At 35.5% G+C, this 110,383-nt stretch overlaps 1 protein-coding gene across 10 annotated transcripts; it reads right to left on the bottom strand.

Moving 5' to 3' along the window:
• Positions 1–38,972: 38,972 nt before the first annotated feature.
• On the bottom strand, positions 38,973–97,187 carry LOC145277940 (polyadenylate-binding protein 2-like). Of its 10 annotated transcripts, none has more exons than XR_013868249.1 (8): positions 65,293–65,598; positions 47,198–47,306; positions 47,017–47,081; positions 45,476–45,582; positions 44,537–44,624; positions 42,125–42,261; positions 40,777–40,884; positions 38,973–40,298 (listed from the first exon to the last, which is right to left on the bottom strand). XR_013868249.1 is itself a non-coding variant. In XM_080130021.1 (8 exons), exons 3-8 carry the CDS (start codon positions 47,271–47,273, stop codon positions 40,262–40,264), a joined length of 531 nt encoding a protein of 176 aa, XP_079986147.1. In that variant the 5' UTR covers positions 47,274–47,306; positions 65,293–65,384; positions 97,154–97,187; the 3' UTR covers positions 38,973–40,261. The 10 variants fall into 10 exon arrangements, 8 of the variants coding, with proteins under 8 accessions (XP_079986147.1, XP_079986148.1, XP_079986141.1 ...); XR_013868248.1 differs by having other exon boundaries at positions 47,017–47,102; positions 65,293–65,586; XM_080130021.1 differs by lacking the exon at positions 40,777–40,884 and adding an exon at positions 97,154–97,187 and having other exon boundaries at positions 47,017–47,102; positions 65,293–65,384.
• Between the last annotated feature and the right edge of the window lie 13,196 nt (positions 97,188–110,383).

The following is a 110,383-nucleotide window of genomic DNA, read 5'->3' as shown; positions in this document are numbered from 1 at the left end:
CATTAGATTCCCGAGGACAGCAGCATTTTGTTTGAGGGATAAACCTTATTGCAGACTATAACGTTTTGTTAAACCTCTCTTTTTTACCATTCTAAGTGTAACATATTAATAATGTGAAGTTCTGGTGTAGGATGATTTCGGAATACAATGTAAAAAGAATAGAATTATGCTTACAATAATGTAATGACTTAGCAACTGTCGCTTGGCACTTCTACTGGTGCAGAGTAGATGCACATAAACTTTATAAAATGTATTGTTTTTGAGCAAATTCAAATTTTATTGAATTTCGTTTAAAAATAATGGGCAAGAAAACTTCTGTTGATATTTGAATGATTGCCTTCATTGGTTGATTTCAGTCTGGTGGCAGTTTTTGAATTGTAAGTGTCGCCTTTTAATGGTTTTCAGGTATACTGACAATGAATATCATAGTTAAATTTGGGGCTGATGTCGTTTACTAAAGATAAAAACATATGATGTCGAACATAAAAGCTAATGTAATCCCTGTTAGTCATTTTGTTTTCACAACTGAGTAGTTGCGAATTCGTGTAACTGAAGCAGACGACACTGCAAGTATTTTTCACCCCCTCCCTCAACGGAAAAAGCTGTTCTTAACATAAAGAGGTTGGGGGTGTTTATTCTGAAAGCTGTTCTTAACATGGGGAGGTTGGGGGTGTTTATTCTGAAAGCCATTCTTAACATGGGGAGGTTGGGAATGTTTCATCAGGAAGCCGTTATGTATGTGCATTACTTATTTCTCGGTTGTGAAATAAATGGCTGCCAGAGATTACATTAGCTTTTACATTGGATAACAAATGTTTTCATATGCGGTATACTACTTATCAGCCCCAAATTTAACTGGTTTTTAACTGATCAGGGTTCTGCTGTCAGTTAAATTCCACAAGAAGTTTTCCTATACTTCCGAGATCATAATATCTGAGATTCACAAACGGACACTGTTTCTTTCCTTTTTTTTTTGATTGAGTTAAAAATATTCCTACTGTGTCATCATCTCGAGTGTTTGTTTGTCTTTTTCGTATAAAGTGAAACTATTCAAACGCAAACGACAGAAAGCGGGAAGCTTACCTGGCCCCCGGCCAGATTTAAAAGCAGAATTTAATAAAGCGAGAAGCTTACCTGGCCCTCGGCATGATATAAAAGTAACGTTCATTTCTGCGCATGATTTTAAAGTTAATCACCAACTCATTGAATTCACTATCCTCTTTGGCCTAATGGTTAGCGAGGAAGACTAATTACCCTAAATTTTCGAGTTCGATCCCACCTCTCTCTCTATCTTTTTTTCATTTTTTTATTTCGTTCTTGTGCCAATATCCTCCACCTGGGCAAAAGTTAATTACCAACTCATGTAATTCACTATCCTCTTGGGCCTAATGGTTAGTGTGGAAAACTAATTACCCACCTCTCTTTATATCTTTTTTTTTTTTTTAACCACATGGAAGCCATTTTTAACACTGATTCGTCCTTGTGCAAATATCCTTGATCTGGGCAATGCAGGGTGCTCCTCACTAATATATTATATAAATCTCACCTGTCTGTTTAAATGTATGTATGTTTGTATATCTGCCTAAAACTTTTCTCAGCGGCATCAGACGGGATCGAAACTTGTACTGTCTGAAAGGGCGATGTCTCGGTTGAATAATATGTGAAAATTAGAAAAACCGGCTAATTATTTTTTATAGAAATACACGTTCACGATGAGGGAGGGTAGCAAAAAGTCATTCCTTCATGACAATTTAGCCAAACATGTATGCACGAAAAATTTTCTTTCTTGAATTAGTTTAAATAGAAAAAACAAAACAACGTTACTTTGCTCACGCGATCGTAGAGTAGTGGTTATAGTGACAGTATCGTTGACTTAAGGTTGCAGATTCATGCCGAGATATCGGACTTTTTTTTTTCCCCTCCGATTTTTCAAGTTTTAATATTTAAACAGGATTATATTGCCCTTTTTTTTCCATCACGTTCGCTGTTTTTTTTTGTTTTTGTTTTATTTTTCCGATTTTTTAAAGAAGTTTTAACATTTAAACAGGATTATTTATGCCACTTTTTTTATCGTTTGCTTATTCTTTATTTTCCATCATATTTGCTGGGTTTTTTTATTTTTTTATTTTTTCCAAATTTTAAAAAACGTTTTAACATTTTTAAACAGGGTTATTTCATTCGCTTATTCTTTATTTTTCATTTTATTATTATTTTGATGTACCCCCCCCCCACACACACATACCTCACCACACTCGGGCAATGCCGGGTAACCTGCTAGTCTATGTATACAAAGGAGAAAATGTGTGTGTCTGTGTTTGTATGTCTCACAAAAACTTTCGACAAAGGCAACGGAACCTGACGAAACCGGTATCGTTTTAAACCTTGACCCTTAGGATGACAAATATCGAAAAATTGGCCAAAAACGTTAATTCCTTCACCCTCAACTGGGCAGTTTTCTACAAGAAGGGGTCGTTTTTTTTTTCCTCTTTCGCATTACAGGTTCAAGCCTACTTGCCTACTACCACTTTTTTTTCTCTCTCTCTCCACCCAAACTGCTTATTGTTGTTTCGCCTTTACTCCCCCCACCCTCCTCCGCGGGCTTCCTTACTCAACCCAAGCAATGCTGGGGAACCCTATGACACTACCACTTTTTTTTAACACTTCTCTTTAAACACCCCCCTGGAGGTCCCTAATGCACCTCCATACACCCGGGCAATGCCGGGTACCCCCGCTAGTATCTAATAAGGCAAATCAATCTGACCAAAATGATATCTGCAAGATGGGTACATGGGTACTCTACTTAAGAACATATTATAATCTTCATTCAATTATTTTCCTTCGTTTCTACATTCATTTTTCTTTCATTCATTTTCAGGCACTCATTTTCTTTCATTTGTTTCCGTTCATTTTTTTTCTTCTTTCTAGTTATTTTGAGAATGTGTATGGTAAAAATGGATAATAGGAATACAGAAGGAGAAAGAATTTTAGAATTTGGTTGTGATTCTGTGGCTCCGTGTTTTGCATGAGAAAACAAAAGAAAACTGCATGATATGTTTAAAGAAGAGTTGACTTCCAGGCTTACCTATCTCTGGCCAGGTAATTATTTATCCCTCTCTCTCTCTCTCTCTTTCATCACTTCTTACCATGTTTTTCTTGGCCTTCCCCTATAAACAGGACCTGTTATCTTGACTTTTCTACATTTAATCCATCAGCACACCTGACTATCCCTAGAAAACAACTTTCTAAAGGTAGGTTTTGTGTTCGTCTATCAAGCCACAATTATAACCTTGAAAGTGGATCACATGTTGGATTTATGGAACCATAAAATTTTCATCTACAAAAATTAAACGGGAAAATAGCTTAAAGGGGAAGTAACTCTCACAACTTGAATAAATAAATTTGCTTCCGTTCTTAAAGGCAACTGGTATAGTCTGACAATAATTAAATATAAATTACGTATAAATAAAAATAAACTAGATACAAATAAAAATAAATTAGATATAAATAAAAAATAAATTACGTATTTATTTTTATTTAATAAATTAGATATAAATAAAAATAAATTAAGTATAAATAAAAATAAATTAAGTATAAATAAAAATAAATTAAGTATAAATAAAAATAAATTAGATATAAATAAAAATAAATTAGATATGAATAAAAATAAATTAGATATAAATAAAAATAAACTAGATACAAATAAAAATAAATTAGATATAAATAAAAAATAAATTACGTATAAATAAAAATAAATTAAGTATAAATAAAAATAAATTAAGTATAAATAAAAATAAATTACGTATAAATAAAAATAAATTAGATATGAATAAAAATAAATTAAGTATAAATAAAAATAAATTAAGAATAAATAAAAATAAATTAGATATAAATAAAAATAAATTACATATAAATAAAAATAAATTAGATATAAGTAAAAATAAATTTAAATAAAAATAAATTAGATATAAATAAAAATAAATTAAACACATCTCTCTATACTGTCTGGATTTAATCTCTGTTTTAGGTCATCAGAACTAAGTCTGTCTTTAAGACTCGCATTACACATCCATTGTATCATTCTCATATCATTTCTCTCCATGTAACATTTTGAGCTGGAAGCCATGTTTGGTTTCAGAAGACTTTCCAGTAGTTAGTTATTCAATACAAGTCCTGGAGATGACAAATTCTCAGTGGACAGCTGTTCTGTACAGGTTCCGGACTTTAGCCAAAAGAGTAATAAAACATGTAAGAGAGCTATATGCTCAGTCTGTTAAATCCAAAGTAGCTGAGCAGCAGCTTGGTTCCCACCAGTTCTGGCAAATAGCAAACAGGATCTTAAACAGAAGCGTGCATTCTATCCCAACTATCATCAATGGATCTGAGGTCATCTCGTTAGCATCAGACAAGGCCAGACTATTTGCCAAGAATTTTGCAGCTAATTCTACCCTATGCGACAATGACCATCAACTCCCTGTATTTCCTCCTATAACAGACAACACGCTATGCAACATACAAATATCTGTGCATGAGGTCGCCAAGCTAATCAAGAACCTTGATTCCAGTAAAGCAACTGGCCCTGACAGCATTCCAGTTATAGTGCTGAAAAAGCTCCAACCAGAACTTGCCCCCATACTTACAAAACTGTTTAAGCATTGCCTTAAGGAGAAGTGCTTTCCAACATCCTGGAAAACATCATCAGTATGCCCTGTATTTAAGAATTCAGGTGAAAAGTCATCTCCCTCTCAGTACAGACCAATAAGTCTCCTGTGTGTCATGAGTAAGTTGTTGGAATCCATATTAAATAAAGAAGTAGTCAACCACCTCAGCAGAAACAACCTTCTTAGTGACATGCAATATGGTTTCCGCTCTGCAAGATCTACAGCAGATGTGCTAATGGTTATATCACATAGGATTAGTGAATCTCTTGACAAAGGTTTGCTTTCAAGGGCATTGCTCTTGACATATCGAAGGCCTTCGATAAGGTATGGTATAAGGGCCTACTTCACAAGATTTCCAGCTACGGTATTACTGGAAATGTTTTCTCAATCATTAAATCATTTCTCTCTGATAGGTTCATAAGAGTAGTGGTTGATGGACAGAAATCAGAGGCCCACAGTATTAATGCTGGAGTCCCCTAGGGGTCCATCCTGGGCCCAACTCTCTTCCTAATCTACATCAATGATCTCCCAAAACACATACTTAAATCATTTGTTGACATCTATGCTGATGACACGACCATCTATGGCAACACATCAAAGGCTGTAAATGACAAAGTTCTCTCTGATTCTCTCTCCTCTGATCTTGAGAGCGTGGTACAATGGGGGAAGAGATGGCTGGTCACTTTTAATGCATCCAAAACCAAGCTTCTATCTTTACATCATCAACGCTCTTATCCCCATCTGGAATCAATTGAAATGGATGGCTCTCGTCTTGGGGAGGCTCCATGTTTTGACAAGCTTCTGGGTTTAACCTTTACTCCTGATCTGAAATGGAACACGTACATCAAATCTGTTGCCAGGGACGCTGGGAAAATGGTGGGATCCTTCTAGCGCTCCAGAAGATATCTCACTACTAATGCAATTCTCTATCTTTATAAAAGCCAAATACGTCCAAGGATGGAGTACTGCTGCCACATTTGGGCAGGAGCTACTAAAACAGCCTATCCTGCCTTGACAGAGTACAAAATAGACTTTGTGGCTTAGTGGGGGATGCCCTTTTCTCTTCCCTGCAACCTCTCTCCCACAGAAGAGACGTTGCGAGCCTGTCTTTGTTTTATCATAATTTCCATGGCAGGTGCGCATCTGAGCTCCAATCCCTCGTCCCCCCTCACCAATCTTTCACGAAAAACACCCGTCTGGTTGAATCCACTGTCAATAATTTTCACCACTCTTTATCTGTGCCTAAATCAAACGTAGATTCCATGAGCAAAGCTTCTTTCTTAGAAGTGCACGCCAGTGGAACTCTCTGTCGCTTGCCTGTTTCCCACCTGACTACAACTTGGGCGTCTTCAAGTCCAACATAAACAAACTCCTGACAAACTGCCCCCTTAAGTAAGACACTCTATCAAAACCCCCAATACTAATGATTACTACAATACTATCTCATTGATTACTGTACACGCAATAACCCTTATCCCTGAGTGGCCTCCGGGCCTTGATAAGTGGTGACCCCCATATAAAAAAAAAAAACATATGCAAGATTGCTAAAAAAAGGAGCAATTCTGATTTCTGATTGGTTGATAGCAGAACGTGAATTAATTTGATTTGTCAGTTTCTAGCAGCAGCGTTTATAAATAGAATCTCTCAACTGTGAGTGACCATATCCCCAGTATCAGTCAAAAATATTGCAATACAACACATATCATCAACTCTTACTGGGCAGATTTCAGTTTTATGCATCATCACAACGTGTTCACATGCCTGATAGACTATTTACTCGTTTGACAGTGGTAATACTCTTCCTGTTATTAATAGCAGAGAAATAGTTGAATTCACATGAACATTTATGATCACAGGGTGCTGATCCAAAGACAAACTTAAGAAGGATATACTTAAAACTATACAGAAAAATAATTTTAAAAAATATTTGTAAGGCAGACGACTTTTGCTATATTAGTCATGTGATTCCCTAAATCTTTGTTTTTCATGAGAGAACAAACAAACAGCGTAAATCGTGTTTAAAGTAAACTTTATTTCCAATACGCATACAAAGTTGTGAAAATGCAATCAAGAAAAATAGATTAAATTAAAAAAAATACTTATATAAGTTTGACTTCTGCTTTATGTTTAGTGAGAGTTATACTGGCATATACTGAGGAAAAGTACCGGTTATAGTTAGCTAATGTCTTCCCTAATTTTCAGCGTGGCTGCTACTGGAACTGTTAAAAAGAAAAAAAGAATTGCTCCTTTGCTATTTTCTCTCACGTTTATATCTCCACTGTGCATGCACTTTTTTTCTCATTACATTTTAGTGAAAGCAGATTTTTGCAATATTTTATTAAGAATTATTGAAAACAGTTTTTTTGCAATTCTTTGTTATTAAGAATTATTGAAAATATAATTATAAAATTTCGAAAATAAAAGTTTTATTTTTATAATTTTGTTATTAAAAATGCAAATAAAAACGAATTGTGCAATTTTTATTTGTAAAATTTTGTCATGTTTATACTTTTCAATAATGTCCTTTTCTTATATTTTATTTCATTAAATGGCTTCAAAATACAAATACTGAATAACAAAAAAGTGAAGAGACTGTTTTTCCTCTTCACCGGTTCTGGTAGCCACACGGACAATTAGGGAAGACGTTAGCTCACTATAACCAAAGTATCTTCTGATTAATGTTTACATCATGGTTTAAAATTTAATTCAAAATTTAACAAAATTAATTGATCTTTTCCTTCGGATTTTTTGATAAAATAAAATACTTTCGATGTGAAATATTTTAGGTGTTTAGATTGTTTTTTTTCTGCACTTGCACATAATATTATATTACAAATATTCTATTGAAGTGGGATTCAGAATTCTATTTTTTTATGTGAGCTTAATTGGTCTTTTTTATGATTTCGAAAAAAAACAAATTAAAAAAAACATATTTCAAAGTAGAGACTATTTTTTATGTAAACTTTTAAAGTATATTTTTTATTATATAAAATCATTCTGAGAAAAGAAAACACATTTCAAAGTAAAAACTAAAAAATATATTTTTATTACAATATATATAAAAAAAATATTTCAAAGTAAAGACTATTTTTATGTAAACTTTTAAAATATATTTTTTATTATATAAAATAATTCAGCAAAAAAACAAAAAAACATTTCGAAGTGAAAACTAAAAAAATATGTTTTATGACAATATATTTAAAAATATGGTAAATTTTTAGTTTACCGACCCCTCGGCATTCACCTTTAATTTGTCGACTTTTATAGATTTTCGATTTTGGGATGAGTGGGGGTAGGGATCATTTCAGCCTTGAAGCCGAAAAATGTTTTGGGGCCATGTTTTGGCTCGTTTGGCTCTGTTTGGCATTTTTTCCTAAATGGGAAACAAGATGGCCACCAGTAAAACAATAATGATTACGTTGGATACTGAATGTCTTCAAATATGGATAACTACTTAATGCGGTATTCATTCTCAACGTACCCGAAAACCTATAAAAGTCGACAAATTAAAGGTGAATGCCAAAGGGTCGGTAAATTGAAAAAAATACCAAAAAGATATTTCAAAGTAAGGAGTGTTTTTCATATGGACTTTTAAGATATATTTTTTATCGTATTAAACCATTCTGCAAAAAATAAACATTTTGAAGTGAAAACTAAAAATATTTTTTTACTACAATATATTAAAAAAACATTTCAAGGTAAAGCCTTTTTATTTATATAAACTTTTAAAATATATATTTACGTTCCCATCTCATTAAAAACTGAAGCCTGTTTTTTAAGGTAGTATGAAAAATTGTGAGTCAGATGAAGGATGGTAAGGCTGAAGGACTCTCAAGCATTATTATGTTGAAGGCTGCAAGTGAAAAAAGCAATGATCAGAAGCCCACAGTATTAATGCTGAAGTCCCTCAGGGGTCCATCGTGGGTCCAACTTTCTTCCTGATCTACATCAATGATCTCCCAAAACACATATTTAAATCATTTGTTGACATCTATGCTGAGGATCTATGTCAATACATCAAAGGCCGTAAATGACAAAGTTCTCTCTGATTCTCTCTCCTCTGATCTTGAGCGCGTGGTACAGTGGGGGGAAGAGGTGGCTGGTTACTTTTAATGCATCTAAAACCAACCTTCTATCTTTACATCATCAACGCATCTGGCATCAATTGAAATGGATGGCTCTCGTCTTGATAAGGCTCCATGTTTTGACAAGCTTCGTGGATTGACCTTTGCTCCTGATCTGAAATGGAACACGTACATAAAGTCTGTTGTCAAGGTCGCTGGAAAAATGGTAGGATCCTTCTACCACTCCAGAAGTTATCTCACTGTTGATGCAATTCTCTATCTATATAAAAGCCAAGTACGTCCAAGGATGGAGTACTGCTGCCATATCTGGGCAGGAGCTGCTAAAAACAGCCTATCCTGCCTTGTACAATAGACTTTGTGGCTTAGTGGGGGATGCCCTTTTCTCTTCCCTGCAACCTCCCCACAGAAGAGACGTTGCGAGCCTGTCTTTGTTTTATCAGTATTTCCATGGCAAGTGCTCGTCTGAGCTCCAATCTCTGGTCCTCCCTCGCCAATATTTCACGAAAAACACCCATCTAGCTGAAACCACTGTCAATAATTTTCACCACTCTTTAATCTGTGCCTAAATCAAAACGTAGATTCCATGAACAAAGCTTCTTTCTTAGAAGTGCACGCCTGTGGAACTCTCTTCCGCTTGCCTGTTTCCCACCTGACTACAACTTGGATGTCTTCAAGTCCAACATAAACAAACTCCTGATAAACTGCCCCCTTAAGTAGGACACGTTATCAAATCTCCATTACTAACGATTACTACGATATTATCCCATTGATTACTGTACACACAATGACCCTTATCCTCGAGTGGCTTCCGGGCCTTGATAAGTGGTGACTACCATAAAAAAAAAAAAATCACAGACTTGACAAATCAGATCATAAAAAAACGACTAATATTATGACCATAACAAGGTCAAAGGGAAATAACTCTCTTAGACGCGGCAGTTTTTGCCTAGAGTTTTTTGCGGTAAATTTCCATGTTTTTGCCGAAGAAAAAAAAATAGATTTTTAACATCACAAATATGACTTCCATTACTTTTCATAACATCAAACAGATAAAGCGTCTTAAATGTGTTTGTTTTTCCAGTCACAATAACAAATTTTATGAAGATGTCTTGGAAATTGGTGAACTAACAAAAGTTAGGTATGGGCAAAACTAAACAAATAAAAATAGGGGGACCTAGTTTTGAAAGCCGATTTATCATAATTTTTTTGTAGGTTTCATTGTATTTGAAAGATTAAGGACTAAACTTAATTCCCAAAAGGAAAAAAATTTTTGTACACGTGAAAAAAAAAAAAAGTTTTGAAAAATGGTTTCACGGTGAGCTAACCAATTCAGTTACATTTTGAAGTTAAATAAATTAATTGTAAAAATCCTTTAAAAGATAAATATTAAATAAAATAAAATATGCATCAAGTGCGCTTGAAAGCCAAATACAAGGTAATATTAAGAAAATAAACAAATATTTTACTTGTTTGAAATTTATCATAAATATATTTCATAGGTATCCCCCATCTTCAGTGTGTTGTTTTGTTTCTTTTTTATCCTTTTCTTCTTCCTTGACATGTTGTAAATTTGGAGAAAGAAGTTTTTGGTTCTTTTGGTTCTTTTTGACATGGGGGTCACCACTTATCAAGGCCCGAAGGCCACTCAGGGATAAGGGTTATTGCGTGTACAGTAATCAATGAGATAGTATTGTAGTAATGATTAGTATTGGGGGTTTTGATAGAGTGTCTTACTTAAGGGGGCAGTTTGTCAGAAGTTTGTTTATGTTGGACTTGAAGACGTCCAAGTTGTAGTCAGGTGGGAAACAAGCAAGCGGCAGAGAGTTCCACTGGCGTGCAGTTCTAAGAAAGAAGCTTTGCTCATGGAATCTACGTTTTGATTTAGGCACAGATAAAGAGTGGGGAAAATTATTGACAGTAGTTTCAACCAGACGGGTGTTTCTCATGAAAGATTGGCGAGGGGGGACGAGGGATTGGAGCTCAGACGAGCACCTGCCATGGAAATTATGATAAAACAAAGACAGGCTCGCAACGTCTCTTCTGTGGGAGAGAGGTTGCAGGGAAGAGAAAAGGGCATCCACCACTAAACCACGAAGTCTATTTTGTACTCTGTCAAGGCAGGATAGGCTGTTTTTAGTAGCTCCTGTTTTTAGCAGTCTGTTTGTAAAGAGCCACGCATTGTTTCTAGCGGTTGTATTTTGAAATGTTTGAACTGTGTGTAGGCAACGCGAGAATAACGTCAAAGATGAGAGTTCATATAGAACATTTTAATTTGAATGAAATAAAAATATGCATCAAACTGTGCGTCAAACAAGTAAAATATTTGTTTATTTTCCTAATATTACGTTGTATTTGGCTTTCAAGCGCACTTGATGCATATTTTACTTTATTCAAATTTGTACTTCAAATAGCCATCCTGCTTTTATCACATTACTGTCTGGACCTTATTTTCTTCATCTTAACAAACTTGTTTTTTGTTTTAATGTTTGGATCACCACAAATCTTGTGTAATGTGCGCATATATATATATATATATATATATATATATATATATATATATATATATATATTCAAAAATAAATCGTACTATAATGTTGAAAGATGCATTAAAAATATACGAAGAAGATTGCAATTTTGACAAGGTTTTTTGCATGTCTAAATGAAAACGTTATTAAATTCTACGCAAAGTTTTGATTTGGAATTTTAAAAGAAAAGAAGAATTATTACAAAAGAATCGAACCTGTTGATACCTATGTTCTTTAAAATACATTCACAAAAAATGTGAGTCAAATTAGAGTAAAAAGACATTACATAACTGAGTTTGAAAAAGGCCAAATTGTTGAAGCTCTTATAGCAGGAGCCTCGATCATTAAGAACGTTAAATGGCTTGATTTTTTCAGAGCTACTATATAAGGATCCTGACAGAATTTGAGATGCAAGAAAAAAAGAAACCTGCAACTGGAATGATTCTCTCTTGACTTTTAAACTTACTGACACATACGAAAGGTTATTAAGAGGTTGGAAGAAATCATCGAGCTGCTGCTGCTGCCAAAAATAGCTAGAGTTAAATCAACATCAGAATATTCTAGTTTTTAACAAAACTGGTCACCAGAATGCAAAGTTGCTTTTGCCAAAATTAAATCTTCAATTTCTTCAGATCTTCTCACACATTTTAATCCATCTTTGGATATTGTTGTAGTTTCCGATGCTTCTGACTATGGCGTTGGAACTGTAATCTCTCACATCTTTCCTGCCATCAGTCAGATAACCATTGCTCATGTATCTAGGTTATTAACACCAGCAGAAATAAACTATGGCCAAATCGAGAAACAGGCTTTGACAATAATATATATATTATTATCATCATAAACTATTTATAAGATATTATTATTATATAATAATATCTTATAAATAATATAAAAATTCCATAAAATGGTTTATGGTTGTCATTTCACATTGGTCACAGATCACAAACCTCTGGTAAGCAATTTTTGGATCCAAGAAAGGCATTCCTGTGTATACTACCTTATCGGATTATGATTTCTCAATAAAATATCTTTCAGCCAATTTGATTGAACAGGCTGTGTTGAAATTCATTAACAAACACCAAAAACGACCTGAAGATTCAGTTATAGCAGTATCTGTGGAACCAGAAATCTCTTCAACACTTACAGCAACAGTAAAGAACTGGCAGTTATTTACCACAGCTTCTAACACTCTACTGCAGCATCAAGTAGCCAACAGTATCCCCGAATAAACAGTTACTACCATTCTTGCAACGGAAATCTTCACTATCTGAGGTTCATGGGGTAATTCTTTTGCCAAACAAGTCATCATTCCTTTGTCCTTGCAAAATAGGATCCTCAAACAATTCCATTTTTGACACCGAAGCATCAACCGTATGATGGCCGTAGCACATGGTTGCAGGGTCGCCAAGTATGGATAAGCAGTTAGGAGACTTCACACACACTTGCACCAAATGCCAGCATAATCACCTTGGAAATCTATATGTTTTGCATGGCCTGTTCCAGATTCCCCCTAGTTATGCCTCCACATAAATTGTTTCAAAATCCACAAATGGACAATCCTTTCTCATTGTAAATGGACTGTGATACGGTAAATGGCCTGAGATTTTTCCAATGTCCCGCATCACTTCTGAAGAAACAATTTCCAAACTTCATAAAATATTTAGCAGATTTGACATCACTGAGTCTTTGGTCTCTGACAATGGCATTGCATTAGGTTCAGCCAAATTTTCCACTTTCCACCAACAGAATGGCATTAACCACATTCGTACACCATCATTCCATGCATAGTTAAACAGGCAGGCCAAGCCCTTTTAAAATTCACTGGAGAAGGGACAATGTCAGAAATACTGGAAACCTTTTTGAAAAGCTGTAGGGCAACACCAAACACTTACACACCAAATTGTAGCTCACCTGTCGAATCCTTGATGAATTGGAATGTTCAATTGCACAGTGATGTCTTGCATCCAAAACAACATCCCATTATTTGATCCCAAAATCCCAATTTTGATTAACCCATTAGGAAAAACGCAAAAATAGATTAGCAGTACAATCGTCACCATGATTTTGTTCAAAGGAAATTCTTATCTGGTCAACAAGTTTTGCAAAAGACTCTCAAAACAACACAGAAACATGAACTCAAAGATATAGTGTATAACAAACTGGAAATATCACTTATAAAGTAAATGTCGAAAATTCCATTTGGGTTCGACATTCTAACCAACTGAGACCATTACATCTTCTCGTAGGAATGCAATAAGACACTACCATTCCGTTCTACCATCTTGTTGGACACCTTTGACTTGACACAGCAAACTCCAGAAACTTCAACACAAAACCAAAATACATGAACCGAACATCTGGAAATCAGTTTGCCCCCTCTGTTCAGCACAATACTGAAGTTGTACAAGTAACAAAATTTAAAGGGGCAGACGTTAGGGTGATAACATGGTCAAAGGAAAATAACTGTTCTGTAAAGGCAGAGTTGCCTCTCCTGATTAACTCGGTTATCATGTCTTCATGCGAGAACAAAATATCACATGTGAGCGGCCATCTTGAGACAGAGCAAGAAGCCACATGTGGATTTTCGTACTGAAATCAATTTATAAGAAATAGACTTCAGAACCTTTTCCGGCTTACAAATAAGGGACTTAATTCATGCAACTAATTGGGAATTAATACAATTGTGAATTTTTGCATAGGTTAAAGAGGACGCTCTATATACTTAAAGTTGATGGATCAAGACCCGAAAGTAATTTAGAAAATAATTGAATAGCTAAATGGAAGTCAGATAAGTTAGCTGAAATTTTTGAATATGACATTTTTGTTCCGTGATGAAAGATGTTTCTGTAATTTTGTTGCTTAATTGCACCAAAAAATGATTTTTGTTTTGTTTTTTAAGACAATTTTTATCCATTTTATCCCCAATTTCAAATAAACCTTGAACAGAAGAGGTATGCAAGTATCAGGAAGGGGAAGTATACTCGCATGTATTGGCTTATGCTTTCAAAAGGGTATATGCAAAACTAAATAATTGAAAAATAAATTAATATGAATAACACTTTAAACGATCTTAATGAAGGGAAGACTACTCGCAACGCAGTTGCTTCCCTTTCCTAACTGAACGTAGGCATGGACAAATAAATAACTCACTTGCTATCTAGGTTTATCGTTTCTAATCCGTTCAAGAGGTTTTACGCTGTCTAGCCTTCCTTATACAATAGATATGACACTAATTATTGATACTCATAACAAAAAATACAAGTAAAAAATAGTAAAATGAACTTAATTCATCATAATTTTTCTTCTACATTGAACAGGAAGGATCAGGGTTTAAATCGCATACTCAGTCCGTTAAATCCAAAGTAGCTGAGCAGCGGCTTGGTTCCCACCAGTTTTGGCAAATAGCAAACAGGATCCTGAACAGAAGACAGTGTTCTATCCCAACCATCATCAATGGATCTGAGGTCATCTCATCAGCATCAAACAAGGCCAGACTATTTGCCAAGAACTTTGCAGCTAATTCTACCCTATGCGACAAAGGCCATCAACTACCTGCATTTCATCCTATAACAGACAGCATGCTATGCAACATACAAATATCTGTGCATGAGGTCACCAAACTAATCAAGAACCTTGATTCCAATAAAGCAACTGGCCCTGACAGCATTCCAATTATAGTGCTGAAAAAGCTCCAACCAGAACTTGCCCCTATACTTACAAAACTGTTTAAGCATTGCCTTAAGGAGAAGTGCTTTCCAACACCCTGGAAAACATCATCAGTATGCCCTGTATTTAAGAATTCAGGTGAAAAGTCATCTCCCTCTCAGTGCAGACCAATAAGTCTCCTGTGTGTCATGAGTAAGTTGTTGGAATCCATATTAAATAAAGAAGTAGTCAACCACCTCAGCAGAAACAACCTTCTTAGTGACATGCAATATGGTTTCCGCTCTGCAAGATCTACAGCAGATGTGCTAACGGTTATATCACATAGGATTAGTGAATCTCTTGACAAAGGCTTCCTTTCCAGGGCAATTGCTCGACATATCGAAGGCCTTCGATAAGGTATGGCATAAGGGCCTACTTCACAAGATTTCCAGCTACAGTATCACTGGAAATGTTTTCTCAATCATTAAATCATTTCTCTCCGATAGGTTCATAAGAGTAGTGGTTGACGGGCGGAAATCAGAGGCCCACAGTATTAATGCTGGAGTCCCTCAGGGGTTCATCCTGGGCTCAACTCTCTTCCTGATCTACATCAATGATCTCCTAAAACACATACTTAAATCATTCGTTGACATATATCTATGCTGATGACACAACTATCTATGGTAATACATCAAAGGCTGTAAATGACAAAGTTCTCTCTAATTCCCTCTCCTCTGATCTTGAGTGCGTGGTACAATGGGGGAAGAGGTGGCTGGTCACTTTTAATGCATCCAAAACCAAGCTTCTATCTTTACATCATCAACGCTCTGATCCTCATCTGGCATCAATTGAAATTGATGGCTCTCGTCTTGAGGAGGCTCCATGTTTTGAGAAGCTTCTGGATTTGACCTTTACTCCTGATCTGAAATGGCACACAGACATCAGGTCTATTGCCAAGGATGCTGGGAAAACGGTTGGATCCTTCTACCGCTCCAGAAGATATCTCACTGCTGATGCAATTCTCTATCTGTATAAAAGCCAAGTACGTCCAAGGATGGAGTACTGCTGCCAGGAGCTGTTAAAAACAGCCTATCCTGCCTTGACAGAGTACAAAATAGACTTCGTGGTTTAGTGGTGGATGCCCTTTTCTCTTCCCTGCAGCCTCTCTCCCACAGAAGAGACGTTGCGAGCCTGTCTTTGTTTTATCGTTATTTCCATGGCAAGTGCTCGTCTGAGCTGCAATCTCTTGTTCCCCCCTCGCCAATCTTTCACAAGAAACACCCGTCTGGCTAAAACTACTTTCAATAATTTTCCCCACTCTTTATCTGTGCCTAAATAAATCCAAATGTAGATTCCATGAGCAGAGCTTCTTTCTCAGAAGTGCACGACTGTGGAACTCTCTTCCGTTTACCTCTTTTTCACCTGACTACAACTTGGATGTCTTCAAGTCCAACATAAACAAATTCCTGACAAACTGCCCCCTTAAGTAAGACACTCTATCAAATCTCCAATACTAATGATTACTACAATACTATCTCATTGATTACTGTACACACAATAATCCTTATCCCTGAGTGGCCTCCGGGCCTTGATAAGTGGTGACCTCCATGTAAAAAAAATAGGTACGGGCAAAAATGGGCGGATAAAAATGGGGCACCTAGTTTGGAAAGCCAATTTATCATAATTTTTTTGTAGATTTCTGACTATTTTTTTTATTGTATTTGAAAGATTAAAGACTAAACTTAATTTCCAAAAATAAAAAAATATTTGTACACGTGAAAAAAAAAGTTATGAAAATGTTTTCACGGCAAGCTACCCAATTCAGATAAATTTTGAAGTTAAATAAATTCATTGTAAAAATCCTTTAAAAGATAAATATTAGTTTTCTGCGAGGGGCGTGCAATAAGTAATGCCTCTGACCCACTTCCCATAGCAGTAGAGCAACGAAACTTGGCACAGTTGTTAGTCTTTCTCTGCATAGGAACCACCCAGAGTTATGCATTTCTCCCATCGTTTGATGCGGCTCTGGAGACCGTTTTTGTAGAACACCCTATGTTGGTCTTTCAATCACGATGTGACTTCAGAAATCAAGGCTGCATCATCTGGGAAACGCTTTTCTTTCAAAAACAACTTCATGGCTGGGAAGAGGTGAAAGCCAGAGGGTGCAAGGTCAGGAGAGTTGGGAGGATGGGGAAGGATTTCATAACCCCACGCCCGTGCTTCTGATCTGGTGACATGCGAGTTGTGGACCGGAGCGTTGTCCTGCAGGAGGAGGGTACCTTTGCTGATCTTGCCCCGCCTCTTGATTTTGATAGCTTCCCTTAATTTCCTCAAAAGTGAAACATAATAGGCTCCTGTAATTGTGGTACCCTTTGCGAGGAAATCTGTCATCACTACTCCGTTCTGGTCCCAGAAGACTGTGAGCATGACCTTGCCAGCAGAGGGCTGCACCCTTGCCTTCTTTGGAGGTGGTGAGTCCAAGTGCTTCCACTGCATTGACTGGGCTTTGGTCTCTGGATCATAGTGATGGACCCAGGTTTCATCCTGTATAATCAGTCTTTTGAAAAACTTTGACTCGTCTTCTTGGCACATCTCCAAATTCATCCTCAAGCACTCGACGCGTTCTCACTTCTGGAATAGTGTGAGCAACCTGGGAATCCATCTGGCAGACACCTTATGCATATGGTCATGAATGATAGTTTCCACAGACCCTGTACTAATCTTAACATCTTGGGCTATTTGGCGAATAATAATGTGCTGATCTTCCAAAATAGCAGCCTCAACTTGACGGACAGATGCCTCATCAATGGCAGAAGGGGGGCGACCAGGTCTGGGAGCTGTTGTCACAGACTTCCGGCCATGTTTGAATTCACACTGTCAGCATTTTACAAGGTCATTGTTATGTAATGGTGGTATTAAGATGACGTATGTATTATTCTTTGGTGTTGACTGTTCGTATTAGTCTAAGTGTGTTCATATGTGTGATCATGTTGTGAGATGCTAGATATTATATCTATTCATTGTGAGTGTTCATATTGTTGAGAGATGGAGGCATTGGTGAGATAGCATATTGGAGACATAAACAGGGTACATATAAAGAGAGAGACAGTTCTTATATATAACGACAGACAGGGTACAGATTTCTACAGGAGCACCAAGCCTGTAATTCAACTAGAAGAGATTTTTGAATATCTTGATAGATAGACTGAGAGATAGTGCGTTTGACATTTACGTTGACAGTTGTACATTTTTATAAACACAAAGTTCATATTAATACAATTTCACTTTACCTTTGTTTTGGTGATGATGATTTCCACAAAGTTCTTATAACATAAATGGACAATACCTTTTCTGTTGAACAACAACATGAAGACGCAGATACAAAACCACATGATGATACGTTTATTTCTTTTTCGACCGGTCGGACATGATTTTGTATTTCAGGGATTCAAAGTTGTTACATGGTTATCTCTAAACCCTCTCGCTTCCAGAGAGTGCCTTGACTCTAACGGAGAATCGGTCTGATATCCTCTGCTTCTCTGATCTGACTCCCTTCTCTGGCTTCTCCTAACTGATTCTGATTCATCTAACTAAATTCATAACTCATGACATCACTGCATGACCAAGCACGTGCATATGAAAACACATGGCACGACATGCCTCCATGTTTAAGCATGCATTGTTATTCACATGTTTCTTACAAAGCTGACCCTCTGACCTAATTTTCGTAACCCACTTTACAAATAACATTTTCCATTGTCCGTTTTTAGATTCCTTATTTTAATTTTCATTTTTATAACAGAAACAAATTTCATCATTACATTCCTTTTTCAATAAACAGATATCTAACTATTTTGTGTGAGCTAAACAATGGCAATTCCTTATTTTCAATAACATTCTGTATTTATTTTAACTAATGATTGGAATTCTCAATTCCAAATCTAGCTTCGCAAGTTCGAATCCTTGACTATCCTATTTCATATTTACTCACTTACAAGAACAGGCTGCTGTTCTTGTAACATCATGATGGGGAATTATGACCATAAGTTTCTTTCATTTCATCAAAAGTCTCCTGTGGTGTGCATTCTTTCAAATACAAAAACCGGATCACTGCTCAACATTCAACTGGCTCCATTTCACACCTGACTCAGTTCAAACATCTGTAAAACAGAAACCACAATTAGTTCAGAATTCAGAATTAGTTCAGAATTTGCCACATAACCCATAGAGATATAAATCATTGCATATGCAAAATTTCAACTAGATCAGACAACTGGAAGTGGGTCAGGGGCATTACTTATTGCATGCCCCTCATATTTCAAACATAATTAGTAAAATAAAGTCCTAAAATTAAATTAAAAAAAACCACCTTGTTTGTGCAAAACATAAATTAATTAGCCAAAAAACCGAGCGATTCTGGCATTCGCAAAACGCAACAAACTAAAATTTTGTAAACACGAAAATTACGCAGGCCCAAAATTTCAGGCAGTTGAAAGACTGAAAATGATGTCATGTAATTAAAAGGGAGGAAGTTCTTCCCCCCCCCCCCCAGTCACGCATCCATACATTTCTTTTCTGAACATTTGTATTAATTTTTGCATTTTTTAATTTAATTATTTTTCTATGTTCCTGTTTTTAAATTAATTTTTTTTTTAATTATTGTTCAATATTATATAAAAAAAATGTTATGCCAAAAGTTTCACATTCTTGCAAGCAAGGAAATTATTAAAATCTTGCTTATAAAAATTATGCAGAACCTGTAATTTAAAAAAAAAAGTAGAAATATTTTTTACAATTATAATTTTTTTGTGTGAAAATATTAAATAAGCAATGCTTAATTCAATGGTAATATCGGTAGTTTGAGAAATTCATTTTTCTTCGAGTTATATAGAATTCATTAATACGAATTTTAAGGGCTTTTTTGTAATGCTCCTATAAAAATTATTTTATTTTTATTGTTACAACTTACGATGCTTTATTTACATAAAAAAAGCAAAAATAAAGTCTTGCGTTTTTTATTTCCTACTGAAAACCATAACTTTAGTAAAGGTATTTTTTGTTTAAACAAAATAATACATTTCCACTAAGATTTAAATAAAAATAATTAGTTTGTTATACTCCGCGATCATTATTTGATAAATACTGAAAATTTCATTAACATTGGTTAATTTCGTGATTTTTGCTGATTTTTTATGTAAAGGGAGGGGTCAAAATGTTTATACATTTTGAGCAGCGGCATTCGTACCTAGCATATAAACATTCTTTATTTTACACTGAATAAAATGGACGAAATTTGATTTGAACGCCACAAAATAACCAAAACATGAAAATAAGAAAACAATGGCGTCTTAAATATATAAAAAAAAACACATAAAATATAGGAAAAAAAAACAAACTTAGTACATTATATTTTTTAAACGTTTTTGTTCACTCATTATTCAAGTGAAATATAACAGTAAAAGTCTTAACTTTGGCTTGAAATATCATGAAAAAGACATATATATTAGGTTGAGAACAAAGTTCTTGCGGAATTTTAAATTTTGATTTCAAATAGGCTTTGATTATAATAGCTTTACTTTATATACCCTTTAAAAGAGCACGTTTCGCTCTACCTAATCATTTAAATTACAATCGTTTTGAAACAATTATGTCTTCTTTTCAGAACGTTGGATACAAGATGGAAAAAAACAAATTCGCATAATTTTCTTACTTCAATTCAAGCTAGGCCAAAAAGCTACTGAAACAGTTCATGATATCAAAAAAACGTTTGGCCCAGAAACCACTACTGAATGCACAGCACAATGGTGGTTTAAGAAATTTTGTGGCGGCGACAAGAGTCTTGAAGATGATGAGTGTAGTGGTCGGCCATCGGATGTTGACAACGATCAATTAAGAGCCTTCGTCGAGGCCAATCCATGCACAACTGTTTGAGAAGTTGCTTCTGAATTAAACATAACGTATACAACGATTTCCAACCACTTCAGAGAGATTGGAAAGAAAATTTGATAAATGGGGGCTTCACGAATTGAACGACAAGCAAAAGAAACACTGTTATGAAGTGCCATCTTCCCTGCTTTTACACAACAAGAACGACCCATTTCTCAACTGAGTTGTGACTTGTAATAAAAAGAGGGTTCTTTATGACAACTGACGATGCTCAGTTCAGTGGTTAGATGCCAACGAAGTTCTACAACTCTTCCTGAAACCAGAGTTGCACCAAAAGAAGGTCATGCTGATTGTCTGGTAGTCTGCAACCGGTTTCATTCATTAGTTTTCTGAATGCAGGCGAAACCATTACAGCAGGGAAATACTGTCAACAAATGCATAAGAAACTTTGACAACAACACCCAGCATTAGTCAACAGAAAAGTCCTAATTCTCCTCCATGACAATGCCCAACCATAGGCTGCTAAACAGACCCGGCAGAAGATGAACGAATTGGACTACAAAATTCAGCCTCATCCGCCATACTCTCTCGACCTTTCACCTACCGACTACCACTTTTTCAACTATCTTGATCTCAACTTTCTGTGTGAGAAATGCTTTGAAAACTAAGCGATATCATAAACGCCTTCAGTGACTTCATTGCCACCAGAATGCAAGATTTTTATATCACTGGCATTAATGCACTTGTTTTACGTTGGCAAAAATGTGTTGATTCTGATGGTGCTTATTTTGATCAATAAAGTTTTGTTTGAGCCGAGTTATGTTCATGTGAAATTAGTCCTCCGTAATAAAAATTATTCACGTTCGATTTCTAAATATATTTTTTAATTAACCACGGTTCAAAAACGGCATCGATTTAAAAATTACTTTTTAATTATTAACAGTAAGATTGCCTGTTTATTCAAAACAAGTTTCAAGAGCATTCTAATAGGAAAAAAAACCCGGACTGGATTCTTGGCAACATTCTCCACTCTAACACGTTCAGTTCGGTTCTCGAGATCTCAACTCCTGCCGGCCTTATATTGTCTCATTTAAAAACGACTTTACATACATGCAGATCGAATCGCATTCCAACATGTTCCTTTGACAACGCCTTTTTGTGTCCCGTCGGTCGGATTTCGAGTTCGCACATGCCACCCTTAGCAGTCCGCTTCCATGAAATTTTCCCTACAAGCAATTCTTCCATATTTTTTTTTCACAAACTTTGAAAAATACAAGCATTAAAAAAAAAAATAAATAAATAATTTTGGAAATCTTTTGAAATTAAAAGATAAAAACTGTCAAATGTAAATAAATACTTTTTTAAAATTTCGTAAAACTGAAATAGTTTGTAGCGGTCTAGGGTATAGAAGGAAATGTGTGTTCATTTCACGTTTGGGTGTCACCAATTTGTAGTGGACTGGTGGATATATTATATATGTCCACCAGTCATATAAAATAGGAGAAATGAATTGAGAAAGTAAAAATGAATTGCTTTGAGCAAGAAACGAACAACGCGTTTATTTGAAGTAAACGAACTAGAATTTATTTTGTGAAAAATCACATGAAAGAAAAGGGTACCGCACGCGTTTAGTTGGGCGTGCATCTCTCGCTGTTTACTGGTGAGAAGGAAAGTCTATTGTCGTAGAGAGAGAAAGTCAATCCGCTTTGGTGTGCGTCTCTCGCTGTTAGCTGGTGAGAAGGAAAGTCTATTGTAGTATAGAGAGAGAGAGAGAGAGAGAGAGAGAGAGAGAGAATGAGAAAAAGTCAACCCAGGCCATGGAGATAGAAAACGTGTAAGGTGTACGTACTGTCTGTTAACTCTTACCCCCACACATACAGTAGCAGGGATGTGACGTGCGCGAGTGCCCCAAAAGGGGCGAATGGTTCGTCGAACCTCTCAGCTCGGAAGCCGAATTGAAAAGGGTCGGAAACAGCTTGTCTCTTGCTTTTATAGTTGTTTCCGGTGGTCTTTTGCGCATGTGTGGATTTCCTTTGAAAGGGGAAGTGACGTTGTCCATGTGTTCGTACGTGTGCGCGTATGTGAGTACATGTGTGTACATTAGCGTGTGTGTGTGTGTATACACGTGAATGTGAGTATGTACGCGAATGTGAATATATCTACTTGTGTGTACATGTGCGCGTATGTATATGACAAGAAATATGGTTTGAGATGTGAACGCATGTTTTTGTGTGAGACTAGGAAAGACTCACAAGTTTTATGAAAAGGGTTGTGTTTGAAGGCTGTGTTTCATAGGAAACATCTTGAACACAAGTTAGCATACAAAAGAATAACGATATTAGAAGGAATTTTCAATAATTTTCAATTACATTACGTTAATTTACCAACATACTGTGCTGTACAAAATGGTAGGTGTTGATGTCCCTAATTTGCGATAGTATCTTTTCAGGAGGGAAAATAAAAAGAAGCATATACAACTATTCGACGAGGCTTTCTGTTTTATCTTTATTTTATTTCTGGAAGTCAGTGTTGCAAACTGGCTGTCAAATCAATTTCTAGGATACAAGTTATGATGAATATTAAGTATTGTTAGGAATTATTGTAGCTTTTTTTCTTTTTAACTATATTACGCTCAGTGGGTACTGGTTTGGGTTAAAGCAAATGGTCTAAGGGAGATCACTCTACATGTGCTTGGATTAGTTCCCCTGTCAAAGCACATACGTCAATATGCATACATGCCTACGTAGATGTGCGTACACACACATACGCATATATTTTATTTTAGTAATCGAATTAATTTATTTGATTACATTTTATTTGCTTTCTATGTATTAATTTCTCTATTCTAGTTGTTTATTTTGGAAGTGTTACATTTTTAGTAAAAAAAAAAAAAAAAAAAAAAAAAAAAAGAAATGTAATTATTTTTTTTATATGTTGTTCAAAATCCGGAGAGAATAGGAGTTTTTTTTTTTTTTTTCATCAATTTTGTTGTCTGCGCTCAGTCAAAAATAATCACAACGAGAGAGGATGTGAAGAGATATATAGAGAGTGGACAAAAGAAGAAAAGAAAGAGAATAGCTAACGAGCGCTGACAGTAGAGGAGAAAGAAAGAAAAAAGAAAGAAACCAGCTAGCGAACGCTGGCAGGCTGTATAGAGAGGGGGAGGGGAAAATATATATATGGAGAGAGGGGGGCGTTTTAATCTGCGCGCTTACGAAAGACAAAAAAACTGAGTCTGCCCCTCGCCACCAAGTGAAGCAGTCGTCAACGGCGACACTGCAAACAGGTAATATTAGCAGTAATATAGTACTGCGGTTGATAAAGCCGAGGACGGCGCGCTTAATAAACATTGGAAAGGAGTCCACCTGATGTATTTGGAATAAGTTTTTGCAAAAGAAAGCCGGATGAGACGGAAAAGAATTCAATGAATATTGAAAAGGTGTCTACTTAAGATATTTTGGAACCAGTGTTTCGGAAGGAAATCGGATAAGAAGAAAGAAGTAAAGACACTAAGACAGCGAGTGAAACTAAATCTATCTCTCTCTCTCTCTCTCTCTATCTATCTTTTTGTTTTGAACTGAGCAGACGACAATGACCAGTACGAAAATGTTGTATTTGGGTCTGGCATATATTTAACTTGAACATTCTCTCTCGATAAAGACAATTTATTTTCTTACACGCATTACATTTTAAACTATCAAAACAATTGCATTTTTTTTTGTGTGTGTTGTTATAAATAAACTTTCATCCATAATTCCCATCAGCCTTTTGTTTGTTATTTCAGTTGTGTTTTTCTGTCCTGTGTTTTACCGTTGTCTCTGAAGAATTTGGATAATCCCTTCCCGTATTTATTTTTTTTTTTTTTTTAATCCTGGGAAAAAAATTTTTTTTTTTTTTTTTTGTGATCGTATCTCTACAGTCCCCAGTGGAGATAGCCAAGTCGTAACAGCAGCAAGTCATTATGCAAGCACATTTGAAACACAACTGAGTTCTTTTTTCCGATCTTTCTGGATATCTATTCCATTTGCCAAGTGATATTTTAATTACAGCTGGCATGTTATATAAAATGGCACCCAAAAGTTGTTCGCTTAACATGGCTAAAGAACTTTTGGGCGCCGTTTTATACAATATGCCAGCTGAAATTAAAAAGACGGCTCGGCAAATGGAAAAGATATCGACCCCCCTTGCAGTTTAGGGAAATAGAAATATAAGGAAGAAAATGGGATATAAGTTGTTACACCGGTAGTAAGAATCCCACTTAACTGGATAGTGAAATTGACATCATTACCATAAAATATTGATAGAATTTGAAAATTGAAATTATTGTAAAAGAACTTAATTACTAAGTATTTAATAATTATTAGTATAAAAAAATTATTGTAAAAGAATTTTTAAAAACTTAGTCATATTTAAGTAACACGATTCGATTGGCTATTAAGAGTGAAACATTTTACTTTATTTTAAAATTAAAAAAAAAAAATTGATTAGATCTCTAAAAAGTCGAAAATGCAAGGAATTGCTAATCAGGATGGCAGAGAAGGAAATCGACTCAGATATTTCCGCATATCTTATGTATCAGAAAACACTATCAGTTCTAATTATCTTTGTTAAAGAAAAAAAAAAATTTTTTTCTATTGTCAATTTAACTATCGTTTCTTTTTGTCATTTGTCATTTTATTTATAAAATTACGTGGAAGTGATTCAATAAAAAAAATCATTTTTTAAAAGAATCCTGTATTTAATTAAAAAAATATTGTTTTCTAATATTGTTTATTTCAATATTTCATTTTATTTATAAAATGACGCCAATTTCACTATCCAATCAAGTGGGATTCTTACTACCGGTGTAACATGAGTTATGTCCCATTTTCTTCCTCATATTTCTGTTTCCCTAAACTGCAAAAGAAAAAAAAAAAAATAAATAAATAAAAAAATAAAATAAGCCAGTCGTGTTCAATCGGACATATACATATAGATTTTTTTCTTTGTTCTATCTAACCTTGTTTATTTATATATATTGTTATTGATTAGTGATCAAAGGCGTATTACAGGGTGAGTCACTGGAAACGAATGTTTTTAAGGAAAACAAAACTGAATATTTCAACAAAAATTAATGTTCTAAAACATCCGTTTCCCGTGACTCACCCAGTATAATTATTTGTTTTTTTTATTACTAGTAGCGAATGCATGTCCACTGTTGTTGATGTTCCTGTGTTTATATAAGGAGGGTTCAGCTTAGTCCTGTACTGTTATTTATTGGTAATGATTCCTTCAACATAATATTACCTTGGTTTCTTTCTATAGCTAATATTTTTGTTTTGGATGTCTTTGTTGGGGTTGTAGTTGTTAGATGTTTATAAAATGAAGATGCCTTGATTGTGATGTGTTCCTTTATGCATATGTTCCATTGCCTAACTGTGCTACCGATGTAAGACTCCCCATATACCATACATTGTATTTGATATACTGAATACGTGCATTTACATAATTCTATATTATTGATGTGGCAATATGGTAGAGTGCAGGGATCGTTGTTGGTTATTTTTCTTGGCCCAGAGTGTGTTAGTTTAATGTCTAATTTTTTCCCTGTAAATGGCTGATATTTTCTCACTGAAATGCGGTAGTTTTAAGAAACATGTGTTGGAGTTGTTGGTATTTGGTGTGTGTAGAGTATCTATTTTATGCATTTGCTGAAAACACCTAATGGAGATGGACTTATCAATGTCACTAATACATTTGCTAAGAATGCAGTCAGTCTTGTTTATAATATATCCTATCTTAGCTTTGGTGGGGAGGGCAGATTTGTAATTTATGAAGATGTCCATGCAAACACCCTTCCTATAGAATTTTGTGTGCAAGTGTCCGGTAATGTTAAGTGTGAAACCTAGAAATGAAAGGGATCAAGATGTGTTAGGGTGTTCAATGGTGAACTTTATACATGAGTCAGTGTTTCTGAAGATCTTATTGGCTTCTTGAGACGATAAGAGGATGAGGATATCATCCATGTATCTTGTGAAGAATATGCTCGAGTGAGTTTCGTAAGGCACATTGCTCCAGCCTGTTCATATATGTAATGACCAGTATCCTGGAGAGGCTAGATCCCATGGGTAAACCTGATATTTGTACGTTTCCTGTTTAAACTTGAAAAGTGCATTGCCAATTATTATGCGTAGTAGTTGGTGTATTTCGGTAGCAGTGAGGTCAAAATAGAGATCATTGTTAGAGATGCAGTCATGGCTGGTTGTGTATAGGGAGACATTGAAGCTAAATGCGTATTTGTGGTGTAGTAGTTGGGGTTGGAGTGTTATCTTTTGATGACCTCGTCTCAACTACTCACCTGCTTTGAGTAAGTGGAGAGTAGGGGCTGGAGGATTTGTGAGAGGAACCAGATTTTATAAAGAGGTCCCTCTACACTTGAGACGATTGGTCTTATTTGTATTTGACTGTTGTGTTTTTGAGGTGAAAGAATGTAGGGATTCTGCTGTTCCTGGTGGTGAGGCTTCGTTTGTACTTGTTGGGGAGGTTCCTTCTTACATATTAAGCTCCAGACTGTGTTTATCTGGTTTTCTATTTCTCAAGCTTTTTTTTCTGAAAAATCGTACAAATGGGTAATATTTGTGACCCAAATTTAAATGTTTCACCATTCCAGTATATCTTAATATGTAAAAAAAAAGAAAAAAAAAAAAAAAAAGAAAAAAGAAAAAAAAAAAAAAAAAAGAAAAAAAAAGAAAAAAAGAGGAAAAAAAAGAAAAAAAAAAAGAAAAAAAAAAGAAAGAAAAAGTTACTCCCGCTCCCAAGAAAAATTTGGATAAGATCATGATGGGTTTGAGGTGCAAAATATGAGAACTTTTTTTTTTAAATATTTTATTTCAATTTATACATAATTCAGCTTAAATAAGTCTAAAAAAGTTAACGAAATTGATCGATTTGTGAGAGGAATAAAAAAAAAAAAAAAAAAAAAAAAAAAAAAAAAAAAAAAAAATCGCACTTCAAATTACACTCAATTCCAATTTTGTTTTTATGGGGGAGTTTTCCGTAAATTCACCAGTTTTAGAGAGAAAAAAAAAATTTTTTTTATGAATTTTTCTGTGAGAATACTGCAAAAACTTTTTATTTTACAAGCTTTTAGTCGCGTGCAAGTGACTCTACAAGTCACGCCATCGGTCGGTCTGTAACACTTTTGCGCTTGCCCTTTTTGGTTAAGATCAAAGGTCTGTTAATAGATGCGGTTTAGCTTTTTGGCCAAGATCAAAGTGTAGGGATTGCCCTGCTTGTTTTCGATTCCCCGGAAAACAGTGGGGTGGGGGGTCTAGTCACCTAGATTAGTACAGGGGGGCCTCACTAACAACCCAGTAGGATTTATTTTTTGTTTTTGATATGAACACTTGATTAGTTTTCCCCACTCCACGAACAATCTTTCTCTTAATTCAAAAACTTTTTATTTTCTAATGAAATTGAATTTTATTTTTTCACACATGCACACACACACAAAATTAAAAAAAAAAAAAAATGCATACACAAACGCACAGACAACTGTTTATAAATTGTAAATATGTTTTTGATTCTTAAACGCTGGGGATTTATTAGTTAGATTAAGATCCATAGAGTGAATGAGGTATTTTGGTAAATGTTGCCAGTCAAGAGTAAGACTCCAAAGTCTACATTTATTACTTTTAATCACTTTAGTCACAATGACCCTGAACCCTTCCCCTCCCCAATTTCTTGTAGGGCCTTGTGCCTAATTTTGTTTAAAAATCTTTTGTTTTTACTTAATTGTATTTTCAAAATTTTTAAAAGCAATAAAATATATAAACAAGATCAAAGTGTAGTATCTGTTCTCCCAGTTACTCATTTTTTACTTTTTTCAAGAGGTCCGCCACCCGTCAAGTTTAAGGCTTTTACTTTGGTCACTTTTGTGACTTTACTAACCTTGGTTAGTGGGACCGACCCCCTCTTTGGGGAATCTGGACCCTTTTCGCTCCCCCAGGACCGACGCCATTGTGTGGTAGTCTGGACCCGAAAACCGATCCCTTCTTTGGGAGTTTACTGTTCTCGGGACCGACAACACTTTCTTTGGTAGACGCGACCTGGTCGGGTTAGCTTAGCATTTTTTCTTTTGGGTACTTCGTTTCCTCCTCCCCTCTGAGGTTGAAATGGTCTACTTTCTCCCCTCTTAATTGCCTGTGCAGCTTCGCTGCTCTCCCAGTAGATTGAGCAGACCGGGCTCTCTTTCTCGCTTCCTTGGGGTTGTTTGCAGGCAGGGTGACGTAGGTAGGGCAGGTGTTTCGTTTCTGTTCCCCTCTCTGGGCAGAGATGTCTATCCCCTCTCTCTCTTAATTGCAACGCGGCACTCTGACCCGCTAGCACCCACTGCGTCTTCCTTCGCTGCTCTACCCCCTTGCGGGGGATCTGAGCTGACTAATCCGACATCCCCGTGAGGGGAGGTCAATCCACTTTCTCTCTTCTGACCTCACCCACTCCCCCATATCCCTGCATTTTCTTTTCTCCCCTACTACACTTTGGTCCGCGGCAGCGGCCAGTGCAGTTTTTCTGCACGATGCCGGGAAAAAAGCGCATACCACCGCAGATGCGACACGTCGGCCCACTCGAGTACTCCCCATCAGAGGGAGCACCTCCCACGAAGGATGAAGAGGAGAAGGCCAGGGTAGGGCCACAGCCCGTGGCGACCCAGGCAGCGCCAACACCAGAAGGGCAACCCAACCAGCCCCTGCTCCCCACGAGGGCCACTCTCCAGACCGGGGAGTCAAAGTAGCGGCTGACGAGTGAACGAGGTGCGATCGGGGTGGTACACATCCTGCGACACCCCTTCCACCTCAATCCTCGTCGGTCGGAGAAAGCACTCCCGCCCAGGCTCCCCAAGAGGAAAGGGACCAGGAAGGCAGCTGACGAGGGAAAGAGACACCTTTCCGGGGGGACCACTCCAAACGAACCCCCCTCCACCTCAATCCTTGTCGGCCGGAGAAGACCCCACCACACCTTCTCCCCACGAGGACAGCCTCCCGGCAGATGAACAGAGAGAAATTGGAGGCGAGGAGGCTGAAGGCAACAATGGTGGCTCACAGCCCGTGGCACCCCCAGTCTCCCAGCCCCCCTCTGGCCACCAAGCACCTACTCCCCATGAGGGCAGCTCCCCAACGCCCGAAGGGAAAGATGATGAAGACGGAGTTGCCCGTAGAACCCAAGCGCTTTTCAGGGACACTTTGGAATCGCTAAAGGCTTTCGGGGGGGGGGGGGGGGAGAAATATAAGGCACCACCACCCAAAGCTCCCCAAAACACTCCGACACCATCGAAAGCCCCGAAAACCAACCCACTGACAATAAAGCCCTATGGGAGAAATCCCATGACTCAATCTCTGGGCAAAAGGAAGGAAACGGACCAGAAGGCGGGCCAAAACCAGTCTACGACACCACAGGAGGATTGGCCAGAGTTAGGCCCAAACAAAAGGGCCAAGCAGCAGTAACAGCAACAACAGAGCCAGCAGCAGCAGCCGATCCCCTCCCCGGTCCGTCCAACACCCAACAGGACGAGAATACAGCATGGGGCCCTCCGGAGCTGGAGCAGATGACACCCGATGATTATAAGGAACTCTTCAACTCCACTTACAAAGATGTCACGAAGGGAACAACCATCATACCCCTTCCAGGACAGATTGAAAAATTGGAGAAGAGAGTTCTCTCCCTGATCACCTCTGACCTCAAGACCAGGAGTTTAACGGGTGTCAACAAAGACACCATGGTGGAAATCCTCATTGACTTGAACATTCCGACAGGTTATATATGCAGGTCGGAGCCATACTGAGTCAGAACGGTGAGGTGGAGGCAGTCGCCCCAGCCCGTGGTCGACGCGACGTTTTGACCGGGGACTACAAAGTTTGGATGGTCCTGGGCAAGGACAGTTTTGACAACGTTTTAGCCATGCTCAAGTTTGGAGAGCAGACCATGACACTGATCGTGGAGGGGAGAAAACCTCACTGCTGGCACTGCCAGTTGAGGGGACACATGGCCAAGGACTGCCTAAAAGACAACCAGCTAACCCCCAGGGCAAAGTCCCCACCAAAACCCCAGCAGAGGTATAAGCCACAGCCCCAGGTAATTCCAACCCAGCAGCAGAAGCAGGTTGGGCAACGGTCACAAGGAAGGGCAGACCCAACAAAAAACTGCCCAAACCAATAACGACCAAAACCCAACCCGAAATCACCCAGGCGCCCTCTTCCTCAAACAAGAGGAAGCTCCCAGACTCTGAGGAAGAGATCGCATTGGAGGGTCTAGAGACAGCCACAGACACAGAAGAGACAACATCAGAGGCAGCAGTCAGCAAGAGAACGACGAAGAGGAGGAAAAGCAGGAGATCCAAGGGAGACACCCCCAAAGACAATATCCAACCAGCCAAGGCTGAATCCCCCCTCCCCCAAACAGCCAGAGCAATGTCCCCCCCTCCCTCCCCGAACACTACCTCGCAATCCATCCTCAGAAAGTTTGAGTAACGACCCCAAAAAACCATCTCCCCTGCCACCATACACCCCAACACCCGATATCCCCTCCCCTACTCCCCATGCACCCACTCCCTCTCCAGTCAAGGAAAAACCCACCCCACCAATCCGCATGAAGCGGATAAAGAAACTCCTCTTCCTTCCAGGAGGAAGGATATGTGAGACGGGCCCTCTGCAGCCAACAACAGAACTGAAAGGCCAACAGAAGGTCCGTTATACACAGCTAAAGAACTTTCTGTACGTCGGTGGCGATAATGTCACCGACCCAACCAAGTTCAAGGACGCTCCCTTGTTGACCACATTTATTAAGGTCAACAAGGATTCCAGGACTGAGGCCGTCTGGGCGTGGATGGACGCAGCGAAGGATGCAATCCCAGGCCAGCAGCTGGTGGACATGGAGCATCCTTCGCTAAACAATTTAGTTTTTAAATGTGAGGGCAGAGTCCCTGTATATATTCACCCCTCCTTCTACAGGGCGTTAAAATTAATTTTCCCCCTGGACGTGGGAGGCGTGGCCAAGAATGGAGTACCCTCTGCAGACTTACTGACCGGAATCCTTGGACAGGCCTGCCACGTCCTTACCCCCGAGGACTTCAGGCCCGTGTGTAACACTGAATAAGGTAGGTGACCCTGGCTTTAAACTTGGCTACTTATAATGTGAGGGGCCTCAGATGTCGAAGCAAGGCCGCGCGCGTGCTGAGAGATCTGGTGTCCCTCAAGGTAGATAATGCCGCTATACAGGAGACCCACTTTATTTGTGATGGGGATTGTCAGGTGCTAGTGAACGATTACGATGTTTACTCAGCATATGGCAATACCTACAGTCGTGGAATCTCCTTGCTAGTAAATCGCACCCTATCAGTGTCGGTGAATGTTGTTCACACGGATGAGGACAGGCGGGCGATTGTCGTCGATGTTGCCGTTAATAGCAGTGTGTTCCAGATAGTCGCAGTTTATGCACCTAATTCCGCAGTGGAGAGGGCTTCCTTCTTTCGATGGGTGGAGGGTTTTATAGATGATCCGGAGAGGGTAGTCTTAATGGGTGATTGGAATGCCATCCTTGATCCCAAGATAGATAAGGTCGGGGAGGACTAGCGGGTCAGTGTGGTGTGACAGCAGTCTGTCTGACCTGATGGCTTCATGCAACCTGGTTGACAGATTTCGCCTGGATCACCCGGGGCGGGAGATGTGGACGTAGCATCCTAATGCGCGTTCCTATCCAAGTAAGTACTTGGATCGGATGTTAGTTAGAAGAGGCGATGTAGATTTTCTAGCTTGCCCCACGTTCCACTTTTTAGGACACTCGGACCATAAACTAGTTATGGCCTGCCTGAACTTGAGCTCTAGGCCTAAACTGGCCAGATACTGGAAGTTCAACAGCACCTTGTTGGAGCTGGAGGACTACCGGTTGAAGGTTATAGAGATAATCCAACGGGCATTAGTGGGGGCGGTTACCGGGAGTAAGTGGTGGGTTAGTCTCGAGGCTAAGATTAGACACTTCTCGGTCCAGTACAGCCAACGCCTCGCGCTAGATAAGGCTAAGGCCAAGAAGCGTATAGAGAATAGGCTGACCCGGGCGGACCCCTAGAGATAGCACTAGCTAAACAAGACCTCAACCGCTTGGCTAGCGAGTGGTACGAGGGCCAGATAGTTAGGGCTAGGCTAATGAAAGTCTCGAACGAGGCTGTTAATGTAGACGCCTTTGAGCGTAAGGCTGCTCTAAGGCGTGGCTCAGACGGGTACATTCGAAAGGTAAACAACCTGGAAGGGCACGCCCTCATGTTGACGCGGGAGATTTGTGAGGGGTTTCGAAGGCATCTATCGGAGCGCTTCACCCAACTACCCAGACTCAGGGTCGAAGAGTTTGGCAGCTATTTAGCTGACTAGCCCCACCTCACGGCGGCGCGAGCGACTAGCTGTGATGGTCTTGTCGCGGAACATGAGATCATTACTGCGTTGAAGCAGGTCGGCTGCAACAAGTCCCCGGGGCTTGATGGTCTACCCTACGAATTTTACTTGAGGCTTTTGCCCACGTTGGTCCCTATTCTGAAGGATATGTTCAACCATTGGTTTGTTCAGGGCTCCATCCCTGGGCAGGTGACCAAGGGAGTGATCACATTGCTGAGGAAAGGTCAACGGCATGGTGGGGAGGAAGATTTAGACGATTTCAGGCCCTTGACTCTGTTAAACACAGAGTTAAAGATTTTGGTCAAGGTTCTTGCGAATCGGTTGCAGGTTGTCATCACTGACTTTATCGAACCAGACCAGAGCTATGCTGTGAAGGGGAGATCGATTCAGGACAATCTTCACCTGATACGCACGATCATAGAGGGGACAGAAGATGACGCCGAGGCCGCGCTGATCAGTTTGGATCAGTCCAAGGCTTTCGATAGGGTGGACCATAGGTTCCTGGGATCTGTGCTGGAGGCCACCAGATTTTTATTTATTTATTTATTTTTTTTTTATTAAATTTTCACCCCAAACAAGGCACAGTGCCACTTTGAAGCAGGGGGCTACTATTAGGGACCTAATTAGCGGGGTATTATGAAGGGAGATGAGTAGAAAGATGTTTGTTTACATTACACTTGAACTTTTGCATATCATTGCAGTTGGGAAAGCAGAATCCCCGAAGGGAGTTCCAAAGACCCACAGTTCTGGGGAAGAAACTATTGGAGTAAAAGGCTTTCTTGCACCTAGGGATCTCTACTGTAAAGGGACGAGACTTAGTAGCTTGTCGGGTTTGTCGGGGGTAGTTACGTCAGGGAGGTATAAGTGTTTGCAGTTCGTCAGAGCATTCACCATTAAAGTATTTGTAGAACAGGCAGAGGGATGCAACATCTCGTCGATGGGACAGAGGCTGAAGCCTAGATGACAGTTCAGGACCTATCAGGTTGGCGACTCTCTTTTGAACCCTGTCCAGGAGCGAGAGACAAGCAGCAGATGCACCAGCCCAGATGTGACAACAGTACTCCATACATGGGCGAATGGTTGCCTTATAGAGGTATAGGATACTGTCAGGCATAAGTAGTTTTCTAGCACGGTAGAGGGAGCCAACCTTCCTTGCAGCAGCCTTTAATCCGGACTTCCGCAAGTGGATATCTGTACTGTATGAAAGGCCGATGGTAGCGGTGCAGATCAATGGTAAGCTGTCGGAGTCTTTCGCCGTCTTCCGGTCGGTGCGACAGGGTTGTCCGCTGTCACCTCTCTTGTACGTCCTGGCGTTGGAACCCCTCCTTCGCAAGTTAAGGGATGAGACGACTACACCAGTCCTGCGTGGGATAGCTCTCCTTGGAGGAACACGAGCCAGGGTTTCCGCGTTCGCCGATGACGTCACCGTGTTCGTGTCTTGCCCCACGGACATTCAAGTGGTCACCGAGGCGCACGCTCGCTCGATACGAAGAAGTTACGGGGGCCGTCTTCAATCGCAGTAAGTCGGTGGGTCTGCGGTTGGGTGCCTGGACTGGAGTAAATTCGCTTCCAGGGATCTTCAGTTGGACCGACGGCCCAGTCCAGATCCTCGGTGTGTGGTTCGGACCTGGTCTCCAGCTGAAGAAAAACTGATCGGAAGTAGAGGCCAAGGTCGAATCCTCTGTTAAGACTTGGGTTCGAAGGAAATTGTCCTTGAAGGGTCGGGCGGAGGCGTGTGCTACATACGTCTTTCCGCTCATCCTTTACCGTCTATCTGTACTTCCCCTCTCTGCAAAACGCCGAATCAGCTTACAGGAGCACCTCGAGACACTCTTGTGGAACGAGGGTAAGCATTATGTTTGCAGAGAGGTCTGTGTTCGAAATCTGAGCGAGGGAGGCTTAGGACTGCCCAATCTCCGGTGTCACAAGCACGCAGAGAGGTTGGCTTTCCTGAGCCGTTCGTTGTACATAGACGTTCCATGTTCTGCGGTTGGAAGCTTGTTTTCCAATCTCACACCTGACCCCTCGGTCGAAGCTCGGCGTAGACCATGGGGGAACAAACATTCTACGCTGAATGCCGGTCCGCACTTAGAGCGTTGCCGGGGACCAGTGTCCTCGAACAGTCTAGGAACAGGCTTTATCGGGAGCTAGTGGGGCGTAGCACAAAGGAACCGCTAGTGAAACGGACGAGGATGTCGTTAGAGGAGGTCCGCTCCCAGTGGAGTTGGGCGCCGGGACGGGACTTTCTTACAAATTCGGAATTTTCCCTTACCTGGCGACTTGTCCGGAACGCACTGCCCCTCCTTGAGGAACTCAACCTTTACAATGAAGAAACCCGGGTCTACTGTCTGCGTTGCGACGAAGACATGAGAGAAACTGTGGGTCATGCCTTTTTCCGCTTTAGCAGGTTCAAAACCCTCCTAGGGTACGTCAACGAGGTAACGGCTCGCATCGATGCCAAGCGCTGGCTTGAACTTGACGAGTCATATTTTGTGGAGAACATTGATCTGCCGCTGTCTAGGGAGAAAAGAATGGTTTTTCTAGCGATACTAGCAGTAGTGAGGATGGTCATATGGATCATACGCCTCAAGCGAGTCCGCGAAGGATATCTGTTCCGGATTGGGATCTGATCGTCTACTTTAAACATCTGCTTAAAGTAAAGATCAAATGCGATTGGAAGAGGTTGCCTCGAGTGGCCTTTGACAAGAGGTGGCTGCATGACGCTAGCTTGTGCATCCAACGAGGTGCCAAGTTTGAATTCGTGTTACCACCATAGGCATGGAACATGCAGTACTGGCCCTACGAAGCCCATCCCGCTAGGTTAGACAAATAAAAAGTAAAGAGACTTTTGACTGGTGGTACAAATGAGATCCTGTCCCCTGATTGATTGTTTTTTTTGGCACTAGAGAACCTTCCGAGGCTACCTACCACTACCCCCCCATCTTTTTGTTTTTATCACCCCCTACTCGAAGGTCGCCACCTAATATATTCCCCTTTTTTGTTTTTAACAATCTATTTATTTTACTCCCTACACATGATATGATATGAATTCTTCCCAATCCCCGCTGGTTTTCGGTGCCCAACAGTAGGTGATCTAACTTTCTAGATCAGCTCAGGGAGGGACCTTACTAACAATGCACTAGAAAATTTTATTTTTTGTATATTTCTTCTAGATTTCCCACTCCCCAACACGAACTGTTTTTCTTCCAAATTGAACTTTTTTTCACACACACATTTTATTTAAAAAAAAATAAATAAATAAAAAAAACAATGCACACACACACAGAAATTGTATATATATATGCTTTTTGCAAAAATGCTGGGATTTTCATTAGTTAGTTTAGAGTCCACAGAGTGAATGAGGTATTGTGGTAAATGTTGCCAGTTAACAGTAAAGTCCCCAATTTTTACTTTAGTTACAAAGACCCTGCAACACCCTCCCCAGATCTTATAGGGCCTTGTGCCTAAATTTGTTTTGTCTTTTGGAGATTTTACTTTTTTAAATGGAATTTTTTTCTTTAAACGAAATAAATTAAATATAAAGATCTGTTCTTACATGCTGTACTTATTGTTCTGTATTAATTTAATGTAAAATGATCACTCAGTTTACAACCAGTTAGTCTCAAAGCCATTCTCCAGATCATTCAAGTTCTTTTTTTAAGCAATTAATTTATCGTTAAGTTCATTTACTTTTTATTTATTGAAGTCATTTCAGCTTATCTTTAAGAATTTCATGTCAATCCTAAATTCATTACACAAGAGCATGCAACTAATAGCTATTGGCCTTGTTACTGTTGGGGTTGAAAATTCTGCCTTTATTAGTGTAATACCTATTATACTAAATTTCCAGTAATTCGGATTGTGTCTGTTTACAATCTGCCTGGTAGTTTCTTTCTGCCTTAAGACATTCAGTTTGTTTTTTGCTATTCAGTCCCGATATAATCATTCGCCTCTTTTTGACGTATCTGAACCCATGAACGCGATTTACCCTTAAGTTTTGGGGTGGTTAATTTCTCAAAAATTACTGACCTAATATTATGGACCTAGTCTGGCTTCACATTGAATATCCACCTTATCACTGAAGTCAGGCAAATGAGGGCCCAACATTCACTGCCATATAACATCACGTTTCTTTTGAAACTATTATAGACATTAACCATGGTAATAATTGGTGTGGCTTGAGATGTCAGAATTAGAAAAAAATAAAAAAATTCTGAACTTTCTTGAATTTGATGATCGAACTTGGCTTGCAGTTACCTAATATTCAGCACAGCTCTTAGATAGCAAAAGTCTACCTCCCCTTTTTCAACGCAAGAGTATGCTAGTCCTAAACATCTTTTTCATTTGAGGTTTAGTTTTAGTGTGACTATCATGCATTCCACTGTACTCTGTGTACCCAAAGTGCATCAGATCATATTGCTCATACCGTGTATGGGTATCGACTTTAGTTAAAAAAAAAAATTAAGAAAAGGACTTTTTTTAAAAAAATAAAATAGAAAAATTATATATTAAAGAAGCTTTGAGTATTTTATAAAGAAAAGATTTAAGATATCGTAGACTGACTTTCCACTAGATAATCCATAATTCCAAAAGGATTCAACTATATAATGGTGGAAAAACAAAAAAACGTTAAATTGCTAAATAGAAAATAGGGATCATCAGCGTTTTCAAGATCAAATATATAGTCTTACTATGTAAATTTTATAAAAATTTCATTGTTTACTCAGTAAATCTCCATTTGCAAGCCATTTTAGGGCTATAAAAAAAGAAAAAAGTGGTAAATCTCCATTTCTAAACCCTACTAATACCAGTGACAAAAAAAAAAAAAAAAAATCCTACCACTAACTCGAAGCTTAGTTAACTGCCCTAAAAATACTAGAACAGCTTTGAAATAGGAAACAGACTTTTTATTGAATTCCTGTGCGAAAATGATTCAACGCTAAAATTTAAAACATTTCAGTGTGTCCTCATGTAATCTATTATATAAATCTCACCTGTCTGTTTAAATGTATGTATGTCTAAAACTTTTGACAGAGGCAACTGATTTTCATGAGATCAGTAAGTATCCTTTTGAAGCTCGACCCTTCGGACGAAAAATTGGTCAAAAACATTAATTCGTTCACCGTCAACTGGGCAGTTTTCTACAAGGAGGGTCGTTTTTTTTTTTGCAAATCATTCAAACCTCACGTAAAAGCACCTACCCCTGACAGCACATCGATAAGAGCATCCCCCCCCTCTTTTTCTTCTGGTGCGTCATGGGTTCTTCAAGCCTGCTTACTATTTTTTTTTGCGCTTGCAACTCGGTCCATAAACATTAGATTTGTAATTATCTTTAGAAACTGACCACCTTAGAACTTGATATCCTAAGGATATACTGTCTTTATTTATGTCAAAAGACACAAATGATTATATCAGTACTGGACAGCACGCAAAATTGTAAAGTGGGTAAACAGACACAATCAGGATTACTAGAGATTTAGTAATAGGTATGGCACCAATAGCAGTAAAAACTTGTTAAATAAATGTTTTGCAGTATTCCAAATTTTTTTTACTCTGTAAAACTGAATTTTTCATAAATTCTCCCAAATGTATGTATGTATGAGAGAGAGAGAAATGTTATGTCTACATATCTTGCTGTTAATAAAAATGCGATTTTTAAAATTCTTTCAAAAATCCAATAAATTTAATTTTTTTTTTTTTTTTTTTTTATTCAATAATATTTTTAAAACTGATCAAAATCAAAGTCAGTGGCATTTTTAAAAAGACAAAATAATTTTTTTTTTTTTTTTTTTAATTATTTTATTCAAATTTATACATAAATAGAAACCTTTTACCTACACTTTCTCCGCACCTGGCCCATGGAGACTGAAACTGATGGCATACAATAATACACCCAAATATACACTGATTACCCTCACATCAAGTGGCAGGGACAATCCATTAAACTCTCATACAGCAAACAATCCATTGACAAAAAGAATAAACAAGCCGATGTTAAAAAAATTATTTACAGTTACAACCTAAGTTAAAAAGTACAAATTAAAAGTTAGAATATTTTTCTTGTAAAACAAAATCTATAATGGATTTAATAGCTGACAACAAGAAAGTGTGTGGTTGAACTGCAGCTAACGAAACTGCAATTGAATCACACAGGAATTTGGCAGGATAAGATTCAAGTGTCAGCATTCCACATACAAAAAACAAAAAGGTTCATTTTTTTTTTTTCTTTTTTAAAAATATAGATAAGATTTTGAAAACATGATAAAATGCAGGTGAAGAATTATCAGACTTAAAACAAGTAGAAAAAAATGACATGCTCTGTTTGAAACAAGATGAACGTCAACAGCTAAATTGCAGAACATACAACTTTACACACTTACAACCAGTCCTTATATAGTATTTGGGGTATAGGCAAGGTGAGGGAAGTTATAAAAACTATTCTAAGCATAAATATAAAAACCAACACTTGGCAAATGTTCTGTTTATGGGAGTAAATAAAAAGAAAACTTGAGATTAAAAGGAGGGGGGAAGAAAAAAAAAACAAACAAAACAAAACTGCTAACAATCTAGATCTTCCAGATTGGAAAGGTTTCTAAATAATCTTAAGCTAATTTGAGTTCATTACTGCTGTTAATGGAAAATCTGACATTTTTAAAAATTGAGGGTCTCCTCACAACAAACAGCTGAGAATACAAATTGCAGGGGCTACTAGTTGAGATTTTTAAATTTTTAAAATATTTAATTCAAACCGGCCACTTTGCTTGCTCACTAAACAGAAGACAGAAACTGCAGAAAATTCCATGACAAGCACTCACACTGACCACCAAAAAAGGTAAGAGGGAGAGAAGAAGCCATCCAGTTTGGAGATTGTTAAAAGAAAAAATGCTTAAAAATAGAAAATAGGCCAGCAGTCTTGCCATAGCTTCAACCAGTTGTCCGGTGGGAGGAGGAGAAAGAAAGAATGGCATGGCAGATAATAAGGTCAAGTTCTCTTAGAGACTTTCTTTTAATACAACAGAAATCCTCCAAGTAAAGAGTTCTCAGTAAGGCTGGTACCAAAGCGACCTCCGTAGACGACTGGAAAAAATAAAAATAAATAAATGAAGTTGATCAAAATAGAAAGATAAAACAAAATAGATCACTGCACACAAGTTATAAAAACAATAGCACAAGCAAGTGATAATTTTTAGAGGAGTGGTGCATTTAATTCAAAGGGATAGTTGCAACACAAGACAATTTTAACTTGATCAGGAGAGGGGAAAAACACAAATAACGAAATGCATCCAATCATCTTATTAGTCAGATGTTAACTAAGAAAAAAAAAAAAAAAAGCTTTAGAACTCAAATAATCCGGTAGAAAAAATTTAATGCACAACAACAAGAGCCAACAAGGTTTTTTTTTTTTTTGTAAGATTGAAAGCAAAAGAAAAACAAAACAGGGGTAAAAGTGAAGAGCAGTAAAAACTGTCTGCTTTACATGAAAACAAAACGGGGCAGGGGACAAAAAGACAAAAACAATCAAGTTAGTAGAAAATCATATGCTAAAGCCATTCACCTGGATGCTGTGGGTGCCTTGGATACAAAATGAAACTGTGGAGACTCACATGGTACACTCCTGCCTGATGCTTCACTTTGAAAGATGATGTACGCGCATAATCTTTATCTGAAGAAGACCCAAACAACAAAGTGTCAATGACAATTTCAAAAATATCACAATTCTTAAACCGATTGAAATGACACCAGGCTAGGAGAGAAATTTACTCAAGATTTGAAGTCACACAAGATTTGATAAAAATGAACAAACTACAAAAGATAAGAAATCAAAACAAAAAACAAAAATGAATATTTTTGAAATATTTTTTTGACAATGTTGTTTGGGTCTCACTAATTCATTTGATAGTTCAACACCTTTCAGCTAAAAAAATAAAGTTGCAATAAAAATCTTATTCAGGTTAAAAAAAAAATCTTTAAGAGTAATTGTATTTTTGATATTTCAGGTTGCCTAATTGTTATTCTTATTTTCATCACAAATTAGATGAATTAAGATTGGAGGAGATAAAGTAAAAAAATGTGCAAAAAAAAAAAAATTGTTACCTAACGTGAAATGGGGAGGAGGGATAGAAAACAAGATGAAAATTATTCAACTGACCAAATAAGAAAAATAAAGTTGGCAAAGCCAGTTAAATGAGCATTTCAGGATATGTAAAAAAAAAAAAAAAAAAAAAAAAAAAAAAAAAAAAGCCTTAAGTATAAAATTCCAAGTAATATTGGAGAAATGAGAAAAAAATGGTGAAATGCCTACATCTGAATCAATGAGACCATTGAATGCATTTCTAATATTTGGTGGTTGTTCAATAAGGTTAGAAAAAAGTGAACAGTGAGGAACCAGCCTTGTAATTCATCAAAAATTGTGTGACCCACTAAACTAAAAAAAATTTACAATTCAAATTAAATGCATAAAATGTCAGGTTCTTATTTAGAATTATACTTAAATACTAAAAATAAAAACGTAGAAAAATCTTTGATGTACACACCTGTCGCAGTACAAAGATGTCATTCCAAAAATGTGACTTTTTTGTAAAATTTATTTTTAGGTTGCATGAAAATTCAAGAGCAGACAACTGGATTCAATTAATGAAATTTATCTATTTCTCCATAAGAGATATTGGCTGCCAAAAATACTTATCCCCCCCCCCCCCCTAAAAACCATAAAATTTAAGTCTAAAAAACAAAAACTATCAAATTATGATTTTTGGAATATGACATCATTCTGTGACACATACACCATAATGATTTTTCTATATTTTTTATTTTAATTCTAAATATGCACCAAATGTTGAAAGGAAGCTATCATAAAAAAAATAAAGTGTAAAGGAAAGCCATTCAAGTGCACGATGTCTCACCTGTATCTGGGCCTTGGTCTGGGAGCATACGGATAATATCCAGAGCCCATACCACGGTAATAGCCTCCACGCCTAGATCTTCCTCGCCCACGGTTAGTAGTGCTGATACCAGGCCTATTAGTTCGCTTCGCCATGACCTTTTTTTATAAACACAAAAAATTATTATCAAATGAACCTGGAAAAACATTACTAGGATAGCAAAGAAGCTTACCATTTGTCTTTTGCTTTAAAAAGAAATCCAAAATTATGGGTTATATGTTCAATCTTATAGATTGAACAAGATCAAATGGTGTTAAGTCTTAAGTCAGACTTAGAAGACGCAAATTTAAGAAAGAGTGAACAATTTGTATATCTTTACAAATAAAAGTTTGCTTTGAAATTTCACAAAAGTTTAAAAACCATTTGAATCTTTAATAACATTTCCAGTTACTCACCTGACAACTGAAATAGAGTTTGCAAATCAAGGTAGCACTGATGCAGGAGGAGTTAATCATCTTGTTCAGACAAATAGCAAATGTATTAGCCTCAAATAAACTAGTTCTTTTCACGAATCTAAGTCTATTTTTTTTTTACTTAAAAATAAAACAAATTAGATTGAAATATTTTTTGCATCTATCATTTAAATGAACTATCAAAACCCTAAAGTTTTTGAATATTTAACGAAGAACAAGTCTTTATTTAAAATAACTGACTTTTTTTATGTATATAATTTTTTTTTTTAAACACTGCAAATTTGGCTTTTTTTGTATGTATATATTTTTAAAACATTTTTTTTTTTAAAAAGATAAAACAGTTATACCCCCACTTTTTCTACCCAGAAAGCACATATAAATACTTCTGAGTAAATATTTTTTTAGACTATTGTTTTGGGCCTTTTTTCCTTTCCCAATGAAAATGCGCAAATATTTATATTGAATAAGGAGAAAAGTAAAAATATTTAATGCAGAGACATTAAGTGTAATATTATTATTCCAGGGAAATGGAGTTTAAAAGAGCAGCAGTGACTGTATGTAGTGGATCAAGGCATGTTGAGTGAGCCAAAGACACTACAATAGCAGGCACACTGCCAGAATGACAAGAGGTCAAGTCTGCAGAATTACAACTTGGGTTATGTTAAAACTAAGGCTTACCTTCAACTCGTGGGACTTCAGCGGCAGACATCCAACACCAATTCCACAATTTTACACAAGTAGCTGGTATTAGAAAATGCCCCATTTTTGTGTCGCCAGAAGTACGTTTTCTCATTTTTCAGATATAGATTTTTTTTAACCTTTTTTTTGTGCTTTTTTTCTAATTTTTTTTCTAGGTATTTTTTTTTATCTTAATTTTTTTTTTGAGCCATTCTCTTGAATTTTTTTTCCTTTCTTTTTAGCATTTTTTTTTTTCAAGTTTAATTTCTTATGCCGGAGCAATCTCATGACACCAGTATTTCTCCTCTTGAAATGCAAGCCTCATCTGCAAGCCAACCTGTTCTAAACAAAATGGCCGAAAGATCAAATACTGACAGGAAAGCTTACAAAATAATAAAAAAAAATGCAAAAAAAAAATAAAAAATAAAGATTTCTTATTTTCTCTTAACTGATCTGCCGGCACAAACTAGCATGAAAATACGAGCAATTAAGTAGAGAGTTTGAATTAGTAATATGTAAAGATGATTGTAAATTATGATCGGATCAACTAATTAAAATAATCAAGTAGCATAACAATTAACTAAAGAAAAAATAAATAAAAAAGCGCTTTTGCAGATGAAACCATCATATCAGGTGAAAACATTACATACTTATGTTGAAATTTGTATAAATTCCAAATATGAAAAATGATTCCATAGAAAAATCACATGTATTAAAAAAATTTATTGAAGCATTGAGGTTTATTTTACATTTTAATGTGGAAGAGTTGTGCAACCAATTTGGTATAACAAAATTGGTTCCAAAAGGTATACTTAGCACATCTTACTTGATCATTTTCCGTAATTTTTGGAATTAAGTATGTTTTCACCTGAAATGTGTTTCACAATCCACTATTCTGCACAGAAAAATGTAGATATTCTTTGCTTACCCCTCCCCCTAACTTTCAACCATCAATGCTGCCAGAAAGCAATAATGGAAAGAGGCAGTGAATTCTTAAAATCTTTTGGTTAAAACAATTTTAAATTAACAAAATTTTTCAAAATTGCTTAAAACAAAAAAATAAGCTGCTCTTGACAAGAGCCATTTGAGAATGCTCAGACGAAGTCGCTTTGAAGCAGACATTTGTTCTACATTTGATGTTATTTTATTCTAAACAATGAACTCATCAAAACAGTTTGCCTAAATTCATACAACACTCCTGCAGGATTTCCTTAACTACCCTTAAAAGTAAGTCCTTTTACTCAAGTGTGACTAGCACTAATAACTATAAGATTCCACTTACCTTAATCTGCCGCCCTCTAAAAAGAGATTCATCAAGAGCCATTGCTGTTCCAACTGAATCCTTGTCAGCAAATTCCACATAAGCAAACCTAAGACAGAATGGTTAGTAATTAGGATTTACATTAGTTACCATTAAGTAAATTAATCAATAAAGTATAAAATCAACTGATTATTTTTTTTAACCCATAAAATAGTTTTTAAATTGTAATTTTAAAGAAATGATTACGCAAGACTTTGATACAACAGTTTTCAGGCCCTTCTAGCTTTTTAGGGCAATCCAGTATATACTGGGTTACAAAAGAATCTGTGCAGGCTCGTCAGTATTCCACTGGTAGATATGACGGGTGATTAACAAACTGGGAAGACGGAGACATCCTAAGATTGGAGCATCCTATTTCAGCCAGAGAGCAACAAAGCTACTGACAAATAGATCATAATTATGGTTTTAAAAAGTCAGAATTTCGCTGAAAGCTTAAGATCAATATTTAAATATATTTTGGTGTATTACAAAAGACAAAATTAACTTTTGAATGAGCAAGCTGTATTTTCGCAGTTTGCATAATGCTTTTCATTGAAATCGAAAGGTTTGACCACTTTAAGCAAGTATGATTAACCCCACTAATTTTAATGAAAACTAAAGTATAGGAATTGAGATGCATTCTAAAAATTTGAGCAGAACTATAAGAATGTAAGTGGAAAATTGAAATATCCCCCCTCCCCAAACACAACTTTAATTGTATAATACTACTTAGCAATAGCATTAGGTTCATATCTCTTGCACTTATTGAATCAACTGATCAAATTTATTTTTAGTTGAGTGGTTAAGAGTCCTTTCACAATATTCAAATGAAATGATAGCTTTGCAAAAGAGATTTGGAGGAAGAAAAAAAAAAAAAAAAAATTCTGGCAATCAAGTTTGTAACTATATTTAAAAAATTACCCTTTTGGATGTCCGGTATATTTGTCACAAAGAATAGTAACTCTATTGACAGAACCACAGCCATGAAAATGTTGTTCAAGTTCTTCTGCAGTGGCACCATAATCAACCTGGAGGTGAGGGGAAATAAAAATAAAGAAATTTGATACTGGTGCACTTATTGAACCATGCTCAAATAACATTTAGAAGGCCATTCTTAAAGGAAGAGGGTGTTTTGTAACTATTCTGTACTTTCACCTAACAGTTTAACAAAAGATATGTAAAACTTAAAAATACTGTTTAAAATTAGCACGGTTCAATAAGTGCACTAGCACCAGAAATTTAATCCAGGTTCTAAACACAAGATGAGTCTATAAGTTTGCTATCACATTTATTTCTTATACATCTCAAACCAAGAAAACTAAAACTTAACTTTCCATGATATGTAAGAGACTTGAGAATTAGTGATGGGATGGGGCACAAAATCAACCACTTTATATTCTTTACATACACTCCACCATAATTAGATGCATAGAGGCTTTATTCACAATTACTGTCGTTTTGAAGTACTGAATATGGTTCAAGACTTACCGTAGATGAATTATTTTACTTACAACTAGGAACGAGGAGAAGTCATAGAAATTTTGGTGATTTCATTAAGTAAAGCACAATTGGTTTCAGAGGAACCAACATTGCTATCCATTTGAGTCCTAATTAATCTGGTAAATTTCAATGAGAAACAAGGGAAATTGATGATTTATTCTTACAATTCAGTTTTACATCATAAATTGTTTGGAAAACTTTGCTTTTAGATGACATCTGGAACTATTATTAACCAAAATAGTTTAGCTCAGGTTTGATTTTTTCCAAGTTTTCTTAAAATATTTTGTTTATTTTTTTAATGAAATTATAGATTTTTAAAATCTAAATTAGTTATGGATTATAAGTTTGAATTTATAAAATTGAATATAAATAGCTCTAAAATAAATTTTAGGGAGTTTACGGCTTCCAGATTAACGTGTCAAAACATGAAATAAAATCTAGAATTTACAAACTATTTGTTTACAAAATATACATTTACAACAACTGAAAATATTACAAATTAAACCTTTATATAAAAAAAAAGCTTTGGCTTAAAAGGCCATTAGAAGTGATCTTATATATATATATATATATATATATATATATATATATATATATATATATATATAGCACCCACTATTTCCATACAATCCATCTAACTAATGACCAAATCCAATACTTAACTGTCATCTTAAATACATTTGTATATTTGAAGAGAAAGTATTGATATGCAATAAAGTAAAATATCAAAGTGGGAAAAGAACGTTTGAAGAAATTGCAGAGATTACTTTCTGTGAGAAAAAAAAAAAGTTTGATACTCTGAGAAACCTAAAACTAATACACAAAAAACCTACTTCACTATACAATGTTACACAAGTAAAATTGACATTTTTCATAGTCCATTTCATTTTTGGGTATTTTTCAAGAAGTTTGTGTGTGTGTGTAAAAACGCAAGCCTACGTTGAATAAAACTGAATACTTACATTGCCAACAAATATAGATCTGTGATCAGCTTCCATTTTTTCTTCAAGTGTGGGGAAATTGGAAGCTGAAAAAAGAATTGGGAATTCTTTTTTTAATAATCATGGAGCATCCTAATAGCATTGTTCAAGAAATGACGAATTAAAGACACATGAAATACTAAAGAAATACATCAATACTCACGGGTAGTAGTAGTCATGTTCATTTGTTTTTCAACTTCGCTCTGCAACTCTTTAAGTTTTTCAGCCTCCTCTTCCATTTCTCGAACCCGAGCCTTGATAGCCTCTAATTCCTACAGAAAAGGACAAAAAGGATAAATTTTAATCTACAATCTACAAGAAAAATTTTAATCTACAATCACAAATAAACATTAATTTCACCTATCTATATATTACTAAAACTGTAGATCTTATTTGCCTCATGCGCAACAGGTGACCTCATTTAGTTAAAGTATAAGACAGGTCAAATCTTCATTTCATCCACCAAAACAAGTTGATGCCAGCTATTAAAACAAACCTGTAATTCAGTGTCACGGGTCATCTATGTGGAAAGTGTATATATATTAAATGCACCTAGAGCTGGAGAAGGCTGTTTGTTCTGGTCAACATGCACACTGGACTACTTGTACTGGTTTTGGTATTCACCCCGGAAAAGTTGGGTCAGTTCCATCCAAAATATTTACTGCATTTGAAACGAAAGCTAACCAGGCTTGACAGTGCACCTCAGTAGCAAAAAATTCCAGAGGCAATGGCCCAGGATCAACTTAGTATCTTCTTTCACCGCTGAGGCAGGTTTTCAGCTGGTCTTTGTGTCCTTTTGTTCAACCCTGAGGGGGGTCAATTCAATAGCTTTGTGGGTGAAATCTGAGTGATGACAATTAGTATTACTGAACCAGGGAAGGGGTCTTGAGAGGATATGTTGCAGCGAAAATAAACAGCACAGATGAATTGTTTACATCGCATCCTCCATATTTGCTGGCAACACTGGATGACGTCATGATTTAACTCTTTATGACCACTTCTATTTCCAAACAGATTTTTGAAAGGATGAAAAGGGAGTGTGTGAGAGAAAAGATGAGAAAATGTAAATAAATGAACATTTTCTATTGAAATTCGAAATGTCTTTTTTAAAGATGTACCAAATTCCATGCAGCCCATGTACACATTCAAAGAAGTTCAAATTTCAATCCGGTCAAGAATATTTATTAGAATTTCTAAAATGCTGAGTGATTTAAAATCTGTCTAAAACATTTTCACAATTTCAAACATGGATAAAAGTGATTGGTAAGCGGTTTCAAAAGTAAATATTGAGATAAGAAATACCATAAAAAATATTTGCTTCATATTTAAATTAACAACCAAAAAATACCGGCTCTTTGGTTTCAGAGCACAAATGAACACTCATTCTTCATAAACTAATTCTAGAAATCATTTCTATTTCTAAATCATTTTTCAAATTTTTATTTTTATTATAGACTTATTTTCCAATCTTACAACTTTTACATTTAACACACACACACACATATATATATATATATATATATAAAAACAAGCCGTGCGTGGATGGATCAAAAGTTATGGGGCTAAACGTCATTTTTTTTTTTTTTTTTTTTTACCTCTTTTGAGCCCCTAGGGACACAACAGGAATTTTTACTAATTTTTTTGTTTACTGTGTACATCTATTTAATGAAATAAAAGTGTGGCAAAATTTCAGGAAAAACTAATGGACGGTTATCTGGCAATTGTCCAGAATAACGGACGCACAGACACCACTGTAAACATAAGTCCCTCTCCAATAAATTGGGGGACCAAAAATTACATTAGCTGCTGATAGGCGAATACATGGCATACATTTTGTTAAGACATAGTCAAGGAAATTATATACTCTGGTTACAAAAAAAAATTAAAACTTGCTCTCTTTATGAAATCTAATTTTCAACTTCTTCACTTGAACAATAAACAGTTTATATTAGAATCAAATCAAAATTGAAAAAAGTTATTGGAAGACATTTTTAAAATGGCAGTACTAGCGATTTATTTGTGGCTGTATGAAATAAAATTATGCATTTTCTAAATTGGTGACGAGAAAGCAATTTGCATGGAATTCTGATTTAAAGGCACAAGTGGTTGATCTGTCCTATAAGTTTTTTTCTTTTTTTCGAATGTGCCATAGTAGAAAAGAACCAAAAATATTGGTTGCTATCCATTTGACATTTTTGTTTTAAAATTATCGTGGTTTTTGCTAGAGATGAGGTATTCTACCGGATGCCAGACATTCACCCACTATTTCAATCACCCCGACCAAGAAGCGTTTTTAAGATTCTAACAGTTTCGGGGGTTTGTACAGGTTTTCAATGTCCATTTTCAAAGTTTTTCAAGGGTTTCTCCAAACAAAATTTGATATCTAAATCATATAATTAACCAAAAATCTTAATTGACTACTTATGCAGTTTTGTTACAATAAGTTCGAACTTTAACAAGCGTTTCTGGGTGGACAACGAAAAGAATCAGGATACGCCAAGCCGTTTAGACAATCAAATTCAAGCTAGCAGATGAGAAAATTTGTTTATTTCAGTAAATTTTTGGCCAAATTTCACAAGAAATTAAATGAATTTATTGTAGCTATTGAAAAACTCCAATCTGAAGAGTCTGCTATCCAATTCACCTAAAAGAAGCTGATTGACACAATGAAAAAATGCATGTGAGCATCAAATGAGGAGATGATGTAATCCAAAATGCAGGACATGGACGGAGTTATGAGAGGGGACGTTTTTCTCCCGATCCCATCTTTCAATTGCACAAGCTCATATCATACAGCCAAAGTTGATGAATTCCCCTTCAAACAGAAGAAAATATAATGCTGGGAGGGCTCTCCAACCGATCTGGGTCTTCAGTAGATACAACCCTGCCAAGAAGGAGGGTTTTCTAGCTATCGTACCAAACGGGAATGCCGAAACCCTCCTTTCACTAAGAAATGCATTTTGCCGAGACAACAGTTGTATCCAACTGCTGCAGGGCATACAGCGGAGTTGGAGGAGAGAGAGCTACAAACATGAAATGGTTAATCACAAGTTAAACTTTGTTAACCCTACAACTCATGCGACAGTGAACCACATCAAGAGAATGTGGAAGCAAGCAAAGCAAAGGAACAATATCAAGTGTGGGACTAATAGGGAACCTGACAGCGTTCATGTGGAAACAAATTCAAAAATCCCTTCGTCTCCATACTGAACCAGATAGCTGAGTATCACCCTTAGCTTCCTTCCACTTTCTCTTCTCTACCTCCACTTTTAGCGGTTGCTCTTACAGCAAAAGACAATTTGCCAATCACCATGCCATCTACGTTTTTATATATATATATATATATATATATATATATATATATATATATTATACTAGCATTTCAGCCCGACGTTGCCTGGGTGTTTGGAGGTGTGCGTTGAAAAAAAAAAAAAAAGTGGTCAATTTTTGTAACTTTAACCCCTATTATGACCCCTTAACATTCATTGTTTTGTGCTCAAATCAAGTTAGATCCATGTTCAAGGAACCTATATCTAAAATTTCAAGTGTTTAGACCCAAAATTGGAGGAGGAGTTTGGTAGAGTTGTCAAAGGTCAAATCGTTGAACTTTGACCCCATAACAGCCAAATTTCTGTCTGAAACCTAATTACAAAGCTTTTCTCAAATCTCAGTACCCTGTATATAAAATTTCGAGTGTGTAGACTGAAAATTGATAGTTATTGCATTGAAAAATGTACACAGACACGTCCATTTTTATATATATAATAGATAGATTGGATGCAATATAGAGTAATGATACAAAAGAAAAGACTTGTCAACGAGAATCGAAACCAAAACATTCAGCTCATGATTTATTTTTGCCTCTGTCGGCAATGACTGAGCTATGAAGACAATGCAAGGTTAAAAATTTAAACATGAACCAATAGCTACTAAATTATGCATTCGTAATGACGGCGTTAGACCTTCACCTAACAAATTTCTTTTTTTTTTTTTTTTTTTAAATTTTCAATTTTTTACAGATTTTTCCCCAGGTAAAGCCCAAATATAAAGGGTCGCATGGATTCAAATACCTTATATATGAAGTTTCCTGTCTGTAGACAAAAAACTCTAGGAGTTTGGTAGGCAAAATTTGTTAAACAAAAATATATACGTATACATATATGGAAACATTTGTTTACTATAAACTTTTTACGCAAATATTATGCAAGTATAAATTATGTAGAATATCTGCATGAATATAATTACACGTAATAGTTAACTAAAGATAAGGGAATTAATTAAAATGAATGTTTAAAAGAATATGCAAATAGGTAGGGGTGTCAGAAATTTCGTGAAAAATAGAGAATAATTCCACCTCGTCTTTCTAAGCTTATAACTCCTCGAAAAATGTAATTCAAGCCCTAATTTTTTTTTCAAAAAAGGTTTTAAACGTCGGACTTTACAGGTAAATTTCTAAAAAAAAAAAACATTACTTTTTGTTTTAAATTTGAACATTATTTATTGACCTTTTCTCTTCAATTTGTGAGTAAATTAATTATTTACTTTTTAATAGAAACTTGAGGGGGGGAAAAAAAAAAAAAAAAAAAAAAAAAAAAAAAGAAACGTTTGTCTAAAATATTATATTCGGTTTATTGGAAAGAGCATAAAATTTCACATTGACCCTGAAAATATCGTAAAAATAGAATCAATAGAAAAATTGATAGATTTTTAAGGTTTAAAAATTGAAAAATATTGAGTTCGGAAAATTCATTAGTTTTTTTTTTTTTTTTTTTTAAATATTTGTATTACTTTTAAAACAACTTTAATAGTTTATTTTGGAAGTATAATCCATAAAGAAAATAAACAACCCACTTTTAAAAGAGGAATTATGAGTTTTTTTATATCCTATTCGCAGTTTCGTGTTAGGGGTGTCAAAAATTCCTACAAAAATTCTGATACACCTAGCAAATAGGCTAGATCTTTTGCTAGTGAATGCAATTCCACAACCCATATAAGATTAAGTTGTATTTTCTTTTTAAATAAATAGAAAAAGGGTTTTTAATATGAATATCAATACAAAAAAAAAAAAAAAAAAAAATCCCCTTCACATGCAAAAAAGAAAAAAAATTTATTATCAGCATGTTTCGGTTCTTTCTTTTATCTGTCTGGAAACACCCGTGAAAGTTTGGATTTATCACGGTAACAAAGCTGCATAATACCAATTTATTTATCTTAGTTTTAGGTCAGTTATTTACATGAAAATAAGCAACAAGCCAAATCCAAAAGTTTAGTTTGTAGTTTATATCTGAAGTTCCACCGGTTGTCAGTTGAAAGTTTATGGTTTTGGGAAAAAAATTATAACTATTTGAGTGCCGATTCTTGACATGCGTGTTCGTTTGTTTTATGTTTAATGCCAGCCATGTGCGATTTCGAGGCACTTTCACCTATTTTGCTCAAAACAAATTCCCTGACACACTTAAGCAGGATTAAATATTTTTCCCATGGTTGAATATGTCTATGCTGATTAGTTTCATGATGAAGGGACAACTCTTGTAGGCACAATACCGGAAATTAAAAATTTAAAAGTAAAAGCAAGTTTTGTGATAAACTCCACAATACAATGCAATTTACAATGTATTTTGATATAATTTTCAGTATTTGAAAAATACTGAAATGGTATTTTTTTTATTAATACTTAAAAAATAATTTAATAGTATTTACTTCGATTTTATTTTTACTATTTGAACAAATTTTTTACTGGACATAAAATACAATTTTCAAGGCCCTTAAGACATTTTCCAGGAAATAGAACTAAGGCCTTTTCAAGATGAAGTCAAAATTCAATGACTAAGTTTGTACAAACCCAGCGTTTATTTGAGGGCAATTGTTTGTATTTTCCACTTGGGTCAACAGATAGTTTTTTTGAAATTCTTTTTTCTGGAATAATGGAGATCTTAAGATGCCAGTTTTCCATATCAAATAGATTAATGCTTAATCGATAGCATTTTGATCAAATATGTAACTTCGATTGGAAAGATCTATTTCTGACAATTGAAAATGTGTTCTCAAAAATTACTGGAACGTGCGATAAAAAATCTAACTGAATCCAAAACTGGTTACATTTTTCATAGAAGATACTTAGATTTTCTCTTTTAGTTTGCTTGCATTTTGGTCAACAACAGAGCTAGTGATATGAGAGAAAAGGGAGAAAGTAGTAACCCTAGTTGAAGTGTCTGTAATGATGCTGGCCTTAAGAGCTGGAAAGAAAATAACGAAATACAAAGGCTTTAATGTGCGATATGAAGAATTATAGAACTTGTGCAGTTTAATCAACCGTTTTCCCGTAAGTAAGGTGCCGACATTTACCGAGTAGAATACCGTTTAACATTTCACAAAAATTCTGTTTACATTGGGAGGGGCAGTTGAAGCACCTGTGAAACTATACAAGTTCTATAATTGAATACCCCCCAAAGAACAAAAAACATGTTTTTGCAAACCGCTCGTGAAAACTTCATTTTTTTTTTTTTTTTAAAAGATTAATTAAAAAGCATTAAAAACTATGTAACACTCACAGAAATGAACCACTTCTTTTTTTTATGAAAAATATGTCATTTAAAATGTCCATGCATTCATATGCCTTGTGAAATGTTAAGTAACTGAGCGCGACGCGAATGTACATTTCACTAAGAAATGTATCGCACGTAATGTAACTGAAAGCAGTGAAATGGGGCAAAGTAGTGAGAGGTTCCGGAGGTTCGTACTATGCAAGTAGTAAATTTGTAACGGGTTTGATTATCAGATTCATTGTCAGCGACCTTGAATACCCCTAGAAAACCAAATTAGAGTGGTGTGTGTTCTGTTGTAGCGTAAGGTAATATTTACCCTTTTTTTGATCAAGTAAAGATTAGATACCCCGTAGCACTAGCAGTATCAGAATTTTCAGCCGAGTCGCCATAAGAAACAGTTGTTTGAATAGACACCTATCTGTCTATCAGATTATAACAATATGAAAACGTAATTTAAACCCGTAAATTTTATTTCAATAAAACGAGCAAAGACCAAATTTTAATATCATAAAAGCTTTAATAGAGAAATAAACAATTTTATTTATTTTTCCTTGGATTTCTTCACTTAACATTTCATGGAATGTCGAAAAAATAACACTAGTTGAATCCTACGATATAGATTTTATTTGGCCAAATATTACTTACCTGCTCCATGAGTAAGATATGCTTTCTTTTAATCTCCCTGTATGAGAATTTATTCATATTTATGTATTATAATCCATGTATTTTTTAAATGGAAGGATTTTTCCAACACATATCGCGACAACGCGTGTGTTTAAAGAAACCGGATGTTAAGATTCTCACTTTGTTATCTACGGAAGCCTCTAAGTGTAAAAAAACACTAATTCAGAAACGTTAGTAATCTCGATATGGGATTATATTCCTTCAAATTTTCCACTTTTAAAGGTTTTCGGGGGCGCTGAAAACGGAAATAATCATTTATATATACGGCAAACGAAACTAGTAGTTTCCAAGATAAGAAATTTTACAAATGGTCACAAAGTGGGGGGGGGGGGTCACTTTTCTATAATGATGTGACGTCAAATGGGCACCCACTTTATGGCCACATTGCAATGAACAGATTTGGCCGTAATTTTAAAGGAATTTTCGAGGGTGGCTTCATATTGACCCTATATGAATAAAGGGTGGAATTCTTCATATTTACGTGTAGTAAAAAAAAAAAACCTCACCATTATTCCAATAAAATTCTTTAAAGACAAGTAAATAAGTCTGCTTACAAGAATGCTTCTGTTTGGTTCTGTCCGACTTCTAAATCTCAAAGGGAGATAACTTATCGTCCTTTTTTTTAATGTTGGTGCGTTTACGCTATCGTACATGAAAACTGGGATCTTTTATTTTTGGATTTACACGGATTACGGAATGACGAGGATATGAAATGTAAATTTTTTTTTTTTTTTTTTTTAATATCTTAAAGAAATACCTGAATTTTTTTATTTATTATACTATAAATCTGCATTATAGGGTTTTTTCTTTTTATATCGAAAAAAAAAAAAAAAAAAAAAAAAAAAAGGAAACCTGGAATTAAATATAAAAATATACACTGACCGAAAAATATTGACTGGAAAATTCTAAACAAAAATTAAGCTTCCACTTAAAAAAAACACGTGGTTATCGAAAAAAGGATTTACATTTTTGACTTTACCGGTAAATTTACAGATAAGTGATATTTTTTTGTTGTTTTAAATTTGAGTATTTTATTTATTGATGTTTTATCTTCAATTTGTGATATATAAAACGTGTCAACCAAAATTAATTATTAAAATTCTCATAGACATTTCAAAATGGGGGGGGGGGATTTATAAAACAACGTTTGTCTAAAATATATTCAGTTTATCGGAAAGAGCATAAAATTTTACATTCACCCTGAAAAGAACGTAACAATTGAACGAATAGGAAAATTTTGGTAGATTTTTAAAGTTTAAAAATTGAAAAATATTCATCTCATAAAAATCAATTGATTTCACTACGTAACAAAATGGCTGCCTGAGCGCACTTTGTAAACACTGTTTTTAAAAAAATGAAAAATAATATTTCTATTATTTTTTAAACAACTTAAATAGTTTATTTTGGAAGTATATTCTATAAAGAAAATAAATAACCCACTTTAGAAAGAGAAATTATGAGTTTTCTGTTAGGGGTGTCAAAAATTCCCCAAAAATTCTGATACACCTACCGTGTAGCATAAGCTGAAGATTGGCGCAAATTTCAAGTGACACCGGTTTTTCGACCTTGACATTGTCGGTGGTTGGTTGTAAACATATAGCAGACATGGTGTCATTTGAAAAGTTCGCCAATCTCAGTCTTCTGCTACGGATATCTAATCTTTACTTGACCCCCACCCTTTTTTTTTTAAATAACTGCCAAGAAAAGATTAGAGAAGCAAAAATTAATGGCGGATCTGTACTAGAGTGCTCACCCACTAAAAATGTGGGTTACACCCCCACTTTTTCCGACGAACAGATTACAGACTTAAGCATCATATTAGCAGAAATTTTTTTTTTTTTTTAAATTAAGGACTTTTTTTTTGAGGGGGGGGGGTCCACTTACTCGTTATAACTTCTATTTCATTGCTACTCGACTAGCTGTCCATTTCTTTACTGACATGTTACGTGATTAGAACGTTATAACAAGGTAAAACACCTTAAGTCATCAAATTTACTTAAAAAATTTTTTTTTTCTGCTACTATGATTAGGTATAATCTATGATAATCGCCGGAAAAACTTGGAGGGGGGGGGAAATGTGTATGTGCATGAAAAACATGCATTAGGCACTCGTACAACTCCACTAAGTTTTAGAAAAAGGTTCTAAAATTTTTTATTGTAGTTCAGCATCTAAACCAGAGCTGTTGTTCAACATAATCACGATCACCGAGATATAGCCCTGGCATAATCCGGCTGTTGACGTCATGTTCGCGCCAAAGCCGAGAGAATGCTAAGATATCTGGTTCACAATATGCACCAGTAATGTTGACACATTGTTTCGATAGCCACCAACCTGTCACGTGACTCTTGTTTATGTAAAACTTGAACTGGAAACTTTTTTTAAATTTCGTTTTTAAGTGCGACGCGACACGGATGTCGATAGTTTTTTTTAAAAAAATGTTATCAATTCGTCACTAGATTTTCTTTTTGAATGTAGTCATGGATTTTGGGGAAAGGGGGGTGGGAATGTTTATTTTAACTGTATAACAACGCCGACAATTCTGTGTTTTTATGGGGTCGCTGACAAACCCCGTCGCAAATTAACCGTTTTCAAGGTATTAACTTTTGGACCTATTTTGCGCCATTTCACCACCTTCGTTAACGCAACACGCGAGTGGTTCCTAATGAAATGTACATGCATGCGCGTGATCACGTGACGTTTCACAAGGCGCATAGTTTAATCACAGTTTTTTCATAAAATAAAAACAGGGTAAATGTTTATTTTAACTGTAACAACGTCGACCATTCTAGTTTGTGTTTTTAAAGGTTATTGAAGCCACGGAAAACGAATACGGCATTTAAACCTCTCACAAATTTACTATCTGCATGGTATTAACTCCTAGAGCCTGTTTATCTTGCGCTATTTCACCGCTTTCGTTAATGCTTTTCTTACATGCGTTAGGTGTATCAAAATCGGCCATTAAAAATGCTGTATATGAACTTGAATAAATCTTTTGAAGCTTATAACTACTTGAAAAATGTAATTCAAACCCTAATTTTTTTTTAGCAAAGACCAAATTTAAAAAAGATTTAAATTGTGAATTTTGGCAGTCCTTTAGTTCTACAATGTAGCAAAAATATTGTGAATTTTGGCAGTCCCTTAATTCTACAATGTAGCAAAATATAATTTAAAACTATAAAAATGTATCGACATTTACTTTCAATTTTTTCATCCCCCCCCCCAAAAAAAAACTATGTAACAAAAAAATGAAAATCACTCATTGAAGAGTGATTTTCATTTTTTTTTTGTTACATAGTTTTTAATACTTTTTAATTGATCTAAAAGATTTAAGTTTGGCACTTCTGCATGAGAGGACTACGAGGCGAATGCGTGTATTTTAGTTTCGAGAATGACAGAGGTCGTTATCAACCAAAAAACAGAGTTACTAACTCCTATTTATCTTGTAACTAATAAACTAGGAACCGCCAAAACTGGGGGGGGGGGGGGGGGGGAGAGAGGTCAGTACTTTTTGACGGACCGTCTGTTTAAAAATCTACCAAAAATCAGGTAATTATCCGATCAATACGAAATTTTCAGCGATTATTAAGAGAAGAATGAACTTTATAACGGTGTACTTATTTTTCATAAACGATATTTATATATATATATTTTTTTGCTTACAACCCCCCCCCTGTTTTGAAGGGGGAACAAATATGCTTAAAATAATCATCTGAAACTGAACAAAACATATTGTGTTGTTGTAAGGGACAGAATTATAGATTAAAAAAAAAAAATTGTTTGCATACCTTATTTTGACGTCTGAATATCAGAACTTCGATTGTGTTTAATTATCCCGCTTTTGAGTTTTGAAGTGTGAAATTCGGTGAATATGTTAAGTAAAATAATTAATTTAAGTTAAGCAAAACAAAATTTTTTTTAATATTTATACGAAAAAAGCCATTTTAAAATCTTTGATAAATAAATTAACAATTTTTTTTAGCGAGCCGAATAATGCATGACCATTATTAAACAGGGCATGCTTTGAAGAATCGATACCAAAAAAAAAAAAAATTCGATAAATATTGTGCCCTTTGTGTTAAAAATAGCATAATTTTTTTCGATCCCGTTTAAAAACGTTTTCCGCCTTTCGACTACGGTGGACCAAACGCGCTGAAATAATTTTTTTTTTTATTCTGCTTTAAATTGCCCCTCCCCCCATTTTGGGTAGCCTGGCCCCCACACACATACACATTAAAAACCAAACTCATACAAGTGGTCACCCATCTGGTACTGGCCAGTCTCAGCTTAATAATACATTGAAATTTTCGTCACTGAAAAATAAGTTTTTTTGGCCTGTTTGGTCTTCCATAGTTTGCTTATCATCAAACGCAAACGTAAACAGTGTCGATGTAGACTCTACATCGACGCGAAATATCTGGTTACATATATGAATAAGTGGAATTATTTGAAATCCAGGTACTTATAATATTTTTGCATATTCTCTTAGAAAATCATCCTAAATCTTAGACAATAAATAAATTAATTATTTCAAAAACCTTTTTTTTTTTTTTTTTTTTTTTTTTTTTTTTTTAAATATTTATGTACGTTTTTTGTGCAAGACAAAAAATGTCAATTGTTAACTTTTTGGGAAAATTTAACATTTAAAATTTAATTAAAAATAGAAAAAGTTTTACATTATTCTGTTTTCTATATGATAAAATTCAGGGTTTTATCTTTCTGGAAAAAAAAAAGTTACTCAGAAATAATGGATTTTAATAAATGTAATTTCGTTTTAAAAAACAACAACAACAACTTGATTTTGCGGCCATTTTTGGCGGTGCCTATAATAAACACTAAAATGAAAATCACCCATTGAAAGAAAAAAAAAATTTGGTATGGTAGGCCCAATCGATAATTCGATGAATAAAGAAAAATCGGTAATCAAGAAAGTTTCCTCGTTTAACTATAGGTGGCGTTACTGTCTGTCCACCCAGTTATGGAAGCACAAAATGTATATAATGACACCCTTGAAATAAAAAATATTCCTTTTATATTTTAATTTTAAACATGTTTAAGTTTTTTTTTCAAACATATACGTTTTTTTAATTTTTTTTATTTTGCAAACTTTTTTTTTTTTTTTTTTTAATATAGTTTTTTATTTTGTAAACATGCGCAATCTATTATGATCTTTGCCGCCAATTAACCCTTGCCAAACCACATAATGGATGCAATTGTTAATAACATTTTACCGCTAAGTGACGTGTTTTTTTGAGTATTCCTTAAAGGATGTTCTTAGAAACGTAAAAAAAAAAAAAAAAGCCCCTAAATGTTTGAAAATAAGCAACAAAACGTAAATGTTTGGAAAAATAAAACTTAAATATGTTTGAAAAAGAAAAGTTTAAAAGTAAATAAATAAAAAAAAAAAAACATTTTTCTTCCAAGGGTGCCATTATATACATTTTGTGCTTCCGTAACTGGATGGACACAGTAACGCCACCTTTAGTCAAACGGAGGAAAGAGGCTCTTTCTTCCAGATTAGCGAAAAACATACGGGGAGGAGGGGTGCATTGTATATAGGGTCACCCTAGTTTTGTTAAGTCTTAAAAAAAAAAATATCAAAAAAAATTAACGGCAAAACCTTTTCAAAGTGAAAATTGTGAATTTGTAACTATTAAGACCTTCCATGTTTGAAGTGTTTCTATGTGATTAAAATATTTGTAAGCTATGCCCCCAACCCCTCCGCTAGCGGTATCAGAATTTTTGTAGGAATTTTTGACACCCCTAACACGAAACTGAGAATACAATATAAAAATCTCGGAATTTCTGTTAAAAGTGGGTTATTTATTTTCTTTATGGATTATACTTCCAAAATAAACTATTACAGTTGTTTTAAAAGTAATAGAAATATTTTTTTTTTCTTTTTAAAACAGTAATGAATTTTCCGAACTCAATATTTTTCAATTTTTAAATTTTAAAAATCTATCAAAATTTTTCTATTGATTCTATTTTTACGATATTTTCAGGGTCAATGTGAAATTTTATGTTCTTTCCAATAAATCGAATATAATATTTTAGACAAACGTTTTTTTTTTTTAAATTCACGACCCCCCCATCCCAATTTTTAAGTGTCTATTAAAAAGTAAATACTTAATTTAGTAACCCGATGAGTACATAATTATTTACTCACAAATTGAAGAGAAAAGGTCAATACATAATATATTCAAATTTAAAAAAAAAAAAAAAAAAGTGTTCTTTTAGAATTTTACCTGTAAAGTTTGAAGTTTAAAACCTTTTTTTTAAACCACGTTATTTGGTTTTTCTTTTTTTTTTTTAATGGAACCTTGGTCCTTCAATTGAAAAAAAAAAATTAGGGCTTGAATTACATTTTTCGAGGAGTTATAAGCTTGGAAAGACAGGGGATCGAATAATTCACGCCTCCCATTTTGTAAATGTCTAATAATAATTAATTTAGAACCCGATGAGTACATAATTATTTCCTCACAAATTGAAGAGAAAAGGTCAATACATAATATATTCAAATTTAAAAAAAAAAAAAAAAAACAGTGTTCTTATAGAATTTTACCTGTAAAGTCCGAAGTTTAAAACCTTTTTAAAAAAAAACACGTTTTTTTTTTTTTTTTTTTAAATAAAATCTTGGTCCTTGCTCCTTTAATTGAAAAAAAAAAATTAGGGCTTGAATTGCATTTTTCGAGGAGTTATAAGCTTGGAAAGATGGGGTGGAATTATTCGCTATTTTCACGAAATTTCTGACACCGCTACCCCTCCGCCACCGAACTTGAAAAAAAAAAAAAAAAAAAATGCGAACGATTAAATGTCTCGTGGATCCCTATATTCCAATAAAAGGGTGCTCATTTTACGTTAAGTTTATATATAAGAAAGTGATCCCTCACCTAAAATATTTTTTTTTCAAATTCCTTCTGTCAGCTTTAAAAGGCCGTTGAAACGTATTAGGAAAATTGATTTCTTTTTAGGTAAACCGGGTTAGGTCGTAAAAAACAAATTTACTTATTTTAACAAAAACAAGATGAAACAATATTATGGCCTTTACATAATTTTTCATCGCAGTACATTCAAGCCACTAAAGTACAGTTTTACCATAAATAAACTTCACACGCAACTTAAAATTTATTTTTCAATACGAAATTTTAATTAGTGCGGTAAAATATTAAAGTCCGTCTCACGTTCGTATAAAACAATTTTTTTTTGTAGATTTCGGTATGCTAAAAACGAATCTGCAAACCGTTTCCGTCGCAAAAAAATAATTTTCATATGAAGTACTTTTTCGAAATATGGGTGATCACTTTTCCATGTAAATTTAACTTAAAATGAGCATCCACTTTCTGCCCACCTGAGAGAGGGGGCATGTGTTTATTAGCTAAAAGATTTTGATTTTTTTGTTTTTATCTTTCAATAGACACGATGAAATTAAAAAAATAAAGAAAAATCGGTATTATTTTACTTTAAGGCCCGTCTCACATTCGTATAGAAAAAGATTTTTTTGTAGCGCGTACCAAAATGACCACTCGAGATAACCTAGAATTACATGGCTTAATATTTCGAAAACTTGTTTTTCATTTGATTTTATATTTCCGCCAAATACTACACTGTGACAAAGCAGTTTGGTACGCGAGTGCACATTTAACAGTCTTCGTTTCTGCTCGCGCATAACAAACGAAGGCTAGGCTGTGAAATGGAAAATCGTCCTAGAGTTTAGGGGTTAATAAACTGCAAAAGAACTCAAAATACTTTTTAGCAAATAAACACACAAAAAATGTCCCCTCTCTCAGGTGGCCAGAAAGTAGGTTCTCATTTTAGGTTAGATTTAGATGGAAAAGTGATCACCCATTTTTCGAAAGAGTAATTTCTTCATATGAAAATTATTTTGCAGATTCGTTTTTAGCACACCGAAATCTACGAGGCATAAAAAAAAAAAAAAAAACTTTTATACGAACGTGAGACGGGCTATGCAGTGCAATCATTACATAACATCTTCATAATATGCGGAAACAATTATCCATTTTTTCCTAGCGATTATTTTAACAGTGTTCTTAAGATTACAATCGTAATATTAAATAGTTTTTAAAACTCAAAACAGCCTCATTAAAATTCAGACCACTAAACTGCGTTTCCACCGTAAAGTGTGACCTCACGTGCATAAAATTGTGAAATTTTAAAAATAAAAAATAGATTACAAAAGGCGAGAGTTCTTAATGTTTTGAGATTTTTTACATTTAAAGACATACTTTGAAAGTTCAGACCCATTATGGTTTTACGCGTCCTAGAAAAGGAAAAAAGAATTAAATGGACGCAGCAGAGCTGGAGACGTGCGAAAGAGTTTCGAAGCATTCGTTAAACTGAGAAAGAATACAGTTTTACCAGAGAGAGAGAGAGAGAGAGAGAGAGAGAGAGAGAGAGAGAAGGGGGGGGTCAGAGTTATCTAAAATTGAACTGAAAATTCTAAAATTGGTTTAGATTCATTGAAGAAAAAAAAAAAAAAAAGAAGAAAAGCCAACACATGCAACGATTAAAACATGTAAAAAAAAAAAAAACGCACATGCTAATTTAATCTAAATTAACGGAATGGGTACAAAAAATGTAGCAATGATTAAGAGTTATATAGAATTTACAAATTCATTTTCATAGGATCAAGAGAATAAAATAAAAATACCTTCGTTTACATAGAAGAGGAAATAATCAGAAGGAATATCGACAAAACACGAGAGATATATTCAACATTGGGTCAAAGAGTGAAGAGTTTCGTGTCAGAGTGGGAGGAGAAGAAAGAGGAAAGTTAATAAGGTGGGAGGAGGAAGCGCACTCGACAATGGCGGCTGCTGCTTTTTTTTTTTTTTTTTTTTAAAGTCACCAATGCCTTTATAAGCCAAACGATATCGTTATGGCGCCTTTTTAGTTCATTCATTCATTATAAAAAATATGGTTATATTGGAAGATTTTCAGCATTAAGAGGTCACTGAAATAACATTATCTAAACCAAATTAATTATAATTTTCTAACAGTTTAATGATCAAGCAAAAAATTATGGTATTGTTTCTGCTTCAGTATTAAAAATGATATTGTTATAAAGCAAGAAATGTGGTTAAAATAATTTCAATGGCAGCTAAAATCTTCAATATAAAGCAAATTAAATATTTTCAATTTAGAGTTAAAAAAAAAAAAAACAAACAAAAAAAAATACTTGTGCATATGTTACCATGCTGAAATAACGTTTTTACATGGAGAGAGGGGGTTGTAATTTCACCTAACAAAAATAGCGTAAAATTTAAATTTAACTTAAAAATACCGCAGTAACATTAGTGCACAAGCAACTAAAAATAAATTGATTGGACATGAAATAGCTGACAAAAATAAAACACCACAAGTGGTTCTAAAAAAATATACACACCCATGTGAAATTCTGGCCATTAAAAATATATACATTAAGGGAAAGGAAAAGTAGAGAAATTAAGGTGATTTTAGAAATGCTTCAAGTGCTCAATATATGAGCAGAGCTAAGTACATGAATATACTTATGGCAAGTTAGTTAACTACACAAAAACGTTTCATTCTCTATATCTAATGGAATGAGCAAATTTTTTTTCATAAACTTTTTAAAGTTTTAATCTTGGGTTTATGTTTATAGGATTTCTGAAATTCACATAGATCAATAAATTAATATCTAAAGAATCTCTTTTCGGAGTTAAAATACTTGGGGAAAAAAAAAACAAAAAGGAAATTAAGTTATAAAAAAGTATGCATTTAAAATATTCAATTTAAGAAAAACGTTAAAATATGCAATAAGATACACATTTGTGATTTAAGAAGAATTGTAAGTTACTTCGTGAAATCTATATTTGACAGGGTAAATTACAAATATGAGAAAATATTAACTTTAGTAAAATTAAGTTTAAATGGTTTATATAACTACACGCATATATATATATATATATATATATATATATGTGTGTGTGTGTGTAAACGAAGGAAAATCTACACCGAAGTATGCTGCCCTAATTTAGACAAGCAAAAAATAGATGGCATCGTTTCAATTAGTTTTGTCATCAGAATAAAAAAGGGGGCATTTTTATAAGTTTTGTGAATAAATTTTAATTGTTAAATTTATCCAAACTATTTTAAATATCACCTATTTATTTTTCTTTGTTAGAAAGGGGGGGTCAAATTAGGTATGGAAGCTGTCGAAATGCACAGGTTACGCGATAAAAATTGCAATTTTTTAATTTAAAAAATAATTTCGGGTTTTTTAAAAATCTAAGTTAATATTTTAAGGATCACACAAAAAGATAATATCTATCAAATTGTGCTTAATTAAGAAAAAGCTAAGTCTTTCAAAAGAGTAGCTAACTAATCTCTCATTTTATAATTATATATACATATAAGAAATATAGGCATATAATAGAAGCGTTTAAAAAATAGTTGAACATTTAGTTTAAAATTGAAATATGCAACAAAAGAAACGTTTTGATAAACTCCAAAGAGCAAAGTATTTAAAAATAAAAGGGGTAAGAGAAAATTACAAATTAAAGAAATACATTGTTCATAATACAAGTCGTAATCGCCATTTTTAACAATGTCCATGCGTGACTTTTATAAAAGGAAAAAGTAAAAAGCCGATATCAAATTACTTAAAAACTGGAAATAAATATAGCCTAAAAATATTGAAAAGTTACTGGTAGATATCTAAGGCAATGGAAGGCATGCAATAAACGTTATTAAAAATCGAAACACAAGAAATACAAACATTTTTAACCGGTTTCCGACGCCGATCGAAATCAGAGAAAGGAGGTAGGAAAAAAATGGTGGCAAATTGGGGTTGTCACGACGGCAACAACCGAAGAAATCAAATTATTAAACAATTTGTGATCAAAAATGTCATTTAAATGTTCCTACAGGTGCACAACGATGTCATGCACATGTTACGACAATGCAAACTGCAAAAAAATACTTTTGATATAAGAAAAATTAAGCAAAGCACGACAGAGATGGAGAGAGAGATACAGAGAAAACACTTACAGGGTCGTCTACTGATTCGTCATTTACCGGAACTCCGATGGTATCGACGGTCGATTCCACGTTAAAACTTTCTTGCTCGCCGTTTTCAGTATCTGCCATCATTTCGAGAAGAGAAAAAATATTATAAAAGTAATCTTTGGGGAGGCTGCTATCTAACAGTGTAACTTTAAAAGCTTAATATCCAGTTTTACAGACCGGATGCCGCCAGATTCTGCTAGGGGATGGGTAAAAACGGACAAACTTAAGTATACGAGATATGGCCGCTATAACGAGAAATTCAGTCAAGGTCACGTGAGAGCTGAAAACGAGGCCGTACACGAGTTTCCCCGATGGGCGTGGTTTCGAAAAAAATCCTTCATTAAAGTTTATTAAAAAAAATTATGTTTAAAAATTAAATAAACTAAAGCCAATAATAAAAGAAAAAAAAGTGAAATAAGGCCAGTTATTTGAGAGCTAAGTACAGATGAATTGCTAGATTTGTAACGTGTGCCTTTTTCTTTTTTAAAGTTAGCCAAACTTCGTAAAAATACAACTTACTTTAAGTGAAGAAAGCACTTCAGACAGGTACTTTTTATAAAGTTACTTCAATTGGTGCAAAACCGAGATAGTAAATGAAATGTTTTAAGTGTTAAATCAGTTTTGTTATATATATATATATATATATATATATATATATATATATATATATATATATATATATATCCCAGTGACAAATACAATAACGTTAGTCAAAGGAACCACCTTTTATTTTTTTTTTTTGTATGTTTATTTATTTATTTATTTTTACAAGGGAGTTACCACTTAAGTTCTGAAAACTACTCGAGAATAAGGGTTAATGGGTGTAAAGTGATAAACCATGTTGTAGTCAGCTGGAAAGCAGACGCGCGATTCCAATGTTCATTGGAATTTGCATTTAAATGTAGGCACAGATACAGAATGGGGGAAATTAATTTATATTTACTTAAAACTGGATGACGTCAAAGTAAGGCTGGTAATTGCAAAAAAAAAAAAAAGAAAGTGTGACGTCATAAAGGATGAACAATAGTACCTATTTACAACACCTCCCCACGGGACAGAGTTAGACACCAGGGTCGTTTTTTTAACGTGGAGAAAAGGTACAAAAATTAAAAAATTGTCTCAGTCGTGAAGGGCTGTTCCTCCACTGAGAGAGAACAAGAAATGGAAGTCCAGCAGCTGAAGAACAGATGGTATTTATTTGCTCCCCCACCAAGCAAATTAGGCACAAGGCCGATTTTTAATGTGAGGAGTGAAGGGGAACTGGGGACCAACTCCCCGGGGAGTAGTGGAGCTGGATAGTGACAATTGGTGTGAAGGGTTGCCCCTACATTGACCAAGGTCTTATATGTGGGATTGCTTCCACATATGGTCTTTGCTTGTAGTATCTGCCGGAACAGATACTACACTTTGATCTTGGCCTAAAGGCCAACAATAGTAAGTAAAACCTGTGGACGTTGGTTGAAAAACGGTAGTAGCAGAAACGGTAAGTTTACGAGTACAACCCTTTCTTGCCATGGTAAGGACAGTAGGAACACCATAATAGTGAAAATCCAGGAATCAATATCAGGATCCGTTATTTTCTGGTCATCTGCAGAATTACAAATCTATGTAGTTTTTCTACACATGTGCAACCACCATTCCTTTGTGTGTTCTGAGCAAAGCCTTCTCCAACTTCGTATGCAACTGCTGGGACTTGTGGCTCAGAGTGTCAAGTGTAAAAAATATGCAAACTTTCAGGCGAAATAAATAGCTGCAGTCAACTAAGACTGCATGCAGATCAAAAAATCGTGAGGCAGATCTTTGTGGATTGTACAGAGTCCGCTTTGCATAACAGCAGTAGCTGTAACTGTTGATCAATCTATCTACCTATAAAAGTGAAATTGTGTGTGTGTGTACATTTCCCTACAAAACTCAATTTTCAGTCTACAGACTCGAGATTTGTAGTGGTACTCCGGTCTCCTAAGATCCCTTTTTCCACCACAAATAAGATAAAATAAAATTAAAAAATCAAACATGTGAAATAAACGGTGTTTATTTACACAAAAACAACAAGTAACAAACAAATCATTTTTTGTGTCCCGAAGGTGCGTCTGGATAGACAGTTCTTGCAAATGTGAAAGTTATTGAGACTGTTCGTGGTTTTGACAAGAAAAAGCAGAGAGTGTCCTTTGTTTTCTCAGTGAGAAAACAGGTTTATTTTTGTGTGCTAGGAGAAATAAAGAAGGTAAATGTCCTTGCATGTGGCTGAATATCTGCATTATTCTGTGTGTGTGCATGCATGTGGATAATTGTGTTTTGTAATGCTGGCGGAAAATTACGTAGCAACGGAGTCGTTAACGTGAATAGAGAAGCGAGCGAAGAGGGAGGAATGCAGAGTGCGGAGCGCTGAGTGAAAATGAATGAGTGAGTAAATTCGTTTAAGTATTTGTCAATCGGCTAACAGGTGATGTGAAAAAAAAGGTTTTGAAAATTAAATCTTTCTCTGGTCGTTGATTGGCCAAGAAGTGCACTCTTGTCACGTGGTATGCTTTTAACTACGTCCGCCGAACAAAACGCATTTTAAGTTTTGTTCCCCGCAGAATTTGCATTGGCATATTTTTAAAAAAGTCTTTGCACCTTTGAAATTTATCTTTTTTTTTCGCGCATGTAATTGGGTTTTTATTTTTTTTTGTTATTTTAGAACGAGAAGTGAATGCATTTTTTTTTTTAGGTGTGTTTAACCCCACATATTTGACATAAGGGGTATTGAGATTTGGGAAAATCTTTTTAATCGATTTTCGGTGAGAAATTTGGCTGTCAAGAGGTCATAGTTCAACGATTTGACCCTTGAAAACTCTACCAAACTCCTCCGCCAATTTTGGGTCTAAATACTTGAAATTTAAAATGTAGGTTACTTGGACATGGATCAAACTTTTTAATTTGATTTGAGCCAAAGCAATAAATAATAAGGGGTCGAAATTGGGATCAAAGTTAAAAAAATTTGACCTCTGCAGTCACTAGCAAGTTAGTCAGCCAATTTTGGATCTAAACATTTGAAATTTTACAAACTGGATATTCAGACATGCAGCAAGCTTTTTAATCAGTTTTGGGGTGAAAATTTGGCTGCCAAAAGGTCAAAGTTGAAAGAGTTGACCTTTGCAGACTGCCACTTTTAGGTCTAAAAACTTGAAATTTTAGATGTAGGTAACCTGAACACGAGTCCAACTTTTTAATATATATATATATATATATGCACATAAAGTTATCAACACTACATAGGGCCCGAGCAAAGCCGAGCTGAACTGCTAATACTAACTCTGGACAGGTTTTCTTGAAAGCAGCAGCTGTAACTTAGAATTTCCAAATCTAGTATATAAACGGCTATATGGTTGTCTATCTTTATTTTCAAACTATCTCTTCTGAAACTAAAAGGCGCAGTGTGGCGTGAGGGGCCTGAAATGATTGGATATTTTACAGACTGTTCTTTTATGGGTCTTTAGCCGATTAAAATAGTTTTTAAGGGGGTCAAAATTGGAAAAAAATCGTTATACATTTTGTATATTCATCCTAGTTTATTTTTAATCAGTTCATGTGCGTGTCAAGTTGGTACAGTGGTAACGTCACCAGCTTTGAATGCTAGTGTTTCGGTTTTGATTCCAGCTAAATACTTTTTTCTTTACTTTTGAAATCACGACTATAATGATATATACGAAATTGGGACAAATTAAAATATATTTAAGCATATTTTACGTCCCCCCCCACTAGTATTATATATATATATATATATATATATATATTTATTTATTTCGCTGATTTGTGTGATGGCAGCATCGGCTACATGCACAATCATGTATGCAAACATGTACAAACACAGTCATAGAAAAAGTAATTATAAAATTTTGCTTATATATTAAAAAAAAAATCCTGATTGTGGTAACTTGAATAAAAATTCTGTGTATCTATCTATAAAAGAGATGTATGAGAGGACACTTCTCAACCTATATACTCAACGAAATCTACAGACTTGAAATTTGGTATATAAGGTATTCAAACATGTGGAACACTTTAATCAGTTATCTAAAAAAAAAAAAAAATAATAATAAAGGGGGGGGGGGCTAAGAGGTCAAAATTAAAAACTTGGAACGTGGGGGGGGGTGTCATCAGATTTTTATCTGCTTGTCAATTGTTTCATAAATGCACATGCATGAATGGTTCACATGACAGATTCCTTCTGTTAAGAATAAGTACGCTTGCAAATGCTTTTTAAAGATCGTCTCAAGTTAGCCTAATGGTTATCGTACTTGACATGCTGTCTTTAGGTTTTGATTTCGATCTCAGCTCAAGTATTTTATTTTTACTTACAAGAAGTGAACTGTTTAAAAAAACAAAAAAAACAATACTCGCATGTACATGTCTAAGTTTGTTTTTTTCCTGTTTTTTTTTTTTTTTACTTCATTTGTTTTTAAAAGGAATTTAAGATTACATTTAATACTGGACAATATCAGGTACATCTGCTAGTATAAAATAGTGAGTGAGTGTGTGTGTGAAAATATTTAACCGATAAACTCTTAAATTACTGGTCACATAATGCTGAAATTAACAGGAAATAGTAATCATTAGGGCTGTGACAACAGAATATTCTTTTCATTCTTTTGACTCTTGGGTATATATCTGACAGACACTTAATCAACCGAGAACCACATCCGTCTATATAAGAACATATAAGATATTAGCGGATATATAATAGAGTCAAAACAATGAAAAGAATATGCTGTAACAGCCCTAATAATTATACACTAAGGAGGATTTATAATTAGTAAAAATCTTTGTTTGGATGGATGAATAAAGTGTACAAAAATATATCAGCAATTAATGTAAAAATGTTCATTTCAACTTGTTAGCATATTTTTATTAGTTTTGCGCATGTGAAAATTCATTCATAGCTTGAAGTGGTTTAATTTCAAATCTTTCTAATCTATCTGTCAATAGGGAATGTGGCTTCAATTCTAGCTGATAGCAACGAAGTCATTTTGTTTTTAATCTTTTGAAATCAGTACTACTAGGTTAAAGCACAATTGCACTATGATACTTGACTTTTTCAATTTAAAGTTAAATTCAAACCATTATCACCACACAAGCAGGCATATAAAATCAACAGATTCTTTAATATGACAGGGGCGCATTCAAAATGTTTCTGTTTTGAGCACAATTGAAGCATGATACTTGACCCTTGTTTTTTTAAACATTTATTCAAGTCATCTATAAAATAAATCTCACCTGTCTTTAAATGTATGAATATATGTATATATATTTGTATGTCTCAGAAAGACTTTCGACAGAGGCGATGGATTTTCACGAGATTGTAATCATTCTGAAGCTGACCTTTCGGACGACAAATATTGAAAAATTGTCCAAAAACATTAATTCCTTCACCCTCAATGGGGCACTTTTCTACAAGGAGGGGTAGAAAACAATCGTTCCTTCATGACAATTTAGCCATACACGCATGTACAAAAAAACGTTCTTTCTTGAATTAGTTTATATATTAAAAAAACGACCTAATTTTGCTCACATGGTCACAGACCAGTCGGTATAGTAGCAGTGTCGTTATCTTAAGATTGCATGTTTGAGCTGAGATGTCTTTTTTTTTTTTTTCGCTTTTTAATGTTTTAATATTGAAACGGGGTTATTTATGCCATCTTTTCGTTTGTTTTTTTCTTATTATTTTTCCGTCACATTCGCTGTTTTTTTTTTGTTGTTTTTGTTTTTCCGATTTTTCAAAGAAATTTTAACATCGTTCGCTTATTCTTCATTTTGCATCACGTTCGCTGTTTTTTTTTTCTTTTTTTATAATACTAACAATTCAGCCCAGCTTCGCTCAGGCCCTATGCACTGTTCATAACTTGCTCTAAAAGTGAATACACTTTATGTAATTTTTCAAATGTTTAGACCAAAGTTTGAGTAATTTTCTAGAGACCGCAGAGGTCAATTTTTTTTTAACTTTGACCCCTTAACATTTTTGAGGGGCTCAAATCAAATTATAAAGTTTGATCCATGTCCAAGTAATTTACATTTAAAATTTCAAGTGTTTAAATCTAAAATTGGCAGAGGAGTTTAGTAGAGTTCTCAGGGTCAAGTCATTGAACTTTGACCCCTTAACAGCCAAATTTCTGACAAAAACCCCATCAAAAAAATTTTCCCAAATCTCAATACCCCTTATGTCAAGTCTCGAGTGTGTAGACCGTTGGCTTATTCTTTATTTTTCATTTTGTTTTGATTTACCTCCCAACTCACCCGCTTAACGCTGGGTACCCCCACTAGTCTATATATATAAAAGCGAAAATGTGTGTATGTATGTTCGCTTTTTGTGTATGTCCGTAAAAGGCTTTTTTCGCTGGATTTTTCGGTCGGCTCATTCCTTCTTAAAACTTTTTATATCACGTCTAAATGATATATATATATATATATATTAAGTTACGAATGGGGGTCGCCTGTCTATTTAATTTGCCCGAATTTCACGCGCTATTTTTTTCCAGATTTTTAGAGCGTCCCGTGTATCTTTCTCTTTTCAGTATAAAACAAGCGAAAACTGGCTTGCAGCCGCGTCATGTTTCAAGGTCAAACATCACATGACTTAAGGTTCTCGCACCTGTTAATTTCATTTTATAAACGTTAAATTAAGACGTTTTTCATTCTTCTTCTCTCGTGGCCGAGATGGCTAGGTCCCAGGGTTTTTTTCCATTTCGTTTCCATCTCCACATCAAAGGTTCGGGGTTCAAACCTACTTTCCTAAAACTTTTTTTTTTTCTTTTTACATCTCCAAACACCCAGCCAACGTTTTTTTTTTTTTTTAAACAGGGTTGTTTTGATCACCCCCCCCACAACACACACCTACAAACACTTGGGCCACGCCGGGTACCCCCCACTAGTCTATTATATAAATTTCACCTGTCTGTTTAAATGTATGTATATATGTATGTCTGCCTAAAAATTTCGACAGAGGCAACGGATTTTCACAAGATCAGTATCGTTTTGAAGCTCGGTCCTTCTGACGACAAATATCAAAAAATTGCGCCAAAACATTAATTCCTCCAGCCTCAACTAGGCAGTTTTCCACAGGGAGGGTTAATTTTTTTGCCGACATCTTTTGCAAGTCATTCAAACCTCGCGTTCACGATGTCGCTTAAATCGCGTTATTTTGACTGCCCACGACATCACAACAATGGTAGGCACATCGGTAAGACAGTTTTTTTTCACCTCTTTTTCCTCTAGCGCATTATGGGTTCGAGCCTGCTTACCACTCCTATTTTTTTTTTTTTTTTTTTTTTTTTTTTGCTCAACCAACACCCTTACACACACCTCCACTTTCTTTTCCGCCTTTTGCTCAGCACCACCTCCAAACACCCGGGCAACTCTGGGCACCCAGGCTAATCTATAATATAAATCTCACCAGTCTGTTTAAATGTGTGTATGTATGTATGTATGCCTAAAACAGAGACGACAGACTTTCACAAGATTAGTATCGTTTTGAAGCCCAACCCTTCGGACGACAAATATCGAAAAATTGGCTAAAAACATTAATTCCTTCACCCTCAACTGGGCACTTTATTTCAAAGAGGAATCGCTTTTTTCACCGATATTTGCGGAAGTCATTCCCTCTTTTCAATTGACTAGCTTTAATTTAAATCATCGCCACTTTTAGTTTGGCGATGAACGCAATGGCAAAACATCACTTTTTTTTTTTTTTTTTTCACATTCTTTTTCTCCTTTACAGGACGGGTTTGAGCCTGCCAACTAACATTTTTTTTTTTTTTTGCTCAACACACACCTAAACAACCGGGCAATGCCGGGCACCTAGGCTAGTTATATATAAAAAATAATTTTATAAAAACAGTAGGTTCTCTACAGTGCAATGTAGACTACAATGTATTGTGGATTAGGTCATTGCAAGGAAGCATGTGAACTTCTTCCAAGTGCACTGTGATGGGTCCCAAACTAGAGCAGATAATCAATCGATTTGATTGTAAAATAGGCGATTTCACTGATTTTGATGAAAATATACATTCATTGATCAGCATTCAATCGCGGGCAGCGTCGGATCCCTCTGCTTATATATATGTGGATTAACATGGAAAGACAAGGCCCCTAACTCGGGATTGTTTGCTAGGTGCGACATTTTAAGTATTGAGGCCTTCCTGATGAAATCTCAGCTTCGGTGGGCTGGTCACCTTGTTCGCATGGATGAAAACCGTCTTCCTAAGCAACTAGCATACAGTCAACTGAAAGAGAGTAATCGAAATGTGGGTCGTCCATTTCTGAGGTACAGGAATAAGCTGAAAGACAATTTTAAGCACTCGGGCCTGAACCCAAAAACCTTTGAAGAAGATGCTGCGGATAGAAAATTGTGGAGGGAAAAATGTTTTGCAGGCATTAACACATACATTGACACACGGCTATCGAATCAAAAACAAATCTTTGTAGAGCAAGAGTAGGAACAGCACCTTCCCAGCCTGTATCCTGTGAGCTTGGTTTGTGAGAGCAGAGCTGGCCTCGTGTCACACATGTGGCACAAGCATTGAAGGCAGAGTGAAACAGAGTGAATTTTTGGCCCTTATGCGTCGAACACGACGGGAGAGTCCATTATATATATATATATATATATATATATATATATATATATAGCCAGTAGAGTTTAGTTTCCTAGAAGTACATCCAATGAAACAACACGTGTCTACCAAAATAGTGCTCAATGAGTGAACAGAGCATGTATATTAATTTTATTTATACAAACATTAATGGACACTTTTGAAGGTAGTTCTTGGCCTGAAGACGTAATCCCCCAACGTGGGTGATTACAGAAACATGTATGCACATATGTAGCCATTAATGTTTGTATAAATAAAATTAATATATATATATATATATATATATATATATATATATATACAATTATATAAATGTAAGTTTGTGCGAGTTTGTTCCTTATAGACTCTGAAATGGCTGAACGGATTTCTTTAAAATTTACAGAACTTTAGTGTATAAGTCTGGGAGTGATCTTAAGTTTTGTCTCAGAATACCCCCGATAATTACCGATAATCAAAACCGTTATTTTAATTTATCTATCATTGGTAAAGCCATTTTTTCCATGTTGTTTAGCAACAATGATAGAACAATGGCCGTGAAAATTATACTGTGAGTAAGTTAATAGCGTGTTTTTTTTTCTTTTCTGTTTTTGCATGATGTGGTCTGTAGGTTCAAACTTTGCATGTAAATTTCTTAATTTTTTTTTTTTCATTAACTGCAAAGAATTTTATAAGACTTGAAAATTTACGTCTTTTTTTTGTTTTTTGCATGATGTGGTCTGTAAGTTCAAACCCCACACGTAAAATTCTTAAGGTTTTTTTTTTTTTTTTTTTTGTAACTTGAAAGAAGTTTATATAAAAAAAAAAATTATAAAAGAAACAGTAAGTTTTCTAGAATGCAATGTAGAATATCATATTTTGGACTAAGTTACTGCATGGAGGCATATAAAGCTTCCTCCCGGGCGATTTCACAGATTTTGATGACAATGAAAAGATAGAAGTATGAAATATTCGTTGATCATCATTCAATCCCGGGCATCGTCGGGTCTCCCTGCTAATATATATATCTGAACAATGAGATTAATTAATCTTGTGGTTCAGAGTCTTATAAAATATTGTTGGGAAGAAATATTTTTATATAAAACAATCCCAGCCAAATAAAATAGCTCAATATACAAGATAGAGCAAAGTAAAAATTGTAGGTTTTATATTTAAATTTAATATAGAATTTAAAAAACAACAAATTATTTGAACTTAAAGTTCTTTCCTTAATCCATAGATTTTCAATGTAAGGCTTATCTCTTGAGGAAATGTCTTTAGCAAATATTTCTTTATGGGTAACCATAACTTTGCTTTTTAGCACATACATTGAAAATTAATATTTTTAAAGGAACATTGAAAAAGGCATCATTTTAAGGCGATACAATGGGAGAATTGGATTAAACAAGAAAAAGGATATGAATTTCAGGTACAAAATTCGAGTGGTGACCCGAGAATAGAGATGAATGTTATTTTTATATTCCAAACTGGGTAATGATTTTAATATTGAAGACTAGCGGGGGTACCCGGCGTTGCCCGAGTGTTTGTTTCCGGGACGGGGGGGGGGAGTTTTAAAAAATGTTATGGTAGGTAAGTAGGAAGGATCAAACCCGGAGTCATGAGTAAAAGTAGGAAAATAAATATGTGAAAAAAAAAAAAAACCCCGCTGCAACGTTAACAGTTCGGCCACCAAGAAAAGTCCATTCCAGTTGTTTAGGAAAAAAAAACAAAACAAAAAAAAAAACGACTACGGTAGGTCGGTGCGAACGTGAAAATATAATGTGAATTGTCCAGCACGCTAACCACTACGCCACAGAGCACTGCAGCTTAGTTTAGTGATTTTAAATTTTTTTTTTTTTTTTTTTTTTATTCAATTTTCACCCCAAACAAGGCACAGTGCCACTTTGAAGCAGGGGGCTACTATTAGGGAATTAATTAGCGGGGTCATTATGAAGGGAGAAGAGTAGAAAGATGTTTGTTAACATTACACTTGAACTTCTGCATATCATTGCAGTTGGGAAAGCAGAATCCCGGAAGGGAGTTCCAAAGACCCGCAGTTCTGGGGAAGAAACTATTGGAGTAAAAGGCTTTCTTGCACCTAGGGATCTCCACTGTAGAGGGATGAGACATAGTAGCTTGTCGGGTTTGTCGGGGGTAGTTACGTCGGGGAGGTACAAGTGTTTGCAGTTCGTCAGAGCATTCACCATTAAAGTATTTGTCGAACAGGCAGAGGGATGCAACATCTCGTCGATGGGACAGAGGTTGAAGCCCAGATGACAGTTCAGGACCTATCAGGTTTGCGACTCTTTTTTGAACCCTGTCCAGGAGCGAGAGACAAGCAGCAGATGCACCAGCCCAGATGTGACAACAGTACTCCATACATGGGCGAATGGTTGCCTTATAGAGGTATAGGATACTGGCAGGCGTAAGTAGTTTTCTAGCACGGTAGAGGGAGCCAACCTTCCTTGCAGCAGCCTTGGCAATGCTCTCAATGTATCTATTCCAGTTCATATTCCCTGTAAACGTTAGGCCGAGGAGTTTAAAAGAAGTACTTTCAGGCAATGTGTTCTTGGCCATTGCTATTGGTGGTAGAGAAGGTTTCTTGTAGTTATTGAAGGAAACAAGCTTAGTCTTAGCAGCATTGAATGAGACCAACCATTTTTGTCCCCATTCCACTACGGATTGGAGGTCATCCTCTAGTGTTTCTGCCATTTTCTTGGATATGTGTTCATTTGTTTTCCCCTCATATCTGTTATAGAGAGTGGTGTCATCGGCAAATATACCCATCTCTGAAACAATATTATCAGGGAGGTCGTTTATGAATATCAGGAACAATAGAGGTCCAAGGATAGACCCCTGAGGCACTCCCGCATTTATGTCATATTGTTTGGATGTACGTCCGTCGAGGACAACTTTGATTTTTCTATTACTTAAGAAGGATTTAATTACGTTATGAATTCTTCCAGTGATTCCATATGATCTAATTTTCCTTAGAAGACCATCGTGCCATACCCTGTCAAAAGCCTTAGATATATCAAGGGCCACCGCTCTACCCTCCCCTGTTTTATCCAATGAACGGTATATACGTTCAGAAACTACAGTTAAGATATCTGCTGTTGAACGGGCTTGCCTGAATCCATATTGTTTGTCAGTCAAGAGTTTAGCAGCTGTTAGGTGCTGGACTAGGGCTTTATTAACTAAGGACTCAAATATTTTGGCGAAAAGCGGGAGGAGGCTAATGGGGTGATAATTTAGTGGGTCAGTTCTTTCACCAGAATTCTTGAAGACTGGTACCACAGAGGCGGTTTTCCAGCAGTCGGGAAAACAAGATTCGTTAAGGCATTTATTGTAAAGTTTGGACAGAACTGGAGCAACCTCGGCAGAGCATTTTTTTAATAGCACAGCCGGGATGAGATCTGGTCCACATGCTTTAGAGGTGTCTAGGTTTTTTATAATAGCATGTACCTGAGAAGGGGTGATTTTCAAGTCGTCAAGTGTGGCGTCTGTTCGCAGAGGAAAATCAGGGAGTGAGTGGTGTACCGAGTTCAGTGTGGAGTTTGAGGCAAACCGACTGGCAAGCAGATTAGCCTTGTCAGTTGCCGTGCAAGCAACCTCATGATTGTTTGTTAGTGAGGGAATAATTGACTGTCCATTATTAACTACGCTGTTGTAGATTTTCCAAAAATCCCGGGTTCCTAATTTCTGTGCTTCGATGCGCTTTCTGGTGGTTTCAGAGTAATCTGACTTAGCTGTGTCTATCACTCTCTTACAATTATTTCTAGCTTCTATAAACTTCTGTTTATTTGAGCTGGACTTATGTCGGTTGAATAACTTCACATGAAAGAACTACGAAGCCAAACCGGTGTTCTCTTCTCAACTGTTCCTTGTGAACGATCCCCAAACGGTGTTAAGTGGTGGCAGGGGGAGGAGGAATTTATTAGAGAGAAAATATTTTACCACTTCCATTGATCTTAACCGATTTTGTGCCGTGACTTCTCAGCAGAAAAAGTATAGAAATCTAAGATTATCGAGGAATTTGAGAAGTAATAAGCCTATAACACACCTCAGATATTGTTCTGCCGTTTGTGCATATTATATTTGCATGAAATATCTTGATTTTTAATCCTATTAATGTCAAAATCAGACGGGAAAAAATGAGTTCATTTTATTTATATAGATAGAGATAAAGTCCAAAATTATCGAATCCAGCATCCAAAAGTAATGGTAAAGTTCCTTAGCAACAGTAGAAGCTTGGCGGGAATAAATCCCATTTGTTTTGGTATTATGTATGTTTTATTTTTATATGGCAAAATCCAACCCGCCCATGTGATTATTCCAATCAGCAAAAACAGTCATCATTCATTATAAATTTATATATAGATTTAAATTTAGGATAACTGGATGTTAACCAGATGAAAATTATCCTATTTCTAGAAGTGGAAATTAAAAAAAACTTTCATAAAACACAGCAAACTCTTTTCTTTGTTTGGCTTTACAACATAAAAAAAAAATACAAATTTTCTACCGACTACATTTCCTCTGAAGAGATGAATCTTACATTGAAAATCCATGAATTAAGCAAAGAACTTTAAATGTCGTGTATTCATTGTTCAAATAAGAGATAGAGTCAATTTGGTCCTGGCAATCCCCGATATGATGATACAAATACTCTGTAGACTATGAGAGTTAAGGAGTCATGCAGAGGACTAGTACTTTTCCGATTACTTTCTGTTGCATCCTTGACTGGTCTCCATACACCCAGCGTTATATAATGCATAAAAATAGCACCTTTTGAAGTTGCAATTTGTATCAGCCTTTCCATAGTGGATTACTGTCTGTGCATGGTGAAAGGTGACATTTCAAGAAGTAACCCTGTTATTATGCATGGGCATAAGTGAATGGGATGATTCCAATATATTTCTCAATTCTTATACAATTACCAATTCCGTACTAAATGCTCAATTCCGATTCTTTATAAATCTCTAAATATTTAACAATAGGGTCATTATTTATTCCAGATAGCGTAAAAACATGCATGAAATCTGCAGATATTTTCTGAAGAGTAAAACACACTTGTTGTGGATCTATAGATTTTAGTTTTTCTTACTACTTTTTTATTTATTTTTTTTTCTTCCTTTGAAGATTGTAATGCTGGGTATGGGGCAGCCAAACCAGCTGCCAACATTGCCCCGCTTTTTTATTGAAACCAACAGAGCTCTTTTTAGTATCCTCGCTGTTCCCTTAAGTGCAATTGTCTGAATCTCTTTTGCACTTGGTTCACCAGGAATATTAGTTAGGTAGGACTTCAGGTTCTTCTTCATAAGTCCTGTGGCACCTATGATAACTGGTATGATCGATATCCCCTTTAGGTTCCAGTTTCTTTTCATATCATAGTGGAAGATTTTGTATTAAACAAAATCAAATTTAAAAAAAAAAAAAAAAAAAAAAGAAAAATAAAACACTTAAAAGAATCGTTTTTAGCATCCAAAAAAATTAGGCACAAATTTGTACAATTCTGATGCAGATTCCGATACTCTGATAAGTTCCGATTTTTCATCCCGACATTAGTGGGCACAGAAAAAAAAAAAAAAAAAATCAAAAAAAAATCGGTGAATGTAGAGGAGTAAACCTTGATAAACTATCCTTCTATTCCCATGGGTATCAGAAGTTCCTGTTGGGTCTAACGAAAGTGTGATAGCAGCTCAGAGAACAGTGACTGACCATCTTAACAATGCTCCAGTTAGCGGAAAATTATGAGATGGTGTCTCAAAATACCCATCTCTTTCAAAGGGTGGCGTTAGAACGGGCATCCAGTTGTAAAAAGAAAATTTGCTTCAATCTCATATGAAACATGTCAGAACTTCCAACCCTCGGACACAGGGAAGAAAAACTGAGTAGAAAAAAAAGACAAAGGTTTAACAAACATTCACCCAATCTGTCACAGATGGCCTAGTAAATTTTAAATTTAATTTTTTTTTTTTTTTTTTTTTGTGTATTGATATTCATATTAAAAACCCTTCTCTATTGGTATTTATTGGTTTCGTTACGAAAGCAAAATGTGACACAAGGTCGTTTTTAATGTGGAGGGAAAACCAGCTCCCCAAAAGAAGGGCAAAAGGTGCACTCTTGTAGGGACCAAAAATAATAATTGTCTCAATATAGAGGGTTTCCCCTCCATTGACCAAGGATAAATTAACTTGAGTGTAGCATCAGAACAGATACTACACTTTGAGATATCAAATCTTTTATTTAGGTTAAAAATACAATATAAATTCAACCCGAACAAAAAATTTAGACACAAGGCCAACTCAAAAAGGGAGGAAGAATGGGGGTCGTTGGTCATCCTTGTCACTCTAAAACTAAACAAAAGGTTTTCTTAGCTAGCATCCTCTTTCACCATAATACCGCATTCACCCTACTTAGAACCCAATTGTTTAAAACATTTATTAGCATGTATATATAATCTTATTGAAAATTGATTCAAATTAAAAAAAAAAAAACCTGTAAGAAGGGTATAAAAAAATTTTAATTGCCTGACAAGGAATACAAATAAACAAGAAAGACCTTATTCCGTGGAGTTTTCAAAAATGTAATTCTCATCAGAGGAAAGAGGTTTGCAAAATACTTACAAAAATTAAATGCAAGAAATATACTTCTGAATGTTTTCGATAAAGAGTGGTAATCAATACAATAGCATATCTTTTTGTGTCTCACACTTACGTCTGGATTGTTTAATTGTTATGTACTTCCATTTCTTTTAATGAATAATTTTACCAAGAATTCTTCATAAGTTTTGGTTTCGGTCATAGCTGATGGTACTCAAGTTTATATATATAAAGTTTTTGTTTCGCTTTCAATTAAAGCTGATGCACTCAAGTCATATAGATCTATATTGTTTTGGAAATCACAATCGCATGTAAAAATCGATAGAACATTAACTCTATAATAATATATACAAAATCTGCAAGAATCAAAATATCATATTTAAGCGAACTTTACGACTTGGGCGTCCCTGCTAGCTTAGGTAAATACTTTTGCAGTTTTAACAAAAGAGCTACAATAATATCAGAGCATATCTGTTTACGCTGAACATCTACAGAATGCCAACATCAATCTATTACATATAAATGAGTTTGCTGTGAAATTTCTACAGGTCCCGGTAGTGTATTATTTGAACTACTAATCTTGAGTGGTATTCACACAACATTTCGGCTGATGTAACCTCTGACCTTCTTCAGGTATATCTTATTCAACTCTTAAATTTCTCTTTAAACCAGGAATTTTCTTGTTTAACTCTGGGAATCTGCATGGAATTTTGAACGGAACCCTTTATTTAATTCACAAGAGTAGCATACTCTAGTTTCATTAGCTATGATCGGGTAGAAATCTTTCAAAAGAAAGAGAGCATGCTATTCCTGTGGGTTAAATCAAAGGGTTCAGCTTAAAATTTCATGCAGATTCCTCCGAGCTTGACAAGATACACCTGAAGAAGGTTACATCGGTCGAAACGTTATGCAAATAACATTCAAGATGAAAACAGTAGTCTGAAGAATCCAAGTAATGCAAAGAAAAAAAAAATATATATATATATATATTTAATTAATTTTGAGATTGAGTTATGTTTGAAATAAATTGTTTTAATTATATGTAAATTTGTCCGACACTACACTTGTCTCTGACTTGGCTATGTATGTAATTTATCTTGCTATCTCACTATCTGGATTCAGCCATTCTGATATTTCGGAATATTTGGGCATTTAGAGAATGAGTAACTTTTTTTTTCTTTTTTTTTTAATCACACTAGAAAGACATACATAAATTAGACTAACAGGGAAATCCAACATTGCCCGGGATAGAATGATGATCAACAAATGTTTCACACTCCCATATTTTTATTGTTATTGAAATCAGTGAAATCGCTCTTTTTTTTTTTTTTTTTTTTTTTTTTTTTTTAAATCAAAATTGATTCATGGCCTGCTCCAGTGCACTGGGAGGATTTCTATGAACAAAGTTTATTTCCAAGTACCTCCCGTGCACAGAGCATGTTTGCCCACATTAGCATGGATAGTAAGAAAGTCAAACGAGTTCGAAGCCCTGTCCCATCACTGCAATGTTGTATCACCATGCTTGTTCTATAAGTACTTTAATGGAATGTGCACCAACAAACTCGTAGCACTAGTGCCCCCCCCGACATAATTACTTCCGACTAACCTGACTAGTAGCAAAATCCCATGCCTCAGACTACTAGGCTTTGGAATTTCCTCTGTATCATGCTTCCCAACTTTACTAACATGCAGAAATTTAACTAATGTGAACAGACATTTCACAGCTCAACTCCCTACTTAGAAAGTCACTTGCTTCTATCAACCATTCTAAGATTTCTTAACTGAACATTTAAAGAAAGTGACTTGTTTACCATTACCATACTAGAAAGATACGTAAATTAAATGGCAAAATAATAGACTTCTATATTTATAGCAAACTTTCAAGAAAAAACACTTGTCTAGTTGAAACCACTATCAATAATTTACCCCACTCTTTATCTGTACCTAAATCTAAACCTGGATTCCATAAACAAAGCTTCTTTCTTAGGACTGTATGCATGTGGAACTTTGTCCTGTTTGTCTGCTTTCCAGCAGATTACAATATGGTTGTCTGCAAGTCCAATGTAAACAAGTTCTTGCCGAACCGTCCTCTTAAGTAATCCAATTTACCAAATTCCAGTACTAATGATTGCTACGATATTGTCCTGTTGACTACTGTATATGCATTAACCCTTATCCTCGAGTGGCTTCCAGGCTTTGATAAGTAGTGACTCCTTTGTAAAAAAAATAAATAAAAATAATAAATAAAAAGCAGTCGTTTTCCTACCATCACTACTGGAAAGAAATTTCCCATTTCTTGTGTACAAACAAAATTTCCATGAACAGAGTATATTACCAAGAACTTTCCATCCATGGAGCACGTTTACAAGTGCTTACCCAAGTATGGATAGTAAAATAGTTCTATGATATTTTTGTAACAACACTGATGTCAAACAAAAGGGAAACAAAAACCTCTGGCGATTCTCCAGTTTTCACTTCTATAAGCATTAATCGATGGAATTGCTCAACATCTGGTTATAGTCAGCTAGTGTATTTCCTAACTGCTTGCATAGTGCTACCGGAAGTGGTGACAAGGCAAATCAGTTCCTTCACTTTTTTCTCTCACACTTATCTCCCCTGTGCATAAGCTCTTTTTAATTACGTTTTTCCAGGCTTTCATTTTTTGGTCCACCGACTTAGAATTCATCCTCGTCCGTTCGTTCCCAAAATCCCCAATAACTACTCATTACATTTTTCTGAAATTTTACATGAAGTTACAACTACCCAAGGAGGAAATGTAACATTCTCGGATTTTTTATAAAAATTCTGGTTGCGTCCCCAGGGGGTCAAAAGGGGTCAAAGTGGCAAAAAATAGCACTTTCCGGGACATAATTAACAATTAGATTTTGCTGAAAATTACCCAAAAGCAAGACCATATGGATATACATCTGGAAACGTAATATTTGACGCTGGGAAAATTCTGAGGCTTGATCCCCAGGGTGTTTTAGAGGTGAAAAAAAAAAAAAAAAAAAAAAAAAAAAAACACCTTTTGGAGCTAACTTTTATTTTCCTCCTAAAATTCAAGGCATCAGTCAGGGAACCATATAGTTTTTGGCTTGTTTTTTTTATTTAATAATCACTGAAAAGTTTGTTTTGGTTTTATTTTAATTAAGAATAACTGAAATTAGTTTTATTATTTTTAAAAGATTTATTGAAAACACTTTTTAAGATCTTTTCAAATAATGAACTATTTAATAAGGACTTGCGTGGTTAAACACACATAAAAGATGCATTTCTTGTTTTAAAATAAATACAAATCCAATTATGCGTGCAAAAACGAAATTAATAAATTTCAGAGGTGCAAAGGTTTCACAAAATACGCTCACATAAATTCTGCGGGGAAAAAAACTTAAAATGTGTTTTTTTTTAGGCGGACGTAGCTGAAAGCATACCACGTGACAAAGACGTGCACTTTTTAACCAATCAACGCGCAAAGAAAGACTTAATTTACAAACCTTTTTCCCAGCTTGTCTGGGAGCCTCTCAAAAAATATATAAACGATGAGCGAACACTTTTCTCTCTTCTCTTTCTCTTGTCAACAAGCACTTCGTTGCTACTTTCTTTCACCAGCATGATGAAACACTTATTCACACGTACGCATGCATGCACAGAGGAAATAATGCAAACATTCAGCCGCACACAGAAACATTTACTTTTCACTTCTTTTCTCATTACACACACAAAAAAAACCAAAAAAAAAAACCAAGCATGTTTCTCACTAAGAAAACAAATGGCATTCTCTTTTTTTTTCTTTTGATCCAGCGAACATTCTAAAAATAACTGACATTCATAAAAAAATGACTGTCAAGACACGAGTATTTTTAGACACTAAAAATGATTTCATTTCAACTTGCTAATTTGTGTAAATAAATGAAGTTTATTTCACATATTTTATTTTATTTTTTTTATTATTTATTTGTGATGGAAACTGGATCTAATCAGACCTGATTACCACTACAGACTAATTGTGTTATTTTTATTTGTATAATTTTGTTAATTTTTATTGTATACTTCTTGATAATACCCTTTTCTTATATTTTATTTCAATAAATCACTTCACAATAGAAATACTGAAGAATAATAAAAACAAAGCAACTGATTTGCTTTCTCACCACCTCCGGTAGTGCTGCGCTGGAAGTTAGTATGTTAGCTGATTATAACATAGCATCCATTTTTGGCTTTTGTAGCAGTCACAAGTAAAATTAAAATTTATTTTCTTTCACGAATCAATATCAATGCCAAAGGATTCAGCTACACACTGACCAATCAGTTGATAGAGTGCATCAATTCCATCTGTCACCTAAGGAATTTCTTTAGTTTTTTTGGTAATCACAGTCAGCCAGCAGAGAGAACACGGCAAGCATCAAAAAGACCTCTCTTCCACCCCTGTCCACTGGACACTCCAGCGTGGACGATTTTCGCTGAAAATAACTTGTAGCCAACCTGAGACACCCAAAGAACTTTCTACTCTTCTTTTTCTCAAACGACATAACTCAAACTTTAATTCAAGCGAAGAAGAGTAAAAAGGCCCCTCTTCTTCGCCATGTTGAGAACGAGTTTCTAGATTTGTGAAAATGTTTGGCATACAATTTTTTTTTTTAACCCAACAGATAAGAACGTAAAAGGTTTTGTGCCTTTTTTTGTAGATATTGTAGACATTAATCTGAAGAAGCACCAAAGATTTTTATAAACAACAAAATGTATTTAAGTTATCTTCACCATTGGCTACAGTTTGCCAAATGTTAAAACAGTGTCAAAGTGAAGGAAGGCAAGAGAGAAAACTTCTTTCTTCCAGTGTTGGAAACCTCTCTGAGGCTGCTGTCCGCAATTCCTCGAAGGAGCTGAAGCAGTCCTTCAAGTGATGGTTGAAATTAATGCGTCCTGGAAGTTGATTGATCTTAGTATGCCCAAAACATACTCGTAAATTTTGCTCTCCACAACAGAATAAATGCCTGCATTTCTAACTGCTACGCATTACCTAGAGACTGCTTCCTTGTAGACTATAACATCATGGTCGTCTTTAAGTACAATGTCAAATATTTGTCAAGCCGTCCTCTTAAATAATCAAATTTCTTCCATCCCATCGTCATTTTCAATCCTCTTATATTATTGTTCATGATCTAACTGAAAATGTCATTCATCCTATCCTCGAGTTGTTTTTGGCCTTGGGGACTCAGTATAAAAACATTATTCATAATGATAATATAGCAGTACAGAGATTTATTATTATTAGTTATGTAAAAATTTTGTTCTAGCTAGGGATGGGGCATCCTACCAGATCCATAACATTCACCCACTATCTCAGATATTTTAAGATTTTAACCATTGTTTTAAGTGCAACTGTATCTCCTTTGCACTTGGTTCACCAGGTATGTTCGTCCGGTATTTTTTTTTAAATTCTTTTTCGTAAGTCCAGTTATATTTGTCACAGTTTATGAATTTTAAAATGAAATCAAAGAATAAATAATAGTAATGATTATGACTGAACAGGTCATAACTATGGCTAGTATAGAAGGTTGGAGGTTACATCGGTTGAAATGTGAAAATAACATCTAGGATAACAATAGTCCAAACAATCCAAATAGCACACCACTTGTCATTTCAAAAATTCAGAAATATTATAATATTAAGCGGACCTGAATGATAATCATCCCACCCCTCTAACGAGAACTTGAAATAAACAACAACGGAGTTACTCTCTTTAAGAACATATCTGAGAAAATTGACCACATCCTGTCTGCTCATCCTTCAGCTAACATCCACATTTGTGGTGACTTCAATGTCCACAATGTGGAATGGCTGACCCACTCTAACAAGACAGATGATGAGGGGAGGTTCTGTTATGATTTCGCCATTGCCTATGACCTCGCCTAGATTGTTCACGAACCCACCCGTGCGCCCGATACTTCCGGTCAGTATGCTAGCCTTCTAGACCTTTTTCTCACAGCTTCCCCTGAGATATGTTCATGTTCCATTCTGTCTCCTCTGAGATCTTCCGACCACTCAGTTGTATCAGTTAAGATAAAAACGAAATGCAATAAGTCTTCAGACGTGCCTCTCCACCGTATTGTATATCAATACTCTACGGCTGACTGGGATAGCTTCCGTACATTTATATCTTAAAAAGGATGTGTTCTCCATAGTATCAGACCTGACCGAATGGTTAATTGTAGGCATAGACCGATTCATACCATCCAAAAAATTCCAACAAAAACCTAACAGTCAGCCATGGTTCTTCCCAGAATGTGCTGCTGCCATCGTGCACAGAAATCACTTTTTCCATAGCTACCAACGTAATAGATGCACTGAGACTAAAGCTGCTTTCAGGACTGCCAGCAACCACTGTAAAAGAGTAATGAAAAATGCAAGACAGCTATATGCTCAGTCTGTTAAATCCAAAGTAGCTGAGCAGCGGCTTAGTTCCCACCAGTTTTGGCAAATAGCAAGCAGAATCCTGAACAGAAGCGTGCGTTCTATCCCTACCATCATCAATGGACCCGAGGTCATCTCGTCAGCATCAGACAAGGCCAAACTATTTGCCAAGAACTTTGCAGCTAATTCTACCCTATGTGACGAAGGCCATCAACTTCTCGTATTTCCTCCTATAACAGACAACACGCTATGCAACATACAAATATTTGTGTGTGAGGTCTCCAAACTAATCAAGAACCTTGATTCCAGTAAAGAAACTGGTCCTGACAGCATTCCAATTATAGTACTCAAAAAGCTTCAACCAGAACTTGCTTCCATACTTACAAAACTGTTTAAGTGTTGCCTTAAGAAGAAGTGCTTCCCAACACCCTGGAAAACATCATTAGTATGCCCTGTATTTAAGAATTCAGGTGATAAGTCGTCTCCCTCTCAGTACAGACTAATAAGTCTGTGTGTCATGAGTAAGTTGTTGGAATCCATATTAAATAGAGAAGTAGTCAACCACCTCAGCAGAAATAATCTTCTTAGTGACATGCAATATGGTTTCTGCTCTGCCAGATCTACAGCAGATGTGCTAATGGTTATATCTCATAGGGTTAGTGAATCTCTTGACAAAGATTTCCTTTCTAGGGCAATTGCTCTTGACATATCAAAGGCCTTCTATAAAGTATGGCATAAGGGCCTACTTCACAAGATTTCCAGCTACGGTATAACTGGAAATGTTTTCTCAATCATTAAATCTTTTCTCTCTGATAGGCTCATAAGAATAGTGGTTGATGGGCAGAAATCAGAGGCCCTCCGTATTAATGCTGGAGTCCATCAGGGGTCCATCCTGGGCCCAACTCTCTTCCTGATCTACATCAATGATCTCCCTAAACACATACTTAAATCATTCGTTGATATCTATGCTGATGACACAACCATCTATGGCAACACATCAAAGTCTGTAAATGACAAAGTTCTGATTCTCTCTCCTCTGATCTCGAGCGTGTGATACAGTGGGGGAAGAGATGGCTGCTTACTTTTAATTTATCTAAAACCAAGCTCCTATCTTTACATCATCAACGCTCTGATCCCCATCTGGCATCAATTGAAATGGATGGCTCTCATCTAGGGGAAGTTCCATGTTTTGATAAGCTTCTGGGTTTGACCTTTACTCCTGACCTGAAATGGAACACGTACATCAAATCAGTTGTCAAGGTCGCTGGAAAAATGGTAGGATCCTTCTACCGCACCAGAAGATATCTCACTGCTGATGCAATTCTCTATCTATATAAAAGCCAAGTACGTCCAAGGATGGAGTACTGTTGCCACATCTGGGCAGGAGTTGCTAAAAACAGCCTATCCTGCCTTGACAGAGTACAAAATAAGCTTCGGGGCTTAGTGGGGGATGCCCTTTTCTCTTCCCTGCAACCTCTCTCCCACAGGAGAGACATTGCGAACCTGTCTGTTTTATCGTTACTTCCATGGCAAGTGCTCGTCTGAGCTCCAATCTCTCGTCCCCCCCTCGCCAATCTTTCACGAAAAACACCAGTCTAGCTGAAACCATTGTAAGAAAGTAATAAAGAACGCAAGAGAGTTGTATGCTCAGTCCGTCAAGTCCAAAGTAGCTGAGCAGCGGCTTGGTTCCCACCAGTTTTGGCAAATTGCAAACAGAATCTTAAACAGAAGTGTGTGCTCCATCCCAACTATCATCAATGGACCTGAGGTAATCTCGTCAGCATCAGACAAAGCCAAACTCTTTGCCAAGAACTTTGCAGCTAATTCGACCCTTTGCGACCAAGGCTGCCAACCCTCAATATTTCCTCCTGTATCAGAAAATACACTATGTGATATACAAATATCTGTATGTGATGTTGCCAAGCTAATCAAAAACCTTGATTCCAGTAAAGCAACCGGCCCTGACGATATTCCAATTATAGTACTCAAAAAACTTCAACCAGAACTAGCACCCATACTTACAAAACTGTTTAAACGTTGTCTTAAGGAGAATTGCTTCCCATCACCCTGGAAAATCTCATTAGTATGCCCTGTATTTAAGAATTCAGGTGATCGTTCATCTCCCTCTCAATACAGGCCAATAAGTCTCCTGTGCGCCATGAGTAAGTTGTTGGAATCTGTGTTAAATAGAGAAGTAATCAATCATCTCAGCATAAATAACCTTCTTAGTGACACACAATATGGTTTCCGTTCTGCTAGATCTACAGCAGATGTGCTTACAGTTATATCTCATAGGATTAGCGAATCTCTCGACAGAGGCAACCTTTCTAGGGCAATTGCTCTTGACATATCAAAGGCCTTTGATAGGGTATGGCATAAAGGTTTACTTCACAAGATCTCCAGCTATGGTATAGCTGGAAATGTCTTCTCAATTATTAAATCATTTCTCTCTGATAGGTTCATAAGAGTAGTAGTTGATGGGCAAAAATCAGAAGCTCACAGTATTAATGCTGGAGTCCCTCAGGGATCGATCCTGGGCCCAACTCTTTTCCTGATCTACATTAATGATCTTCCAAATCACATCCTTACATCATTCGTAGACATTTTTGTTGATGACACTACCATCTATGGTAGCACATCTAAGACAGTAAACGACCAAGTTCTCTCAGATTCTCTCTCCTCTGATCTTGATCACGTTGTACAATGGGGAAAGGAGTGGCTGGTTACTTTTAATGCATCTAAAACCAAGCTTTTATCTTTACATCATCAACGTTCTGATCCCCATCTGGCATCAATTGAAATGAATGGCTCTCGTCTTGGGGAGGCCTCAAGTTTTGACAGGCTTCTGGGCTTGACCTTTACTCCTGATCTTAAATGGAATACGTACATTAAATCTGTTGCCAAGGCCGCTGGAAAAATGGTCGGATCCTTCTATCGATCCAGTAGATATCTCACTGCTGATGCAATTCTCTATCTATATAAGAGCCAGATACGTCCAAGGATGGAGTACTGTTGCCACATATGGGCAGGAGCTGCTAGAAAAGACTTGTCCTGCCTTGATAGAGTTCAAAATAGACTTCGGGGCTTGATGGGAGATGTCCTTTTCTCTTCGCTGCAACCTCTGTCTCACAGAAGAGATGTTGCGAGTTTGTCTTTGCTTTATCGTTATTTTCATGGAAAGTGTTCGACTGAGCTTCAATCTATGGTCCCCCCTCGCCAAACTTTCACAAGAAACACTAGACTAGCTGAAAACATTATCAATAATTTTCCCCACTCTTTATCTGTACCTAAACCTAAACATAGATTCCATGATCAAAGTTTCTTCCTTAGAACTGCACGCCTGTGGAATTGTCTTCCGTTTTCCTGCTTTCCAACTTTCTATAATATGGTTGTCTTCAAGTCCAACGTGAACAAGTTTCTGATGAGCCGTTCCACTTAGGTTAACAAATTTACCGAACTTTCATTACTACCGATTACGATATTGTCTTTTTGACTACTCTACACTCTTTAACCCTTATCCTTGAGTGGCCTATCGGCCTTGATAAGTGGTGACGTCTATGTAAAAAAAAAAAAAAAAAAAAAAAAAAAAAAAAAAAAAAAAAACACTGTCAAAAATTTTCCCTCCTCTTTATTTGTGCCAAAACCAAAACGTAGATTCTATGAACAAAGCTTCTTTCTTAGAAGTGCATGCCTGTGAAACTCTTCCGTTGGCCTGTTTCTCACCTGACTACGACCTAGATGTCTTCAAGTCCAACATAAACATATTCCTTATGAAGTGACACTTTATCAAATCTCCAATACTAACGTATTGTACATGCAATAACCCTTATCCCTGAGTGGCTTCCGGCCAACCTTCCTATGTTACGAACGGCTTTCGTTTTTTTTTTTAATTTTTTCAGTGGATTATTGATTGGTTTATGATGATGGTGATGATAAACACAAAACAGATAAAAGCAAAACATATCCAATGGAAATGATAGGTGTAATGGGCCGACTTCAGTCGCGATCTTCTGTTAAAAAGAAGATCACATCAGGCTGCTGGAGTCATTTCACATCAGATGACAACAGCAGATCCTTGGCCTCCATTAGGGGCACAAAGTGTCCTATTCAGAGATTCGCAGGAGTGCTAGAGTTGCTCCTCTAGAGTCACTCCTTATCCGTCGTTAGCTTCAATGATTGGGCCACATCATTAGGATGCCTTCAAACAGACTACCTCAAAGAGTTCTCTTTGGTCAGCTCACTTACAGCCGACAAAATGTCGGCTGCCCAAAGAAACACTACAAACTGCATCAAGCTCACCCTCAAGCACTGCAATTTCTCCTTCAATCTTTTGGAGACTTTGGCAGCGGACAGAGACACTTGGCGCTGCACATGTGATAGCAAAATGGCCTTCTTCAATAATGAGCATAAGTGAGCAGCTACAGAGTGTCGCACACTGAGACACCGACGAGCGGCAGTCACTCACCATCAAAATCCAAATCCTGTCTTCCTGTGCTCTATTTGTGCAAAGCAGTGTAGAGCATGCATCGGACTTCAGTCATCAATGGAGTAATGGAGTCAATTTAAAAAAAAAAAAAAAAAAAAATGATGAAGATGACGTCATCCACATGGATGGACTACCATAACTAAATTGATTCGACACTAATATATGGGGGGGGGGGTGATTCTCGTCCAGGTCTGCCTAATATTGCTGTAACAGATTTAAATAATGTTTTAACACATTCGCTGCCAACTACTAGTATTCTCGTACCCTGGTATTTGCTTAGCCTTGCTCGCTATGAATAACCTTGTAGTAACGAAATTCTTTTTCTATTAGTCAATATGTGCTAGGCACATACGAAAACTGTCTTTAACTTGAATTGGTATCTCAAAATAAAACAAATTGAATAGTTATCTCGTATTTGCCCCCTGACATGTTTTTTGGGTTTTTTCTTTAGCAAATGCGTATATAAGTTGAATGATTCACTATAAATAAAAGATGATTTAAGTTATTTTTATTACAAAAAATATACAAACTGATAAAAACCGACAATTCCTTTAGTAAAAATGGCTTGTTACCTAAATTAATACAAATTAATATATATTCCATATTATATTCATATGCATTATTTGTTGATTTAAAAAAAAGAAAAAAAAAGAAAAGTTTTTAGAAATTGCAGAAAAAAAAAAAAAAAAAAAAAAAAAAAAAAGCTTGCCAATGACAATAAATTTAATAGAGCTTTAGCTGGCAGAATATGCATTAAACAGTCCAAAATACATAGGAAAGAAACGGTTTGAAGTCAGGAGAGGTTCTATAAAAATATAATTTTAAAACATTTTGGGAGACTTCCTAAACTGGTTACCATTTTAAATCTTCACTTAAGGAAAAATCAAATTTTGTGGATGAATTTACCTTTTTATGGTCCCGTTAAACTTACATTACCTGAACTTTTTCGTCTTTAATTAAATTTTGACATGTTCACCCAGAAGTAGGGGTTAGTAGCAGGATTAAGGAAGATATGTATTTTTGTTCAATGATTTAAAATTGATATTTTTAGTGCAATTGTAATAAGACCAAACAAAAAAGGGATTATAAAAAATAAAATACAATAAATAAGTATTACTAAAGGCAAAATAATAAACTCTTCTACATACAGGGATAATTTTTTTGTATTTCAGCTTATTTTAAAGTATTTATTTACTTTGAAATAAAAGTAGCGCCATGTCTTAAATTGAAAAAAAAAAAAAAAAAAGATAGTTTCATTACAACCATGTCAAGCCTCAATTATCCTGTCAAAAATTGAAAATCAAACAAAACATGGAACATTACATCTACACACGATTGGTGACATTTATTGGATAGAATTCCACCAGTATTTTATTTAATTTTCGATTTTGCAGCAATTATTGAAGTCCGAAAGAAACCACTACTTTTTTTCTTTTTAGTTCTAACTCAAAAGACTTAACGTTACTAACAATACAACTGTGAATTATTTGAGACTGATGGAACGAGAACATACTACCCTCTGTGGTAGAAATAATGGGTTCATTGTGATTTATTTTTAAATTTTAAGTGAAAAGACAAATTGAACTTTCTTTTCCTTTCTTTACAGTTAGATACAAAAGATAAATAATTTGGTTCTTGTCCAGAATTCTCTATATTAAAAGACAAAAATAAAGAAAAGTCTAAGATACATATCTGTGATGGAACGAAAATATCATATTCCAAAAATCACAAATTGATCAAGTAGTTTTATTTTTAAATCAAATTTTATGAGTAACATAAGACCAGCCATCTTGTCTACCATTTTGAAAACGATCTAAGAAAAAAAAAAAAGAGATAACCCAATTCTCAATGTAATGCCTACGAATTTCCATTAATCATTGAAAAATTATTTTGGGGTATTTATTTTACAATCCACAGAAGTATGAAAAGTTGTCAGAAATCAAAGGTATTAGTGCACTTATTGATCCGTGCTGAAATAACATTTAAAAATCCATTCTTAACATGGGGAGGGTGTTTTTTTTACCTATTCTGTACTTCAACCTTACAATTTAATAAAAACATAAAACTTTAAATTTGAAAATACTATTTAAAAAATAGCATGGATCAATAAGTGCACTAGCAACAAATCAAATATATACAAATAAATGTTATCAAAGGTAAGATAAGATTACTTTTCTACCTAACTGAATAATCTTTTAGAGTTTTTATTTAATGTAAAATGTTTATTCGGTTTTAAAAACAACTAACCAGTAGTTTTTTTTTTCTAATACTCTGGTAATTTAATATTTTATTCAAATATGAGATGGTTTACTGTCAGAATTCAAAATGGTTGACTTCAGTTTCTGGAAATCACAGAAGTCTGCTTGCTTTTTTTTTTTTTTTTTTTTTTTTTTGTCATTTTCTCGTTTTAATTAAAGAAAAAAAATAAAAGGGTGCTTATGCGCTTTTGTTACCGCGCTATTTTTTAAAAATAGTATTGTCAAGTTAAATTCAAATTTTATATATTTTATATTAAATTGTTAAGTGAAAGAAAGTAGAAAATAGTTAGCACGCTCCACATGTTAACAATGGCTTTCTAAATAGCATTATTATTTCAGCACAGTAACAAATGTGCATAGGTACCAAAAAATTATTGCATTTGGAACTGTTAGGTTTTTTTTCTTTTTTTTTCATTCCAAATGATGAAAAATCCATCAAAACTTTGGTGATTTCTGTAAAGATGTCAGTTTGACATGTTGTATTCTAACTGTAACTATAGCATATTTGAATGGAATCTTAAATTGAAATAAAACTCTTTCGAGATCTAAAACACAAAAGAATTGGTACTTATGCAGTATAAGGACCATGCTGCCGGTCCAAATGGTCTGGGAGATGCCAAAACATTGAGTGCCTTAAAACTAATTAATACAAAAATAATCATGAAGAAAATATTTCCTATCACTGCATAAATCTAAATATTTATATTGATTTGAAAAAAAAAAAAAAAAAAAATTAAATCAGAAAAAAATCAGAAAATGTTTGTTTGCTATTCAAAAAATAAATATTTATTCATGAAACTTACCTTACAATGGATTTTTTTCATGATCTGAATTTTAATTTTCTAAAATTTTCGTAAAAACTGTCTAAGAATTATTCAAGAATATTGTTTTCATTTTTAAATTTTTCATTGAATAATCTTCATACAAATAATATATTTTTCAGCATTTGCAGAAAAAAAAAATCATGAAACTTAGTTAGCACCTTTCTACATTTTCTGTAAACCATTCAAACTTTTCCTAATATAGCATGATCGTTATAGTGCATAAGTGCCAAATAATTATATAGGTAGGTAGAAAAGTAACTTTTCAGTGTTAAAAATGTACTTAAAATATTTTAATCTGCTTTTGTAAAATTAGTATTAAAATATATTTCTTAAAAAAAAATAAATAAATAAATAATTGTCATTGAAATACAAGTTACAAACACCAAAAATTACTAATATTAGTAATAAAAATACAATTCTAAATTTGCAATGACAAAATATTTTCTGATTTTCTTGTGTTGACCTAAAATACACAGATTTCAACTTAAAAAAAAATCTATTTCTTAGCAGGAAGTCAAGATCGGGTGAACTTCCCATTTGTTAAAAAAGTTCTGTGCTGTTGTTGCTCTTAACTGATCTGGGAACTTATTCCAAAAATATATTCTATCAGAAAAAAGAATTAAAAGTCTAAATCTGGTTTAACAAAAACTTCAGATCATTAGAAAAAAAAATCACTAATAATTTATTTTGGTAACTAATAAAAAAAAAAAGTTCAAATTAATAGTTAATATATATATATTCTTTTTTGGTGCTCATGCACTTATTGATCCATGCTGAAATAACATTTAAAAAGCCATTCTTAACATGGGGAGGGGAGGGGGTTTTAGAGGAGAACCATAAGAATTAATATTAATTGTTAATCCAATGACGCAACCATCCTCTTTGTCTCAACCATACCAGCATTGATTTAACCAAATAAAATTAACAGTTGTTTGATTTCTCCAAGATAATCTCAGAACGAAAAGAGACACGTCTACAATTGAAGAAAAAAAAAAAAAACAAAAAAAACCAACCGAGTTTTAGCAAAATTAAATGAAACAACCCCTTTTGTACCACAATCAACAACTGAACCAATGTCAACTTTTAGGTGAGCTGCATATATCAACTGATCAGAGATATATATGTGAAAAGTAACACCAGAATGGACAGTGGTATCATCAGCATTATTTTGAAGAGAAAAGGAAGAATATAAAGAAATTTTATTTGAATTAAACTGAAGTATATTCTGATGATGCAATGTCTACTAGATTTAACAATGGAAGATCCAAAAATAAAAGTCTACTACCACAGATGAAGATGACAGTAACATAATTTAGTAAGGTGTGACATTACCTGTATTATCCAGACTTAGTGTAAGGTAAATTTTAAGAAAACAAGCTGAGCAGACGGATGAGTGAAAAATTTACTTTCACCGTGTATAATGTTTGTGAAAAAAAAAAATTTTTTTAATAATAATAATAATCCACGGTATGGTTATTAAGAAAAGCGTAAACAAACAGGAGTGAATTACTAAGTCCAATCCCTCCTTTGTCGGGGAGGCGGGGGCGGGGGAAACCAACAAAACAAAACCCAAATTAACTCAACCCTAAGTCAGAGATTGCAATATGAGAAGAGAAAACTTGGTGCTAGTGCACTTATTGATCCGCGCTATTTTTTCAATCGTATTTCCAAGTTTAAAGTTTTTTTTTATTTTTTTTTTTATTATTATTATTCAATTGTAAAGTTAAAGTACAGAATAGGTACAAAACATCCTCCCATCCCCATGTTAAGAATGGCTTTTTAAATAATAACATTATTTCAGCACGGATCAATAAGTGCATGCATGAGTACCGAAAACTTTCATCTTTATTTAAAAAAGAAAAAAATAGTTTAGTAGTAATCCACTTGTTAGAAGCACGGGGAAAACGGAATTCGAAATATGAGATTAGAAAGACAAAATAAATATATAAAGTTTTAGAGATTTGACTACAGTTGTGTATGTGCATTCATGTCATGCAGTCATCATGCACGTTACACAAATTCAGTTACCGTTATTGGTCTGGGAAAATAGACTTTCACGGAGCTAAAGCATCATGTTCCTATTTCTTGGCAGAATCAAGTGGTATTTATTACTATAGGCAACAAACCAATAAAAAATAAATAAATAAAATATCACAAATAATGTTACCAAAGGCAAGATAAGTTACTCAGTCATCTATTTGAATAACTTTTTATTGTATTTTAAAGTGTTTATTTGGTGTGAAGCACAAGTAGTGCTGGCTGAGTGAGCGCTTAAACCACGAAGATGGCCGACATGAAGTTTTCATCTTTACAATCTCTCAAAACTCGAAAATAAAACAAAATACTGATAGAAACGTGCCTAATAACTGTCATGGTGACATTTATTGGGCAGGTTTCCATCAAGATTTTTATTTTTCGAGTTTTGAGGGATTTCCGAGACTAAAGAGTTCCACCATCTTGTGTTTATTCTAACTTTGCAACTAGATACTACTAGTGTTTCAAACTAAATAAACGCTTTGAAATAAGTTAAAACAAAAACTTGTCCAGCTAGGTATATTGCCTTTGATAACATTTATTTGTCAGATTTTTGTTTTTATCACTTTTTTTTTTTTGGTTTCCGAATCAAGAGTTATGTAAAAGAGGACACACTGTTACCTACTTTTTGCAATTGGCGTTTATGAAGTTTTGTTCTGCATAGATTCCACGAAAAGAACAAAAAAAGAATGGTGAATAACTATTCAAATTAGAACCTTTTATAGAAACGTAAGTCCGTGCTCATGTTTTTTTTTTTTTTTTTTTTTTTTTTTTTAATTAGAAAGCGTGCGTGAAAGGGTGGGGACGTTTAATTCAATACCATTTGTTAGCCAAGGATGGCGAGTTCAATCCTGGAAAGATTAGCATTAATTTAGTTATCTGAAAGGTAGAAAAAAAAAACAGTTAACACTAAGTTATCCGGTTGACTTTAAATAAAATAAAATTAAATTAAAGCTAAAACAAACAATTATGTCATTTTGACATGCGCTTTCTGTTTAGTAGAAGTCATGCCGGTGTATATCGAGAAGACGTCCCTTATGATTAATGCTTACTAGTTTAATTTGAAAACTTTAAGAAATATATTTTTATCGTAAGATAGTTAACAAAAAATATTTCAATGTAAAGGCTATTATTTTTATATAAACTTAAAATATATTTTTATTAAATAAAATTTTATTAAATAAAACCATTCTAAAAAAAATTTAAAGTAAAGACTAAAAATATATACATTTAAAGGGACTTATCATTAACAGTAAATTATAAAGATTTATGTAGAAGGCACTGTAGATTTCCACAGGATCTATATATGTATTTATATATCTATTTTAATTGAAAATAAACCAATTCAAAAAAAGAAACATTTCAAACTAAAGACCAGTTATTTTTATGCAAAGTTTTAAAATTATTTATGTATTATTTATTTTTATTTTATTATTTATTTATTCATTATTTTATTTATTGTTTACTTTTTTTTAATCGAAAAATATTTTTTTTATTATTGCATTTTCACCCCAAACAAGGCACAGTGTCACTTTGATGTAGGGGGCTACTATCAGATACATAAGTTGAAAGGATACTATGTAGGGAGTTGAGCAGCAAGATGCCTGTTCACATTGTACTTGAACTTCTGCATGTCAGTGGAGTTGAGTTCATTGTGTTCATTTGTTTTCCCCTTGGGGAAGCAGGAATCCGGGAAAAAATTCCCAAGGCTAGCAATTCTGGGGAAGAAACCACTGGAGTTTTTATTTATTTATTTATTTATTTTGATCCCATTCCGCTACAGACTGGAGGTCTTCCTCTAGGGTTTCTGCATTTGCCTTGGATATGTGTTCATTTGTTTTCCCCTCATGCCTGTTATAGAGCATAATTTTTTTTTTTTACATTTTCACCCCAAACAAGGCACATTGCCACTTTGTTGTAGGGGGCTACTATCAGGGACATAATCTACATAGGTACTATGTGGAGAGTTGGGCAGCAAGATGTCGGTTCACATTACACTTGAACTTCTGCATATCATTACAGTTGGGGAAGCAGGAACCCGGAAGGAAATTCCAAAGTCTAGCAGTTCTGAGGAAGAAACTACTGGAGTAGAAAGCTCTCTTACATCTAGGGATCTCTACTGTGAAGGGATGGGATTTTGCTGCTTGTCGGGTTTCTCGGGGGTATTTACGTTGAGGCGGTACGAATGCTTGCAGTTTGTCGGAGCATTCACCGTTAAAGTACTTGTAGAATAGGCTGAGGGATGCTACATTTCGTCGATGGGACAGAGGCTGAAGCTTAGATGATAGTTCAGGACCTATCAGGTTGACGATTCTCTCTTGAACTTTGTCTAGGAGCGAGAGGCTAGTAGCAGATGCACCATCCCAAATATGACAACAATACTCCATACATGGGCGAAGGGTGGCCTTATAGAGGTACAGGATACTTTCAGGCGTTAGTAGCTTTCTAGCACGATAGAGAGAACCTACCTTCTTCACAGTGGTCCTGCCAATGCTCTCAATGTAATTGTTCCAACTCATGTTTCCTGTGAACATTAGGTTGAGGAGTTTAAAAGATGTACTTTCAGATAAAGTTTTTGGCCATTGCTATTGGTGGTAGAGAAGGTTTCTTGTAATTATTGAAGCAAACAAGTTTAGTCTTGGCAGCATTGAATGTGACCATCCATTTTTGTCCCTATTTCACTACAGATTGGAGGTCATCCTCTAGTGTTTCTGCCATTTCTTTAGATATGTGTTCATTTGTTTTCCTGTTTTTTTTTTTTTGTTTTTTTTATTACATTTTCACCCCAAACAAGGCACATTGCCACTTTGGTGTAGGGGGCTACTATCAGGGGAAACATCTACTGGGGTACTATGTAGGGATTAGGGCAGCGAGATGTTGGTTCACGTTGCACTTGAACTTATGCATGTCAGTACAGTTGGGGAAGCAGTGACCTGGAATGGAATTCCAAAGTCTAGCAGTTCTGGGGAAGAAACTACTGGAGTAGAAAGATCTTTTACATCTAGGGATCTCTACAGTGTGGAGGTGGGATTTTGCAGCTTGTCGGGTCTGTCGAGTGTGTTCACGTCGTGGGGGAACAAGTGCTTGCAGTTCTTCAGAACATTCATCATTATAATACTTGTAGAACAGGCAGAGGGATGCAACGTTTCGACGATGGGACAGAGGCTGAAGCTTAGATGCCAGTTTAGGGTCTATCAGATTTGCGACTCTCTTTTGAACCCTGTCAAGGAGCGAGAGACTAGTAGCCGATGCACCAACCCAAATATGACAGCAATACTCCATACATGGGCGAATAGTGGCCTTATAGAGGTACAGGATACTTTCGGGTGTTAGAAGTTTTCTAGCACGGTAGAGAGAGCCCACCTTCCTCGCAGCGGCCCTGGCAATGCCCTCGATGTAATTGTTCCAACTCATGTTTCCTGTGAACGTTAGGCCAAGGAGCTTGAGAGACGTACTCTCAGATAAAGAGTCGTTGGCCATTGCTATAGGTGGTAGGGAAGGTTTCTTGTAATTATTGAATGAAACCAGTTTTGTCTTGGTGGCATTGAACGTGACCATCCATTTTTGTCCCCATTCCACTACTGATTGGAGGTTATCCTCTAGTGTTTCTGCCATTACTTTAGATATATGTTCATTTGTTTTCCTGTCGTGCCTACTATAGAGTGTAGTGTCATCAGCATATATACCCATCTCAGAGGCAATTTTGTCGGGGAGGTCATTTATGAATATCAGGAACAGCAGAGGTGCAAGGATAGATCCCTGGGGCACTCCCGCATTTATATCATATTGTTTAGATGTACGACCGTCGAGGACAACCTGGATTTTTCTCTTATCTAAGAAGGATTTAATTATGTTAAGTATTCTACCAGTGATACCGTAAGATTTAATCTTCCTGAGGAGACCCTCATGCCATACCCTGTCAAAAGCCTTAGATATATCTAGAGCTACCGCTCTGCCCTCTCCCGCTTTGTCCAGTGAATGGTATATACGTTCAGAGATTACAGTGAGGATGTCTGCCGTGGAACGGGCTTGTCTAAATCCATATTGTTGGTCGGTCAGAAGTTTAGCATCTGTAAGGTGCTGGACTAGCGCATGGTTAATTAAGGTCTCAAATATTTTGGCCAAAAGTGGGAGGAGGCTAATAGGGCGATAATTTAATGGGTCAGTTCTTTCGCCAGAATTCTTGAATACAGGTACCACAGAAGCAGTTTTCCAACAGCCCGGAAAGCAAGATTCATTAAGGCATTTGTTGTAGAGTTTGGAGAGAACTGGAGCTACTTCGGCTGAGCACTTTTTTAATAGCACAGCTGGGATGAGGTCGGGTCCACATGCTTTTGAAGTGTCAAGGTTTTTTATGATAGCATGCACCTGAGCAGGGGTGTTGTGTCTGTTATAGAACGTGATGCCATCAGCATATATACCCATCTTACAGACAATTTTGTCGGATAGGTCATTTATGAATATTAGGAATAATAGAGGTCCAAGGATAGACCCTTGATGCACTCCCGCATTTATATCATATTGTTTCGGTGTACGACCATCGAGGACAACCTGGATTTTTCTCTTATCTAAGAAGGATTTAATTATGTTTAGTATTCTTCCAGTGATACCGTATGATCTGATTTTCCTGAGAAGACCTTTATGCCATACCCTGTCAAAAGCCTTAGATATATCTAGAGCTACCGCTCTACCCTCCTCTGCTTTGTCAAGTGAATGGTATATACGTTCAGAGATTACAATTAGGATGTCTGCTGAAGAACGGGCTTGCCTAAATCCGTATTGTTGGTCAGTCAGAAGTTTAGCATCTGTAAGGTGCTGGACTAGAGCTTAGTAAATTATGGACTCAAATATTTTGGTGAAAAGTGGGAGGAGGCTAATGGGGCAATAATTTACTGGGTCAGATCTTTCGCCAGAATTCTTGAAAATTGGTACCACAGAAGCAGTTTTCCAGCAGGCAAGAAAGCAAGATTCATTAAGGCATTTGTTGTAAAGTTTGGAGAGAACTGGTGCTACTTTGGCGCAGCACTTTTTAATAGCACAGCCAGGGTAAGATAAGGTCTACATGCTTTTGAAGTGTCAAGATTTTTTATGATAGCATGCACCTGAGAAGGAGTGATTTTCAGATCGTCTAGTGTGGCGTCTGTCTGCAAAGGAAAGTCTGGGAAGGGGTGGTTAGCAGGGTCCAGTGTGGAGTTTGAGGCAAACCGACTGACAAGCATGTTAGCCTTCTCAGTTGCTGAGCGAACAACCTCATGATTGTTGGATAGTGGGCGAATTGTTGATTGCCAATTATTTACTACACTGTTGTAGATTTTCCAGAAGTCACGGGTTCCTAATTTCTGTGCTTCGACGCATTTTTTGGTGGTTTCAATAAATTCTCTCTTAGCTGTCTCTATTTCTTTCTTGCAGTTACTTCTGGCTTCTATATATTTCTGTTTTTTTGAACTGGACTTATGTCAGTTAAATCTGCGGTACGCATGCTGCTTTTGTGCAATGGCAGCTCCACAAGTAGCAGTAAACCATTGGGGAGAGTGGGGTTGCTATAAAATTTCCGCATGGGAACATGTGCTTCAATTACCATTTTGAACCATTCAGTGGTCTCATTTACGCACTGTTCAGTAGGAAGTGAAAAGATTTCACCATGGGGTGTCTCTGTTGAGATCCCTGATGGCTTCCCAATCAGCCTTAATATCTCATTGTTTTGAGCAATGGCTCTTTAGTTTTGGCCCTAGATTTTAGGGCGTTGTCAGAAAATATACCTATCTCAGAGACTATTTTATCAGGGAGGTCATGAATATCAGGAAGTAATAAAGGTCCAAGGATCGACCTCTGAGGCACTCCTGCATTTATGTCATATTGTTTAGACGTACAACCATCGAGGACAACTTTGATTCTTCTCTTACTTAAGAGGGATTTAATTATGTTAAGTATTCGTCCAGTAATACCAAAGGATCTGATTTTCTCCAAGAAGACCATTGTGCCATACCCTGTCAAAAGCCTTATAGCTAGAGCTACTGCCCTCCCCACCCTTGCCTTAACTAATTCTAAAAAGGAGCATTTCAAACTAAAGACTAGTTTTTTTTATGTAAAGTTTTAAAATTAAGTTGGAATTACTTTTCCCTGGTACAGACCGGTAAGATTTCTGCAGAAGTCAAAATGAAATAAGTTTATTTAACTTATTCCATGATTTTTTTTTTTTTTACACAGGAGTCACCACTTATCAAAGCCCAGAGGCTACTCGAGGATAAGGGTTAATGAGTGTACAGTGGTCAATGGGACAATGTCCAAATAATTGTTAGTAGTGGAAATTTGGTAAATTGGATTACTAAAGGGGAACGGCTCATCAAGAACTTGTTTACATTGGACTTGAAGATGACCATATTATAGTCAGCCGGAAAGCAGACAAATGGAAGAGAGTTCCATATGTTATATTACAAAACTGGAAGCAAGAAAGAAACAAACGAAAAGGTTGAGTTTGGACTTTTTATTTAAAGTTAAAACGATCGTGAAACAAACTGTTTGGTGTGTCAGGATAATTCGGTGGCAGCGTCAGGGCGTTGGTAGGAATGCTGGACGGGTGTTGATATGTACTCGGTGACGATCTAAGTTATTGTCAGGCTGAGGTGAGGGGCGGCGATGACAGGAATGTGGGCTTGGTGTTCTGGTGTCTGGGATACGGGTGCGGCGATGGCAGAAGAGGAGTAATCCTAAAAGCAGGTGTCACTGTGGCGAGTTGGTGACAGTGGCTCCTGCTATTGGCGGGACACTTCATGCTGTCTGGTAAGCTGCGGTGATCTGGCAGGGGCGGCTGAAAAGGGGTAGTCTTCAAGGTTTGTTGTCCAGTATCACGAGTGAGATGGCGGTGGTGCGGCGGCAGTGGCAGCAGCATCGTAATTTTAATAGCTGATGTCGCTGGCAAGGGACGGAATGGTGTTCACAGCTCAACATACAGGGCTCATCTACCTGCTTGTCGAAAAAGCTGTCATTTTTATACTCGTGATGCGGATGTAGTTGTAGAAAAAAGGTGGCTTTTATCGCTGATCGGCGTTTTCGCTTTTTACTTGTGTTTGTTTTTTGTGTCTTAATGTGTTGTAGCGAGTCGTCTGCTTGGTGTTTGTATACATGTGTTATATCAATTTAAAGCTAAGAAAGTTGTGAATGTGTTCTAATAGATGTTGTATTGTTGCAGTGTTTTGTGAAATAATTATTCATGTTTATATGCTGCCCGAGTTGCGTATGCTGTGATGTTTGTGTTTTGTATTTTGATTGTTCTTTTGGTGTACGGCTTCCTCTGGCGGTTTTCTTTGTTGAAGTGAGATGCGAGTTATTCCATTGATGTGTGTACATAAAATATGTGCTTTGATGTTGTCGTGTGTGTTTAGTGTGTTCATATACGTTGTATCGACGAACAAGCTTTGTCTTAGCGTCGCCATTATTATCATTGTCGCTGCTCCTGCTGGTTTCTGGTTTATTCATGTAAATATGGAGGAATATGCGATATAACACACAGGTGTGCAGTTCTAAGAAAGAAGCTTTCCTTATGGAATCTACATTTAGGTTTAGGCACGGATAAAGAGTGGCGTATCTAATTCAATACATGCACTAAATATTAAAATCATATTGTGTACTTGATGTCAGTGTCTGTTCAAATTTGCAAAATTCTCCTTGACGTGAACTAGAAGATGTCTCTGGCATTACCTAGGGTTTAGAATTTAAAAAAAAAAAGTGTACAAGTTAATGTATAGGAGCTTATCTTAGCATCAGAAGATTATGCATTGATATCACATTAGAACCATAGCATTTTTTACAAGAGCCTATCTTAGAATGGACTGTAAAGATAAACTCGTATAATATTTTGTAACAATAAAATGGTCCTCAAACGAAAATTATTAAAAAGTGCTCCCCCCCCCGTTCCCACACTATGTTGATCTCTGGTGACTTTGTAGCTGTCATAAATAAAAACTTTTTCTCTGATATGGATAAATTTCTCTGCTAGGTGCATTAATTTCGTGCAAAAATACTTCAGCCCCTTACAATCGATCACAAAAGAGAAGCCTGGAAGCAACAAGGAAAGACGTCACCTCTCTCTTATCTTATCTCAACTTCACTTGAAGATAACTGTCGACAGACCTTTGACAGCCCAATGAACTTCGTATCTTTCCTTTCTTCACTTAGACACTGTCCAACTTTCTTCCACCTGTACCAAACAGTGTAGGTCATCGTCATCATCAGCATATCGTATGAATCCAAAGATTCTATTGTTAGCATTTTTCTAGTCAGAATTCTTTCTAGAAAGACATCAAGGATTACGGCAGGGACCACATGAAGGTTGCCAACACCCTAAATGAAAGTGATTTTTGTAGAACAAACTGGATTGGAATTTGGGTCGTCAGTAAGTGTCGTTAACCACAAGACACCTACCATGGTGTAGGTAACTTTATTGAATAAAGGCTTTCATTTTTCTTATAGAAATGGTTTTGTTTTACCTTTCATATGATGATAAATAATAGTGCATCGCATTTCTATAACCCCAACAGAATGGATAGTAGAGTAACTTGTGCTATAACATGCTTTGGGTCATATCGAGTTGGAGCAAGTAAGATTTGTAAGTTTTTATATTTCTGAATTTCTTGAGATGAGGATTGATAAGTTTTATTATTTGATAATAATAATTTGGTCGATGAAGATGAGAAGACGAAGAATCCATCATGGTTACCGCCAAACGAAAACTTCAACCACACATACAAGAACCTATTCCTTTTCCCACACGACTGTTTAATCTTTTGTCTCTTTTCATACACACAAACTAATTTTACTAACATTTTCTTACATTCACACCAACAAAGATAGTCACTAAAGTTGTTATTAATTGTTTGAATGCAACCTTGTCATTCTTATTCTACACTTTTGGTGACCCCAACATGAGGCGAATATGCAACATTCATTGTCTTTCTATTCTACAACGCTTTTTAAATTCACCAGATGATGTCCTTGACATAATTTTATGGAAATTGGAATATGTAAAATTTCTAAGTGCCTCTGGGTTCAAAGGCCTGCTAAACGCTCAAATTTAGGTACTTCTGCAGTTTATAGAAATGGTTTTGTTTTACCTTTCATATGATGATAAATAATAATTATAGACCGTGCTATTAAGTAGTTTTTTTTTTCTTTAGTTAAATTCAATTTTTACAGTATCTTTTGTTTATGACATTGTATGTTAAAAGTACCGAATAGTTAGTGCTAAGAATGGGGTTCTAAAAAATAACATTATTATTTCAGCATGATCTGCAGAAGTACCCAAGTTTAAATAAAATCTATTTTTGTAAAACGAAATGGAGACCACCTAAAACAATTAAAAATCAAACATAAGTCTTAAAACTATTCAGATCAGGTTTTATAGAAAATTAAATCTTAGTGTGTTCAGTGAAAATTATTTGTTGTATATTTTAATGTTTTTACACACTTTGAATCAAACTATTTTTTTTTCTTAAAACCATAACTCATAAACTAAAGTTTAGGTTTAGTTTGGTAAGAGTCAATTTGGTTCGGTTCAACTTTTGTAGAAGCACCTATATTTTGTCCATTTTGATTTTTTGGCTGTTAACTATGCGGCAAACAATTAGCTTTCTGGTTATTAAGACATTTTTTCCTAATGTATTGCTTACTGAATTTCAATGGCTGTCATCATTCTTAACATGAGGAGAGAGGTGTTTTGTAACACGCATTGCGCATTAGTACTTCAATTTGGGAAAAAACATGGTCGCCAGTGAAAACATAAGGGATTACATTGGATAATAAAGGTCAATATCCAGAAAACTACTTATTTGATTCAAATTTAAATGTTATATTCATTTTCAGCAGACCTGAAAACCTTCAAAAGTTGTCAATTTGACGATGAATGTCAAGTTGAAGTAAAAAAACAAAATGCTGAATTTTTTATTTTACCGGTAAGTGAACAAGTTTTTACGTGATCACTTTAATTTTTGACAAGGTTTTTTTATTTTATTTTATTTTTTTTTTATGCTTTTTTTTTTAAAAAAAAGGTGTCACCACTTATCAAGGCCCAGAGGCCACTGGAGGATAAGGGTTAATAAGCATACAGTGGTCAATGAGACAATGTCATAGTAATTGTTAGTGGAAATTTGGTAAATTGGATTACTTAAGGAGAACGGCTCATCAAGAACTTGTTTATATTGGACTTGAAGACGACCAATATTATAGTCAGCTGGAAAGCAGGCAAATGGAAGAGAGTTCTACAGGTGTTCAGTTCTAAGAAAGAAACTTTGTTCATGGAATCTACGTTTAGGTTTAGGCATATATAAAGAGTGGGGGAAATTATTGATAGAGTTTTCAGCTAGAGAAGTGTTTCTCATGAAAGTTTGGAGAGGGGGGTACCATAAATTGGAGCTCCGACGAGCAATTGCCATTAAAATAATGATAAAGCAGAGACAGGCTCGCAACGTCTCTTCTGTGAGAAAGAGGTTGCAGGGAAGAGTAAAGGGCATCCCCTACTAGGCTACAAAGTCTATTTTGAAATCTGTCAAGGCAAGATAAGGTCTTTCTAGCAGCTCTTGCCCAGATGTGGCAACAGTACTCTATCCTTGGACGTACCTGGCTCTTATATAGGTAGAGAATTGCATCAGCAGTGAGATATCTACTGGGTCGATACAAGGATCCCACTATTTTCCCAGTGACCTTGGCAACAGATTTGATGTACGTGTTCCATTTCAGATCAGGAGTAATGGTCAAGCCCAAGAGCTTAGCTTGTCAAAACATGGAGCCTCCCCAAGATGGGAGCCATTCATTTTAATTGATGCCAGATGAGGATCAGAACGTTGATGAAGTTTGATTTTAGATGCATTAAAAGTAACCAGCCACCTCTTTCCCCAATATACTACATGCTCAAGATCAGAGGAGAGAGAATCAGCGAGAACTTGGTCGTTTACGGTCTTTGATGTACTGCCATAGATGGTAGTGTTATCAATATAAATATCTCCAAATGATCTAAGGATGTGATTTGAAAAATCATTGATGTAGATTAGGAAGAGAGTTAGGCCCAGGATGGACCCTTGAGGGACTCCAGCATTAATATTCTGAGCTTCTGATTTCTGCCCATCAACCAGTACTCTCATTAACCTATCAGAGAGAAATGATTTAATAATTGAGAAAACATTTCCAGCTATACCGTAACTGGAGATCTTGTGAAGTAGACCTTTATGCCATACTCTATCAATGGTATGTCAAGAGCAACTGTCCTAGAAAGGAAGCCTCCGTCAAGAGATTCGCTAATCCTATGAGATATAACCGTAATTACATCTGCTGTAGGTCTAGCAGGATGGAAACCATATTATATGTCACTAAGAAGTTTATTTTTGCTGAGGTGGTTGACTACTTCTCTATTTAACACAGATTCTAGCAACTTACTTATGATGCACAGGAGTCTTTACTGAGAGGGAGATGACCGATCACCTGAATTCTTAAATACAGGGCATACTGACAAGGTTTTCCAGGATGTTGGGAAGCAATTCTCCTTAAGACAATGCTTAAACAGCTTTGTAAGTATGGAAGCTAGTTCTAGTTGAAGCTTTTTTAGCACTATAATAGGAATGCTGTCAGGGCCAGTTGCTTTACTGGAATCAAGGTTTTTGATTAGCTTGGCAACATCATGCATAGATATTTATACGTCGCATAGAGTGTTTTCTGATGCAGGAGGAAATACTGGGGGGTTGCAACCTTGGTCACATAGGGTAGAATTAGCTGCAAAGTTCTTGGCAAAGAGTTTAGCTTTGTCTGATGCTGATGAGATTACCTCAGGTCTATTGATGATAGTTGGGATAGAGCACACATTTCTGTTTAAGATCCTGTTCACTATTTGCTAAAACTGGTGGGAACCAAGCTGCTGTTCAGCTACTTTGGACTTGACGGACTGAGCATACAACTCTCTTGCATTCTTTATTATTTAAGTGGTTGTTGGCAGTTCTGAAAGCGGCTTTAGTCTCAGTACATCTATTACGTTGGAAGCAATGGAAAAAATGATTTCTGTGTGCAATAGCAGTAGCACATTCTGGAGAGAACCATGGTTGGCTGTTAGGTTTTTGTTGGAATTTTTTCGGGGCATGAAACGGTCTATACCTACAATTAACCATTTTGTCAGGTCTGGTACTATAGAGGACACATTCTTTTTAAACATGGATTGCAGAGGTAGATCTGATATAAATGTACGGAAGCTATTCCAGTCAGCCAAAGTATATCAATATACCGTATGATGGAGAGGTACATCTGAGGACTTATTACATTTCATTTTTATCTTAACTAATTCCGAGTGGTCGGAAGATCCCAGTGGAGACAGAACGGAAGATGAACATAGCACAGGGCAAGTTGTGAGAAAAAGATCTAGGAGACATGCTTAGTGACCGTCAGTATTGGGCACATGGGTAGGTTCATGAACAATTTGAGTGAGGTCATAAGCAATGGAGAAATCATGACAGAACCTCCTCTCATCATCCCTCTTATTTGAGTGGGTTAACCATTTCACATTGTGAACATTGAAGTCTCCACAGACGTGAATGTTAGCTGAAGAATGAGCTGACAGGATGTAGTCAATTTTCTCAGATATGCTTTTAAAGATAGTAACTCCATTGTTGTGGGGGCGATAGAGGGCAAATATATATGCAGTAGTGTGAACAAGTGCAACCCAGAAACACATATGTCCCTACCACATTGAAAGCCATCTTTAATGTAGGCACATATTTCATACCCATGGCGATCTTGAGGGTCAGATTTAGAAGTTAAGAGTATTCTTTAACTATGAACTCATCTAGAGAAATAGTTGGTTCAATGCCAGTTTTGCTTAGGAATAATAGGTCTGGTTTAGTCTCCTGTAGTTGGGTTTCAGCCTCTGAAAGGTTGGAACGTAGAACCCTGATGTTGGAGAAGGAGATTAGAGCAAACTTTGAATTTCAAGTAAAATCAGCGGTATCTATTTTCTTGTCACGTCGCAGTAATGAACATATCCAACAATTATGAAAACTGATAAGGTAGAAAATTAATTATTAATGAAAAGTTTTCAAAGACCATTAACGAAAATTGAGTTTGCGTAAAAAAATACAAACAAAAAAAAAACTATAAATGCTGAATCGTAACACGGGAGCAAAATATTTTCTGAAAACTTAAGCCGATTTAGCAAAACTCAATTTTTGCTAATGCTCTTTGAAAACTGTTTTCATTAATAGTTAATTTTCTTTCTACTTTATTGTTCTTTTTTTTGTGTGTGTGTGTGTTTTTTTTTGATATGCTCACTACTGCGACATAACAACGAAGTAAATACCATTGGTTTTATTTAAAATTCAATATTTCGATTTCAAATTTTGCTCTTATAATGAAGAAGCATTTTTTTTGTGAATGTCTACAAGATTGCCCCCCACCACCACTTTAAATTCTACAATTTACACTTTTCTTTCTTTCTTTTTTTTTTTTTTTTTACTTTCTCATCAATTACAAACTTAACTTTCAGATTAAAAAAAAATTTTTGAAAAAAATGAAAAAAAAAATTTTTGAAAAACATTTTTTTTGACTTGTATCATTCTACTAAACTGAACATCCACTTTGTTGCCATCATCGAGAAAAAAATGAATATTCCTGTCTACAAAAGTGTTACAAAGAAAACTTTTTATCCCCCCCTCCTCTCTGAAGATTTACCTATATCTCTCAACTGTATCTAGGGTAAATTTTTACTTTCCTTCCAACTCGACTCACCTTTAAAATGACGATTTTTTACAGGTTTTCGGGTATGCTGAAAACGAATATCATGTTAATGTCCTATTTTAGTGTTGAAAAAATTTTTCCAAAATATTGA

This window comes from Euprymna scolopes, chromosome 6 (genome assembly GCF_053919585.1).
Source record: "Euprymna scolopes isolate OS-2025 chromosome 6, ASM5391958v1, whole genome shotgun sequence".
Classification (NCBI taxonomy): Eukaryota; Metazoa; Mollusca; class Cephalopoda; order Sepiida; family Sepiolidae; genus Euprymna; species Euprymna scolopes.
This window is presented reverse-complemented; position numbering and strand designations above follow the sequence as displayed.

Bases quoted from the DNA above. Each gene is read 5' to 3' on its own strand.
- LOC145277940 (XM_080130015.1), bottom strand. From the start codon at position 65,394: ATGATGGCAGATACTGAAAACGGCGAGCAAGAAAGTTTTAACGTGGAA. The intron at 45,583-47,016 runs GTAAGTATTCAG...CCTCACCTCCAG, and splicing joins GATCTATATTTGTTGGCAAT to GTTGATTATGGTGCCACTGC. The intron at 42,262-44,536 runs GTAAGTGGAATC...TTATAAAAAAAG, and splicing joins TTAGAGGGCGGCAGATTAAG to GTCATGGCGAAGCGAACTAA.